This window comes from Ursus americanus, chromosome 25 (assembly GCF_024610735.1).
Source record: "Ursus americanus isolate L20-20 chromosome 25, mUrsAme1.1.p, whole genome shotgun sequence".
Taxonomy (NCBI): Eukaryota; Metazoa; Chordata; class Mammalia; order Carnivora; family Ursidae; genus Ursus; species Ursus americanus.
The window spans coordinates 45130877-45270232 of NC_142151.1; the positions used below are offsets into that span (position 1 = coordinate 45130877).

General features: G+C 48.4%; 5 protein-coding genes and 1 pseudogene across 9 annotated transcripts; 3 read left to right on the plus strand and 3 right to left on the minus strand.

Moving 5' to 3' along the window:
* Positions 1-8829: 8829 nt before the first annotated feature.
* Positions 8830-23194, minus strand: GTSF1 (gametocyte specific factor 1). The gene is made up of 9 exons (XM_045800726.2): positions 23104-23194; positions 21218-21262; positions 16794-16894; positions 14632-14758; positions 14103-14186; positions 13577-13640; positions 12287-12381; positions 11353-11385; positions 8830-9037 (listed from the first exon to the last, which is right to left on the minus strand). Exons 2-8 carry the CDS (start codon positions 21231-21233, stop codon positions 11369-11371), a joined length of 504 nt encoding a protein of 167 aa, XP_045656682.2. The 5' UTR covers positions 21234-21262; positions 23104-23194; the 3' UTR covers positions 8830-9037; positions 11353-11368.
* On the plus strand, positions 18051-18177 carry LOC148107825 (small nucleolar RNA U3; annotated as a pseudogene).
* Positions 23195-31690: 8496 nt separating the features above from the next.
* LOC123794558 (gametocyte-specific factor 1-like) lies at positions 31691-36119 on the minus strand. Its single transcript, XM_087855436.1, has 7 exons — positions 35984-36119; positions 34445-34542; positions 34065-34185; positions 33796-33897; positions 32783-32849; positions 32139-32209; positions 31691-31823 (listed from the first exon to the last, which is right to left on the minus strand). Exons 2-7 carry the CDS (start codon positions 34535-34537, stop codon positions 31810-31812), a joined length of 468 nt encoding a protein of 155 aa, XP_087711562.1. The 5' UTR covers positions 34538-34542; positions 35984-36119; the 3' UTR covers positions 31691-31809.
* A 3574-nt stretch (positions 36120-39693) lies between these two features.
* NCKAP1L (NCK associated protein 1 like) lies at positions 39694-78167 on the plus strand. Its single transcript, XM_045800849.2, has 31 exons — positions 39694-39853; positions 40905-41015; positions 41946-42038; positions 47848-47904; positions 48389-48531; positions 49463-49553; positions 49643-49780; positions 50581-50629; positions 50728-50884; positions 53937-53993; positions 54245-54341; positions 54885-54994; positions 55157-55289; positions 55689-55770; positions 55952-56010; positions 56444-56589; positions 57706-57838; positions 58125-58244; positions 60321-60466; positions 60765-60896; positions 61995-62213; positions 63964-64094; positions 66776-66873; positions 66982-67075; positions 67231-67313; positions 67615-67695; positions 70420-70513; positions 71383-71499; positions 71883-71992; positions 74201-74290; positions 77795-78167. The coding sequence occupies exons 1-31, from the start codon at positions 39752-39754 to the stop codon at positions 77924-77926; spliced, it is 3405 nt and encodes a 1134-aa protein (XP_045656805.1). The 5' UTR covers positions 39694-39751; the 3' UTR covers positions 77927-78167.
* Positions 78168-84632: 6465 nt separating this feature from the next.
* PDE1B (phosphodiesterase 1B) lies at positions 84633-111501 on the plus strand. Of its 5 annotated transcripts, XM_087855898.1 has the most exons (16): positions 84633-84775; positions 84864-84986; positions 101318-101431; positions 102279-102461; positions 102667-102733; positions 103080-103196; positions 105362-105502; positions 105906-106006; positions 106115-106240; positions 106367-106468; positions 107453-107573; positions 107839-107920; positions 108244-108352; positions 108823-108953; positions 109495-109614; positions 110116-111501. In XM_087855898.1, exons 2-15 carry the CDS (start codon positions 84877-84879, stop codon positions 109596-109598), a joined length of 1608 nt encoding a protein of 535 aa, XP_087712024.1. In that variant the 5' UTR covers positions 84633-84775; positions 84864-84876; the 3' UTR covers positions 109599-109614; positions 110116-111501. The 5 variants fall into 5 exon arrangements, with proteins under 5 accessions (XP_087712024.1, XP_087712026.1, XP_087712028.1 ...); XM_087855900.1 differs by lacking the exons at positions 84633-84775; positions 84864-84986 and adding an exon at positions 96166-96669; XM_087855902.1 differs by lacking the exons at positions 84633-84775; positions 84864-84986 and adding an exon at positions 96626-96669 and having other exon boundaries at positions 102376-102461.
* Positions 111502-112463: 962 nt separating this feature from the next.
* Positions 112464-120406, minus strand: PPP1R1A (protein phosphatase 1 regulatory inhibitor subunit 1A). Its single transcript, XM_045800848.2, has 7 exons — positions 120089-120406; positions 116246-116306; positions 115178-115215; positions 114767-114830; positions 114095-114250; positions 113116-113222; positions 112464-112597 (listed from the first exon to the last, which is right to left on the minus strand). The coding sequence occupies exons 1-7, from the start codon at positions 120170-120172 to the stop codon at positions 112592-112594; spliced, it is 516 nt and encodes a 171-aa protein (XP_045656804.1). The 5' UTR covers positions 120173-120406; the 3' UTR covers positions 112464-112591.
* Between the last annotated feature and the right edge of the window lie 18950 nt (positions 120407-139356).

Sequence of the window (139356 nt, forward strand, 5' to 3'; positions counted from 1 at the left end):
GTTTGAAATGCACGGTGCAGGGGGCGGGGTGAAGGGAGGAGAGCCGAGGGACTAAGCAGAGAGCAAACGAAGAAAGCACAGGAGCAGGGGGGAAGTGAAGGGCTGCACGCGGAGCCCGGAAGAACACAGGCTTCTCTGAAGAAAGACAGCTCCTATTTCGAAGGAAAGAACTAAAAACAGCAGTGGCAAACCGGCCCTTGGCTACCATCTGAGGTTTGCCTGCAAATTGTGTTCTGAAAAGAAGTTTACATGAGAGAAGAGAATGAAGGGCAAGTCTTGAAGGAAAAAAAATTGGGCCCAAATGACAGCAAGCACCTCAAATAGCCCCGAGCAGGTGACAGGGACGCGGGGAAAGCTCTGGTTAATCTCTGGCCTACCTGACGCAGCCTAGAGGCCGCTTTTCAAGCCCTTTTTATAACAAGCCTGGCTTTGGAGGTTGTGAGGACTCTTTCTAGCTCCTAGAATGAATGATGGTTCTTGAAAGGATTTCTTTCGCAGAGCCATGAGTCTGTCATGGTTTGTCTCCCTCTCTGATTTCCTCCCAGTTTTCCCTCCCCTCCCCTATGACTCTCTGCACTATTTCTTATGTTCCACAGATGAGTGAAATGATATGTTTTTCTCTGACTGACTTAAACAAACTAAGGGCTGCCGGAGGGGTGGTGGGGGGGGGATGGGGTAACTGGGTGATGTGATGAGCACTGGGTGTTACAGGCAACTAATGCATCACTGAACACGCCATCGAAAACTAATGATGTACTCTATGTTGGATAATTGAATTTAAATAAATTAAAAAAATAAAGAGATGATGTTCAAGGTTAAAAAAAATAATTTCTTTTCCCCATGACACCTGGGGGCAGATTAACCAAAACTCCAAACTGGGAAATTAGGGAACTCCCGAGTTGCTCTGGTGTGGTTTTATTTTTTTTTTTTTTTTATTTTTTTTTTATTTTTTTTTTAAAGATTTTATTTATTTATTCGACAGAGATAGAGACAGCCAGCGAGAGAGGGAACACAAGCAGGGGGAGTGAGAGAGGAAGAAGCAGGCTCATAGCGGAGGAGCCTGATGTGGGGCTCGATCCCAGATCGCCGGGATCACGCCCTGAGCCGAAGGCAGACGCTTAACCGCTATGCCACCCAGGCGCCCCTATTTTATTTTTTTTTAAAGATTTTATTTATTTATTCGACAGAGATAGAGACAGCCAGTGAGAGAGGGAACATAGCAGGGGGAGCGGGAGAGGAAGAGGCAGGCTCATAGCGGAGGAGCCTGATGTGGGGCTCGATCCCAGAACGGCCGGGATCACGCCCTGAGCGGAAGGCAGGCGCTCAACCGCTGTGCCACCCAGGCGCCCCTCTGGTGTGGTTTTAATGCACTGCGTGCGATTCGGCCCGGCGAAGGAAAAAGCCTTCACTTTCTATGTTACCTTCTTCCCTCTGCTTCTCTCGCCTTGGCTAGATGCCTCAGAGAATACTTTAAGGTTGACAGGATCATCTTAGAGAATAATCAAAGGTAAAGCAAGCCCTAGAAATGCTTGTATAATCTTCCTCTTTAGACATGGTTTTCAACTGAATAACAAAGAAAACAAAACTCTAGGTTTGGCCGGGAACTTGGAGCTCATCTAGTTCAATCTTACTTTATGGGACACAAGAATGAGGCGCACAAAGTTTAACTGATGTTTCCAAGGTCACCGGGCTGGTCTCAGATGGAAGATAAGTGTGTACCGACTCTTAGTTCACGGTTACCTGTCTCCGCTGCTTTCAGAGCCACCGTTCTCCAGGAGCTGAGCCCACACCTGCTCACTTACTGCAACACGTTTTTGATTTTTTTTAAAGAGGGGGGCAGGTTGGCATATGGCACTTTTTTCTTTGAACTTTGAAAGTAACTGATTTCCTTAAAAAAAAAAAAAAGATTGAGCTAATCTTATTATAAAACGAATATTCAAAACTTCAACACACCCTAGAGCAAGCTCTCAATACTTCAGCTACTGATTGTCTAGTTTCCTTCTTCCTTCCACTGCTGACCGTGCATTTGGGTATTTACATTGGTCAATAGCTCTGTAAAAATCTGATACTATGTATGTTGTGGGATTGTTCCTGGCAGCTTCCTGACCCCTGGATTGTAGCTACGGTGCTGTGCTCTTAAACTCAGTATCAGAGACTGCAGTTCCCTTGGTGGGTTAGTTCGGTGGTGTTCTGAGTGTCACTCCTCGAGGTGCCATCTTAGTCTGCTTCTCCAGCTAGTCAAATGGTTTCGTAAGCACTTAATAATGCTCGGTACTGTTTCCTTTTTGCTTAAAAATATTGAGTGTGGTTTTTTCCTGTTCTAAACCTTGACTGATACAGGCATTTAGAAGATAATTACAACACAACTCAATAAATGGGATTAAAAATAGTATGCACAGAGGACAGCGGGAGCCTAGATCAGAGAGCCTGGAATACTTACCCAAGGAGGGAGCGTTTGAGTTGGAAGTTGAAGGTGGAATATGCTAAGCAGAAAAGTGTTGGAACAGGGAAGAAGCAAGTGCATTTTAGAAAACAAGACGTGCCAAGGGATGGTCACGGAAGAGCACAGTGTCAGAGCGATGGTGAGTTCACCATGGCTCAACTCTGAGCAGAGTCAGGAGACAGCAGGGCTGGAATAAGTGTAAAATGCTGTGGGATTAGGAATACTGCCTTTAGGGGTAGCAGACCTGACTCCAGTTCTGGTTCCTCCACATAGCAATTAAGTAACTCTGGTCAGATCTCATATATTCTATCATCCTCAGTTTCTTTATCTACCAAATGGGGACTAATAATATCTACTCCATGGGGCTACGTGAAATTGAATATGACAACATATCATGTACTTTTTGTCCAGCGCTTGGCGCATATCCAGTGCTCAAAAAGCCTTTGCTGTTATCAGTAGGTAAATTGGGAATGGATTACTGACTATCTGGGATGCTGTGCTAAGGCAGGTGGACGATAGACTGAAATGCGGAAAACCCTGTGGCTAGTCCAGGAAGGGGTGATGATGGGAAGTGAGGCAGTGGCAGTGGAGAGACAAGGAACTGGCTGGCGTCAGAAGTCATCTCTGGTACTGAAATGCCGGGATTTGGGGACTAACTGAATTTGAGGAGTCCTGAAAAGACCACTAAGCTAGATGAGTCAAGTATGAGGAAGAACATGTCTAGGTGGTAGCTGAAGCCCAAGGCTCTAAGCAGCTCCAGGTCCAAGGCCCATTTGAGGAAAGTGCCTGAATAGTTCTTGTAGTTCTACTCCCTTGGGCATTCAAGGAGCAGTGGGTTGTTTCTTGTGATGCTTGTGGCTAGGAGCCGTATCAATGCCACTTCTTGAACGGGCAGCAGCTCTACGGAGGTGGCTTCCTACCTGTTACAGAAGCAGCAAAGCCTCCAGAACAGTCTTTGGGAGCTGCTTTGGAAGCCCGGTCTAGAGTTCGTGTCTTTAGCCTTCCCAGCGACTCTGATCCGGAACGAGTCCCTTCCTGCTTAGACCAGCTCAGTAGGTACTTTTACAACCGAATCTGGATCACTATGGGGGACACAGTGTGTGTTTATTTTTATGGATATATCTTGACACCCAATGTGGCGCTCAAACCCACAGCCCCGAGATCAAGAGTCGCATGCTCCACTGACTGAGCCAGCCAGGCGCCCCTGTTTTTAAATTCATTCATTGGTTTGGTGCATGGGGCTGGGAAAGGGTGTGTCTGTGTTTTAAAGAACAAATGTAACCTCATTTTTGTAGCTTAAGCAGTTCAAGATTAAAGACTATTTATTAATGAAGAGTAGAACGCATATAAAGAAAAGAGTTAAAGAGAAATAAAATTAAGGTAAAGAGAAAAGAGCGAATAACTTGCGAAAGATAGTGGAGGATAGAAGTGCTGTGATAGCCAGCCTGCAAGATAGCCCCCCGTGATCCTCGCCTCCTGGAACTCATGCTGTGAAATCCCCTCCGCTGTGTAACCAAAAGCATATTGTGGGAATGATGTCATATGACTTCTGAAGTTAGGTCATAAAAGAATTTACAGTTTCCATCTTGCTCTTAACTTACTCTGCAGGAAGGCAGTTGACATGTTGTGAAGACACTGCAATTTCTGCCAACGACCAAAACTGCTATGCCAAGCAAGTAAGCGAGCCACCTTAGAAGGAAATCCTCCAGCCTCAGGCGAGTCTACAGAAAACTGCAGCACCGCCTGACATTTTGACTGGAATCACACGAAAAACCCCAAGCCAGGATTACCCACCTAAGTCACTCCTGAATTCCTTACCCACAGAAACTGTGAGGGTAACATGTTAGTTATTGTTCTAACCCACTATGCTTTGGGGAAATGTGTTATGTATGTAGCAAAAAATAACTAGTACACTGGGATACAGGACAGGTAACGAGGAAGAAGCTAGCCTTGAGAGGAAGTGTACCCCTGAAATAAAGGTTGAAAATGGATGCTCTAAGAGTTCCGTCTAGGGATGGAAAAAAGAGGAAGTTAAGTTTGATGACCAGTACTTTCTCTAGAGAATAAGAGGCAAAGCTATCTGCTGAAACTAAGGATGGGAAGTAGGGACTATAAATTTCAGAATAATAAAAAGGGTGCAGTGCTCATCAGGTAAATCTGAAAAAGCCAAACAGGAATGAGTATCTGAATTAAGAAATCATACACCTGCAGTGGAGTCAGCTGCCATACCGACGTGCTTTTCTACCACTATGCTCAATAACCCAGAAGAGACAGAGTATAAGAGATGGTGAGTTTCACCTGACTGGCGAACTGGTGAAGCAGAGATAGTAAAAGAACAATGGAGTCAAGAAAACTCAGGGTGCTGATTTAGGCCACTGAAGTGACTGACCAGGAAGTCCAAGCTGGCAGACATGGAAATGAATTCAGGAGGAAACTCATAGCCTGGGACAATGAGAGGTTGAGTGCAAATTACCATTTAGGGAAACAGGATGCGTCTAGAGGCCAAAAGCAGTAAATGAGAAATCAGAAGTCCCGAGATATGGTCACAGCCAGCACTAACAAGCCATGGATCCTCAGCAAAGATAACATTTTTGAGGCCTCTTTTTCTTCCACCCGGATTAAAGTACGTAAAATGCCAAGAACGAATAGTGGCTTGCCTACAGTAAGCACTCTGTAGCTATATACTAATTGTTGCTAATGTCTTAAAATTTTATACTATTTAATACACACATATGAAGCATAATAAGATAAATACCAGGAGGGGTGCCTGGGTGGCTCAGTTGGTTAATGGACTGCTTTCAGCTCAGGTCATGATCCTGGGGTCCTGGGATCAAGCCCCGCATCTGGCTCTCTGCTCAGCAGGGAGCCTGCTTCTCCCTCTCCCTCTGCCTGCCACTCTCCCTGTTTGTGCTCTGTCAAAAAAATAAATAAAATCTTAAAAAAAAAAAAAAAACCAGAAACCTACCACCCAACTTATTGAACAGAATATTAATACGCTGTGTTTTTTCCTTATCCCACCCCCCTGGCTTCTCCCCTGAAGATAATCAGTGTCTTGAATTTTGTGTTTATCTTTTTTTTTTTTACTGTTATGTTCCACGTTTGTACAGGGCCCGTTTCTTCATATGTAAGATGGAGCTTTGGATTACGTGCTCTCTAAGCTCCCTTCCAGCTCCAAGGGTATATGAGATATGATGGGTGGGCATCAAAATTACTTACCTAGTGGAATCATATAATAAATGCTTATTTTTCAAGGGTTTTATAGAGCTAACGCACTGACTTTTCTGTTGAAATCTCCAATTCAATGAAAGGGTATCTCAATGGAGTTTCTAATCTCAAGATCAAGACTTTCCATCACTTTCAATTTGCACCTCTGCTAGAAAGTTCTACCCTAGAGAAAACCAACACAAGGAGCTAAATAATCTAAGCCCCGGACCCTATCCGATGAAAACCAGAAACCCAAGACTGAGGAAATAGAACTGAAACAGTTGAACTAGGAAAGCATATTTATTTCAATGACAAGTACTTTAATAAAAGTGAGGAGGTATGTCTGGGTTCATATGCAATTTTTCATACAACCTGGATTTATTTCCTCCATAAAAATGTGTGTGCATGTATAAAATAAAACTAAACTTGTCTTCTTCATGTTTCCTCAAAGATTCTTATGCTATTTTAGTTTTTATATAAAACAGTCTTTAAATAAGGCAAACACAAATGCAAATCTGCTGGCCATATGGTTGATCTCCAGGGTTACTGTCTGGCCTAGGATGCTATTTTTCCTAGCTATAAACAATCTGAACTTTTCTATTTGTCTCACCAGGTACCAAGTTTAGGGGTTAAGTGAGTTGGGGCAGACAGTGGGACTGCTGTGTAAAGGGCAAATGCCCCGTTCATACGCAGGCCTGCATTTATCAGACCTCGCTATGGCTGGAATAGAACGTCACCTGAGACTGTGGGCGTGGCTAACAGGTTCACGTGTCTTCAGTGGCCTCTCAAGAGGCCATGCCTGTAAAGTGGGATGTGCGTATGTTCTGAACTTTAATGGTACCAGGAAGACAGTGATCAAAAGAATGAGTGGTCACTATAGAATCCTTCTCATGGTATTTAGGTAGTTTTCCTTATGCTCCCCACGGAACTGGCACAAGACCTTAAGGGTCACCTTTCCAAGGCCAGGCCTGCTTCAATCATTTAAAATACAGCATACAAATCACCTTGATTTTTATAACCGCCTCTTTTAAAATGGCAACAATAAGCATAATGTCATCTCCTCAGTTTCTGCCTATATCGGAGCTTAATAGGAGCTGGGCGCGGTAAAATCTAAGGGCCCCAAGAATGCCGACCTATGTGTATACATTTTGTCTGAGGTCAGGACAGCCACAAGGAGCTACCTGTCTCTACCTCCACAATGAGAGAGTGTGCAGTGTGCTATTTAAGATTCAATCCAGATGCTCTCCGTGCTGACCTCACGAACAGCTCCCAAGACAGCTCGGCATCATTTTTACCGACATGTGTTTACTCCCGGTGAGAACATTTGCACATCACAATGGCACTTCTAGAACCCCTACAGAGAAAGGCAATCTTCCAAAAATGCAAATCCTCTCCTTGGGGTAGAGTATAGAGTATGGAGGCCTCAAAGGCTCTCAAGGCTAAGCTTTGAAACACTTCTGCATTTAACCTTTAACACTTGACTTTAACTGAAATTAAAGCAGAATATTTAGCTGCTTACTTGTTCACATTCCAAAGGGAGGGCATTCTCTGAAAAAGAGGGTCTCACAGGTAAATTCTCCCCAATTCTGATGGGACCTAGAGTCACTTCTTTATTCTTGTTTTTGGGAATCTCCAAAAATTGCCAACAAACTAAATCTCGACTAGTGAATTCTAGGCCCAATAAACATCCTAAGCAGTCTCTGAAAGATCCTGGACCAGACAAATTGGCTGCTTTAATCATTCGTGTACTCAAGATACCGCAGGACTGTTTATTTTGTGATATAATGAAATTAACACAGATAGGTATTCCCCGACAGTGAGTGCTACTCACACTCGAAAAGGTCAGATGTTTTATGATTTTGTGATTTCTATTCGATTCCCTTGTTGAGCTGTATTCAATCAGCTAATTCTTTGCAAAGAGACTCACACCCCCGCTTGTTTTCTCTAAACTAGGCAGGAGTTCTGGGTTACAAGTATAGTATAAGAGTTTTGTTCTGTCATCACCTAAACAAATGAAATCAAAAGGGTTTTGTATTTTCCAGTGATAAGACTACTAAATACCTTAAGCTGGTGTGAGGTATTGACTGATAAACAACCAGAATTAGTGGCACAATGGGTGTTTTTTCCCCTCCTCAATACATTATCACCCTCCCCAGAGGAAATGGTCTAGTTATTCACGCAAGATCACACAGCTAGAAGCAGAAGTACCACCATACCGAGGCCATCCTGAACCTGTTTTTAGGGACTGCAACTAAATAAACAGCTCTGCTTCTAGTAGGAGAGAATCTTGTTTTGTGTAAATATCATGAAAGAAGACATTCCACAAGAGCCCACTCCCCCTTATCTGTTACTCACAAAAAATGCTAGATAGATCATTTTTGAAATTATCAGTATGCTTCATCCAAATCCTTATCTATACCAGATCCCCAATCCCTCTCCCTGCCAGACAGATTTAGAACCAAACCAAACCTGAACCAACCAACCAACCAACCAAAACACAAAAAAATGCACAGATAATCCAAACAAACAAACAAACAAACAAACAAAAAACTGGTCTGGGGAGATGATGAAGTTTCCTTGTAAGGGCCAACGAAATGCTAGGCTAGCCAGAGCCTTGGGTGTTTCAGAAATCTAACTTATTATATACACATTCCAGGAGAGTCAGCAGGGCCATCGCACATTTAAGCTTTGAAGCTTAATCAAATTTGACACATAGGTGGAAAGCCTGTCTCTTCTCCACACGTACATTGTTCCTCTCCTCCATTCCAATCTTCACTCCTAATAATCTACACCTGGTTTGACAGCTAGTACAATTTCTATCTGGAATATGGCAGAGTTGAAACAAAAGAAACCTACTCTAGGTTGGAAATAGTCCGGGAGCAAGGTGTTCTAAAGATTCTAAACAAGAATGGGGTGTTTTGCTATCTAACTGCTCTCAACGTCTTGAAGACTCTGGATAAGGAGATATACTGATCAAAAAAGGACCATTCCTAGAAATTTTAAAAAGAATCTGATCTATGTGTGTCAGAGAACAGAAATACACAGTTACTTTTTCTGACCCGTTTCTGGCCTGCTTTAGCTGGATCCTTTAAGATACCTTCAAATAATTACGTTTCATTAATGTGAAATGGGATGTGATTTCGATCTTGGGGCTGCAGGTACTTAACCAAACTATCAAGCTATCTATGTTGATGCTTTATTTGAATTTGAGGGTTCTTTCTTGCATCAAATGAATGAAGACTCAGAGCAGGGAGGAAAAAAAAAAAGGTACTTGTCAGTTTGAAAGTCACAGACAGTTTATCTTTCTATAATTAGATTAGGAGGAAAAAACCACGAAGAACCCATTGGTATTTTAGCAGGAAGAAGCAAGACTCTTCTCGGGTCTGGCATCTGTAAGGAAATGAGAGAGAGAAAAAAAGAGTTCTTAGTTCCTTTCAATGATAAAAACACCAACTACATCTGATAATAGGCCACACAACTACAGTGTGATTAATATCTCTTGGTCAGCTGGAAGAATCTGATATTGTTAATGGCAGAACACCAAGTACCTTCTGACCCTTAGCTCTTCAGTACCACTAAGCACACAGAAACTTGTTAATTGAATCAAAAACATTCTACACAGAGATCACTGTACACTTCTTGTGTCAATAGTTTCACGAGTGAGAAGAAAATCAGAATTGACTATCCATACAACTGACTCCTCCAGACAATTCTGGATTAATTTCAATTAACTTATATTGATCTTTTCCTCTTCTCATATGCTCTATCTACTTATTAATTCAGTAATATTTTTGAGCTGTTACAACATACATCGGGGACTAAAAATTAATATGATATTACCTGCCTTGAGACACTTATCTAGTAAAAAGTAGATTTGTTGATAGAAACACAACGGAATAAAGCATATCCAGTGCGCGGTGAACAAGGCCTCATGGACGTGCGCTCACAAAATCTCCAACCACAGTTACGTTCCTTTTGGAGCGTAAGTCCTACCTTCTATCTCTTTTGTATCTTTCCAAAGAAGCTAGATAATTCTGTAACAACCGGCATTCAAAAAATGATACTTTATTTTTATTAAGAGATAAAAAGGTCTGTGGCTGTTTAAGGATTGTTACCTAACCTAGGACAATTTTTCTCTCAGGGGTTACACAGAAAAATACATTTTTAGCGTGTAAGGGGTTTAATAGTGAAGAGTTAAGTTCCCAAGAAGAAAAGGTGTCTAGTCTTAGGTGTTAGACATAGAAGCTTCTCCTAGGCTTTCTCCTTGGAGTATTTTTTTTTTTAAAGATTTATTTATTTACTTGAGAGAGAGAAAGAGAGACTATGCGAGCAGGGACAGGGGCAGAGGGAGAGGGAAGCTGACTCCCTGCTGAGCAGGGAGCCCATGCAGGGCTTGATCCCAGGACACTGAGATCATGACCTGAGCCAAAATCAAAAGCTGGCTGCTTAACTGACTGAGTCACCCAGGCGCCCCTAGAGTAACTTTTTTTTCTTGTAATCTCTACACCCAATGTGGGGCTCAAACTCATGACCCCGAGATCAAGATCTGCACGCTCTCCTGACTGAGCCGGCCAGATGCCCTAGACCATTTTTATTAGGTAGCAATCAGTACTATATGAGAACCAAGCATTTTGTGCAGTGTGTCATAGAAAGATTCAAAGTCCACCATTCATCCAGGTGGTGTGTGCTTTCCTGACACACCCCAGTGCTGTTGTGTCTCTTTCCCTTCTGGGGCCAAATCCAATTTTCTGGTTTCCACATGTATTTAACAATCAAAACCTACCAAGAAAAATGGTTAGCACCTGGAAGCAACACACAAATATTATCGTCCATAGCTAAGGGGTGTTTGCTTCTAGAATCTCTTTTCTGCTTCTCACCAGAAGAAACATCAGTTTTGGTACAAAATGAACCCTAACTCACAGGAGATCCATCTGCTTCACTGTCCAGAGGAAGTGAGTGAACTGGAAAGCAAGAGGCCAATTACTCACTCATTAAATAAATATTCACAGAGGGCCTACTATCTGCAAGACAGTGGGGCTACAGTCTTATTCCTAGCCTAATAATATTCCTTTCGGCAGGAGCAATATGGCTGGGCAACCTCAGCCAAAATGGCATCTGAAGAATTGAATCTGGCTCTGCCATAGGCATATAGCGTTGCCTCAAGGAAAGGCTTCATCTGTAAAAAGTAAAAGATTTTAGTCTCTTCGTATAGATATCGTGAGATTCTGTTAAATCAAATATTCAGATAAGATCGACAGTGCAAGCTTCTTAGAGACCCCCAAACTTTGAACTGCTCATTAAAAAGAGTATGAATTTTTTGCTGAGTGCTAAACTGTACTGCACAGGGAAGGAATTGCAGAGCAGTGAAGCACAGCTGTCTGATTAATCTCAGCCCATTAAAAAGGCATGATAGATCTAGAATGCAAGTTCGATAAAAAAAAAAAGAAAAAGAAAAAGGAGAAAGGCAGTGTGTACCAACGTTAGGGAAAGCAACTTGGCATGTTAACAGAATTCTAATTTAACCAGTAAATGCCTATTCATTAGTGTAGAGCCATAACAGAAGCTATATACTTAAAAAACACAGGCACACACAAAGCTTTAATTTGGTACCATAATCTGAAAGAAAATTGGACCCAAATTGCTTTATGTCCAGTTAAATCTTGCTACCATCTGAAGAGATAGTGAAATAAAACTGAAACACTTACTTGATGAGATATTCAGTTACTGTGCATTTCCATCTATGGGGTAGAAATATTTCAAAATAAATACACCATGACAATTGAAATTCCCTCCTTCCCCTATTCTTATTAAACACAAATTACTTATTCTTGGGGTATACTGAATTACATATAAAAGTGAAAGAATTTAAAATTAGTGTTTGGATTCTATTCAAGAGCATGGGAAAAGAATAGTATATTACTTATCAAGCCGTTAGGCATATGATTTGGTGATCTCATTTTTTGGGAGATGTAAGTATCCAAAGGGAAATGCTTTAAAGGGAATCCTCCAGCCACCTAAAAAATTAGCTCAAACAGTAACAAAGACTGAACTCAAGAGAATCTGAATTTGGAGGCAACACTAGGAAAGTTTGTATTAAATAAAAATGATAGTATCTTGGGTGTTCCATATGTGGGAATTTATCAGGGTGATATGATATGAATTTAGTACCTATTTACTCGGCAATGCCTCTGATGTCTAGCGAAGACATCAGAGTACTATTCTGTGCTAGCTCCTATTTTCTTTCTACTCATTTCCTTTTAGGTCTCTGCAATACAATTTCTAATCCCAATTTCTACTGATATTATGTGTTGAGTGTCAGGGATGACTTCCTCCTACCCAGTATCAGTAACCTTTTTATTGGTCTCCAAATTTACCCAAAGTATTTGATGTCAGTGGTCATCCCAACTTGAAAATAATCTTTTGGTTTCTGCGACCTTGTACTTTCCTATTCATAATTTCCTGTTACTAACCAGGGCCAGGACTAGGGTAAAATGACTGAGGTGCTCAGAATGCAAAATTTAAGGAGGCACTCACTTCCAGGGTCATAGGAGTGTAATGGGTTCACATTGAATACGTCTTTGAATAATCAAGGCCAACTGTATTTAGCACAATGAAAAGGGTAAAATTTGTTTCACGTACTGTTTTTCCATGGCAGAACATACGGCAGAGACTTGGGAACGCGCATGCCCGAAGCCAGGTTACTCTTATGTTCCATAACTATGTTGCTTGCAGGGCTGCAAAAACAAAGACAAATTCGCCTATGCCAGCATATTTGTATTCTCCACGCAGGCACACACGACAATCAAAATGTGTTTTTTGTAATTTGGGGGAAAACAGCAAACTACATTCTGAAATGTAAACACATTTCCATCAAAACATTCTTGCAATTAGAATGATTACTACTTCTCCGAAAAGCTCACTGTTCTGTATAAGCATTAAGATGGGTCTAACCATTTTCATTTTCCAGAAATTGAGATAAACAGCAATGCCATCTACTGTTCAGCTGTATGACAGGCTCATCAACTCAGTCAATAAATAGAAGAGATAAAATAAAATGCCAAGACAACCAAACCAAAGGCAACAAATCTCACAGAACTGAGGTAAAATTAAAACTGTACTATTAAAATTCATCTTTAAGTTCTTCCATTTTAGTGCACACACAAAATAAGGTACACATACAATTACTAACAAAGGAGCTAAGAAGTAAAAATTGATAAGCATTCTATTTGGGGAAAAATGAAGTCTAGCAACTCATTCCTTCATTTTCTAATCCATAAATATTCTCATTTCTGAATATCCGAAACTTGATCTTCTAAGTTTTGAAGATGAAGTAGTAATGAGAAATCTCATAGATTTAAATTAGATAGAAGGGCGCCCGGGTGGCTTAGTCGGTTAAGTGGTTAAGTGTCTGACTCTTGATCTCAGCTCAGATTTTGATCTCAGAGTTATGAGTTCAAGTTCTACACTTAGATACAAATTAGATACAAAATCAGTAGAAAGAAGAGATGCATTATCTTCCCTACCCAATAGGTACTTGGGCTTGCCCAATTTCAAATCAAGAACTTTTAAGATTATTTTTCTGTAGACACTAATTACTGAGGGTGGGTTGCTGGAGAAGTTTTTCAAAGTATTAAAATAATGCCAATTCGGCAAAAACCCCAACTTAGACATAAGAGTGTCTGGTACCACTGTCTCCCTTGCTAGACTATAAGCCAGTATTTTTGTGTTCTCACAGTGATTAACACAAAGCATGTGACCTTTTTATGACTCGAGGAATAAATAAGGAAAATAACCGATCAAAACTAGACTAAGTTACCACCAAGTAACATCATTGAGGAAAGAGATCAAATCACGCTTTGGTGGCTTCTTTTGGTAACAGAGCACTTGGATTCTGGGAGGCAGTGCTGGGAATGAGCCTATTTCATTTACCTGTTGTTGCCACAGTAGTTGGCTGTGCCCCAGACAAATGGGGTGCTGGTCTGTTCCCACAGATCTGCCAAAGAAAGCAAAACACAGTTTGTGGCACTCCTAGGTAACACCAGTTTATGCTAGTTGAATGTGTAAGGTGGGAAATAATACACCTCAGTTTAGAGAAGCAAGTAAAAATTGATCAAGTACCCTGCCCAAGTGACACAGTAGCAGGAATTTAATTGAAGGATATAAACACAAGCAACATAAATAATAATAAACGTGCCCAGTAACAACCAAACACAGATGGTACAACACAATTTATGGAAAAAAACCGATGTAAAGAAGTGCTTTTTCCAATCAAGAGGGATAGGCTGTTCCACGTGTCTGCACAGTGATACAAATGTGCTCGTTTTGGGGCCCAATAAAAATAATAAGGCGTTCTGAACAACATGGTAGTTCATAAAAAGGGAAGATCTTCCTTCTGTCTAAAGCAAATGACTTGAGATTTAGACATTGTGAAGAAAAAGATGTAGAGACACTTCACCTTTATCCCAGTCTTCATCGCAAGGAGGGCACTGCCATGTGCTCTCAGCTAGAGTCTCTTGTCCGAGGTTCCTGGTTTGGTTGACTATAAGATAATAAAGATTCTGACGTAAGAAGGGGACATCGTCAGGTTATTATGTTTAATGGGGATAAGTGGTTTAAAAGGTTTCAGGGTAGCCTAATAGATCTTTGTTTCTGAAAAACGGATGCTATGAAAACTAAACAGAGGTCTTATTCCCTTGCTGACAGAAGAAAAAGCAGAAACAAAGATGTTTACCATATTTATGGCAATAAAAGGATTTTTATTTTTAGATGAATTATTGGTAAGATGGCTCAGGTTGTTCAGAAGAGAAAGCAGTCTGATAAACACAGCCTGACAACCTGTTATTGATGAGATAAAGTAAATACTCAAGGGCAGAAAGGTACTATTCTTCTGAAATGATGAAAGCCAAAAATCAAGGTGACAATGGAGCATAATACAAATCTGAAGGGGCTAGCCTCTAGGACCAAAACCTTTTAGCTAGTCTTACCAACATCCTGCTCGATACAACTTTTATCGTCACAGCTTGAGATATGATGACTGATTTCGGCCCGAGGAACCTGGTGGCGAGCATTGAAGGGACAAGTAGCCAATTTGTTTGCGACATCAGGATGATTCTGTGGAAGAAAAATTAAGGGGTCTGTCCGTTCTTTCATTCTCTTCAAGTTCAAAGGGAGTGGCTTAGCCTTATTCTATAAATGACTTCCCTAAAATCTCTCAATAAACTTGTGGCTTAACTACGGTAGGCAAACCCATGGTAGGAAATTAAGAGGAAATGAATTATTTCTCATTCACACAGACTGTACAGATGACCTCAAAATCATCAAAATGTAAGCTTCTTTCTTACGATTGTAGAGACTGACAACACAGACACTGGGTTTCCAGTGCCTTATATGGGAGTAAACAGTGAATTTAGGATTGAGTATTTGAACCATATTTCTCAGGGTCCCAAGACTCTGGCAGCACAGCCTGTAATGGTGGAGCTCTCTGGATGTCTCTGAAGGGTGATATTCAGGAAACAGCAACACGAAACATACTCGTAGTCTGCACGGCAGTAGTGCCCCGCTACCGCCATGCAACAGTGCTGGAAAACAGCGGTGGGGGGGCAGCCGCCGAAGAAGCCTGCGGTGGGTTTTCAGATTGACACAGGAATGCTTATTTAAAGCAACGATGCCTGAAATGAGGCTGTGAACAATCAATCTGACCTTTATTTCACCTATTTCACTGAGGAAAAGCCCAAATGAGAGAGGCTACTCTGCTGATCAAGTTCTTTATTTTAAAACAAAACAAAAAACAGTGTTTAATAGCACCCAAATCCTATAGCAAGCATATCAGGAATGAAGAAACTGATTTATTAGGAGAAGCAAAACACTGATCACAAATGATACTCAAAAAAGTAAAAATAATGTGAAGTAGGAGGATGCTAAGAAAAAACAGCAGATGAAGAAAATCAGGAGGGCAGTTATCTCCGTGATTTCTGTAAGGGATACTGAGCATTACAATGCAAAGATTTCTGTGGTCAAAGATTAAGAGCATTAGAAGATGGGAGTTAAAGGGGCGCCTGGGTGGCTCAGTTGGTTAAGTGTCTGACTCTTGATTTCAGCTCAGGTCATGATCTCAGGGCTGTGAGATGGAGCCCTGGGTTGGACTCTGAGCTGGGCATGGAGACTGCTTAAGATTCTCTCTCTCTCTCTTTCAAAAAAAAAAAAAAGAAAGAAAGAAAATGGAGTTTAAGACAATGTCTCTTTATTGCTTGGTTTCCTTTCCCAACCTTTACCCTTGGGGACATGTTTGCAATCCTAGGGAAGGAAGTCATGGTGGTATCTGCTGGTCCACATTATCCAGGTTCAGCTTTAAGGGATCTAGAAATTTAAAAGAGCTAGAGAAATGATCAACAATGGCATGATAATCATGTCACTAGGACTGCAAGAGAAACACCCTTTAAAGGATGTTAATGCATACATGAATTGTATGCAGTTTGGATTAAATACCAAAAATGCTGTCCAAGCACAAATCCTGCAGACCTTTGGCCTCTGTATTGGACAACTGTATTCTAACAATCCTTTCAAAGTGCCTAAAGTATTAGCATTAAAGTAGTTTATATTATCTAAGACTACAAAAGAGTGACCAGAAAAAAAAAAACCAACTGATTAGTTTTTCCATCCCCTTGCCAAAAGATGCTTCAACCAAAGACTGAAAGTTGGAATAATCTTTTTATTTTTAGGAATAATCTTTTCTTAGGTTAACCTCTAGCTGTTCAACTTCTCTAAAATTTACCAACAAAAAGAAATCAGAAATAAGTGTGTTATGGCACTCAATCTTTATCAGGACAATGAACACATCAAATTCACAAGGCAAGAGGGATTTCTTATTGCTAGCAAAAATTAGTGTTTCCTCTGTTTTATAAAGTGTGAGAAGAGTATATAAAGGGCACTTTGTCACTAGTTATGCAGAAAAAAACAAAAACAATAAAAAACTTATGTACCCAAAAATGAACTCCTTTCTATAAATGTTGGTATTTAACACAAAAGTAGATTCCTAAAACAAGTCTGGCATTAAATTAAATCATTTTTGCTAAAATTATATGATATTCACAAAATTTTTAAAAGAACTCAAGAGGTCACAAGGCAAATTATGAAAATAATGCCTTACCTTTCTGCACTTGATAAGATGATAAGGAAACCTGCAGGCCCTGATCTGGTGGTTTTTATCATAGGGGCATTGTAATAGCTTTTCAGGGTCCAGGGAATCGACTGAAAGAGAGAAGGGTAGGATAAACATAGAGCTTAAGCTTTAAGCCTTTGTAAAACTACAGTATTCCAGGCACACTGGATTTTTCAACAGAATCTATAAGAATAGAACAAGACAGTCTAACAACAACTTGGAATTAAAAAAAAAAAAAGGTGACTAAACATTTAAACATGGAAATGTAACTCCAAGAAGATAAAACTGCATTACTCCCAAATTTTCGTAAGTACAGAAAAACAAGCTATCATGGCATAAGATCTTAGTTCATATTTGGTTGTACATGAATTTGTTTTACACTAAGGGTAACCAACAACGAAGACAATGAAGCTGAATAAATGATACCCTCTTTTGCCTTCTAGAAGTGCTAATACAGGGTCATTCTTACCTCTAGCTAGCCTAACCAAAGCCTCTCAACCAGTTTGCTCCAGTTAGGATGGATGGTCTGCCAATATGTTGATGCGGGTTACCTCTGCACGCGGGGGGGGCCCATCCCCCACCAGTCACTTCGAGGGCAAGCTGAGGGCAGTTAATTCTCTTTGCCAGCGCTCCTTCCTACTTACTAGTATGTTATGACATGACGAAAGTTCATAAGTACTGCGCTAGATCAGTTATGAGCTCCATGGAAGCTTGACAGATGATTTCTTTTTCATCTGTCTGCTTGGACTTACTGCTGTAAGTAGTTCCTGATCTTGGTTACTCTCGATACCTCTCAAAAGAAACCAATACCTTTATCATATAGGTGGTTTTACTTTTCATAGTTTGGCACACAGATGAGAAAAAAATCAGAGAATTCTTTAATCTAGTGATTATCAAATTGGGCAGATAAATAATCTGCAAAAACGGAACGTCCTAAGTTTAAGACAACTGCAGACATATGGAGCTACTCTGTGAAAGAAAGTCCCTAACCTAGATCATGCTATTTAAAACTTCCCTTAGAGGGGCGCCTGGGTGGCACAGCGGTTAAGCGTCTGCCTTCGGCTCAGGGCGTGATCATGGCGTTATGGGATCGAGCCCCACATCAGGCTCTTCCGCTATGAGCCTGCTTCTTCCTCTCCCACTCCCCCTGCTTGTGTTCCCTCTCTCGCTGGCTGTCTCTATCTCTGTCGAATAAATAAATAAAATCTTTAAAACAACAACAACAACAAAAAAAACTTCCCTTAGAAGGCTATACTTTTAGGAATCATCTCTATAGTTACTAAAGAAGTTTCCCTAAATGTGTAAAGTAGGCTTTACAAATTTTAGCAAGCTTGATTAAGGAAGGGAAATTAAATGGTTAAGCTCATTCTGAGTATATTATGAGGACAAGAGGCAACCTAATAAAATGCTGTTACCATCATTGAAGGCAATGATAAAAGTGAAATAAGATAAACAATTCACATTTGATAAGGAGCTTATAAACCAGGAGACTGCTATGCAAATCAGAAGCCAGTGGGGAATTGAAACAGTTTCACTGGAAGAGTGGTAAACATGGAATAAATTGCTAACCATGATCATGCTGCAAATGAGCCAGAAAGGTGACATGAAGGACAGAATGAACAGGAAGGAAAAGTCTTTGAGGACAGACAAGTTTATTATGCCAACCAGGCTCATCCTGACCAGCAATCTTTTCGTATTTCTGAAGCTTCAGGACACCCAGGCAGAGTTTACAGATAAAATTCTTATTAGTTTCCCTTCATTTAATCCATTCCATCATGAGCAAATGTTAGGCCATGTCAGCAGCTGACAGACCAGACATACCTTATGATTCACACACATTATGCTGCCCATACAGTGACATGTATCCAAGTTGCTAATGATGGCTTCCTACCGTAAGGTTTTACTTCCTGGCATGTGGTAACTTAGGTTAGCTCTGAACTGGTTTTCTAGATTTAAAAAATTTTACTTTTAATTAAAAATTTTTTAATGGTGATAAAAAAAATATATAACATAAAATTTACCATCTTAACCAATTTTAAGTGTATAGTTTGGTAGTGTTAAGTATATTGACACTGTTATGCAACCAGTTTCCAGAATTTTTCGTCTTGCAAAACTGAAACTTGATACCCATTAAACAATAATTCCCCATTCTCTCCTCTCCCCAGTCCTTGGCAACCACTAATTCTACTTGTTGTTTCTACGAGTCTGACTATTCCAGATACTTCATATAAGTAAAATCACAGTGTATGTCTTTTTTTTGACTGACTTATTTCATTCAGCACAATGTTCTTAAGGTTCATCCATATTGTAGCATGCGACAGGATTTCCTGTACCTACTTTGCGATTTGCTTTTTTTTAAAGTTTTTATTTATATTTTTTAGTAATCTCCAGTGTGGGGCTTGAGCTCATGACCCTGAGATCAAGAGCTGTATGCTCTTCCAACTGAGCCAGCCAGATGCCCCATTTTTTTTTTTAACTTAGTATATCTTGGAGCTCCTTCTATGTCAGGATATAAAAAGGATATTAAAGAAAAAAACAAAAGATAAAAACCAAACCCAAACAGGAATATTTCAGTGTTGCATACGGATGTGCCATAGGTTCTTAATCATTTCTCTTACTGACGGACATTTAGGTCATCGCCAGTTTTTACTATCATATAAAATGCTGTGACTAACAATCTGGTAATACTTCTTTGTGCACCAGGAGTATTTCTCTCGGCAGATACGTGAGAGTGTGCTTGAGGTATGTGTGCATTTAAAGTAACAAAAACTGTATACTGGTAATAAATACTATCAAACTGCTCATCAAAAATTCTATCTGGCTTTTTGGGAATATAACTTAATTAGGAAAACAGAGTAGGCCCTGTGGACAAGCTTTCTCCCAAAGCATAGACTCAGATGTTTCTCATGCCTGGGTAGGGCTTGAAACTCATGGTGAGAAATGGAGGAAACTTGATAGAAATAGGGAACTAGACCTGACAAAAGTATCATCAGTTAAGAGGTACAGCCCCAAACAAAAGCTGGAGATCTTTAGATCAGATTAAGGTTATAGTTTAAGGTCACTTTGGGAAGAAGGTCACGTATAGCTTAAGGCAGTGTTAAATTACTTAGGGACTGTGTTAAAAATGCAGATTCTGATTCAACAGTTAGAACTGCAAAATTCTTGGGTCCCAGATCTGAATCAGAAATTCTGGGGGTAAACAACAACAACGACAAAACACACAAAAGAACCCCCAAACCAGCTGACCAAACAAAAAGAAATTCTAGGGTAAGTCCAGCAACCTGAGTTTTAACAAGCTCCCTAGGTGATCCCGCTGCATGCTCAAGTTTGAGAAACCTCTGATGTAGATATTTAATGAAGACTATTTCCAGGTAGTTGCTATATATCGGTGATTAAGATTCTATCAGACCCCGGGGCGCCTGGTGGCTCAGTCGTTAGGCATCTGCCTTCGGCTCGGGGCGTGATCCCAGGGTCCTGGGATCAAGCCCCGCATCGGGCTCCCTGCTCCGCTGCGAGCCTGCTTCTTCTTCTCCCACTCCCCCTGCTTGTGTTCCCTCTCTCGCTGGCTGTCTCTGTCAAATAAATAAATAAAATCTTTAACAACAACAACAACAACAAAAAGATTCTATTGGACCCTTCCTCGAAGGTAGAATGGGACTAAAACATATCCTTTAGTTGGAACTTATTAACTCCAAAGAGACTCTGAACAATACAGCAAAGTAAGAAACAAAGTAGGCCCTGTTGACGAGTTTCATGCACTCATTGATGCAGATGTTCCTTAAACTTGGTCAGGGCCTAGAAACCATAGTGCCTTAGGTATCGAGTATGGCATTACATATGAACATATGACTCTGTCCCTAACTACGTAACCTTGGGCAAATCAGTTCATCTAGTTTCTGTTTTCTCAGACGTAAAATCCAAACGTTAAATGAGATGATGTTTTGGGTTTCTTCTGTTTCTACATTTGCGTGATTCTAGATGCTAGCTCCCTTCTGACTTCTTGGGCCGTCTAAGGTTCCTGGATCACTTGAGGTATAAGAATTCTTCCTAGGATTTCTTCAACCCCAAGACTCAGTGTATATCAGCATTATTATGACTATCATATTGACCCTCAAAGAGAAAACAGAGTTTACTATCCCCTTGTCCTTAATATGAGAAACTGAAGTCCTAAGAAATTATGGTTCATTTGATAAAAATATAGTTTAACACAGAAGTCCCAAATGTAGCCTTTTCAAAGCTTGATAAATTTTAAGTGCCTTATTTCAATTTTGGGAACTTCTCTACTACCACACAGACATCCTCAGCAGTTGAGGGAGAAATGTGAATCTTTCCCAACACACTAAGTCTTGTCAGACATAAAACTATATGTAAAGAATTTAACTTATTCTCTAAAAGCAATAAGAAGTACATACTGTAAGTTTCTTCCATGTTGGCAATGAAGAAGCTGAATCCAAGCGCTGAGGGGGGGAAAAAAGCAGTGGTTCAATAAACAGGACTACTAATATAAAGTGTATTCAGGTGATAAGATGGTCTACTTTAAGTGCCATTATAACAACCTGTCACTGTTTACCATCCATTAGGATTTGATAATACTTAACATCAGAGGGGGCAAGTCAAGACCACAAGAATACTACTATTTAAACTTTAGGATAAACATAAGGATAGGGTACTATTTTAAAGCTCTCCGCTCAAGTTCTTAAAAATATAGGATGGGCAGGATGCCAGGCTTGCTGTCCCCTGGGACCTGGGAATGCTGAAAGTCTAGGTCCACCAGTACGCACTTAATCCATCCAATAAGCCCAGAGACATTCTAGCTTACTATTTTTTTTAAAAAAGATTTTATTTATTCATTTGAGAGAGAGTGTGAGCATGAGAGCATGAGCAGGGGGGAGGAGGCAGCGGCAGAGGGAGATCATAACCTGAACCGAAGGCAGTCACCAACGGCCTGAGCCTCCCAGGCGCCCCTAGCTTACTATTTCTATGACTTTTTAAAACATGTTCCGGAAGTGTCACACTTACTCCAGGGATGCTTCACCTCCCCTCTCCTCCACCAACCCCCTACACTAAAATGGAGAGGCTTGGTTAAGTCCCTCCAGTTAGCGCTCACTCCCTCTAGGCACTGAGGGCAAACTTCTGATTGTTGGGACTTAAGAACTGTCCATTTTATGGATAACACAGTAATAAAAGAACAAGCCTGTAACAGAAATGGGGAAGATTAAAAGACAAGAAATGATTCTGTAGTTTGAATCCTCTTCCACCGAAGATCTCCCCTTATTTAGCACTGTGATTAGATAAACGAATCATCATGGGAGAAAACTAAACTTACATAAAACCATTCTCACAGGAAACTTCTGAAAATCAGCTAGATTTACAGATGTTGCCTCTACAGCAAGCTCTCCTTTGGCCCTTCATACAGTTCCACACCCCTTCCCCCCATTCTATGACATAAGCAGCCTTGGAATCTACGGTAGGAAAGACACGCCATCAGCTGGAACCCTAGTTTGGTAATTTGCTACGCAGCCCATTTGTTAATGACATTTACTAGGGAAACTGTTGTAAAAAAATATTTTTCATAACTGGATTAAGAAATTCTGACCTTCCTTTTGACAAGTTTTACTTATACATAGTTACTTTACACTTTTTCATAAAAAATAAGAGGTTTGGAAGGGAGAACCAAGTATTACGTTCCTTGATTTTAAGGTGTTTGGAGGAACAATGAGCGCCAGATTCAGCAACCTATGGAATGCCACCCTAAACTCTGGGGGCAAAAAGACTAATTATAGTGGATTCAGGGCCCTGGAATCCATAGCTTCATCATTCAGCCGTGGCCACTGAAGCATCTTCCTACCAAACTGTTCACGGGCGAGTCTTTACCTTTTCCCTAGTACTAGACCGCGGAGAAACGGACAAATTACGGGAAGCAGTCAAGTTTGGGGGCTGGATGTAGTCTGAAGCAACCAGTTAAACTCTTAACAGAGCTGCGGTCTCAGTAAAACAATCGTTTTTCTTCCTTAAACAAAACAGTCAGAGTAGATGTAAGCAAGGGGGCTAAGCAGGAGCCGGGGGGGGGGGGGCAGGTGGTTGACTTAGAACAATACAGACTAAGGAGGTAGGGAGGCCGTCGAGGGGACAAGCGGTGGCGGGACCACCCGCAGCCAAAACAGCAAGCGGGGAACCCACGAGCCCCGAGGCGACCGGCGGCCGGAAGGGGGAAGGAACCAGACAGTGCCGGTGTCCCAGGCCACTCAAGGGGAGCTGTCGGTGGAGGTCCCACGCCAGACGCGGACCCCTCTCCTACCTCGGTCGAGACACGTTCTCCCCACAGCCGCTTTCTCCCCGCATCCGCGCCCCGGCAACGCTCACTTCCGCCCCTGACGTTAGGGGTGGGGCCCCACTTCCTGTGACGCCAGTCTCGGCTCCGCGGGCGCCTGGCTCCCCTGGGCCGTCCGTCTCAGGCCTCCGTGGCGGCCGCCGCCGCGCCTTGGCCACTTCTCACTCTTTAGGCTCCCCGTCCTCGGGCCATTCTCCTCTTTCAGCCCTTTCTCGTGGGGTCTCCAGCACGATGGTGGCCCTGCGCGGCTGGAACTCGCACGGCCTTCGTGCGCTCTGTGGCGGCCATCTTAGGAAGGAAAGTAGTGTTGAAGCTACGGGCACTGGACGGGGAAATGGCCCTGGCTTGGGTTGCTGTGGGCTGGAAGGAAGCCTGCTTCGTGGCACTTGTCTAGCTAGAAGTGTCATTTGGATTTTGAGGGGACGGAAAAGGAAAATTGTAAAGGAGATAAGCCTGTAGAAGAGCCAAACCAAAACACCAAGGAAGGAAATCTAGTTTTCGTGTAGCAGGCATTGTAGAATCTTAAAATTGAGACGTCAATAATAGTATCTAAGAATGCTTGGTAGGAAGGATGCCCTAGTTGGATTAAAGGGAGTTTTAGAGTTGAGGTGAGAGCTCAATGCTCAGTGAAAAGAGTTGGAGACGTAAAGAGGGCCAGAAAGTTATAACTTGATAATGGAAACCCAAATATAGATTGTGAGCCTTATTCTGGAAATTGTGAGACACACACACTCACACACTAGTTTTTTTTTTTTTTTTTTTTAAGATTTTATTTATTTATTTGACAGAGAGACAGCCAGCGAGAGAGGGAACACAGCAGGGGGAGTGGGAGAGGAAGAAGCAGGCTCCCAGCGGGGGAGCCGGATGTGGGGCTCGATCCCGAGCGCCGGGATCACGCCCTGAGCCGAAGGCAGACGCTCAAGGACTGCGCTACCCAGGCGCCCCTCACACACTAGTTCTTGTCCCTGAGGTGCTTAGGAAAATAGGCCTAAAGTGGATGAAAGGTAAAATGGCAGAGTATAACAGATGCCAAAACTATGGTGGTGACTGGAAATTTACATTAGGAAGAAATCAGTGGGGCCCAGTGTGACCTGGGGAGGATTTATGGAAAAAAGAGACTGTGTCCTTTGAAAGCTAGACAGAAAAAAAGGAAGGTGTTGATATTGCAGGTAGATCTGGTGATACAGTTTTTCAAAACCAAGAAGTAAAAATATGATATAACAAAAATGTTTATACTGTCCAAGGTGTAGGAGGTAGTATGGGAGATCAGTCTGAATGCTCAGTTATTGGGAGTTTTGGAACATTTCAGTGGTTTATAAAGCCTAAATGTGACTTAGGAGAACTTATCCTGATAGCAACAACTGAATGTTACTTCAGTGAAAAGGATCATTGAGATGAGACTTTTTATTTTTACGAGACTACTTAATAAACATAGATTGTTACCTTTTTTTTTTATTAAAGATTCTATTTATTTATTTGAGGGAGTGTGCATTCGAGGGCATGGGTGGGGGGTTGGTGAGGAGGGGAAGGGATGGAGGAAGAGGGAGAAGCAGACTGTCTGCTGGGCAGAGAGCCAGCCTTGTCCCAGTTTCAGGATCCTGGGATCATGACCTGAGCCAAAGACAGACACTTAACAGACTGAGCCACCTAGGCGTCACTACCCAGTTGTTGTTGGTGGCGGTGCTGGCGGTGGCAGCGGCGGCGGTGGTTTAAAGATTATCAGCCCTTGGGCTGAGTAGAGTGTGCGTCATAGTCTTTGTCTCATATTGAGACCCTAAAAAGAAATGTGCTGTTAGACGCCCCGCCCAAGCCATTCTTGTAGGCTAGTGGTTTTTAATCTTGTCTGTACGTTAGAATCATCCAGGGAGCTTTTAAGACATACTATGCCAAGTTCCCTTTCCAGACCAATTAATCAGAAAGAGCTGGGCACAGTTATTTTTAAAAAGCTACCCAGATGATTCTAATATGCAGTCAGGGCTGAGAACCACTGACCTAGGCACTGTTTTGAATTTAGGAAATCTGTTCTTTCACCTGAGTGGCCTGGATAATTCCTGTGAAGGAGGAGCAGGCTGTTAAAGTGCTTCTTGAAAGATAATAGCTAAGAATGAAAGCTTCACTGCAAACTTAGCACAAAGCATTTTAGAGAAAGCTGCTGTTTTGGTAAATCAGTTTCAGATTGTTAGGAATATCTTAAAGTAACCTTTCCGAAATCCGAAACCTCTGAATTTATCACATCATTCATGCAGATTGGTGTGGCCAATGTGATTTGAAGTGAAATGTGATTTTTCAGGCTTTAAATTGCAGTAAGCTGGTGAAATTGTTGACACTGTTACTGTGACCCATAAGTACTTTTCAGATACCTGCAGACTGAAATTTCTGAGGAAGAGCTAGGGCTTGAGAGGATGGAGGGGGTGGGTACCAAACCAGAATCCAAAGTCAGGCTTCACTGCGTTCAGTAATGCTTTGTCAGGGTGACAGGATCCTCATCTGAGAAAGCTATTCCATTTAGCATGAGTGAACAAGCCCACCAACTTTTATTTTTTAAAGATTTTATTTATTTATTTGAGAGAGAGAAAGCATGAGCAGAGGGTCGGGCGGAAGGAGGGGCTGAGGGAGAGGGACAAGCAGACTCCCCGATGAGCGGGGAGTCTGATGCAGGCCTCGGTCCCAGGGTCCTGGGATCATGACCTGAGCCCAAGGCAGATGCTTAACGAACTGAACCACCCAGGCGCCCCAAGCCCACCAACTTTTAAATAAATAAACAAACAAAAACCCCAAACTGTCTTTCAGTGGAGATTTTAAAAATAAAAATGCGCCACACATCTGTTCTTTCTATTCTTAAATGCTTTGTTCATTCATCTCCAACCTGGAAAGTTCCAGCTTTATCTAAGATCCCTGCTGAGCTTTCTTTCAGCCTGGCTTTTCAGCCAGGTTGAATATATTTGAAAAGGGAAAAAACAATGAGAGACCAAGGCATTTATAAAGAGTCACTCTAGGAGCTAGCCAGGATTAATAACCGAGACTGAATCTGATCCTTGCTGGTTCTGAGGATATGCTAGCATTTGTCCCTAAATTCTAGATTATATATATATATATATATATATATATATATATATATATATATATATATATATATATATTTTAAAGATTTTATTTATCCACTCGACAGAGATAGAGACAGCCAGCGAGAGAGGGAACACAAGCAGGGGGAGTGGGAGAGGAAGAAGCAGGCTCCTAGTGGAGGAGCCTGATGTGGGGCTTGATCCCCCAACGCCGGGATCACGCCCTGAGCCGAAGGCAGACGCTTAACCGCTGTGCCACCCAGGCGTCCCTCTAGATTATATTTTTGAATTAATAATTGTAAGTTAAAAACAGAGACTCTGGACTAATGAGGAAAAGGACCAGTGGCCTAGTGATTAAAAAAAAAATCTTTAAAAAAATGATTTATTTATTTGAGAGAGAGAGGGAGTGTGGGGAGGGGCAGAGGAGAGAATCTTCAAGCAGACTTGAGTGTGGAGAACAACATGGGGCTCCATCTCATGACCCATGAGATCATGACCTGAGCCAAAACCAAGAGTCTGATGTTTAACCAACAGAGCCCCCAGGAGTCCCCTGCTACCCGCCCCCCAAGATCGTTGTTAGAAAATGAGTTTTCCCAGCTTTTAGGATTGAAGGAATTCCAGTAGTCCTTGAGATTCCTTAGGGATTTTCAGTGTTTTAGATAGCCAATAAAACTTAAACTTAGCTCACCAGAAGACTAAAATATTAAATTTCTTTATTTCTGACTTGAATGTTATCAACAAAGTTCTGATTCTCTCATCTAATCATAAATTCTGATTGGTAGTTAAGTGCATAGTTAAAAACAGGAAAATTATTCAATAAACACAGTTGGAAAATATTTCAAAATGAAAGATCTAGGGGATCATAATGGATAGTGTTACTAATGAGGATGGATTGGGAAGTATTGTTTTAGAGTAGGGTGAAAAATTGGTGCTGGTTACAATTTTTCAGGCAAAGTAGCAGGGAGAGGTGCTGCTACCAGGGAGCCAAAGAAAATAAATTTATGTTTAAAAAAGAGTCCCTATGGGGTGCCTGGGTAGCGCGGTCGTTAAGTGTCTGCCTTCGGCTCAGGGCGTGATCCCGGTTCTGGGATCGAGTCCCACATCGGGCTCCTGCGCTGGGAGCCTGCCTCTTCCTCTCCCACTCCCCCTGCTTGTGTTCCCTCTCTCGCTGGCTGTCTCTCTGTCAAATAAATAAATAAAATCTTAAAAAAAAAAAAAAAAAAAAAGAGTCCCTAATGGGAGTTTGGAATGAATAGCCAACATCTACCTCTGGAAACACAGGATAATACAGGATGAATGAAGAAACTTAATAGTGATTTTTAAAAATTTATACTTTAAATTATTTGTGTCTCAATATGTTAATTGTTACATACCTGTGTCATCCATATCACCTGTAACAGTTACCAGTGGGCTTGAGAAATCTGTTCTCTGTGTTTTTCCATGACTTCTATCTAGTTTCCTTTTCCAGGAGTCAGCAACAAATAGCCCCTCACTTTCTTTCTGGTGCTGGTATCTAAAATGTAAATTGTTAAGTCGAAGTTTTCAAGTCATTGTTAGTATCACGTTGGCAAGGCTTTATGAACAAATAGGTGAGGAAATGGAACTTCTTCAAAGAAGGTTGTTGAAAGGATGCGAGAATGGCAGAATGATACTAAAGAAATTTCACCTACTAAAAATTATGCAAAGGACTAGTCGTGCCGAGAACAGTTCTAAGATTATAAAAGTGCCATTCTTCTGTTATTTTAAAAAATGTCAAGGGGTGCCCGGGTGTCTCAGTTGGTTAGGCCTCTGACTCTTGATCTCAGTTCAGGTCTTGATCTCAGGGTCATAAATTCAAGCCCTGCTTTGGGCTCCACCCTGGGTGTGGAGCCTACTTAAAAAAGAGAAAACAACAACAACAAAACAAAAACAAAGAAAAAATGCCAAATGTTTAAACCCTGAGAGTCATTTTTTTTTCCTGTAAAGTTTTCTAATCTCTGTCTGGAATTAAGTTCTTATGTTTTCTTGTAACCTCCTTCCATCCTCCCTCCCTCCTAGCACTTAAACTGTGTTTAGGCCGATGGTTCTTAAAGGGTGGTCCCAGACCACAGCAAGACTATCACTTGGGAACTTGAGAAAATGCCAATTCCTAGGCCTTACTATAGTTCTACTGATTCAGAAACTCAGGGGTGAGATGTCCTATCATCTGTTTTAGAAAGTCCTTCAAGTGATTTTATTTTATTTTAATTTTTAAAAAAGATTTTATTTATTTGTCAGAGGGAGAGAGAGAGAGAGCGACAGAGCACACAAGCAGAGGGCACAGAGGGAGAAGCAGGCTCTTCCCTGAGCAAGGAGCCCGATGCGACTTGATCCCAGGATCCTGGGATCATGACCTGAACGGAAGGCAGGTGCTTAACTGACTAAACCACCCAGGCGTCCCAGCCTTTAAGTGATTATAATACCCACTAAAGGTTGAGAACCATTGCCTTATACTGTTGCTGTCAACATTGCTCCTTTATAATGGACCATGGCCACTATAATTTTTAATGAGACTAAAATATTGGAGGTTTTTTTCTTTCCTCATTTTATACCACGGCTGCTTGGAAAGCCTGCACAAAAAGACCATGTATGTTATCTATGGTATGAGTAATGGGCCCTAGCAATTTTTTCCCCATAGTTCATACTGTGCATGTAAAAGTGGAAATCTTAAACTTGATCATAGGGAAGAAACTTTATAGCTAGAAAGTCTTATTACTATTACAGAAATATAATTTAAATTGCTTTGATAGGACTTTTTGGTGAAGAAGAGTGAATTTGGTTACCAAGGTTTTTGAAAGGTTGATTTATTCAGTATAAATATTTAGGCCAGGGTACTGAGTGTCTTTTTACCCCATGTCTATATAGATTCTTCACATTCAGCCACTTTAATTTTTTTTTTTTGTGGGCATAGGACTATTACATAGTCAAGCTCATGCCTCTCCTAAAGCATCTTATAGTTTATTAACAGTAAATCAGAATAAAGGGATGTTATATAGAGACATAAACCACCTGTTAGGGGAGTATGGGAGGAATAGTTAAGACTTCGGAGAATCTAGGAAGGCTTTGAGACAATAACTTTGAAAAAACCTTTGCTTTTTTTTTTTTAATTAAGTATTTTCTGTAGGGTTTTTTTTTTTTTTTTGGAAACTTTGACCAAATGTTACGTCAAAGGCCAAAAAAAAAAAAGTGATATTTTAGTTTCTATTGTGCCTTCTTCTACGGGGGCTCAAAACTTTTTTTTTTTTTTTTTAATTTGAGAGAGAGAGAGAGAGGAGGAGGAGGAGGAGAGGGAGAGTTTTAAGCACTGAGTGTGGAGCCTGACTCGGGACTTGATCTCACCACCTTGAGACCACAACCTGAGTCGAAACTAAGAGTTGGACTTTAACTGGCTGTGCCACCCAGGTACCCCTCAAAACTTCTTTAAGTGAGATATGAGTAGATCTGGAATCCATATTTTGAATGACAACTGCCTATTTTGTGATGTTTTATCCCTTAAGACTAGGATGGCCAACCTGGTTTTTTGGTTATCTCAGGATAATTATTATTCCCCCTTTCATGCTCAAGAGTACCCTGGTTTGAAGGAAAAATTATGTAGTCACCCCAATTAAGACTACATGGCTTTTTAGGGGAAGATTCCATATACTGAAAATATGAGAGAGGAAGACATCTTTATCTTTCTTGGCCATTTTTCCTAGGAAACTTTTCAATTTTCATATAGTTTGGTATTAATATACCAAAGTGTAATTTAAAAAACTCAAAATATGTGTAATGCCTTAGTCAAGAGATAAAAATCTTGTTTATATTATGTAAATCTAAGGGAGCAAGTCGGTAGCCCTCCTTTGCACAAAGCATACTAGAATGCGTTAGATACTAAAAGTATCTAGTTATTCTCCCTTCTGTTTTCTGCTTTAATTGAAGGAAAACAAAAGATCATTTGAAAAGGATCTAGAAAATACTTAGGTAGGGATAAGACTTCTAAGGGCAGAAAATATCCATTCGATTATAACTTCAACTTTTAATTATAAGTCTAAATATACCTAAACCAATCAGTAAACTAGCAAAAAACCAAGGTCATTATTTTAAAATTAGCTAGCTGAAAAAAAGATTACAGCTTGAGAGGAACAAATTTTGGCCTGTTATACATGGGGTCTGAGTTCAGTTTAGGTACCAAGTCTGTGACTCTGTACTATGTGCACAGCACCAGGCTAGTGGTGCAGGTGTAGCAAATACACAGTAGCGCGCGACTCCGACACAGCACCAGGCTAGTGGTGCAGGTGTAGCAAATACACAGTAGCGCGTGACTCCGACACAGCACCAGGCTAGTGGTGCAGGTGTAGCAAATACACAGTAGCGCGCGACTCCGACACAGCACCAGGCTAGTGGTGCAGGTGTAGCAAATACACAGTAGCGCGTGACTCCGACACAGCACCAGGCTAGTGGTGCAGGTGTAGCAAATACACAGTAGCGCGCGACTCCGACACAGCACCAGGCTAGTGGTGCAGGTGTAGCAAATACACAGTAGCGCGTGACTCCGACACAGCACCAGGCTAGTGGTGCAGGTGTAGCAAATACACAGTAGCGCGCGACTCCGACTTCTCTCGGGAAGCTTTGTGGCATGATGGAGGTTGGATGCCTGGAAGGTTTAAATGTGGTGAAGATTAAAATTTAGATTAAAAAAAAAAAGCTAGAAAGCGATTTCCATGGTTGAAGGGCAAGGGATGACATTTTAAAATGAACAGAGTAAAAAGATTAAGGTGTATTTAAGGTGGGAGTAAATTGACTTCTACAGAGTTAAGAAGGGAAGATTTGGAGGCATGCTCCAAACTCAGCTTGTCATAAAAACTATAGCTTTTGTTCTGTTCTGTTTTTTAAAGTAGGCTCCACACCCAACGTGGGGCTTGAACTAATGACCCTGAGATCAAGAGTCACAGGCTCTACTGACTGTGCCAGCCAGGTGCCCCCAAAACTGTGTCTTTTTTTTTTTTTTAAAGATTTTATTTGTTTATTTGACAGAGAGAGATAGCCAGCGAGAGGGGGAACACAAGTAGGGGGAGTGGGAGAGGAAGAAGCAGGCTCCCAGCAGAGGAGCCTGACGTGGGGCTCGATCCCAGAACGGCCGGGATCACGCCCTGAGCCGAAGGCGGACACCTAACGACTGAGCCACCCAGGCGCCCCCAAAACTGTGTCTTTTAAGTGTGGAAGATTTGTACAAAACTGATTGAAGAAGGTTGATCTGATGGTCATATAGTATGTGACTTGGAGTAGGAGAAAAACAATTGGAGGATAAAGAATCTGATTAAGGAATAGCATAGCTCACATGATAGCTGTATTCCCTCTACTAATAGGGAAAATAGGCAAATAAGCCCTTTAGCCTTTTGGTTGACAAATGAGGATATGAAAACAAGGAAGGATAAAAACATGTAATGAAGCTTATCATAGGAAAAATATTCTTTATTTAAATAAATAAAAACATGTTAAGATGCCAACAATGACTGGATTTGTTACCTAAAACATGACAGTTAAGATTTCCCAGAAGTTTAAAAAAAGACAATAAATTTTCTGTCTGCTGGCTCTTTAATCCCCAGCTTCTCCATCAGTTTTTCTGACCTATAGGTAGAAAAGAACATTAAGGTAATGTCATTTTGAAAGTGTTTTTATGGAAGACCTAAGCTTGATGTGTATTAGTTGCATTTCAAAGAGAGTTCTAGATGGCTTTTTCTCCACAGTCTGACTTAAAGCCACTGGGACTTTCCCTGCTTCTGTTGTGGGGGAAGAAGAACTTAGAGTAGAAAATAAGTTTATTTTTTTAAAGAATAAAAGTTTGTCTAAGAATCTTTCAAGATTTAGAATACCTTAGTGGTATTAGTTAAAACTATGTTAATATCGTAGAACTGTGATATTAGTTTTTAAAAGTTACTTTACCTTTTCCCCAGGACTTAGAGTTGTTAGGATGTTTGTCATCCGTAGTCTCTTTTTTTATGTCTCTTGAGTCACTGTGGGAGATGACCAAAAAAGGAAAGCTAGTTGGAGACCAGAACTTGAGTTTTAGTCTAGATAACCAGTTCTAGGAGATTTAAATTACTTTATCAAAAATGGTTGATATTATTAAAGGTCAGAGTAGGAATTATTGATTTTGTGCAAGTTTCTGTTCCTTTGTACTTCCTGTCCCCCTGTGTATGTGATGGGTAACTCCATTGGTGGCTTCTCTAACCCTTAGATGTGCCCTTCAAGCTTGTTAGGTTGGGGATCCTTGTTAGTTTATTTCATGTGGATTGTACAGATTGCTTTCCCTTCAAAATTTTAGGAATTGTTATTTTCATTCCTTGAAAATCTTACATAGAATTGAGAACCTTGTGTAATCAAGTCCTTAATGGATTAGAGTCCTAAGTGGAGACTAAGGGAGGGAATGGAAGTACTCAGAGCCCATGAATACAGATCTTTCAAAATTCATAATTGAAGTGTAGGCATTTTCCATGCCTAAGACCTAGTGGCCATCTCACTTTGAGTCAAACTTAAAGGTATTTTGCTCTCTATTCCAATAACTTCTATAAGATGATTTATCTTACCTTTCACAGACCAGCGTTTTTGGAGCAAATGTCTTAAGAACAAATGAAGGAGAATGATGTGTGTTATCTAGAGAGAAGGAGAGAGGATGGAGACGTGATACAAGTACTAGGCATTTTTATATCGTTGCAGAGAAAGCCGTTGGCGGCAGAGATTTGAATCTCCCTTCCATAGTTGTTGCTGGAAATTGGCTGATTTGCCAGGGACCGCATTACCAACTTGATGGTCGGTGTGGTCATATGACCAGTTTGTGCCAATGGATTATGACTGGAAGTATTTTCTTCCGGGCCAAGACGCGTAAGGGGGACCTGTACCTGAATTCTCTTTTTGTGGCAGTTTGGGAAGCCAAGTGTGGAAGGTGACAGTCACAAGATGAAAAGAACCTGTGTTCTCAAGGCACAGTCCCCACTGAATACTCGCATTGGGCTTGTATACAGGGAAACATCTGTTGTGTTAAACCATGTTATCAGCACAATCTGAACTTTGTTAAAGGAACTTGTATTACTCTCCTGCACATGTACATCTTTATTTAATATTAATGTGCCTTATGAGATAGGTATTATTCCTTTTATGGGTGAGGAAGAGGTGTTTGAGAAGTAACTTTCCTTAAGGACAGAACATAGAGTTGAACCTAGATCTGACAGAAGAGCTAGGAAACTCTCTATTGTAACGTGCTGTATGTTAGAGAAAGGATGAGATAGGATAAATCCAAACCTTTCAGACTACAAGTTTCAATTTATACCAATACTTTTTTTCTGTGGAAAGTGACCAGATATTTGTAAGATAAGATTCTTTAAACTGTTATAAGTGATTTTAGGTTTTAATTAAACTCCTTTTTGTTGGGTTGCCTATTCAGAGACAGATGAAATTCTCAGATTTATTTGATTGTTTTTGAAGGATTTTTGTGGGAGGAGTGTTAAGACTTTGAATTTATCCAGGGCTACAGTACTTAATTAGCTACGAAGGACTTAGGGTCCAAGCTTTCATTTATGACTGTATTCTCACCCTCGCTCACCTGTGTTCCAGACATCAGGGTCAAGAATCTGATTGACAGTATTAGAAAGTTTTTCATTTGGTTCCAAACTTGGAGAAATAACCTTTGGAAGATTGAATGGCTCTGAAATAAAGCAGACCAGAGGTTATAGAAGCAGAGTAGAAACTTCCTTTTGTTTTTCATTCCTCTCATTTGGCTAAGACTTCCATAATTATGAAATATGGAGGCAAGGGGCAATAGCACTTGATGCCACTTATCTGCCCCCCAAATTAAAAAAAACAACAACTTACCATCATCTACAGCAGTTCTGTTGACACAGTTAGCCTCGTGTTCCTTGAGCCTTTTGATTGGGACCACATGGCAAGCATTATATTTGCAGTTAGCCATCTTTTTAGCTATCTTCGGATTTTTCTAAAAGAGAAAAAGCTCTCGTTAAATGGCTATGATACAATGCCTGTTTTCCACCCTCCATTCCTTTCTGTAAACGCTTAAGACAAACCATTTCCAACATTAAGAACTGCTAAGTGCTATGTATGATCAGAAGCTTGTTCTTAACAAACAAACAAACAAACAAAACAAACAAACCCAAAACTTCAACTTTTTATATTCTGAGCTTATTTTTCTCCGTCTAGTGAGTTAACATTTTTTTTTTTAAATCAGGAAAACTTACCTTTCTACATGATGCCAGGTGGTACTGTAACCTGCTGGCTGGCATCCTGTGGTTTGGGTCATAAGGACATATTTCTAATGCTTCTGGCTCCATGAGTCCTAAATAGTAGGAACCATGGGTTGGCAAAGAAAATATTGACATTTAAGATCCGGTAGTTTTGACATAGGCCTACCTTCTATTCTCAAAAGAAGAGTGAGAGATGTGGGTATCTTGCTATGAAAGTTTGGGATGATTAAATAGCCTAGTCAGTTAGATAATAGGAGAACTTCACTGCTTATATGCCTTGAAAAACCAAAAATTAACATTTGTACATGTATTTTAGTCTTATAGGTTGTTTTGAATAGAATTCTTTGCCCTCAAATAGAGTATTAAAGGCAGGGCTCCTTGGAAAGCTCACAGCACTGGGGTAAGATGAAGTTTTACACCATCAGCTTGAGTATTGAGAAAGCAAGGCTGGGGCAGCTGGTTCCCTTACTGTTCGGCATTGCTCCCTCCCATCTCTTTGCCAAATCTATCTAAATTAAGCTCTTTGTTAGACAAGGATGTTACATGTCGGATCAGCACAGCCACTTTTGGGGAGAGCGGATCAGAAGAATGAACAGCACATGTTCAAGTTCAGGCTACTTTATAATTATCTGAGAATGCCAGTCTGAAATCTCTAAAGTTGTAGGTATTAACATACGAAGACGCCTGAAGTGAACTAAGAATATACCGTCTCAAATCTGCCACATTTTAGTGCCAATAGGAGGCCTACTTTCCCTTATGGCTAGCTGTCTTTAGCTATCCTAGCAGACATTCACTTCAAGGACTCCCAAGTTTCCAGGCAACAGCTACAGCTGAGATTTCTGCAAAGCAGGGCCAGCATAGTCTGATAGGGGGGAGAAAGATCAAGGCAGACTGGCATAAGCAGTAAGGATAGAAAAGTGCCTAGAATAGCCCATTTCCATTCTCCTTTGCATCATGCCTAGGGCATAGACAAAGGGCACAGAGCTAGACTGTTAAATGTCAGATTTTCCTGAGGGCATTTAGATGATTAAGTCCAGGGATTTAGACTCAGGTACCTTTCAGGAACACAAGCCAGGTGGCTCTTAAAGCTTACACTGCATATTGATGATAATATTAGAGCCACGAACACTTACTGTAAAGTGAATTGGCTTTTTGGAAAATAAAGGTTGCAGTATAATCCAATATTGTGTGGTTATCTTTAGATTCTTAAAGATAATGGAAGAAGAGCTTTAATACTGAAATGTCGTCTTCAGAGAACCCCAACCCTTCTTTTAGCCAGCAGCCTGGGAAAGTATAAAGTGTGATCGGACTGATCAGGCTGGCCTTAATACACAAAGAGCACTTCACAACAGGCAGCCAGAATTTTCGTCCTTGGATCACTCACCTAATTATCGATAACTGAATACCCCATGTTGGGAGGCCAAGATTATAATGGAAGCCATTTGGTTTAATACATGTTAGACTTGGCAAGAGGATTCCAGCCTCGATGCTACCTTGACAGTTAAACTGAGTCTAAAGGCTCTTGAGACCTACCTTATTCTTGAAGCAGTGTCTCTCAAGAATCTGAAGGGAAGTGTCTGAAGAGTCAAACAGTCCTTCTGTAGGTCAAAACAAGGCAAACAGCTGAAGTTTGGGGAGAGGGAAGGTGGAGTACCTTTGTCAGGTGGTGTGAATCAACTTTCTGTTCAAGCTACTCAATTCCTCTTCTCCCACCATATGGTCTATGGTTTCTCAGAGGTTTGGAAGTTTTTGATGTCATAGTTAAGTCTTGAAGAAGTGGTTTTCAATCTTGGTTGTGCAGGAGAATCACTGAGTAGTTTTAAAGTGACAGATCTTCCAGAACTGCTGGATCAGAATCTTCACAAATGGGGTCTGGCTAACTGTGGCTTTAAAAGAGTTCCACAGGGCGTTCTGATTTGTAGCCAGGGTTACTAGGCCCTGCTCTGGGGTAATTAAGCCGTCCTCAGGAGAGTTCTTCCTGTTTCCAGGAGGAGCTGCTGGATGATCTTTCCAGTGAAGTTTCTCTAAAGACTACTGGTTGGAATGATTAGTCCTATCTTTAAGCCTGGCCTTTTTCTTTATGGGGTGCCACGTAGAACTTCACAGAAAGTGACATAAGCTCACTACATACTAAAACCCCCAAATTTCACTTTCTTTTTGACATTCTTAATCCAGTGTACCAGGCCTTGAGCCGAATGTTTACAAACACAATGTCATATAACCACTTCTACGTATATGAGGGATTACCACTGTTTTATAGTTTAGGAATCCAACTCGGTGGTGATAGATATCCTAAAATTACAAAGCTAGCACATGTTTGGATGACATTATTAATATTATTTGACATAATACATGTAAAGCCCTTAAAGTACCTGGTACATAGTAAATAACTAGGTCATCATTTCACATGGTAACTTATTTAATACATACAATATCTTCATGTGATAGGAATGATTCTCAATATCCTCTCCATTTTCAGGCAGGGAAACTGGATCAGAGCTGCTAAGTGATAGAGTTGGGATATGGACTCAAGCTTTCTGGATCCAGATCTGGGCTCTTTGCCTCTAAGTCATAAGGCTTAGTCCACTGGACTCAACAATATTCAAGCCCAAAATTCTGTCTAATGCCAAAATGTAGGCTTTTCTCATATACCAAGTACAAGGAAACGAGTGTTTCCAGGCTCCAGCAATCTTACAGTTCAGCTGAGGTGGCAGGATAATATGAAACAGGCATATAAAGGTGGGACCTAATTTAGACGTGAAATACATGGCAGAGACCAAGTACTGTTGGAGTTCAGCACGGGTTCAACTTAGATCCAGATCCAGAAGATTGACTAGGATTTGGGTCAGCAAGAGGGAAAGCATACATGCATACGTGAGAAAGGCAGAAATGAACATGGCACATGCACAGAAGACTATTAGGTTGGTGCCTGCTCGGTTGGGGAGTATATATTAGGGAACAGGAGAAAACTAGATCAGCTTTTAGGGAGAGACTTCAACAAACTTTTCAGGAGGATAAGGAACGTGAGTGAAAAAGATCCAGCAGAAGTATACTAACCTGTAAGAAGCCTGCTGCTGTTCTAGGGCTCAGCTTCCTTCCCGTTGGTGCCTCACTGCCTGCTCTTAATCTCCCCCATCAAGGTGAAAGACCAATAGGAATCCCGCAAATGCCTCTAGTAGAACCTGGGTTTCTTTGATAACAGCAGGTGATTCAGATCTTCGGGGCCAGTAGTACCTTATGCCAGGCCTCTAGCCTTCTAGGGACTCTATCCGGTAAATAAACTGGGAGGCAGATTGCATTTTCCAAAAGTGTAAAGTTTCCATTAGAGAAGTTTGAAATTCTGTGTGGTAAGCACTGCCGTCTTCTTGCTTCTTTGAAAAATATATTCTCTTGGGAACAAACATATTAAGTTTATGTATTTAAGTTTATTTAAGTTTCTGGATATAATAATGCTAATCAGCTGCCCCCATCCCTTCACCCCAGGATTTACTGGGACAATGTAAGAGCCCTGGATATGGAAAATGAGAATGATTGAAAAGCGGAGAAAAGGTATCGGAAAGGAAGTAGACATAAAAACAACTCAATGTAGAATTTTTCTGAGGACCTTCTGCTTTTTGCCTTGAAAGAAACTTGAAAGTGAGTCTGTTTTCTTGAGTTAGGGAGCTAAGGCCTGGTTGGAATGGCAAGAATATTTTAGTGCTAAAATTCATTCAGTCTTCTAAGATTTATTTATTTATTTATTTATTTTAAAGATTTTATTTATTTATTTGACAGAGAGAGAGAGACAGCCAGTGAGAGAGGGAACACAAGCAGGGGGAGTGGGAGAGGAAGAAGCAGGCTCTCAGCAGAGGAGCCTGATGTGGGGCTCGATCCCATAACGCCAGGATCACGCCCTGAGCCGAAGGCAGATGCTTAACAACTGTGCCACCCAGGCGCCCCTCAGTCTTCAAAGATTTAAAGTCTACTATTAATTTCTCCTTGTTACTCTTGGTTAATTTGGTTCTTCATGGGGCCTATTTCCCAGGTTAGTCTTAACAATTCAACAAGTAAATCAGCATAGTTACTGAGTGGTTACTGGACCCAGGAGACTAGTGTTTCTCAACATGTATGTGATGGAACTTTGTCTCAAAACCTTCCAGGGTACTTACAAATGCAGTTTCTAGATCCCACTGCAGATCTCCCAATTCAGAATCTCAAGGGATAAGGGTCGATCTCAGTTTCTTAAGCACCTTTAAGAAGGTGTACTAGAGAGACCCCTGGGTGGCTCAGTTAAGCGTCTGCCTTCAACTCAGGTCATGTTCTCAGGGTCCTGGGATCGAGCCCTGCATGGAGCCCTGCATTAGGCTCCCTGCTCAGTGGGGAGTCTGCTTCCCCCTCTCCCTCTGCCCCTTCCCCACCCCGCTCATGCTCTCTCTCTCTCAAATAAGAAAACATCTTTAAAAAAAAAAGAACTATAGTACTCGAGCAGTGGTTCTCAAACTTGAGAACGCATTGAATTACCTGGAAGGCTTGTTGAAACACAGAGCGCTGGACCCTGCCCCAGAGTTTTGGATTCAGTCGGTCTGGGGTGGGTCCTGAGAATTTGCATGTCTAACGAGTTTCAAGGTGACGCTGATATGACTACACTTGAAGACTCACTGTACTAGAGTATTGTGAAAGATATAAAGAAGTATTAGATACAATTCCTGTCATTAAGGGGCTTTTGCTGTAGTAGGGGGAGATAAGATATATACTTAAAAATATAATGAAGAATATGATTTTCTGTATAATATTTGATACTAGATGGGGTAATGAGGAAGAGTTGGGATTTAACCTGGGCCCTAAAAGATGGATAGGCCTAAGGTTCAGCTGAGAATAACAGGCATTCTTGATGGGGGTATATAAAAGAGGAAGCAGTATAAAGGTGTATGGGAGTGGGGTAGTCGATACTTTTTTGTCTGGTGTTGAGCTTTTTATAGGACACTGGGGAACGGTTAAGGCCAGAAAGGTTGGTACCAGACTGTGGAAGAGCTTGAAAGCCTGTCCCTCTCCCCTGCCTGCACCCGCAGCACCAAAAGTGCTGCACCGCTAGAAAGAGGAAATGTCTCCTGCTGAGTGTGCAAGCGGAAGCACAAGACGATTCTGAAGGTCTGTGAGTCGTAGTGACTGCTTTCACCCATGAGCCAATTGTAGAGGCAACAGGAAGACCAGCGCACCAACCAGGCTGGGGCCCTCCGCCCAGGGGGTGTCACCACCCAAGCTGAAAGTGTTTGGGGAGATTAGGCATTGCTGTCCGGATACTCCTCTCTCTCGGTGGCCATCATGTCTTTGACCTCTGCCTACCAGCATAAATTAGCCGAGAAGCTCACTATCCTGAACGATCGAGGTCAGGGGGTTCTCATCCGCATGTATAACATCAAGAAGGTAAGCATGAGCAACTGGACCAGTACCACTTACTCCAGCAATAGTAGGGCAGGGGACCCTGAGGCCGGCAGTTCCAGGGGTTAGACTCCCTCTTCTTTCCCCGCTGGTTTAATTGGCCTTTAGTCACTAGCATTACATAGGCCAGCCAGTGGTGGCAGGCACAAGGGGACGCTTTTTCTAGGTATGATTCTTGCCCCAGTGAGAGTGTCTGCTTTCTGCTGGGTATGCGGGGGTAGGAAATAATTTTGTTCTGAGTCATTTGAATAAAGGTCTGGGGTCTAGAATTCTGGGTCTCATTGTTTATTGCCGATCCCCCATACTCTGAAGATATCCAAAGTGGGGTCTATGGCAAAAACTTTTCCATGGAAGTACTTCCCTACAACGAAAAAATAGATATGATATTTCAATAAGATATGGGTATGTGCCTTCTGAGGTACTCAGTGTCTGAGAGTTCATGCTGTGGTTGTGTATGTGGGCTTAGGATAGGAATTGTGAAATTGGGAGAGGCTGGGGACAGGATCAGGCCAGGGGACGAGGGGCTGGGCCTAGGGAAGTAAAGAGATAAAGATGGGCAAGAGTGGGGAGTTTCTGGAAGAGAAAATAGGGAGAGGGAACTTCGTGCATTTTGTAATAAGACAAATCACCAGGAACATGGTTTCTCTGGCCCCATGTCCCCGACAAACACCCTTTGGGATGAGATACTTACATATGGACATTGTGACACACTCACCCATGAAATCCAACTCCCAAGCAGCTGCTTTTCTCACTCCTTCCGGCTTCAGCTGAGGGGTGGGGAGAGAGCTTCCTCTTTGCACTGGGGCCGAGCAGACACTGAACTCCTCTTGTTAAGACAAGATACCCAGGTCGTTCAGCTCTACTGAGAGTTGGCTTCAAGCCCTGAAGCTTGTTTCTCATCTACTGCTATGTTTTCATAATGAATCCCCAGATTTCCTTTCCGTAAGAAAGACTTGTGAAAATGAATGCAGCAGGAAGAAGTATGTTTGGAGGGACAGGAGAAAGGGTTAAAATATAATGTGCTTTATTGGTGCAGACTTGTTCAGACCCCAAATCCAAGCCACCTTTCTTACTGGAAAAGTCCATGGAATCTTCTCTCAAGTACATCAACAAGAAATTTCCCACCATAGATGTCCGAAACAGCACGGTGAGAACATTGCCCCCCTGCCCCTTTCTCTGAAATAACTCTACCCTTGGTGGCTTACACTCTCCTCTTTTGACTGCCTTTCTTTGAAGTTGGCAAAGGAGGGAGCAGCCTTCTTTTAGTTTTCCTGCACTCCATCACAGAGCTTCAGGTTCTTGTAGTCTCGAGAATTCTGAGATAAGCTGGGATTCTTGCAGGCTAAGCTAGAGCAAAGCATTGCCCCTTTCTCCATTGCAAGATTCATGAGAACACTTTGTTCTTGTGGAGGAAGACAGCTTGATCAGCCCAGCAGGGTGCGTATGTTTTACTGCTCTTCTTGTTTCCAGGTGTTTCCTTGCTAATTATCTTAGAGTTATGCATTTCATGGAATATCCCTTAGTTCTCCGCTATTAAAGGTTAGCCCTAGATTTCTTACCATTTTACCTGTAGCATCTTCTCACTCCACCTCTTTTGACTTTAATATAAGTGGTAAGCCTCTTTGAATGAAAGGGACCTTGAAATTTCCTCTCATTTAGCACTCTGTATCTAGTCAGGGTCACATGCATCATTCTTTCTAGAGAATCTCCCTTGCTTAAGACTTTCAGAGCATTGGATATTTTCCAGCTCTGTCTGTTGGTGTATTTCAAGCCTCTTCAAGACAGTTTAGGTAGGGGCACTGGGGTGGCTCAGTCGGTTGAGCATCTGCCTTCTGCTCAGGTCTTGATTCCAGATCCTGGGATTGAGTCCTGCGTCTGGCTCTCTGCTCAGCAGGGAGCCTGCTTCTCCCTCTCTCTCTGCCCATTTCCCCTGCTTGTGCTCTCTCTCTCTGTCAAGTAAATAAAATCTTAAAAAAAAAAAAGAACGTTTAGGTATAACTTCTATTCTTCTTGGGTTGCTTTGACCAATTGTCTTCTTATTTTGTGGTTTAAAATTTTTGTTTTGTGTTTCTCTCAGCAACATTTAGGACCAGTACATCGGGAAAAAGCTGAGATAATTAGATTCCTCACCAACTACTACCAGTCATTTGTGGATGTCATGGAATTTCGGGTGAGCCCTCCCAGCCCAGGACCCCAATGTAGGCATTATTCTTCAGAGGTTATTCCTTCTTTAGTAGAAGTTCAATTTTTAAAAAGGATTCTATTTATTTATTTATGTATTTATAACATAACATAACATGAGTGGGGGGAGGGGCAGAGGGAGAAGGAGAAAGAGAATCTCAAGCAGGAGCCCAATGTGGGGTTCCATCTCACCACCCTGAGATCATTGGTGGAACGCTTAACCAACTGAACCACCCAGATGCCCCTAGTAGGTGTTCATTTATGTTGCAAGTTACACAGTAGTATCTGATATAATTATATTTCATTTAAAAGGATACGTAGGCTTATACACATGGTGTTAGTATGTACATAACAAAGATTTGGAACATTATACATGAAACTGTTCGAATTAACTACCTTTGGGGTGAATCATAATCAGCTTTAATTTATTAAACTATGCATTTTTAAGTATTATTAAGTATTCACATATTTTAAGTAGGATTCCCCAATATTTTATTATAAATCTACTGAAAATTTCTAGAGTATTACAATGAATATTAGTCTACTCTTCTCTTAGAATTCCTAATCGTTAGTATTTTGCCATGTTTGCTTATCTTTATTTTTTTCTGGATCATTTGAGTTAATTGCAGATATTATGACATTTCCCTTCCTAAATACTTTAGAATATATCTAAGAACAAGAATATTTCTTACATAATCCTAATGCAATTATCACACTCAGGAAATGTAACATCTTTACAATATTATTCGTTTTAATGTAGAGCCCATATTCACATTCGGCCGGTTATCTCATGGATGATACATTGAATTTAGTTGTCATGTTTCCCTAGTCTTTACAATAGTTTCCAACATTTTTTTTTGTCTGTCATGACACTGACCTTTTGAAGAGTCCGCACTAGTTATTGTTCGGAATATTCCTCAATTTGGACCGTCTGATTTGTTAATTGTCTGATTGTCATACTTGGCAGCAGCACCGTAGACGATCTTTTGAGTGTTAAAGACGAGCGGCGCTATTTTTGTAAATGTAAACAAAGTAAGAATTGTTCGGTGTAATGTTTTTGAAGGGCAAATTGATGACGTGTTTCAAAAGTCTTAGAAACACATACTTTTTAACGTAGCAATTTTACTTCTAGAAATTATTCTCAAGGAAACAAAAGTGCAACACATGTAAAAGAACGTACTCTTAAAAAATGTATTCTGTTGCAGTAAGATGGTGACGAGTTGAGGGACACCTGGGTTGGGCATCTGACTCTTGGTTTTGGCTCAGGTCGTGATCTCATGGGTGCTGGGACTGAGCCCTGCTTTTGTTCCGCCCTCAGCGGGGGAGGCTTGGGGAGTCTCTCCCCTGCCCCTCCCCCCACCCGTGCACGTGCACGCACGCACACAGTCAATCTCTTATAAATAAACACATCTTAAAAGAATAGTGACAAGTTGATAATTGATGTTTCTAATATATAGAGATTTGGTTAAAATTCAGAGAATACATCTATAAATGAACATACAGCTCTGAAAGATGATAATATATATTTATATTAATTGGCATAGAAAGATGTTCTTCATATGTTCTCTAATGTAACAGCAAATTGTAATACAGTAAGACATAAGATGTCCCTAATATGAATATTTACCTGCATAAACATGCATCTAAAGAAAATTTGAACTTCTGATGGGTGGGATTTTGAGTGGTTTTAAAAATTAATTAAAATTATGCCTGTTTGTATTTTCTAATTTTTCTCCCATGAGCATGTATTATTTATGAATTTAAGAAATAACACAAACGTCAGCTATCTGAGCAATCCGAGTTTGTGAGGGTATCATAGTATTTCTTCGATGATTCAAAAGTATGGAACCCTGCTTTGGGTGCCCTGCGTCTGCCTCGGGGGGGTGATCCAAGCCATTCGCACACAATGGAGAGAGAGGTGGAAAACTGTAAAACTGTGAAATCTGAAGGAGGGTCGGTCAGAGGTTATTAATCTTGCAACTGAGAGTAGCGGTTAGGAAGAAGGTAGGCACTGGCGGGGTGGTGGAAAGAACGCTAAACGCATATAAAGAAGCCTCTCACCAGGAAAGGCTGGAGTCCAGGGGGATATCAGGACACTGCTGGTTGTGGCGTTGGTCAAGTTCTGAGCCCAGGGTGTATGGCACGGCTCATTCAGAGCAAGAGGGATAATAGAGGCACTGAGGCGCTGTGCGTGTAAAGTAGGTAGGCTCCGAATCAGACAGACCCGGTTTTATTGTTATTTTTATTTATATATTTATTTTTAAAAAAGATTTTATTTATTTATTTGACAGAGAGAGAGAGAGAGAGCAAGTAGCAGAGCGGCAGGCAGAGGGAGAGGGAGAAGCAGGCTCTCCGCCGAGCAGGGAGCCCGACATGGGGCTTGATTCCAGGACCCTGAGTTCATGACCTGAGCTGAAGGCAGACACTTAACCCACTGAGGCACCCAGGCGCCCCCAGACCTGGTTTTAATTCTCAGCTTTACTACTTACCAGATGTATGACTTTAGACAAGGAACTCTTTGAATCCCAGTTTCTTTATCTACAACATGGGGAAAGAGGATTTACTATGTGAGGTATTTGTGAGAATTAAATGAGATAATGCATGGAAAAAACCTAGCTCAGTGTTTAGCATGTAGTAAGGTTAGAGGCCGACAAATGTTAATTCCGTTCTCTCCTGGTTCTTACCTTTAAGAGAATAAGAATTGTGTAGTGACATTGTGTGAGTGGCTGAAAGCAAACTTCAGCTAAAACCTGTGGGAATTGGGTTGCAGGAAGGACTTGTAGAAAGGTCCTCCTGGTAAACGAGGCCACATCGAGCTAAACAGGTGAGAAGTCATGTCGTATAGAGGGGAACCTCGTAGGCTCCATGTTCTAATTCTGGTACTATCACTTACTAGGTGCTGATCAGAGGCAAGTATCTTAACTGCTCTTAGCCTTGGTTTCCCCATGTGTTAATTTAGATAGGGCCTTTTGGGGAGGCTAATATGGAAACATCTTTTTCCCATTTTAAAAAGTTTGACAAATGGATGCACCTGTGTTAACAGCCACCACAGTGAAAGTAGAGGACATTTCCATCACCCCAAATGTTCCCTGAGCTTCCCCCCCCCCCCCCGCAGTCAATCCCTTTCTCCCCAACCCCTGGCCCCAGGCAACCATTAATGTGCTTTCTAGATTAGAATTTCCTTCTCTTTCCTAGAGGTTCATACAATTAGAATTTATACAGTATGCATTCCTTTATGTCTGGCTTCTTTCATGCAGTATAACGTTTTTGAGATTTATCTATGCTGTTTCATGTAACTACAATCCATTTCCTATTTTTGGTGACTACTATTCCATGTATGGATACAATTCATCCATTTACCTGTTGATGGACATTTGGGTTGTGTCCATTAGCCATATTTTTAGCCATTATGCACAAGATGCTATGCACATTTGAGTACAAATCATTATGGGAACGTATTTTTCATTTCACTTGGGTAAATAATTTAGAAGTTGAATTGCTAAATCAAATGGTACGTGTATGTTTAATTTTATAAGAAACTGCCAAACTTTTTTCCAAAGTCATTGTTCCGTTTTCTCCTCTTGTCGGCAGTAGTGTTCCAGTTGTTCCCCATTCTCATCAGCACTTACTAGTATCAGACTTAAATCTTTGCCATTCTCATGGGTATATAGTGGTATCTTACTGGTGTTAAACAATTTGCATTTCCCTGATGACTAATCTTGTCGAACGTCTTTTCATTTGCTTATTGGCCGTTTGTATATTTGTTATTGTAAAGTATCTGCTCAAGTCTTTGGCAACATATTTTTAAAATAAAAATATATATCCTTTTTGATCTAGCAGTTCCACCTTTGTAGAAATAGAAGTACCAATATGGCAGGAATTGGGTACAAAGCAAATGTCCACCAGTGAAACAAAGGCTTATTAAATTGGCCATATCATGAGCTGTTATGTGGCCATTAAAAAGAAGTGCATTAGCGTTCTACCAGATGACTTGGAGGCTTTCAGCAGGTAAGGTTGAACGAGAAAAGCAAAACGGCAACAAGAGTACGATATTATCTCAATTTTGTAACACAAATGATGATCAAAAAAACCTGTCTCCCTAGATCCCTCTTTTTTTCCCCTCTCTTTCTGAATAGGACTATATAAATAGGGAGAAAATTAAGAAAGGCCATAATGGGTTGTTAAACAGGTTTACCTGGGGGTTGGTACAAGATGGAGGGGGGGGAGGGAGGTGTCCACAATAAAACTGCATATTTATTTAGGTAAAATTATGTATGAAAAGAAAAAGAATCCCTATCACACTGGAATGAGGGTTAAATGAAGTATATACAAATTACCTAGTAAGTACTTAGCACATAGTAGGTGGTTAGTAAATAGAAACACATAGAGAGGGGCACCTGGGTGGCACAGCGGTTAAGCGTCTGCCTTCAGCTCAGGGCGTGATCCTGGTGATCTGGGATCGAGCCCCACATCAGGCTCTTCTGCTATGAGCCTGCTTCTTCCTCTCCCACTCCCTCTGCTTGTGTTCCCTCTCTCGTTGGCTGTCTCTATCTCTGTTGAATAAATAAATAAAAAATCTTTAAAAAAAAAAAAAGAAACACATAGAGAGTTGAGTAGTATTCCCATTTGCTAATGATTAATTTCTGAGAGTAGAAGATGGAATCCAAGAACAAACTTTGAGATTCATCAATACAAATAGGTCTGATTTCTGGTATCTTAGAAAAAGCCTATCAGAGGATGCAGGGGAGGGGGAGCCCTCTTACACTGTTGGTGGGAAGGCAAGCTGCTGCAGCCACTCTGGAAAACAGTATGGAGGTTCCTCAAACAGTTAAAAATAGAGCTACCCTACAACCCAGCAATTGCTGTACTAGGTATTTACTCCAAAGATACAAATGTAGTGATCCGAAGGGGCACCTGTACCCCAATGTTTATAGCAGCAATGTCCACAGTAGCCAAACTGTGGAAAGAGCCCAGATGTCCATCGACAGATGAATGGATAAAGATGTGGTCTATATACACAGTGGAACATCACTCAGCCATAAAAAAAAAAAGAAAAAAGAAAAAAAGAAAAAGAAAGAAATCTTGCCATTTGCAATGATGTGGATGGACCTAGAGGGTATTATGTTAAGTGACATAAGTCAATCAGAGAAAGACAATTATCATAGGATTTTACTCATATGTGGAATTTAAGAAACAAAACAGAGGAGCATAGAGGGAGGGAGGGGAAAATAAAACAAGATGAAATCAGAGAGGGAGAAACCATAAGAGGCTCTTAGCCATAGGAAACAAACTGAGGGTTGCTGGAGGGGAGGAAGGTGGGGGGATGGGGTAACTGGGTGATGGGCATTATGGAGGGCACGTGATGTAATGAGCACTGGGTGTTACATACAACTGACGAATCACTGAACTCAACCTTTGAAACTAATAATACACTATATGTTAATTAATTGAACTTAAATAAAATAAAATAAAAAAAGGAAAGAGCCTATCAGATGATCTTCATTTTATAATGTTTTTTTGTGGAGGAAGGGGACACTGGGATGATAAAATCAAGGAGAGTGTGCATAATATAATAGTGACTTGCGCCTGTGGAAACATGAGCATTTGGTAGGGTAAGCTTGATGGGGGTCCACTGCCAGCTTTCTGAGAAGGAACTTCCTCTATTCAGCACTGCTTCCCTTATGTTATTTGGTGGCTCTCTAGGACCTATAAGGGAGGGAATTTCCCTTAAAATTCTGGTAGTACACGTCATCTTCTGTTTATTCTTTATTCATCCTCATTTCCAATTCTACCCCCAGGATCATGTGTATGAACTTCTCAACACCATTGATGCCTGCCAGTGCCATTTTGATATTGTAAGATTCTTTGTAATTCTCTTCTATCCGCAGAGCCATAGAAAGGCTCTTGGTTGGGACAGTGTGGGCTGGGAAGGGACTGGAGGAATGGCTATTCCTTCAGGATTATAATATAATATACTATATTATACTGTATTATTCATTCTAGGACTGTAATTCTTTCATTTCAAGTGCTGAAGTTAAAGTGTATGTATATGTGTTAAGTAAATCAGCAGTATGATTTAAGATAAAAATTACACAAAAATGTTTTTACTGCACCTCTCCTAACCTCCAGATGCTACCATGTCTCTTGGCCTTTTTGTATCTTGAACTCACCTTTAACCCCCGACTGTTGTTCTGATTTCCTTCTTCTGAATTTTCCATCCTGCCAGTCCTCCTTCTAAAGAGACCCTTTCAGAGTCTATCTGGCACTATCTGGAATGGTTGGTGAAATAGGGATGAATTGGCCTTGCTGTTCTTGGGTTCCTGTGTATTTTCCTCGTAGAATCTCAACTTTGACTTCACTCGGAGTTACCTGGACTTGATTGTGACGTACACCTCAGTTATTTTACTTCTGTCACGGATTGAGGACCGGCGAGTCCTCATCGGCACGTACAACTGTGCCCACGAGATGCTGCATGGGCACAGGTGAGTGAGGGGATCTAGGGATGAAGAATCTCACACGTGGTGCTATGAGGTACACGGTGGACGCAAAGGAAATAGAAGCCACGTTTTCTCATTGAGAACCTATAATCTACATGACGACCCAGGCAAAATAAAAACACTGAAAATACTTATAATGGCCCACATCAACAAGTGCACTGCACTTTTACAGATAGTTAACTCTTGACTGTCTGCTCGGGGATTATCCAATTTGCATGGTCTCTGATCAGTTTTTAATCCAGGGCTGGCTTCCACTGTGCTTTTCAGGTTATTGCAAAAGGAAACAAAATTTTTTTTTTTAGTATTGATAGGAATAATAGTCAGGTAAAGCCATTAGAGGTAAGTAATGTATGATAATACATTTGAAGCCAAATATAAGTGGATTTTGGTTTATCTGAAATTCTGTGCCCCTCCGTTAGTACAAATAAAAGTATTTGAGGGCTGAGAAAATGAAGACCAGAGGGATCAGAGGAGGCTGTGACACATTGTTCTGCGTATGATGCGTATTCCCACGGGTCTACGTGAACACCTAGCCACAAGCCTTACCCATTAGATTTGAATGTATGTATATCTTTTTGGGGTGTATACAAATTTGGGTCTAGGCATATCACTTGAACTATGACTAAGCAACATGAATTTATAGAGTACCTATCATGTGTGCAACACCATTTTGGGTGCTTACAAGGAAAAAGCTTTCATGGACCTGCCCCAAATGCTATAGCTCCATCTAATAGCTTAATGCGCCTGGGCCTGGAATGGGTTATCTATATATGTAATTTACGGTTGAGGATATCTATCTTTGGAGGTGGAGGGGAATGCTAGCCTATGCACACCTCTTTATCCTACATGTAAACATGAGAGTTTACATCGTGGTTAAGGGAGAACTGTAACTCTTCTTGCCTATGCTTTCTTCCAGTGACCCCAGTTTTGCCCGTCTGGGGCAGATGGTCTTAGAGTATGACCACCCCCTGAAGAAGCTGACAGAGGAGTTTGGGCCTCACACGAAGGCAAGTTCCCTGAGAGAGTGGGGAATTCCTCTGGCGGAAGTATATCGGCTTTATCACTGACACTAAGGACTCATTTGTTTTCCCCACAGGCTGTGAGTGAAGCCCTCCTCTCTTTGCATTTCCTTTTCGTCCGGAGGAACCAGGGGGCTGAGCAATGGCGCAGTGCCCAGCTTCTGAGTCTCATCAGCACCCCGCCTGCCATGATCAACCCTGCTAATTCAGACACAGTACGTTCCCTTCTCTTGTCAGTGATGGCATTCTCTTTGCCAAGGCCATCTCCATAGAGGGTTCTTTCAGGAAATATCATCTCTAAGAGTGCTTTAAGTCTCTTCTAGGATATGCGTCTAAGTTGATCACCTCTTGTAGCTAAAAAATCATGGTTGGGTTGGAGCTTTTGTTTGGATCAGGATTAGAGTGTGCCTGCCCATAGAAAGAATTTAATAACTAATCATAGAATGAATGGGTAGATGAAAGTGAGTCATTAGACACTATTCAGCCTAGCAGGAACTTGAATATAGGCGTCAATTAACACATATTTTTGTTCAATTACTATGGGCCCAACATCCATGCTTAAAAAACTTAGAGTCTTGTAAGGGAATATATGCCATAGAGTCAAAAATACATGGGATGGTACAAGATGAGTGAGAAATGCCAAATGAGTGATTTCTACTCTAAGTGGTAAAAGAATCCAAAGGAGGGAGAAATCATGTTTTGAGTATTGCTCTTCTGAACTATTTGAAGACACGTTATGTTAAACCTTTTATTTGTCCTGACTTTTAGCCCAACCTCCTCTTCCTTTTCTCAACTGTGTTTGGTTCTCCTCACTCTACTTCTGGCTGCCTCACCTCCATTATCGGCAGGTTCCCCAGCTACTGGCTTACCAAAGTGCCCTGATCCAGTCCTGTAAAATAAAAGTTGGTTTTGGTACTTACATTCTAGCTTGACTGCCCTTGTCTTGATGACTTTAGTCTTGAGGGGAAGATCAAGTTCAATAACAGCTTGACCATCTCTGCCCCTCTTCTCACAGATGGCCTGTGAGTACCTTTCTGTGGAAGTGATGGAGCGCTGGATTATCAGTAAGTTTTATGGGATGAGGTAGGAATAGATGTAGCAGCATGTTACATGGATAGAAAATTCTAAAAGTCTTCCTGTGCCCTGTTTTACCCACCCACAGTTGGGTTTCTTCTTTGTAATGGCTGCCTCAACTCCAACAACCAGTGCCAGAAGCTGTGGAAGCTGTGTCTGCAGGGCTCCCTGTACATCACCCTCATCCGGGAGGACGTGCTCCAGGTGCACAAAGTCACCGAGGACTTGTTTAGCAGTTGGAAAGGGTGAGACATGAGAGCCAACTCATCTTATTTTGAGATTTTTTAGGGGTCTTGAGAAGAGGGAAGACAGAAATTAAGGGAAGGAAGAATTCTCAGGAGGAAAGATCAGTTATTTACGTTAGATGACATTGACAGGTCAAAGAAAACGAGGACTGAAAAATGTGCATTGGATTTGGCTCCACCAGTGGTCTTAGTGTCCTTCCTGAGGACAACTTCCGTTGAGTGCTGCGGTTGAAAGATGGGTTGTGGTGGGTTTAGAAGCACATGGGAGATAACAAATTTAATAAGTAACTCTTTTAAGAAGTTTGTGAAGGGAAGAATAGAGAACTATAAAAAGAGGGAGCTGCTGGATTGAGGAAGGGGTCAAATACCTTTATTATTTTTTATAGTTGTAAACTAAAATCCAAACATGTACAAAATACAAAGAGGAAGTCGACTACAGTCTCATCTCCCAGAATAGTTTGGTGTGTGTCCTCCGGAGGCTTGTACGTATGTGTAAACGTGTAAAGGTGTGCATGTATTTTCAAGCTTAGATAAGCAATTTTTAAAGAGCAGCGGATCCACACTCTGCATAATGTTCTGCAGTTTGCTTTCACTTACTCTGTTTTGGACATCTGTGCTTACCAGTCTATAGAGACTTGTCTTAGTCTTTGTAACAGTTGAATAGTATTCTGTTATGGGGTTGAAACACATTTATTCACCTAATGTACGATGATGGACATTTGAACTGTTGTCGCTTTTCTTTCTTTGTTTTTAATTGAGGCACAGTTGAGACTGTTTCTTTTTTAAAAATATCATTATAATCAATTCTGTAATGAACATTCTTAGACATAGATCTTTGTGAATGTTTTTATAAGGTAGATTCTCAGAAGTTTATTTTATTTTAATTTTTTAAAAGATTCTATTTATTTATTTGAGAGAGAGAGAGAGAGAGCAAGTGCATAAGCAGGAGGAAGGGCAGAGGGACAAGCAGCCTTCCTGCTGAACAGGGAGCCATGATGCAGCACTCAACCCCAGGACCCTGGGATCATGACCTGAGCCCAAGTCAGACGTTTAACCGACTGAGCCACCCAGGCACCCTGCATATTTCAAATTCTATTTTTAAAGATTTTATTTATTTGAGAGAGAGAGTGAGTGTGAGAGGAGAGAGAGAGAGAGAGCAGAGCGCACAGGGTGGGGGGGGGAGGGAGAGGGAGAAGCAGACTCCCCGCTGAGTAGGGAGCCCGACACAGGGCTGGACCCCAAGACCCTGAGAACACGACCTGAGCCGAGCCGAAGGCAGACGCTTAACTGGCTGAGCCACCCAGGTGCCCCCGCATATTTCAAATTCTAATAGCTCCTACCAAATTGCCTTCCAAACAGATGTATTATCTACAGTCTATGAGAATACTTATTCCTTATACTCTCAACAACTTGGTATTATAAAAAAATCATTGTAAGGGTTGAGAAAGAGTAAATCTAAGATTAATAATTAGAAGTTACAGGGGTGGATTTGGGTCTATATCTATATCCGTATCTACATACCTATAAAACTTTCTAATGATTATTGCTTTTAAGGAATGGAAGGCATGTTTGAAGAGGTTCAGTTCCCCATCACTAAGAACAGCAACTAACATGTAAGATTTATAGTGTAGGGAGTTGTTTGCATTAATGATCCAATTTGATCTTTATGTTACTTATACTCAGGTATAAGTATTAATATTTTTTTTATAGATGAGAAAATGGAGCTCAATCTCAATGTCACTCAGTTAATATGGAATTAGGAAATAATTCCAGATTTTTTGACTCTTAATCCTGTCTCTTTCCATCATACCATGTAGAGGTTGAAATAATTATCCCCCAGGAATGCCTCGGAGTTGAATCCTGATTTAATTAAGATCCTTTCCAACCTCAAGTTTGTTTGATTGTGTGCCAAGTTCAATAAGGGAGTGGTTTGGAGAAGGGAGAAGACAGGTTATGAAGTCTGACAAACGTAGTGGCAACAGTGATGCTGGACAAGAGGAGACAGATAAGGAGCACACGGAGCCTGAGGTACTGTGGGAGTTTTGAGTGTGGAAGGTAATAGAAAAAAAGAGACCTATCGTCAGGAGAGTCAAATATTACAGACAAACAGAGGACAATGAAAAGGCCATTGGTGAATCAGCCGTTCACATTGACTTTAGAGAGAGAAGTTTTTAGTGTCAAAGGCCTTGTGGGATTCAGGGGTCAGTGAAAGGTGAGGAGGTAAAAAGCATTCCGGTATCTCTGGAGGAGTTGGGTAGTGCGGCAGAACGGGAAGGTTCAGTAGATCGTCAGGGTCAAGTGAGGGTCTTTCAGGATAAGGGGGGCTTTGAACTCATGTGTTGGAAGAAGAGGATAAACCAGCGGAGAAGGAGAGGTTAAAGTGGCAAAGAGATAACTGATAACGGAAATTCAAAGAGGAGACGGGTGGGATTCAAGGTAGCGCTGGAGTAAGTACTCCTACGTAAGAGCAGGGCCTCTGTCGCGTTTATGCTCTGCCTCTTTTATTTCCCTCAAACCTGGAAGAGTACTTCGGCCTGACAGTGTCCAGGCAGGAGCACAGGACGAGCTTTGCCACTAAAACTCTATGTAACCCCTGGCAAGTCATTTCTCTTCCCTAGAGGTTATTTTCCTCATCTGCAAAACAGTGAAGAGAACTGGATAAGCTCTAAGCTCTGTGAGTCTCGTATGGGGCGCCTGGGTGGCACAGCGGTTAAGCGTCTGCCTTCGGCTCAGGGCGTGATCCCAGCGTTCTGGGATCGAGCCCCACGTCAGGCTCCTCCGCTGGGAGCCTGCTTCTTCCTCTCCTACTCCCCCTGCTTGTGTTCCCTCTCTCGCTGGCTGTCTCTGTCTCTGTCGAATAAATAAATAAAATCTGTGAATCTCTTACAAACAGGCCGGGGGGAAGGTTGGGTTTGCAGAGATCCTGAGGGCGAGGGCTGCCTGTGCTTCTGGAACATAGGCTGCAGTTTGGAATCTCTCGGGACTGGGGCGATGGGACAAGGCCCCTAATCGGTGGTGTGGCCAGCGCGGCTGTGCTTGTGTCCATCCGCAGGTACGGCAAGAGAGTGGCAGACATAAAGGAAAGCAAGGAACATGTAATCGCCAACAGGTAAAGACGGGGAATGGGCTCTCCAAGAGGGGATGGAAGAGGACTCTCTCCTGACCTTTGTCCTCACCTCAGCCACCCCCTCGTTTCTGTACAGCCTTATTGCTGCTGCCCCACAGATTCTCATGTTTTCTTACCGAGCCTAACTGTAACATCGAACGTTCTTCCTACCTGACACCGCTTCCTAAGTGCCTTAGGAGGATTTTTAATGGTGGGAGAGGCATTATTCTCTGGTTTCCACTTTCTTTCCTTAGTGGCCAGTTTCACTGTCAACGGCGCCAGTTTCTGCGGATGGCGGTGAAGGAGCTGGAGACGGTGCTAACTGATGAGCCGGGACTGCTGGGTCCCAAGGCAAGAGAAAGAAATGGTGGCGGGGGACGATGGCCAATGATAAAAGCTCTATGTGGGGGGAGTGACTTGGCATTCCTGAGTTTTTGCATTTCTGAGTCTTCCGTGATCTGTTTGTATATGTGTATGCTGATTCGCTTGAATCTTCTTGGGGAACCCTGAAACTTTCTGGATTTCTTTTTTGGGCACCATCAGGGGGTTAGTATATCATAGCCACTTGTGTACTTGTCTTATCCTCTGTTTGAGTGTGAACTAATTGAAGACAGAGATTGCTTTTTCTTTTTTTTCAAACCACATGAATGCCTAGTAAATATTTCTAAGATTTAATAGGGATGAAAAAGTATTGGCTGTGAGCCATGTCAACATATGTACATGTCTGATTCTGTTTCACATGTTTAACCATGTGGGTCTCTGTGTTTATTATCGGACACTATTGCTGATGTGGCTACACAATCGTATCCGTATGAGGATTATCACGATAGTTCTCTGGGCTCTGAAATCTGTTTTTCAAGTTGAAAATTCTCATAGTCCCTGTCCTCTCCTCAGGCCCTTTATGTTTTCATGGCTCTGTCCTTCATTCGTGATGAGGTCACCTGGCTGGTTCGCCACACCGAAAACGTCACCAAGACAAAGACCCCTGAGGACTATGCTGACTCGTTAGTACTCGACATGGTTAAGAGTCTTGACCTTGGATGGACTGGGGGGAAGGGACAGGGAGACCTCAAATGGCCGCAGGAGGTCTCAGTGTCTGCACTGCCTTTGTCTCAGTTGATATTTCTAGTCTCAAAATCTCCCTGTCCTCACCCTCGATCTTGCAGGAGCATTGCGGAACTGCTTTTCTTGTTGGAGGAGATTAGGGCTCTGGTCCGAAGACACATCACAGTGATCCAGCAGTACCACCTTCAGTACCTGGCTAGATTTGATGCCCTCGTGCTCAGCGACATCATTCAAGTAAGTTCAGTCGCCCCTGCTTTGGAAGTGTCAGGGAGATCCCGTCATTTCCTCTTGGGGCCACCCTGGCTGAATCTCATGCTGTGTAGATTGTGTGTCAAAAAGCCCACTATTCCTCTGTATGTTTGTTAAAAGGGGGGGAAGACTAATAATCTCTGTAGTCTTTTTTTCCCCCTCCTACATGAAGCTACATAGGAATAGAAGAGAAAAAAAGAGAAATTGGGTGTTAGCATAGCAGGGAAGCCAAGGAGGTCCCTCCATCTCTTGCTTAGCTCTTTCTCTCTGTTGGTGGTGCTTGGCAGTTCTTGTACTTTCACACACTGAGTGAGCCTTGTGGTCCTTGTTTCTGTCCTGGTGGAACATCTACCCGCTTGATGGCAACTCCAACTTCTCTTTCAGAACCTGTCTGTGTGTCCTGAGGAGGAGTCCATTATCATGTCCTCATTCGTCAGTACTCTCTCCTCCCTGAATCTCAAGCAAGGTAATTGGAGGCACCTGGTGGAGGAAAGGTCTCTATAAGGGTGAACATCTTTTGTTCTAGAAATATTGATCTCGAGCCAAGGAATAGGACAAGATGACTTTGAAAAGGACCTACCCTTCTGTGGAGTTGGATATAGGGTGCTGTTTTTTTGTTTTCTTTTAAACTTCTGTTTTTCTTGCAGTTGAGAGTGGAGAGAAATTTGAATTCTCTGGATTGAGGCTGGACTGGTTCCGTCTACAGGTAGGTCTGTTCCTTTTAATGGTTCCCCATTCTGAGGGTTCTTCCTCCTCAACAATCCCTTCTCGTTTTCTTTCCTAAACTCTCCTGTACAGAGTGATTCAACATTGAAAACTGCTGATTGAGGGGCGCCCAGGTGGCTCAGTCAGTTAAGCATCTGCCTTTGGCTCAGGTCATGATCTTGGAGTCCTGAGACTGAGTCCTACATGGGGCTTTCTGCTCAGTAGGAAGCCTGCTTCTCCCTCTGCCTGCTGCTCTCCCTGTTTGTGCTCTCCCTCATTCTCTCTCCCTCAAATAAATAAATAAAATCTTAAAAAAAAGAAAAGAAAAGCAAACTGATTGGCAGGACAAACCCTAGCTGAACTGTAGCTCCAAGGCAAGCCGTCCTTTTCATTTATCTTGTTCTTCTCCACCCTTTTCCTAACTCCAACCATAGGCCTATACCAGTGTGGCTAAGGCTCCCCTGCACCTGCACGAGAACCCTGACTTGGCCAAGGTGATGAATCTCATTGTCTTTCACTCCCGAATGCTGGACTCAGTAGAGAATATACTGGTGGAAACTTCTGACCTGTCTACTTTCTGGTATGTCCTTATGCAGAGCTCTTTATCATCTGGCCTGATCTCTTCCCTGGCCTCTGTGGAGAACAGCTAGGGAATCCTTGTTTTCTTTGAGACCTCCTTAGAGGCAGACGCTCCAACTCACTCATTCCAGCTTCTTCCAAGTGATAGGAATTTGCGGGTGGTTTCCTTTTGTGTTGGCTTTCTTTAGGATAATTATCTGGGCTAATTCATCAATATGGCTTTTCCCACGTTGTTATCTTTGGAACCTTCTCCAGCGTCTTTTTATTCTTGGGACATTGTGATTTAAAAGAGACATGGAAAATGTGGAATTTTAGTAGAGAGAGCTGAAGATAATTGAGAGAGCTGGAGAATAGGGCCTTTGGAGAATGAAACTTAGTTTGTCTTCCTTCGGTATCATTCAGCAGTTATCAAGTGACCAGTGTTGTACACAACTCTGTCCTTTGCTAGATCAAACAAACGACACAGTATGTTGACTCTGCTCTCTGCATTCAGTAGAGGTGGGGAGATGCAACACCCACATGTGAAAAGGACATCAACATATTAATAGCAAACATAAGAAAGTGTGTAAAGAGTGCATGACGTTCCAGACATGCTCTGCCCATGAGGATATAGGGTTGAGGAAAGATTAGTATCATGGAATTAACCTGAGAAAGTTTTCTGGAGCCTGAGTGGTTGAATTTTGGGAGGAATGTGGATTAATATTACTGAAGGACTTCGAAATTAGGAAGAATGGCCCACATCATGCACAGGTTCTGCGGGAGGAATAGCAAATTTTGTACAAAGGAAGGGAAGAAGATCAGAACTAAACTGCCATGAGGTCCAGTATAAAAGTCTAAAAGTGTTAAGTTTCTTGGCTTCTTGCCTGCCTTAAGAGTAGGGAAATGTGGGGCACTTGGCTGGCTCAGTCGGTAGAGCATATGACTCTTGATCTCAGGTTCATGAGTTCAAGCCCCATGTTGGGCGGAGAGCTTACTTAAAAAAAAAAAAAGAGCAGGGAAATGAAGGAGGGCAGGGTGAAGATAAATAAATATTTGTTGAAAGAATGAATATTCTTTCCATCTCAAAGGGACCAGCTCCTCAATCCTGGTTTTAAGTTTCCTTCCCCTTTTCCTGCAGCTTCCATCTCCGCACCTTTGAGAAGATGTTTGCCATGACCTTGGAGGAACCAACCATGTTGCGTTATGCCATTGCTTTCCCCCTGATTTGTGCTCATTTTGTCCACTGCACTCATGAGATGTGCCCAGAGGAGGTGGGTACCCTGAATGCCAAGCCCTGCCCTCTCTCTAATCACATTTCATCCTTATTCCCCAAAACACAATTCCAAGGGCTGATTTTGGTCATAAGAATGGTACATAGATATGTGACACGTGTCCCTAAATATCTCAGCTTGGTGTAGAACGTGTCCTCTCTCTGGGTCTCAGTTTTTTCTTCTGTAGAAGGAGTGGTGGCTCAGGCCAGGGGATCAGAGCAGATTATGAGGAAAAAGTGGTTGTCTTGGTGATGACAATTTCTTCCTTGCTTCCTCTTTCCCAAAGTACCCCCACCTGAGGAACCATGGCCTGCATCACTGCAACTCCTTCCTGGAAGAGTTGGCCAAGCAGACCAGCAACTGCGTCCTGGAGATCTGTGCTGAACAACGAAACCTGAGCGAGCAGGTAGGCTCAGACTTCTGTCTCTGTTTCAGTTTCTCTCTGTTTACCTCATCTTCCTCTCAAATGCTGGGTTTCTAACCTTTTCTCCCAAGTAGGGCTAGGGCTTTTGTGTACTTGAGTTTATGGCAGGTTTCTTTTCTTGGTGTAATCCTTCAGTCTTCACTCCCTCAGGACTAGATGGAGGTGTCTAAAAATACTCTTATTTGAACAGCTGCACACCAGCAAAATCTGTGCTCTCATTTGAAGAGTTCTGAGAGATGAGTTAACTTTCTGATTTCTTCCCCTCCTCTCTCTGCCCTGTGTACACGTAGTTAGGACAGTGGCCCCCTACATCACCCATCTTGTCTCACCTTTCTGTCCATCTGTACTCTAATCTGGGGCTCTGTGAACATTTCCAGGTACCTCCTCTGTGTTTATCCTCAAGGTTGCTTTCTTGTCCTTGTCTGCTTGTTCCCCCCCTCTCCCTTCCCGTGACTGACTCACAGCACCTGGCCATGATGAGCTCAGTCTAAATCTCAGAAAATTTGAAAATGAGGAGCTTCTTTTGCTGTTGCCCTGGAGTCTTTTAGGTTTCCTAGACTACCCACCCTTCCTGGGCTTGACTCAGGCTCTGTAACAACTTTGGTAGAAGGATGAGCCAGGATGCGTGTGTGTGTGTGTGTGTGTGTGTGTGTGTGTGTACATATGAACAGTTAATATCATTACTTACATAACCTTTCCATCTTCTCATCTGTAAAATGTGGATGAAAATAGTTCCTTCACAGGGGTGTCACAGAGATGAAATGAAGTCGAGCATGTTAGCTATTCAGTACACTACTCTCAGTAGGAGTTACCCACTCTATTATTTGGTCCTTACTGGGCACTAAGCTCTGTGCTGGGTTTTGGGATGGGCCCCAGAAGGAAGTTACATAATCCCTGCCCTTGGGGAATATCCTGATTTAAGGGAAAAAGGAATACAAATACATGTCAGAAAGAAATTTAAATAATGATGCAAAGAAGGTAACAAATGTGGTTATAAGTATATTCATCACTCGATTTGAAGACCTACTACACGCAAGGGACACAGTTAAGGAGATTTGCTCAGTGCTCTATCGAGGATGACGAAAACGTGATAGGAGGAACTGTTTTCACACACACCAGAACTTTTGCAACCAAGTGAGTATTGCCCCCTCCAAAGTTATCATTTCTGATAAATAATTGGTGATGTTGCCATTACGAATCGATTTACGTCTTTTCGGAACTAGTTTCAGAATCGACTACAGTTTGGCACCATTTCAGGGTTGACGTATCTTTAGTGTCACATCTTTTAGTGTGACTGTGAAGTAACAAAACCAGTTTTCTCACAGCTCTTAACGCTGTTCTGAGAGTAATTCCGAATGGGGAGTTTCCAGACATGCTCTGCCCATGCTCAACAGCATTGGGTTAAATGGAGAGAATTCTAAGATGATTACCTTGAAGGAGATACCAGAATATATATAATTCTATCTCACATTTTCTGTGCAGCTGACTGGGTATCTTGGTGATGAGAAGGGATGCAGAATTGGTGTTTAACTAGCAAGAAATATGCTGTCTTATAAAAAAAAAGTGGAAAGAGAGTGCTGGTCATGTTGTGAGCTCTGAGTCTGTGGAGAGCTGTGGTAGTTTGGGTAGCTGACTCCATGGGACAGAATAAGTGCAGATGTAGATGGTTGTTCCAGACAAGCAAAAAACTACTGTCTTCCCAGGTTGGAAGATGCGAGAAAGTGCAGTTGAACGGAGCTCTTAGATCCTATCCTTTTACCTGAATTTTTCCATCAGAAAGTCTCTCTCTCAGGATGTGGGTGGGGACTTGATGATCTGATCCATAAGACACACTGCCATTTTGGAACTTTGAGCCCTAACCATGAGGGGTATTTAGTGAAAAATGAAAGAAGTGAGTGCAGTTGAAATGGGCCCCCATCAGAGAAAGAGAGTCTGGAAGGAAAGAGAGAGAAAGGTAGAAGAATGAAAGAAGAGGCTAACGAGGACCTGTTAGGTGGACTTCTTGTCAGTTCTAGGAAGGAATGGCATTTGTCTACTCCCTTGCATTTGTTCCTGCAGCTCCTACCTAAGCACTGCGCCACGACCATCAGCAAGGCCAAGAATAAGAAAGCCATGAAGCAGAAGCAGACCCCCAGAAAAGGAGAGCCCGAGAGGGACAAGCCGGGAGCTGAGAGTCACCGGAAGAACCGCAGCATTGTCACCAAGTGAGGACCTGGGCCCTTGAGGGCCAGGTGGGCACTCCTCAAAGAAGGCAGAGCAGGGAAGAGGGAAGGTGACGCGGCACGAGAACGTGGAGGTGGTGGCGGGGAACGGCAGAGAGGCAAAGGCGCTCACATATGCATCTTCTCCTTTGCCTTTGAAGGCAGCTTCAGTGCGTACTGGTCCAGGGGTCCTAGAAGATGAAAGGGTCTGAGCACCATGGGCCGGACAAATCCTCCCCAGATACTAGCAGGTAGTGCCAGACCCGTAATCTAGGCTCATTGCACTTTCTCAATTTCCCAGCATGGACAAGCTGCACTTAAACTTGACAGAACTGGCGCTGACAATGAATCATGTACACAGCTTCTCCGTGTTTGAACACACCATCTTCCCTTCTGAGTATCTCAGCAGCCATCTGGAGGCCAGACTCAACAGGTACCTCTCTTTCCGTGTCTTCTACGTAGGCCTCGTACGATCGTTCCGAAAATTGGGTTCTGTTAGATTCGTCTTGGTGGTCATTCTGATGCAGTCCATCTGGCATAGGCCTCAAGTATCTTTATTAAAGTCTAACTAACAAAAAGGGTGCGAAACTTCTACAGGTGGTTTTGGGAGACAACCAGAGTTGATCACTGCTGGCTCAGTAGAGCGAGCAGGACTTTTGTAGTCAGCAGACCTGTATTGACATCCTGGCGCTTGGCCAAGACCCTGGAGCAGGGATTCTGACTTGTTTGAACCTTAGTTTTTGACCCTGTAAATAAGGATAATGATATTTACCTCGTAATGAGAATTACCTGTAATTGAGAATTGGTATAAAATTAAAGGTAATAAATAACGAGTACAAAGTTCCTGACATACATAGGCTTCCATACAATAGATTCCCTTCCTCCCACCGTGCCTCTCTTTCCATTGCCTCCTGAAGTCCGAGGAACATTCCCGGTACTGGAATTGAGCACTCTGGGTAGCACTGAGGGAAATGAGCGGAAGAAGGATTTTGAATAAGCCCCTAGTCTTCTGTGTTTTGTTTTGTAATATGTTGCCTCACTCGAGTTGCCAGGGAAGGGCTGCTTGAGAAAGTGACATTTGAGCAAACTCCTGAAGGAATTGAGGAAGCCAAGTGTGTGACTCTCTGGGGCAAGAGCATTCTAGGTAGAGGAACTAGCCAGTGCGAAGGCTCTGAGGTAGGAGCCTGCCTGGAATGTTCGGGGGCCACAGGGGAGGTCAGCAGGGCTGGAGCAGAAGGAACCAGGGACAGATGGGTCATATGTGAGGTTAGAGAGGTGGGGGGAGTGGCAGACTATGCAGGTGTTTCTGTGTCATCGTAAGCACTTTGACTCTTATTCTGAGTGAGATGGGAGGCCTTGGCAGGGTTTGAGCAGAGCAGGAATGATAAATGTACCTACCTTATTGGCTTGCTGTGAGATTTAAAGGAGATACTGTGTGTAGTTAAATCATAGCCCAGCGCCTGGAACATAGTATAAATGTGCTGTTACCGTGTTCAATATTATGACCGTGATTATGATTTGTGTCACCCAGAGCCATCGTGTGGCTGGCTGGCTACAACGCCACGACCCAGGAGATTGCAAGGCCGTCTGAGCTGTTGGCAGGAGTCAAAGCATATGTCAGTTTCATACAGTCACTGGCCCAGTTTGTGGGTGCAGATGTTTCTCGAGTCATCCGCAATGCCCTCCTGCAGCAGACACAGCCACTGGATTCGTGTGGGGAACAGACCATCACCACTCTCTACACAAACTGGTCGGTGTTGCTTACCCTGGTCCACTGCCTCACCTCTGCGTTAGCGCTGTTTTCTTTACAGGGTCAGAACTTGGGCCCAGGTATTTTAGCTCCCAGGGTCATAGACGCTCAAACAGAGGCTTGTTTGTGCTTTGGGACTAGAGCAGTGAGCGGGGGCAAACCCAGACCCCCTTCTGTCCGTGGGGGACCTTCCATGAAGCATCCATTCTTGTCTACTCTGTAGCAACAGAACACTTCCCCCCCCCCCGTTTTTTTAAAGATTTATTTATTTATTTCAGAAAGAGCACCCTCGTGTGCTTTTGTGCAGGTGGGGGGAGGGGCAGAAGGAGAAGGGGAGAGTCCCAGGCAGACTCCCTGCTGAGCGCGGAGCCCAATACAGTGTTCCATCCCACGACCTGAGATCATGACCTGAGCCTGAGCCGGCATCAAGAGCTGGACGCGTAACTGACTGAGCCACCCAGGTGCCCCTGACCTTTTTCTTCTTAATCTCCGGTTCCTAATCTTCCTTTTCTGGATTCTCACTGTTTTAATTTCAAATGCTCTCTCTTCCTCTTTCTGCAGTTCTTTTATTTCTCTTTTTGTTCAGCTCCTCTCCCTGAAGACCATTCTGTCTAACACTGTATCTCCAGAATACTATTGCTTCACCTCTGACATGACCATGTCAAGTCTAGCAGATTGTCTTTAATAAGAAAGGGGCCTCCTCTCCAAACAAACGAGAGGAGGTAGGAATTAGTGTTTCCTTTGAGATTTTAGGGATGGAAAGGAGCTGGATTCCTACCTCCCCAAGCCACTGGGTGGCGCTCTTATTCCAATATCAGCTCAGCAGGAGCCAGGTTCAAAGTATCCCGAGTTGGGGAAAGACCGAGACAAGGTTTGCAAGTAGAAATACCAACAGGGCCTGTCAGGAAAGGTGAATGGATATTGTGGGTTAGGGGAAGACGGAGCCGTTAAAGAGGGGTGCTACTCTGATGGTGGCTGCCGCCTGTAACCTCCCACTAAAACCTTAGTTTTAACGTAAAATCTCCAAGGTTCAAAATTTTGACAACAAATTCAAATCAAAAGAAAAAACAAACTCGATTTTGATGGCTGGGTTTAGCCCACCTGTGGTTAGCTTGTGACCTCTGTCGGACCTAGGCCCAGAACTAGTGGCTGGGTGAGTGCACGGGTTGGCCACGCCCTCCTTCGCTGACAGTGGTTAAAGCCCTTTTCAGCTTCCCCGGAGGTCAGGGGGGAGTATCCGGAGACTGGGTGACCAGTGTTTATGAGGCTTCTGTCTGTCCAGGAGGTCTGACTTAGGATCCACTTCCAGAATCCTAAGTTCTCAGTCCAACGTTCTCACTGGAGAGGTTGAGGCTAACTATGTTTGAAAGGACCCCAATTAGCAGGATTTTTTTTTTTTTTCTCGTCAGTTTGGGCTTGTCTTACCTGACAGAGAAAGGCCAAAGGGTGAGGGAGAGAATAGTTGGAAAAGGAACAGGGGCTGAGGGAGGGGAATGCACACTGTTACATTTGACAGCCCAGAGAAATACCCTGCAGACTGGAGGAGAAGCAGAGTCACATTACTGCCAGTTGTTTTTGAGCCAATAGCTTGGGGTGTTAATTAGAGTGTTTTACTGTCTTCTTTGAAGTCTCTTCTCCCCACCCCAGCCTTTGGCAGAGTTTCTCTTCCTGAGCCCTGTGGTGGTAGGGAGCGATGGTAGGGAGAAAAGACTGAATGCTAATCTTGGGTGCTTTCTTGGCCGATCTGTAGGTACCTAGAAAGTCTGCTTAGACAGGCGAGCAGCGGGACCATCATCCTCTCCCCAGCCATGCAGGCCTTCATCAGCCTTCCCAGAGAGGGGGAGCAGAACTTCAGCGCAGAGGAGTTCTCTGACATCTCTGGTGAGCCCAGGGCCTGGTCTGCTTGTCAAGGAACTGAGCCTTTCCCCTCAGTACGGATCTCAGCCTACAGAACTCATCTAAATTCTCCTACCTTCCCAGAGGCTCATTCTGTACGCTCCTCAGCATCTCTGTGAGATTACATGTTAGGGACAGTGAAGGGATCCTAAGTGAGACCCAGAATTGAGGAGTGGTCTGGGGGGGCAGGTAGAGAGGGAAAATGAGGGAAGGTAGGAGCTAGGCAAGGGCACTCGAGTCACTGAAAGGGTTTATTTTTAGAAGGGTGGTGAATAGTTATTTTCCATTTCCACACAGAATAAAGATTGAGACATACAATGAAGGCTAAAGGATAAATATAGGAGGACATTCTGATACTTGGAACTACTAAATAGTGGTCTGATGTCATGGCATCTTCTTTCTTAGGGATAAATTTTAGGGCCTCACTTAGCCAGAGCTTGGGTTGCTAATGTATAGCGATGATGATGAAATAACAGATGACATTCACTGTGGGCTAAGTTCGGAATGATCACAGATATTAACTCTTTGAGATAGGTACTCTCATCACCCCCATCTTACAGATGAGGACATAGAGACACAGAGAGGTTAAGGAGCTTGCCCAAGGTCACCCATTCCTAAATGGTAGAACTGGGATTTCAACTCAAGGCAGTCAAATTCTAGAACCTGGGTGCTTAATCATATGCAGTGGTGCCCCCAGTGTGTAGAAGTGCTTTGGTGTCTCAAGGCCAGTGGGTAAGGGTTGTGGAGTAAATGAGTTGGGGAGTCGTTCTCTTTTTAAAGAGGGCTGGCAGCCATACAGATCCTTTCTAATGGATTTGTTTTACTGACTGGTTGGTGAACTATCATTGTGCTTCTTCCTTCCTCTCACCTCCATGTAAGTCATGGGTCCTGCGTGGTGCCGGGGGCAGGTGGAGGATGTTTCCATGACCCTGCCTTCTCCATTCTTCCCCTTCCTTGGTCGGGGGAGGGGGTGTGATGAGAGAGTGCACAGTTCTCTTGTCCAGCTCTGTCTCCTTCTCACCCTCATCCGGACTGCATCAGTAAGCGGACCCTACTCTTTGCTTGTTGGAGGTTTCAGACGTCCCCTCTCATCAACTGCACCCACAAACTGTAGGCAGCATCTAAAATCAGCTTTAGGTCTTGCTGACAACTGATGAGCAGCAGGAGGTAAGGCTGGTTCCCCCTCTACCACCCCCACCCCAATTTCCCTGAGTTACCATGGTGACGGGGCCATGCTCCTGTAAAAATAGATAGATGGAAAGACAAGGCTGGCCCAGGGTTACTAGCCTGGAGTTGAGAAAGCTAGAGTACAGAGGACTGGCGGATCCGAACTGGTGGGTCGGTGTCTTCTCTCTAGGGCAGGCAGTTCGGCTGCTCTTCCTCCCTCTCTGTCAGCCATTTCAGCATTAGCGGGTTGACCAGGTGGGAGGTCTTTTTTCTAGTTCTCAGCTCAGTTCTTCCTACTGTAAATAGGAGAGGCCAAAAATGAGTAGTATTTCGTCCAGACAGGGCTCTGACCAGTTCCACTTCCTCTGTCCTTGGCAGAGCCCGAGATCTACCTTCCAGGGAGAGCCGGAGTCCTAACTTCAAGGACTAGAGGGTGACTCTTGATTTCTTTCCCTGCTGACCTTTTATTAACTATGTTAAACTCACTTTTCTGTTACTGGTCTCTTGTGTTACTTTTGTCTTTTATGGTTTTCTCTGCTGGGATGGCCCATGGCCGAAGATCATCACCGGAGCTCCTTCCTATTTGGATTTGTCTCTAGCGTTTCTAACAGGGGATTTCCCCAGGCAGGTTTCATTTAGTTCACAGAGGGCCAGAAGCAGGATGGGTAGGGACCGGTAAGGCATCCGGGCAGACTAGAGGAAGAAGGATTCAGAGGAAAAAACAACCGGGATTCTGGGGATGTGTGTTGATTAGGAAAAAGAAAAGGTAGGTCAAGGAGAGGAAAATTTGGGCAGTGAGGGAAGTGGAGGGGGGGGACATAGAAAACCCCGGACCTTCGATAAGGAACCAGTTGTGATATCTACAGTAAGGGGCAGTCGGACGTTGCACTAGGTTTCAGGTACCAGCCCTTGACTTGGCTAAGTGACCTTGGACAAGCACTTAACTCCCCCGTGTCTGTTAAACCAGACTGATGTGCCATATACTTCAGAGGGCTGTCAGGAACGATCAGAACACTAATCCTTTAATCATAAATACCTTTATAAGTTTCTAAGGTTTTTATAATGGTATCTTATTTACTCTCATATCAACTCTGCGAAGTATTCAGGGCAGATACTGATTTCTTCATTTTACAGAGAAGTAAATTGAGGCTCGGAAAGGGTCAGTGACTTGTTAAATTCTTATATCTAATAAGGTTAGTACAGCTAGCCCAGCAAGAACAACCCAGGTACCACATAAAGGGACTTGGAAAAGTATAGATTCCTGCAAGAATGTAAAGTATCACTTGTGTTACATCTTTGTGTGAGTACCAGAGGGAAGAAGGTCATTTGTCTCACAGGCAGGCCAGACCTGTCCCCTGAATGTAGGATTTCAGGCCCCTTTTGCTCCCCAACTTCCCACTTCCTTTCCTGGATGAAAGACATTGTAAATGTTCAGATTACTCTCTACTTGTGGTGTAAACGCCCCAGTGCCCCCCGGAACATCTGTAACTCTATTGCAGAGATGCGGGCCTTGGCTGAACTCTTGGGCCCCTATGGCATGAAGTTCCTGAGTGAAAACCTGATGTGGCATGTGACCTCTCAAATTGTGGAGCTGAAGGTACTGTGGGAGCCAGGCTTGGGAGAAGGGGCAGGAGTAGGAGACCGGGGGGAAGAGGTACCACGGTTTCGTCTTTTCCTGCTGAATGTCTCTGTGTCCTGGCTGCAGAAGCTGGTGGTGGAAAACATGGATGTACTTGTTCAGATCAGATCCAACTTCAGCAAGGCAGACCTGATGGCTTCTCTGCTGCCCCAGCTGACAGGTGAGCCCCTCCCTCACGGGAGAAGGAACTATGGGAACCGCATTGCGGATGACAGGGGTTTTGGGGGAGATCGGGGGGCTAGGCTGGGTCTGCAGAAGCAAAACCATCACTATTCTCCCGAGTTCTACTTTTCTGATGCCCTTCATTCTCCTCAGGGGCTGATAACGTGCTGAAGCGCATGACCATCATCGGAGTTATCCTCACTTTTCGGGCCATGGCCCAAGAGGGACTTCGGGAGGTGAGTTGTGGGGAAAGGGCTGCCCCAGAATCACCGACGCTCTGAGGGCCGGGTTTGTATGAGAAGTCATAGGAACATGTGGTGAGCATTGAGGAGAAAGGAGAAACTTAATTTGGTAGAGGTCCTGGAAGATCTCTGGGGATAGACGAGTGGAGGACACCTAGGTGCAGGATGACAGGGATGGTGTGGGAGGCTGGCTGGGTCCTTATCTAAGTCGAGGCCCTTTTGTTTGTTTGTTTCCATCTATCTCTGAAGGTGCCAGTGCTGTCCTGGGGACTCATTTATCTTCTCTCCCTTCCAGGTGTTCTCCTCCCACTGCCCATTTCTTATGGGTCCCATTGAGTGCCTGAAGGAGTTTGTCACTCCGGACACAGACATCAAGGTATGCGACAGTGCGAAGTAGAATCCACTTAGGAAGTTTTTGTTGTTGAGAAGCATGTAGCCAGGATCTTGTAAGGAAGGGGGAGCTCTGAGGATGAGCCAGCGTTTGAATAGGAAAGTACTGGGGGAGATTTTGTGGAGAGAGGAGCACTGGTCAGACAATATTCTTGAAGAGAGAGGGCAGAGCTGGGGAGACACGAGGGGATGCAGAGACGTGGAAGCCTGGCTGACCTGTGGGCGCTGGGGAAACGTTACTGGAAAAAGCTAAGATCTAGGATAGTATCTGTAGGTTTTCACCTAAAGTGTGCAAATTAGATACAGAGCCACGTGCCAGAGGTCCCCTCATCAGTCAAGAGCTTAGGTACTGTTTTGTAAAAAGATTTATTGCTTCCATCCCCTCCCACCCTGCCTATCCTCAGAGTTGCCTTTTTCTGGCCTTTCCTTGCTCCTAGTTCTGAAACCTTCTGGTTCCTTTATGTCTATGTCACGGGGCTCGGGCCCCCATTTACTAGAGAGATGTAAGGAGGAAGGGCTTCTGCAGGCACCCCGAGTAAGACAGCTGGTTCTCTGCCCCTCCCACACCTCTGCAGCATCTCATTGTCTTTTGAAAAACCTGGAACACACAAGCCTTTACTTAGGATATATAGCCAAAGGCTGGGGACAAGGGCTTTCAAACGCCTAGAGCAGGCCACTTCTCTTACAGCTGATTCCTTTCACAGAGACGTCTGTGATTAAGAGGGAACTGGTCAGCAGGAAGAATTAAAATTAGATATCGAGGAAAAACTTCCTTACCTTGAGATCAAAAGAGTTGTGAAATCTCCCCTTTCCTCTGCCCAAACTTAAGGATGAAGCAGTCATGGGAGCTATGTGGGTTTGATGTTTTGCTGGGATGGCTGCCCCTTCTGACAGTTCTTTTATGGAGAACCCGGGTTTCTGGCAGCTGCCGATAGTTGGGGATGGATGCTCTGGACCTGTCAGGAGCTTGTCTACCTGTATCCCCCGGGCAGCACTGAGTTTTAGGCTCTGCCTGCTTGTAAAAATAAGCAGGTTGGAGCAGAGAAAGGGGCATGGTGGCCTGTCCATCACAGATTCTGTTATGCCTCAGAGGAGTGCGAAGATTAGGGAAAGAGAAAATAAGACCCCCTTCGGTTCACCCTTTCTTCCTCCAGAGCACCGCAGGTTGTGGACCAGGCCCCTGACCTCCCCAGCCGTGGTCACCATGAGCACGCTCATTTAGCTGTAGGGGATTTGAAGAAAGGGCAGAGCAGAACGTGGCAAAGGTTTGCCTTCTATGTGTAGATGGGTATGTCTGTAGGGTTCTTTGCATGAGATACCCCACTCAGTCTTCTACTCTGGAAACACTGTCCTTGTTCTCTCAGAACACCCTTTAAAAAAGATTTATTTATTTACTTTAGGTGGGGAGGAGCAGAAGGAGAGACAATGTCAAGCAGACTCCATGCTGAGCTCAGAGCCCAACACAGGGCTCGATCTCACAACCCTGAGATCACGACCTGAGCCAAAACCAAGAGTTGGGCGCTCAGCTGACTGCACAACTCAGGCCCCCAATCTCTCAGAACATTTTAAAACAATTTTTTAAAATCTCAAACAAGGGGGCACCTGGGTGGCTTCAGCTGATTAAGTGTCTGCCTTTGGCTCAGGTCATGATCCCAGAGTCCTGGGATCGAGTCTCCACATTGGGCTCCCTGCTCAGTAGGAGTCTGCTTCTCCCTCTCTCTCTGCCCCTCCCCACCTGCTCATGCTATCTCTCTCTCAAATAAAGAAAATCTTAAAACAAACAAACAAACAAACAAACAAACAAACAAACAAACAAAAAACCAAAAACCAAAGAGGAGAAATGGAAGTGAAAAGTTCCTGGCTTTGAGATAAAGGAAGAGAAGGAAAGGAAGAACGTTTATTGGTCTTTTAGTGACTCTCAGTGTGGAGCGTAGGTGTTTTACACATGTGGTCTAATTTAATCTCCACAACAACTCCACAAAATAATAAGGTATTATTATCCCCGTTTTACAGATGAGAAAACTGAGGCTCAAAGAGGTGAAGTAACATTTAGACAGTGGTGGTCCTGGGATTTGAGCCCAGATCTTCTCACTCCAAGGCCTTTGTCTCTCTTCAGAGGCCATGAGGTTTTAAAGGATTATTTTCTAGGTGGCGAGACAAGCCGTAGGTCTCACCTCCTCTCTGAAAAGATAACTGCTCATCCCAGGCCGGTGTGTGATCCATGCTAAGTCAGTGGTGCCACTTTAAGGAGGGAGAGAAGGGTTTGGGCTGAGATATTCAAGGAGGGCTTCAGAGACAATATGAGATTTGAGCCAAGGCTCAAGGCACGGGTGTCACTTAGCTATAAGTAGAGAGCAGGAAAGGACGCTGTAGGAGAGGGAAACCCACGCACCAAGGTATGGAAGTCAGGAAGCGAGGTTTGGAGTTTGGAGACGCTGAATCAATGACCCTGACTGCACTGACTGTAGGAAGCACGTGGGGAAAACAGATTGAGAAAGTCAATTGTACTATGGAGTGTCTAAATACCGAACAAAAGCCTTTGTGCTTTCCCCCCGTAGGTTAGGGAGAGCCGTGAAAGGAATACCTAGACAAGGTGAGAGTACATCGGAAGTTTAAGAACTGTGATCCAGGAATCCCAACTACCTGTAGCTTCTGCCAAACACTTCTCTCCTGGGAATCCTGTCCAAGATGTTGTTTTCTTCTCTACTAGGTGACCCTGAGTATCTTTGAGCTGGCCTCTGCTGCAGGAGTGGGCTGTGACATTGACCCAGCCCTGGTGGCTGCCATTGCCAATCTGAAAGCCGGTAAAATTGGGGAAAGTGGGCAAGGGAGGGCTCCGATCATATTTTCAGGTGGGAAAATGTCCATGTCAAAGAAGCCTTTATTTGGGATTGTGAATTCCGAGGACCTAAGCTGGGAGCTAAAGAAAGACGTTCAGTGTGGTCCCTAACCCCCAGAAAATACTTGAGAGAGGCAATTTAGACTCTTAGCCAGGTTCCAACCAGTTGACCTGTCCATCTGCTAAAAAATACTAAGTGAGGGTCTCTTTAATGCTCAGCAAGGACTCGAAGGAACTCACAGTCTAGTAGGGGAATCAGGTTAATGCAAATGAAGCAATGAGAGAGAGAGCCGCAGTCACGTAAGATTTCGTGCTGGGTTGTGTGGTATGGCTCTAAGCTCCCCAGAGTGATGTGGTGCTCTCCCCGCCCACAGAAGCACCTTGACACTATTCACTTCTTCCCCGGTCTTCCATTGCCTCTGACATTTCCCATTTCTTACACACACTTAGAATGGGATGAAACCAAGGGGCTGGTATTAAGCCCTTTCAAAACTGCGAGACTGGCCCTTCTTCTCTCTTGGTTTGGTGAGACTCTTTCCTCTCCTTCCTGCCTTTCCACCCCATCAGGCAGCTGATTGTGTCCTCGGACAGCACGTCAGCAGAGCCCTTCGCTAAGAGCTCTGCTCCAGTCACAGAGGAGGCCTCCAGGACTGGGCCCCTCGTGATAAGTGCAGGCTAGTCCTGTCCCCTTCAGCAATAATGACTTACCTCAGTGCTTTAGGAAGTGTTTCCATATGTGATCCTCACAGTGATTCTGTGAGGTAGGGCCTCCGTAGAAGATAAGTCCTGTTTGCTGACCGTTCTCCTCCTCTTTTCTTTTTTCCGTCTCACCAGATGCCTCATCCCCTGAGGAAGAATATAAGGTGGCCTGCCTGCTCTTGATCTTTCTTGCGGTTTCCCTCCCACTCCTTGCCACTGACCCCTCTTCCTTCTATAGTATTGAGAAGGACGGTAAGTAAGGACTACTTTGAGTAGCGTGAGGGACCGATGCTATTTAGGTCAGTCTCCTAGGGTAGGGAGATGAGACGGAGACATTTACCTGGAGAACCCAGACTTCTGACTCAGGTGTAAAGTTCTGTTTCAAAAAACACTTGAGAATGGACTATCCGTAGAATTCAATTCCAGTGGAATTTTTAAGGAATGTCTTTCTCCTAATATCCTAAATATCTCCTCATATTTCTTAGGAGTATCATTCCCCACATGCCTCCTAGTCCTTTTGGTGTCAAACAGGGGTGGCCGAGCCTAAAACACTGAGAGACGACCAGCTGGGGTCAGCCTGGGGTGCTCACTGTATTCCCTTCCGTTTCTCTCCCGCTCTATCAATCACAACCTAGGTTACAACAACAATATTCACTGCTTGACCAAAGCCATCATCCAGGTGTCTGCTGCCCTCTTCACGCTCTACAACAAGAACATCGAAACTCACCTCAAGGAGTTTCTGGTGGTGAGTAGCCCTAGGCTAGACGGCATGGCACATTCTACGGTCTTTGGGATGAAATGGAAGATTGCAGAGTCTGGCGGGAATTGGTGTGGCTTAAATCCATAGACAGCTGTTACTGAGTGGGTCTTGGAGTCTAACCTCCCGCCTAATCCTTCAGTGAGTGAGTGGCCACTCTTTGAAAGGCAGGAGTTTCTTCTAAGTTCCCTAAGAGCTGGTGTTTCGGCCTCTGCTGGACTACTTGGAAAGGGCGTTGGACTGAGTCCGCGAATCTGAGTTCTAGTTCGGGATCTGCCACTAAGAAGTTGTGTAACCTCTGAAGAGCCAAAATTTTGGGGCCTCATTTTGCCCATTTATTAAACAGGGAGGTTAAACTGGATCTATGATTCACTAGCTTGGGGTGCCTTAGAATATTCCAGGGAGCTTGTTGAAATACGGATTTCTGATCCTTACGCCTGATGTACTGAATTAGAATATCCTGGGGTGAGTCCAGGCCTCTGTTTTTTAAAAAACCGATCGATTGATTTTTAAATAAAAATAAAGTATTATTTATTTTTATTAATAAACTCATTCCCCAAACTCATGACCCCGACATCGAGACCTGAGCTGAGATCAAGAGTCAGGTGTTTCACCGATTGAGCCACCCAGGGGCCCCAGGCCTCTGTTTTTAATAAAGTCTCCAGGAGATCTGCTGCAGAATCAAGCTGGAGACGCCCAGTTTTAGAACCTATAAGGCCCCTTCCAACTCTAATCTTGGCAAAAAAAATCGAACTTTTTTCATATTCTCAAACTTTAGCATAAATCAGAATCACCTGGAGAATTTCTGAGTCAGTAGAGTTGAGGTGGGGCTGGAAAATATGCATCTCCAAGTTCCCAGGTGATGAAGATGGTGTTCATCCTGGGCTTTCGCTTGGAGAACCGCTGGTCTCCGTTGCCGGGACTGGAGCTTTTTAACCAGGCGGCCGATTCAACAATAGGTTACGTCCAATTTATTTGAGAAAAAATTGTTTCAAAAAATATTTTTAGCCCAAGTTTGACTCCCGGTAGCTATCACCATTGATCTTAGTTTTGCCTCTGGAAAAACACAGAGTAAGTAATCTCTTTCCATTGCTGAAAGAGGCCCTGGAGTTTTCCATTCTAGTCCTCCATGGAGGAATTCCGTCCGTAGGCTTTTGATACATGGTCCATTACCCACTGCCGGCTCGAGCATTCTCAGCAATGGGGAGCTTATTCCTTTGCAAGGCATGGGCCTGACTTAAGAACTACGGCCTCATTTGTCTCCTTTTGGGAGCAAACACAGTCGATCATATTCTCTCGGGAATCATACCATTGTCCTGGAAGCTGAGTTAGAGGGTCTCCAGTTAAACGGGGCCAGCCAGCCAATCCGAATGTGTTCTGAGCATCCTAGATATGAGGAATTTTCAGAGCAGATTTCTAAGATGGGGTGAGAAGGGACCCCCTCCCCCTTTTCCCGTTTGCCCTGTTTGTTTGCAAAATGAGCGTAACCTGGGCCTGTGATACAGTTAATTGTGTCTCTTCCTCCCTCTTTGATCTGGTGGGGGCCTGGAGGTGAATGAAGAGGACAGCCACTTGGGAGTTGACAGGAGGAGAATAGGAAGAACACTGCGTCTGAATCAGAGGCCCAGCCCTGCCTCTAGTCCTGTGGGGAGTCAGCTGTAAACAGCCTGGTGACAGTGCTGTCTGAAGGCTGCCTAGGAAAACAGATGAATCTCCCGCCTTTGTTCTAGGTTCTGTCCTCAGCCCTTGCAACCTGTCCCCCAGCACCCCTGGCAACCTACTGTTTGTACTGCCTGCTTTACGGGCAAGCTGTGTCTCTGAAGCCTGAGGGATTTGCTACTTTTCCACCTAGAGTCTCCGGGAACATCCCAGCACTTCTTAACTCTCCTCCTTGATCTTTTCTTTTTTTTTTTTTTTTTAAAGATTTTATTTATTTATTTGACAGAGACAGCCAGCGAGAGAGGGAACACAAGCAGGGGGAGTGGGAGAGGAAGAAGCAGGCTCCCAGCAGAGGAGCCCGATGTGGGACTCGATCCCAGAACGCCGGGGATCACGCCCTGAGCCGAAGGCAGACGCTTTAACGACTGCGCTACCCAGGCGCCCCCTCCTTGATCTTTTCTTAACTTCCTGTAGCCTGAGGCTGTCCTACTTTGACCTCCATAAAAATCTGCTTTCTTACAAATTCTTCTCCTACAGGTGGCCTCCGTCAGCCTCTTGCAGCTGGGCCAGGAGACTGACAAGCTTAAAACCAGAAATCGGGAATCCATTTCTCTGCTCATGCGCTTGGTATGTATCTGGTTTAAGTTGGTCTGGGAACTGAGAGCGCAAAGGCCCCAGGGGCCCTTCTTGAGGGTCTCTGGGTCCCTGCCATTGTCATCACTCAAAAGCATGAACTCAGAACTGAATTTTTGCCTGACCCTCCTCTGGGTCTAGGCCTCACCTTCTGGTTACCATTCCAGACTTGTCATTAATCCCAAGGTAGAGTCTTCAGTGCCTTCTCCACAGTACAGGGCCTTGGCCCCTGGCTGACTGGGTCTTTTTACCTGCAATGTTCTCAAGTCTGACCTGGTGGGACAGCTGTGTCCCTCATCCATGACTGCCTGTCCAGTTCGTGTTTGATTTTGCTTGACCACTTCCTACTGCTCAATGTCTTGTCCTTAAGAAGTACTGTGGAGAGGGTGGGGATAACACAGAGCTGAACAGGGAGAGGGGAGACGGGGGCTCAGAGGAGGGCAGGAATTTTCGCTGAAGAGTTTAAGACAGAGAGCCAGGTGGGCTATGAATCAGGCAGCTCCTGCTATCTTTCTTTCCAAGCTGTGGGCTTTTCGCTACTTTGGCAGAAAGTTCTGGGAACTCTGACTCAGTTAACTTAAAAAAAATCTTTTCCTCATGACCCTGTTTTCCTCTTCAACACGCTTACTCACTCTTGCGCTCTAAAAGTCTGATTCTCCAGGTTAGTGCCGCGCTGAGATATGGTCAGGAGGGACTCCCGCCCCGGGCCCCTGTGTTTCAGAGGCCCTCCTCTGGCCGGTGGGGAGAGGATGTGCCCATCTGGAGCGGGTGCTCCACTCGGAAGTCCACACTAAAGATTCCTGGGACCTCAGGTGTCTCCGCTGAGTGGCCCCAGCCCACTTGTAGGGCATACGCAGAGCTTGTGCAGGGCCTCTTCCCCACGTCCCTCCTACCGAGGCGGCCTGCGCTGCTGGTGCTTACACCTCTAGTGCCGAGGGGTCTGTGGCTGGAGCTGAGATGTGCAGAGAGGAATTCCGTGTGTGTCTACAAAATCCCACCAGCTGGCCTGGTCCGCTCCACCCTGTTCTAGCGCAGAACTCGGAGGAGACTAAGAATTCTGAATTCAAACCTGAAATTATAAAGGGAGATTGTGAAGGTCGAAAAGATAGAACAAACTAGTTTGATTTATTTAGTCACATGCTATGTAGGCTTCCATCTGCACTCTTGGCCAGGCCCACAGATGTTAGGCGCAGGCATGCCTGGGACTCCCTCTGGGACTCCTGTAAGTACACAGGCGTTGAGTGGGATCTGTCTCAGCTAGACACCGCTGGAGAGGGGGCTCGATTGGGCTGACTAAGAATTGTGACGGAGACAAGAAGAGAATGGACGTGCGGGTGGGTGTGGTGGGGGCGTGCGGTGAGGGGTGAGAGGGCAGAGAAGGCAGATGAGGGCAGATGCCAGGAGTGTGCTAGATAGGGCACGATCTTTGGAGCAGCACGACCTTGGGCAAGTTAATTAACCTTTCTGAGACTCCAATTCTTTATCCGTGAAAGTGGGCAGTAATCCTTGTGACAGAGTGGTTAGGAGTCATAAGAAAATATGTGTGAAAGTACCTAGAACGTAATAGATGCTCGACGAATGCTCGTCCCCTCTCTCTGCTGCTCATTCTAGTTTCTGGATGGTTTAGTCGTGCTCCTTCATTTCCTTGGGCAGCTTTCACCTCTGGAAGGTTGGCGGTGACTCTGCGTGGCCCCTCAGCCCTGCCTCCTTCTGCTTTGCTGCTGTCCTCCTGCCTCAAGTGTGGGAGGGCGTCTGCCGTCCCTGGTGGCATCACCGTAAGGCCACAGAGCAGCTGGGGCAGAGCTGGGACCAGGCGCTTTTTGTTAGAGGAAGAGACCCAGGGACTAGCCGCTGCAGAGCAATTTAAATGCAAATGTTTCCCCACAGACACGCAGGGGAAGGAACTGAATTCTGAGTTAAGAGGCTACTCATGTAGCCCCAACCCCTGGCCAGGCGCTTCTCTGCCTGGGGTCTGTCCGTCTTGGCTGTCAAGCCTGGGCAGTGCCCACGCCAGGACTGCCAGCTGCTTCCTGGCATGGGTTTCTCACTGCGGGAGGATTCTCTCAGAGAATCATGGAATTCTAGATGTCAGCATCAGACCAGATCCTGGCTGTTAGTCCCGTCCTTACAATTTATAGGTGAAGGAACTGAGGAGAGGGAGGGAAAGACGACATCTAAAGTCTCCCCCAAAATATATGGGCAGATTTGGGACGAGAACCCAAGTTTCTGTGCCTTTGCTCCAGGGCTGTTTCCACTGCCATGAATTTCCTCCAGTTAGGATCTTGTGATTTTCTGTGCTTAATGGAGCGAACGATAGGAAGTCTGGGGCCAGTGGATCCTTCTTGAAGCCATCACTGATTTCCCTGCACCTGAGGGTCATATCCTAGGAAAGAGAGCTTATCTCTCTCCTGGCGTAAGGTTTGAAAGTCTTGCCTAGCAAGAAATCCCTTCTGTTATCCAGCCCAAGATCCGGGCTACCGCTAGACTTCTTTTCCTTCAGCCTGCGGTGTCCGTTCCTCTGAGGCCGTCGTGTGTATAGTACGCCCGTGTTTCAGGAGAGCAGAATCTCCCACATTTTAAAACTTGAAAGGACTTCGGAGAGAGAACCATGTTAGAGTCGATATGGTAAATTCTCTTTCCAGAGTGAATCTTCAGGATTTGAAACACCAGCCGTATTGGGGAGGGCCCGTCTGTGTGAACTGCCTGAGGGGATGGGACAATTCTCTCCAGTGTGTTTTTTAGTCCCACAACCTCATGGATGAGGAGGGCACTGAAGGAAACACACCGTGTTCCTCCCTCAGGGGTGGGGACCCTCCAGCCCAACGTGAGCTTGTGGGGCTCTTTGCTAGTATGCCCCCCTGTCTCCTGCCCTCCACTGCTACCCGCAGTAGTATCCAGGCACCTTGAGCTCTCTTTCTGCTTGGCTGTGGGGGCTGCTGGGATTACCACAGCACGCAGGCTTCTAATTAAACTAATTAATCATGCCTGCTCCTTTATGCAGCATCCTTACTGCTCACCGAGCACCGTACTGAGGGAGGGAGGATACTGAGCCCCGGCACAGGGGGACCCATGTGGATTCCAGGCCCTTCTTTCTTGGCCTGCCGTGGTGATTGTTTCCTTCTCCGTAAAGCTTTGTCTTTAGCACTTTTATCCAACCTTACCTGCTTCTGCACTGCCCGCCCACATTTGGTTGGCATCCAGAATGGGAGAGAATGGGAGTCTTTCTGCCACCAGAGAAGTGATTCTTTCCTGCCTTCTGCTTCTGAGTCCTTCATATAACCCTGATAAGGGGCCCAGGGGCCATTAAAATGAAGCCGAAGAGACCACATGGCTTTCTTAAAGCTAAACCAAGTGTGGAAAGAAGGGGGGTATGATTTGAAACGTGTTCACTTGTAACTCTCAGGGCCTCAGGGTGCCCAGGGAACTGAATGAAGGAGCAGGGTATCACAGAGGTATACCCCGCTCGAGGTTCTCATCTCTTGACCTGTTCTCTTCCAGGTGGTGGAGGAGTCCTCCTTCCTGACCCTGGACATGTTGGAGTCCTGTTTCCCTTACGTCCTGCTTCGAAATGCCTACCGGGATGTATCCCGGGCCTTCCACCTGAACCGAGTGGCAGCCAGTACCCACTGAGGGCCCTTTGGACCCACCTAAACCCATGAAGCAAGCTGTAGCCGGTTCCTCAAGGGATGGGCTCAGGAGCCAGAGCTGATGAACAGACATACGGAGGAACGGTCCAGGGCTGAGAAATACAGAGAAATGGGGCAGGCTGGCTGCGGGTGGGGGTGGGGGTGGAGGACAGTTTATGGGAAAAGTGTGGAAACTGGGACCATGTGTGTGAATTTTTACAATGAAAAGCACGAGTGACATGCAAGTACGTTTTCTCTCTCGTGGTGGCTAGTGCTTGAGCTCTGACTGGCATGGGTCTCTCGCCCTTCATCACTATTCTAGGATAATGCTGGCGGACAGAGGCGATCAATCATCATATTAAACCATAATGAGCTTATAATCCTCCCACTGGAGCTGCTATTGTCTCCGGCACATTCATTAGGACGATTATCTCCTCTCTTCCTTTTCCAAATGTGTTCGGCAAACATTCAGCTCTCTCCTACTGCAAAGCAGTAGCAAAGGAACCCCCTTTTCCCATTGTGGGGCTCTCTCAGGAGTCAAGGGTCTCTCCCTCTGCCCCCAGCTCTCCTGCCGACATGGGCGATGAGGGCGTGCTCTTGGGAGATTTTTCACTGGCCCCAGCCCCCCTCACCTGCTGCACCACACCTTGCGGGGAGCCAGTTCTCCCGTCTGTTTAGCTGAAACTCCTCCTGCTTTTTCTTTGACATCACTACAACCCAGAGCCCAGGGTCAGTCTAGCTAATTCTAGGTCACATGACAACTAATTGGGTCAGAGTCATGTGGGTCTCCCTCCCAGATCATTTGGGGTACTCTCCCTTCTATCTGGAGCCACTGATGTAACCCAAACCCCCTTGCCATCCCGGGTACCGCTGTTGCTCCAGGCAGGGATTTCTCTTCTAGATCTTAGATTTCACAGACCTCGTTAGATTATAGGGCCCTGAGGGTGGGTATACTTGAGGGAGAACAAGCTGTTTCAACTTAGCCCTTTTCTGTACTAATTAGAATTTCAAGTGTCACAATGCCTGGGGCGTTCAAGATAGCACTAACCTAGATTTAGTTAACTCCGTGGCAGGCGTCAGTGGCCCCATCCGTCACTTCTGCGCACCCATGGCCAGGGAGGACTGGAGCACAGATCATGTGTCGAGGGTCGAGAGTGGCTCAAGTGGGCAAATATCATTAACTAGTTGATTAATTAGGGTCATGTCCACATTTTCATGATAAAAAGGAAGCAATTGTCGGTTTTCAGCAAAACCGTCCAGGGTCCATGAAAAGCTGTTTGGTAGCTGTTTTGAACTTTGTATGTATGGTTGATCTTTATCAACCATGGCTTAGTCAATACTTTTTAGGTTTTGTACTCAGAATCGATACACGAGTTTTTCTTGGCAACGATGGTGTGCTCTTCAGGGCAGAAGCAGTAGAGTACCCAGCTTCCTGCATGGGCTGGTTGCCCTTCCTTGTATGAAAAGGACGTCATGTTCTAAAGGAGGGATTCGGGGTCAGAGGGCAAAGTTGATGAGGAAGAGAAGGCTCAGAAGCATCTGAACAACTACTCCTGGACCCTCATCTCTGCTGGGGTCTTGTTCTTGGGGAGATAGAGACCTCTTTTCCATGCACACGTAGAGCTGCTTGAGAGGAGCCTGACAGAGGACAGCAAGGTAAGTTGCTGCAGGGAAATAGAGGGTAGACATGATACTTTTTTTAATTAAAATTTTTATTGAGAGAGGGGTGCCTGGCTGGCTCAGTCAGTAAAGCATGGGACTCTTGAGCTCAAGGTCGTGAGTTCAAGCCCTACGTTGGGCATAAAGCTTGCTTAAAAAAAATTTTTTTTATTGAGATAGTTAATCCACATGCACTTGTAAGAAATAACACAGAGACATTGTGTGTCAACCATACTTCAACTAAAAAAAAAAAAAAAAGAAAAGCACACAGAGAGATCTTATATACCTTTACCAGTTTCTCCCATAGTTAACATCTTGCATAACTATAGTATATTATCATGACCAGGATATCGACTTTGGTACAATTCAGGATCTAATCTAGATTTTCCCAGTTTTACTTATACTCATTCCTCTGTGTGTGTCTAGTTCTATACAGCTTTCTCTCTCTCTCTCTCTTTAAAGATTTTATTTATTTGAGAGAGAATGAGTGAGAGAGAGAGAGCATGAGTAGACTGGACGGAGGGGCAGGGGGAGAGGGAGAAGAGACTCCCTGTTGAGCAGGGAGCCTGATGAGGGGCTTGATTGTGGGGCTCGATTATGGGACTCCATCCCAGGATCCTGAGAGCATGACCTGAGCCGAAGGCAGACGCTTAACCGACTGAGCCACCCAGGTGCCCCCGTACAGCTTTTTCAGGTGTAGGTTTGTGCATCGGCCACCACCATGGTCAAGACCGATAAGGATCCCTCATGTTGCTTTTTTTTACAAACACATCCCGTTCCCCTTCCACTTCCCTAACCCTTGGCAATAGAAATCTGTTCTCCTTTTCTAAAATGTTGTCATTGGACATAATATCTTTTTACAAACATGTAATTACATATTTCTCTATTACGTGTACTTTTTCAAAGTGCTCTCGCATCCTTTATGACAATTCGGCAAGGTAGCCAGGGAAGGCTTCCCTGTTTTAGGCCAGTAAACAGGTTCAGAGAGGTTCAGTGATTTAGTGAAGGTCCCATGCTCAGCAGCACATCTAGAACTGGCACCCAAGTCTGGTGTCAACCCTAGACATTTCTACCTGACCAGACTGCCTCTTCATCTGGGAAGACGCGGTCGTTGGAATCCAGACACTCTAGAACGAGCAAATGGGAGAAGGTGAGGGCATGGTGGCCTTCCTGAGTAAGGGACAGGTGGGGCTAGGTAGGGAGAGATAGGGATCAGGCTTACAAAAATCCCCAAAATGTGGAGGTGTAAAGAAGCCAGAGATAAGGGAACAAACCAGACCACCCTGTCCTAGGTGTCAGAGGTGGGGTCTTGTTATAACAGCTACTGTGACCAACACAGAATTACCAGACCCTAAAAAGGAAGTCAGCCACTGAAGGCGTTATCACTAGTCCTTACTCAGTGGTGCTATCAGTAGAGATGTTAAAAGGATTTAAGTTCCCTGGTGAGCCTTCAATTAAAGACCAACCCTAAAAGCCCTCAGTGGCAACCCTGTCAGGACCCCTCTCCTGAGAGCTTTTTCTGTATCCTCACTCAATAGAACTCTATCACTTTACTCACTCTCCTCGGTCGGGCGAGATTCATTGTTCGATTCTGTGAGACAAGAACCTCGCCCTCCCACTTCATTACACCTGAAACAAATGGTGAATGTCTAGAGGTGAGGGGACAGATGCGGTGACAGGACCCATCAGCACTTTCGGCAGTATGCTTCCTTGACCAGGAGGGTCTCTGACCCCTGACAGTGGGGGACACAGTCAGTGATGAAGGGCTCTCAGATCCCCCGGCTTGTTTTATTCAGGCCTTAAAAGAAAGTGAGGAATGACTATCAGGGAGAAATTCTGGCTGCAGTTGTTTTGTCTTGCAGGCAGAGAGTAGGTTCTAGCCTCAGCATTCTCATTAGTGTAGTTTTCATTAAAATCTCCATTAACTTGTTTGCAGCAACGAGATGGAATTATCCGTCCCGCCAGGCCTGGGGCGAGACGCTTGCAGAAGGGCTCCGTTTCCTGCGGGCGGTACAGACACTGCTGCCCCATGAGGGTGTTCAGTTCAGTGGGCAGGTGGGGCTGGCCCGGCCGAGGGGATCTTACCTGGTGGCCCTTTACCTGGGAGGACTAGAACGGCTTCGATTTGAGCCCTGGGGCCTGGGAGGGAAGGAGGTCCTCGCTAGGGCTGAGACTTCCCTCCTGTAGGTCCTTGTGCCTCTCAGTTCTTCTCCAACAAAGTTTGACGGAGAAGAAGCTGGCACATGGCTGCAATGCACTCACGAGGTTGGGGGAGGGTGTTCTTCCAGTCCCCCCCCCAGGGCCTCCTGCCCCTCCTAAGTACCTGTCATCAAAAGAGAGGATGACGAACCCCCCTCAGCCCCCACACCTCAGGGAGTTGTCAAGTACTCTCCCTCCCACCTGAGTAGGAAGCGGGAGCACAGGCCAGGTTGCGGTTGAGGAAGTCAGAAGTTAACTTGAGCTGAGTTTGCAGCTCTGGAGAGACGGAGCAGCAGGCTTTTCTCTTGTCACTTTGGAAGGAGAGGATTGTGAGGCCGCCCCTTGAAATAGCATTCCCGTAGGAGGCACATCACAGCCATCCATCACTGCTGCCAAAGCATCACTTTTGGTCTCTATCAAACTCAAAGCTTGTTGGGAGGAATTGTGGGGCTAGGGGAGTGAAGAGGCAGGGTCTCCAAGGGGCAGGGGCAGTTTGGAAGGCAAAAAGAAGCAGCCTGGAAAAGGGGGGCTGGGGCAAGGGGACAGGGAGAGAAAAATCGTGGTCTTTTGAGCCTATGGATGGAGCAGACATATCTGGTTTTTATCCGGGTAGAGGAAGGGTAAGGCAGACATGGGACTAAACTGCCGCGAGGATGAGGTTGAGGTTAAACAGCAGGACTGGTGACTAAAGAAGGAGAAAGAAAGCCACAGGATGGAAAAAGCACAAGAAAAAGGTTAGGAGGCTTGGCCCTGGCTTTGTTGCTTACTCTCTGTGGGGACCACATCATTTTTCTGGGCTTAGTTTTCCCACTTGTTACATGGAGGGGGTCAGACTAGATGGACTATAAAGTATCTTTCATGGATAACTTTTTGTTTTGTTTTGTTTCGGTGAATTTTCCTTTTCTTAAAATGGGTTAGGAGTTGGGGGCCTGGGAAATCAGGGTGGGATATGCCACTGTGTTGACAAGATCCCTCTGGAAGTACGTCTCCCGCCTCTTTTCCACCTCTTTTTGTTTAATACCTACCTAATTTGGGCAGCTCCTTAGCTCTGATCCTAATTTGCAATTCTTTTGTAGTTTCCAGCCCATTCTTTTTCAGTTGTTAAGGAAGGTGATTGCTCTCAAGTTTGAGATCTGGATTGTGTAGGAGTCTGACTGGGGTCTTGGCTGCCGCTTTGCCTTGGCTGGGACTCTTCCGCAGGCAGGCGAGGAGGGGAAAGGGAGATGGACGCAGAAGCTAGATGGACAGAGACGGGGAGTCCCACACTCTTTCTGCTTTTTCTCCTTCTCTGACTGCCATCTCCTTCTGCCTGGGTACTTGCTAGGAGCTGGTTCTGCTGATACCTCTCTGTCCTGCCAGGTCTGAAGGTCTGACCTAACCTAATTACCTACGAGGCAATTCTTTTATGCTCGAAGTCTTCGCCCAGGCACTTCACTTCTACTCTTTTCTCCTTCATTGCCTGCGCGGGGGGGGGGGGGGGGGCTCACCCCGATATTTAGAATGGAGTAAATACCTTGTCCTGACCATCCCTCCTTCCAACCTCCAGACCCCTTGAAATTAAAACTCACATTCTGCGATTCTGGATTAGTGGCCTGTTTGGAATCCGGCAGTTAGTGAATATATCTCCACTTTCTGTTTACATGGGATTTTCCCACAGCGCTAAGGTAGGTGGTCATTAAGGAGGAGAGCAATTCTAAGGGACCCTAAGGTGCTTCCTGCCAGAATCCTAGGTAGGATTCAGCCGGATGGAAGAGGCTTGCCCTGTTACGAAGTCTTGAATTTCAGTTCATTAATTCTACAAATTTTTTTTAAAAAAAAAGATTTTATGTATTTATTTGAGAGAGAGAAAACACAAGCAGGGGGAGGGGCAAAGGGAGAGGGACAGGGAGAAGCAGACTCCCTGCCCAGCCGGGAGCCTGACGAGGCTGGGCTAGATCCCAGGACCGGGGGGCTCCATCCCAGGACCGAGGGATCATGACCTGAGCCGAGGGCAGGTGCCCAACCTACTGAGCCACCAGGCGCCTCTCATTGTACAAACGTTTTAAGCAGCTACGCTGTGTTGTGCTGGGTCCTTAGCCATTAGATTTCTTTGACTGAAGACAGAATAAGAGGAAAGAAGGAGGACCCGCTACAGGAGGGGCTGAGGTGAGACGCCAGGAGCGGTTTCCTGGTTCTAACGCAGTTCTGTACAGAGATGACGCGGTCCCGCCTGCTCTGGTGGCTTCTGTCTGGAAAGCTTTAAGCTTGGAAGAAGCTCCCACTGGCCAGGCGGATGGGTAGAGGCACGGGGGGAAGGCCACAGCGACGGAGACCTATCAGGACCATCGAGTCAAGGGAACCGAGGAGAGGAACGGGATCCCACGGCCACTCCGAGCAGCCCTGAACTTTTCCCCTCAAAGGCAGGAGCCAAGGCGGGAGGGTCCGGTCCGGGGCCGGGCTCCCGCCGCCACCGTGCCCAGCTCCCCCGGGCACACAGGGGGACTCACCCCGCGCCGTCCCTCCCCACGCGCGGGCGCACGAAGCCCCACGCACACGCACGGCAACCCCAAACCCAGCCCGGGGACGGCCCCGGCCGCCCGCACGCAGCGCTGCGTCCGCCCGCGCGCCGGGCTCCGTGTAAACACGCGCTCGCAGCCCCCGCGCGGGCCACACGCCGCCCTCGTCCCGCGCGCCCGGCTGCGTGCGCTCGGCCTCGGCGCGGCCGTCTGCGTGCGCCCCCGGCAGGGGAGGAGGGGCCGCGAGGAGTGAGAGACGAGCCGGCGGGCCGAGAGGGGAGGGAGCGCAGGGAGGGGGGCCGGCCGGGGGAGGAGAGAGCAGAGGAGGCGGCCCCGGCAGCGCGCGGCGGCGGTGGCAGCGGCGGCGGCGGCGCCGAGAGCTCGGACTGGGAGCCAGAGCTCGGCTGGACAGCGCGAGAGCAGGAGCCGCAGGAGCCGCAGCGCTGCCAGCTTGGGCCGAGCCCGGAGACACCGGCCTGGCTGGTCCGCGCCAGCCGCAGGTGGGAAGGGGCCGGGGCGGGCGGCGAGGGGCTCCGGGCTCCGGGCTGAGGCTGAGCCGCGGTGCCGTCTCCTCCCTCCGTTCCGCAGACAGAGGCTGAGCATGGAGCTGTCCCCCCGCAGCCCTCCCGAGATGCTGGAGTCGGATTGCCCGTCACCCCTGGAGCTGAAGTCAGCCCCCAGCAAGAAGATGTGGATTAAGCTTCGGTCTCTGTGAGTCCCCGGCCGGGAGCGGGGGGAAGGGATCTCAGGGAGCCTGGGGCGGGGAGAGGGGGTAGCCGGAGCCGGGCTGGTGGATTCTCTCCGGCACACACGTTGGCAGGTGCGAGGAAATACGCTGCCCTGACACGCGTGGCCAGGCCACATGTGCAAGGCATGTGCGGAGCAAGCCGGCTGGTTGGAGCGGGTTTAGGAGTTGCAAAGCTAAGGATGTGCCGGTGCCTGTGGACCCCCCCCCCCCCCCCCGTGACACACGCAGCGCGGAGAGGCTGCACGTTATGTGCGGTGTGGCAGGGCTGCAGACCGGCAGCGTTCAGGAGGTGCCAGGCTGACTCACACGTATCCGTGTGCAGGGTTGTGCAGATGTGAGACGCACATCACATGTGCGTGCATGAGCGTCCGTGGGACACACAGATGTGTGTGGAGTGATTGCACACAGCTCCGGATCTAGTGCATGGGGATACTTGCGCCAACCTGTGGGTCATATGGATCTCTGTTGGGATTGGTGGTTTCTGCCTCCTGCATCTTTCAGGGGGTGGGGATGCGGGGCGCCCCATACCTTAGCTGCTCATCTCTCTTGGGGCCGGAAAACCCACGGTGCCCAGTAATGTTGGGAGACAAAGCTCCGATCTGGAAGAGTTGGGGTGGAGCCCCTACCTGGGAGCTGGGGTGGTGGTGGTGCTGAAGAAAGATTGATTGACGGGGCAAGGCAACTGTCGAAACCTTTTTGTTGCTGCAAGGATCTCCAAGCACATATAGGCATCTTTTCTTGTTGTTGCAAGAGAAGGTCATGGGTGTGTGTGTGTGTGTGCTGGATGAATAGGGAAACGAGGGACTCACGTGTCCCATACTCCAGTCCCAGAGGAGGGAAGCAACTTTTGTTTCTCTTCCTCAGAGGAGAGGAGTGGGTCAAAGACAAACCATGCGGCACATTTATCTACCAGTCAGCCGCCATCCGGTAACCTCCGCAGTCTGTTGATTCTTAATCAGAGAACGAGGGAAGGTGCCCCTCTCCCTGATATGACTCCCAATGGTCCCAGGAAAGAGGCTGTAGATGTTCAGTGAGGCAATGCAGGAACCATAGACCCACAACCCAGTTCCTCCCCGTTACCCTCAATGGTGAGCTCTGAAGCTTTCCATTTCTGGGTTCTGGCGGAGGGAGAGCTGGTGGTAGGAGATGGAGAGATCTAGTGATTGTTTTGTTTTTAAAGTACTTCAGCTGTGGTAATAAGATGACGCCTTGATATTGGGTGGGTGGGTCTGATTTATGCTCTAGCTGCTTAGCGAGGCCTTGGGGAGAACTGAGGCCCAGTGGGCAACAAGGCTTGGCATCCAAATGTGCTCCTCAGTTCCTGCCCTTTGCTGCCTCTAGCCAATGCAATTTGCCGGGCTCTCTGAAGCGCAGCCTTGGAACGAGTTCCGGGATGAAGAGATGGAAAACCGGTTGAATTGATTTAGCACTGAGTGATTCTTGATAGAAAACCATGCTCTGTTAATGGTAACTAAGCTGGGGGAGGGGGTGGCAGGTAAGGAAGTGGTGGAAGGGCAAAGAAGGGGGCTCGGGGTTTATAAATGAGAGAATTCAAGGTGTCCCAGGATGGCTTCCCCCCATCATGTACTTCCCTTGCTTCCATTCCAGGTAATGAGTGGGCCCTGCGAGAAAGCAGGTTTTACCTGTTTCAATGTCTCCCATACCTTTCTTTTTTTTTTTTTTTAAGATTTTATTTATTTATGTGACAGAGATAGAGACAGCCAGTGAGAGAGGGAACACAAGCAAGGGGAGTGGGAGAGGAAGAAGCAGGCTCATAGCGGAGGAGCCTGACGTGGGGCTGGATCCCAGAACGCCGGGATCACGCCCTGAGCCGAAGGCAGACGCTTAACCGCTGTGCCACCCAGGCGCCCCTCCCATACCTTTCTAACCAAAAGTCTGTCCTGGAAGCAAATTGCTGTTTCTTCCTTCAGTATGAGAAGTGCTCAGTGGTGAGAGAGGAGGATTCCCAGAGGAGCCGCTGAAACCCAGGGAGAGAAGGGGGTGGAGGCCGCTGCCCGCACAGTGCGTTAGCGGGGCTGTCCTTACAGGAGAGCGGGGTGGACAAGGGTCACTAATCTTACCGATGAAATTATTCCGGTCTTCACTTACTTCCGCAGTCTGGTCCTTAAGAGTGCTAGTGGCATGTGATAACGTACCCAGAAAAGGCCTGTTTCCCTATTATTAATCACCAGGAATAGATTCTCAATCTCAGTTTCTCCAAGCAGAGAAAGATTTTGATATCAAGGCAGATCCCTAGTTGATGGCTTACTGGGTTTGGCCCTGTTTGAATATCGGGGAGGCTCTAGTGTGGGAATAGAGGGATGGACACGATTATCTCATGGCTGTGTACTGAATAGAAATGAATATATATATATATATATATATATATATATATATATATATATATATGCCTTGATTCCCCCACACACCATATCCTATCCCCCTGCCCCCCAACTATCCTTTTAATTTCTTATGTAGGACATCTAGATTGTCTTCAGGGAGCCCGGTCTGGTGTTTTTGCCTCTGGTTAAAAAGCCCATACTCAGTATAATTTTGCAGGGCAATTTCTTCTTGGGAAGGTCATCCAGGAATCCTGTTTCCCACAGTAGAACTCTGCCAAAGATTAATTCAGAATCTGGAGCATATGAGCTGAAGAGTCTCTAGCTATGGGATTTCGCCTCTACCTAGCAGGAAAATTTTCCTAACTGAGCAGACTCCGAAGTGGAGGCATGAGAGACGCTGGAATAGGGAGTCTGGAGATGATGGGTTGAGCAGGATGAGGATTTCTGACCCTAAGATGAGGGATTTGACTGGACTGCCTACCCTTCTCTGAGACCAGAGGGCCTTGAGGAGTATAGGGGAGGTTCAGGAGCAGGGGGTTTTCTGTGTCTTTTGTGAGTCAAGAAAATCGGTGAGTGGAGATGGGTTTGCCGTCCTTAGCTCATTTATTCATTCAACAACTCTTGTTGAGTGCCTCCTGAGGGTCAGGTGATGTGCTGGAGGCTGGGGTACGGTCGTGGACAAAGTAGACACAGGCCCTGCTCCTATGGAGTTGATAATCTGGTTCAAATCCATCACGTGGGGGGCGCCTGGGTGGCACAGTGGTTAAGCGTCTGCCTTCGGCTCAGGGCGTGATCCCGGCGTTATGGGATCGAGCCCCACATCAGGCTCCTCCGCTGGGAGCCTGCTTCTTCCTCTCCCACTCCCCCTGCTTGTGTTCCCTCTCTCGCTGGCTGTCTCTATCTCTGTCGAATAAATAGATAAAATCTTTAAAAAAAACAAAAAACAAAAAACAAAAAAAAACACAAATCCATCACGTGGAGTAGAGTTCCTGTTCCTCATTTTGCTACACCCACCCAAGTGATAAAACTCTACCACTTTGGTTTCTGTCTAATCTCTTCTTTTGGTGGGGGGCGGGCCTACACACACCCAAGAAAAGCATAGAAACGAATTCTTTGTCTTTGTCCCAGGATAGTACAAATATCGCTTTCTCCCCTCTGCCCCAGTTTCTCCTAGAATTTTACAGACCGAGCTTCCCTGTTCCTTTGGGATACTATAAACACAATCCCTTTCTCTTCTCCTTTCTTCACACGGGCCTCAGGACTCCCGAGGTCTAGGCTCTATGTCCTAAGCTGTGGTTCAAGGTCATTACAGCTGAGCTGGAGCAAGGACCCAGCTGGGTTTCTTTTTGCTCATCTTTGTTTCATCCGAGTCTAGTGTGGTACCTGAAACATAATAGGCACTCGAGAAATGCTGTCGAATAAAGGAATGAACAAATGATTTAACGAGTACCTGTGTGTATGTCATGGAGCCCGGTTCTGTCTCTGATTCTGTGGCGCGTGTGCTCCTGTGCGTGGGGGGGGGGGTAGCAGGAAATGGGGATGGAAGAAAAGGAGGTGGTGTTGTTTTTTGAGAGGGCGATTTTTAAAAGGTGTGGGGTTTGAGGACCTCAGGACAGAGCCTGGAACTGAAGCAGTTACAGAGAGGCTATGGAAACGTTATTTGGCCGTGTGAATGAGACGTATCAGGAGGAAATCGCGAATGCGTGACGTGTATACATATGTGTCTGGGTGAGGGTTGGGTTGCGGGCGGGGGACAGCTTGTGGAGTCAGAGCTCCATGATGATGTCTCTTTGTTTTCAGGTTTATAAACGGCACGTGTGACAGTAAATATGTTGGGAAGGTTTGCACTTACCTGAATGCCCGAGATCGGCCTCTGTATGAATGAGGTGATGTGTGTGTGTGTAGGTAACGGGACAATATGTATGTATGATCCTGTGTATGTGTTTGTGACACACCAACATCTAGTTTATAATCCTGGGGAGATCAAATGGGCAGGAGGAAGAAGCTGAGGGACTGGACTGGGTGCCTCCCTGGTTGATTTATCCCACCTTTTGTCCTCGTTTCGTGTATGCCCCACGGAGTGATCTTCTGTGGCTCTCACTGGTTTTGAAAGTTGTGCAGCGGTTCCCCTTTTTCTGCATATGGCTGTGGAGCTGCTGTGAAGATGGCTCCCTGGATCTCTGGAGAAAAGGGGGCACCATTTCTCCCAGGCCTTGGCAGGGATGAGTTTTTGTGCCTTCCTCCATGGAACAGCGCTTCCTCTTTAATTTCCAAACATGGCCAAGGGAATCTCTCCTCCCTGGGTTTTGTCTCCCCTCTCCCATCAGTGCTTTCCATCTTTACATTTCTTTCATCAGCTGTGTCTTGAATGGGGCATCTCTGAATGGTTGAGGGTAAAAAATGCTTGCAGTAGGGTGAAGGGAGAGGGGCATCAATTTAGATCAAAGGGAGAATTTCACAAGCCTCCGGTCAGAAGAGGTGGTTGGGGGGGATGAGGGTGGCAGGGTGGTGGGAGGGGAAGAGCTGAGGGAATGGCGGGAGACTTGAGTTTGAGTTCATGTTCCCTTTGCTGCCAATTACTAGCTGCATAATCTTGAAGTCACAGAGTCTCTCTGAATCTCAGCTCCTCGTTTGACATCAGTCATATGAAAGTGGTTTTGAAATGATAAAGTCTGGAGTTCTTTCAGGATTGGAGAGCTTGCTGTGTGAAGAGGTGGGAGGAATGGGAATGAATGGGAGACCATCGGCTTGGATGGGGAGAACGGTAAAGATTCAAGAGGCAGGAATATGAATTCCTTAATAGGTTTAAGTCCTGGTGTCTGGGACATGATTCGGAAGAGTCTTGTTGATGAATGGTTGTCTGGAGGGGGTGAGACAGGTGTCTGAGCTTAGATACTAGAAGGCTGAGTGGGCCTATCTTACAAAGGATGTGGGCCACTGAGGTCAAAAGAAAAGAGAAGGACTTACTCCTATTATCTCTTTTCCCAGTGGTTAGAGCAATTGTAGTTCTAAGACCTGGTGGGTGTGGGAGCCCCAGGGACTGCCATTGGTGAGTCCTGTGAGCATTGGAGCATTCTCCTCTGGCGTTCATCTTACATTTCTAGGCCTTGGGGTGATGTGATCACATATGCCGCATCTTATTTTAGACAATCTCTAAAGTCTCTTAGAACCCAAGTATCACTTTGTTTGCCTAGAAGCCCCAGGAGGCCAGTTAGAAAGACCGACGCAGGAGATTCTACAGTGGAAGGTTGCATTTGTCACTTTGGCCAGGAGGAGGGTGAGGTAGGTTGGGGTGCACTGGTCCTGGAAGGCCAGGTGAGAGACCCAGGAGGGGAGGGGCCTGGACTTGTCTAGACCCCTTTGCTCCTGCCTGCTGTCTAGGGAGCTTCTGAAGGCAATGACATGAGCGGTTGTTTCCTATTTTGCCCTCTTTTTGGCCACTCCCATTTGACGGGGACGGGGGGGGGGGGGGGTAGGGGGAGCAGGGAACCTTGAAACACATCTTTCCCTCTCTTTTGAGTCTTTAAAGGAATCATCGAGGATTTGTTTCCAACTTCTCTGCTCCCTCTGCTTTCCTCTTGTTTGACTCCTCTTGGTCCTTTCCTTCTGTCCCTTTCCTCATTTGTTCCCATCTCTCTCTGCTGGTCTGCATTTTGCTCTTCTCTCTTGTCCCACTTCCTCTCTCCCTATTCCTTTTGACTGGGCTTCCCTGGCCTTCAATGCCCCTACCCCTTTCTCACCTTGGCCGGGAGCCAGGACATCCCTGGGGCCTCCTTCCCCTACCCCCAGGTGTTGGGGTGGTGGTGGTGCAGGGTGAGTCTGCTGCAGGCACCCTTTGGGACCGCCTTAGGAGTCCAGCCTCAACTGCTGTATTCTGCAAGGCCTTTCTTTTGCCTTCCCAGTGACCTCATCCTCCCAGCTCCCCTGGGGAGGAAGCCAAGTAATTGCCTTTGGCTCTCAGGGGGCTGATTTTCTCAGGTGCGGAAGTTGAGTAGCTATTTTCCAACTCTCTTCAGGACAGCAGCAGAGAAAAAGGGACAAAATCAGGGCAGCAGGTGGGGTGCAGGTGAGCTCCCCTCCCCCCCAGAAACTGGAAGTTGTTAGATAATGAGATTGTCCCCTAAGGGAGGAAGACTTAATGGTCCTCTGGAATTGGGAGAGCATCCTGGGGTTACTGAGTGGGGCAAAGATGGGAGCAGAGGGGAGGGAGGGCTCCTGAGAAGGGAAAAGGAGGAAAGCGAGTTGTTGTCCATTCGGTGCGGGGAGGTCCCTAATGCGGGTGCTCTTGCCCCTTTGTCCCGAATGTCTCCCCCGCCCCCCACCCTGCAGCTGCCCCTCTCCCTCAGCTCCTGCGGCATCCATGTGGATCAGGAAAGGAAGCATCAGCTTAGGGTTCTACTTCAGCATCCCAGACCTGGCAGGGGTCCGCTGAGGGAGCTGTGATGGGGTTGTGGTGGAGAAGCAGGCTTGGTGGGGAAGGGGCAGGGCAGATCCAAGGAGAGGCCTGGGGGCGGGGGGCTGGGAGAAGAACTAGAAAGGGGGTGTCTCAGGTGGTGCCGTTGGATACAGCCAGGTTCCCGAGCGAGTGGATTCCGCAGCTGCAAAGAGAAGTCAGATTTGCAAATAATTATTGTGGCTGCAGTGGCGTGATTAGGCTGCCAGCTGGTGTTGGTACCATTAGTTTTGGGAAGGGAGCTTGGCTTCCAGGGGGGCTTCGTGATTTTTTGGCAGGCAGGACCTGGGGGCTAGAGAAGCTTCTCCTTTCCTTGCTATTCCTTGGCTTCCCCGCTCTCCTGTTTATCAGCTCTGGCACATCTAACGTGGCCCCATCCCCCTGGTTCTCGATGTCCACCGTGTTTGGAAACTCTCTGGGGCCTGGGCTGAGTAAGCACACATGCCAACAGTGTTGCCAAGCTCCCTAAACCCCAACTGTATCTCTACTAAGCAGGAGCTTTAGAAATTCCAGTCTTAAGGAAATATCATAAATCAGATCGTACCAGATTCACCCGAAAGACTTCTTTGTCCTGCTTGTCCTCCTCCTTTCTGTTGTTTTTTGAAATGCCAAGAAAATTTGCTATTGTTTTGATTACAGCAAGATGGAATAAAGATGGATATGCGAGAGAACTTCCTGGAAAGTTCACGGAGGTTAGAATGTGACCTTCCTGTGATAAAGAAGAAAGCCACCCTCCTCCTTTAAGCATCAGGTTAGGGATGAGTTGGGGAAGCAGTGAGCTAGTCAGAAAGGATGAACTTGAACCAGGGAATTGAGACCTAGGCGTCCTGTTTCCCTGGTGCCTCCGACCCAGGCACTGAATCTGAGAACCATAAAATGTAGCAGAGGAGGAAAGTGATGCCCAGAGGTGGTTGGTAAGGTTTGGGGGCAGGGCTGGGACCAGACCCCAGTCGCGCTGGTGCACACGCTTGTGCTGCTCCCATCACACCTGCAGTCAGTCCCTTGCCAAGCTTCCAGCTCCGTTTCCCATCCCAGGCCTCCTTCAACATCTGCTAGGCCCCCTGGACACAGGGCATCTGCTGGAACAGCTGCTGGGATGTGGTTTGGAGGTCTGGTGGGGTGGTCCATGTGGCGGTGGTTAACGAGCAGAATTAAACCGCGCAGGGAGGGAGAAGAGGGGTGGACGGCGAACCAGAGAGAGAGAGTTCTTCTGGCCTGGGTCCTGGGAGCCTCCTCTCTCCTTAGCCTTCCTCGGACTTTCTTGCCCACCTCTCCCAGTTCCCCCTTCTCTTAAGGGCTGCAATCTGAAGCTGAGGGAGAGGTGACTCAGTTGTGTGCTGGGCTAGGAGCCGGGATATCTGGGGTCTTTTTAGTCTGGGCTAGGGCACAAGCTCTTTAGATTACCCTCTTCCTCATCTGATCGGAGCTGTGCCGCGCTGTTCCTAGGAACACCTGTTAGAAACAGCTTCTGGTCAGGAGGCAGAGGGGGACTCGCCTTCAGACACAGCATGGGTGGGAGCCAAGTCCTCCGCCTCTGTGGCCACGTTTCCCAGACCCTCTTCAGCACCCTTCAAATCTCTCTTCTTTCCCTCCCCAACCGCTTAGTTCCTCCTGCCCTCTCCCCCTCCCCTCCGCTCTCTTGGTTTCTGTTCTTCCCACACTATCCCCCACCCTCCACCACCCTCCCTCCACCCAGCTCCTCGGTCCGGTGCCTAGAGATCTCTTACTACCGCTGCCATGTCAACCGGGGCCTGCCGCCCCCCAGGATGGCACCCCAGCTCTGCCACCAGGGGGGCTATTTTTATCTCCAGAGCCACCCCCGCCACTGTGCCCAGCCAGCTGCCAGCACTGAGGCTGCTTGTACAGCAATGGGAAGCCAGGGGCGTGAGGGGAGTGCAGTGCTTGGGTAAGGTGGAGAGCTGGTTGTTCTTGGTTTCTGGAGCTCCATGCTGTGCACAGTCCCGTTTCTTCTTCCACTGCCTCATGGCCCCTGTGGAACAAGGGGCCAGGGAGAAGCCCTGGACATCTGGAGTGGTGGTGGCAGGGTGACTAGGGCTTTTCCACACCAGAGGTCCTGTGTATAAGGGTGGGCATAGGAGACTTTGTTCATGGAGGGCTCTTACCGAACGTTTGCTGAACAAACTAAATAAAGGGTTGGGCCAAGGAATGATCCGTTGCATTCATGCAACACTTTATAGTCCCCAAGGTGCTGCCATGTGATCTCATTTGATCCTTGAGTGAAATCTGTGAAGCACATATTACTTACCCATTTTATAGACAAGGGAATGACCTCAGAGTATCCTGCCCGAGGTCACACATAGTGATAAAGTCTAGACAAAAGTCTCCTGATTTTAATTCATGTCCTCTTTTCATTGGGAGTTAGTTGATTTCTTTGGTTCTTTCAATTTCTGAGATTTTGGAGCCTTGAGATCAGCTGGTTAATCCCTTCCCCAGCACCCCCCATCCCCACCTCTTCTCTTCTCTGACCAGAGGCAGGGTTTCCTTTCCTTTTTTTCATCCCCTATCCCAACTCCTATTCTTCAGAGCAGCTGGGGAATGCTGGGAATGGGCCTGGGAGGGAGGCTTTCTGGTTATGCTCCTTGGTACTTTTAAACAAAAGTTAAAGACTAAAGGAAAATCCATGCTGGACTCTGCTGGGTCGTCATATCTATGCCCTGCCTCCCACCCGGGGAAGCCTCCCCAGCTCGGATAGAGGTGTGGTGTGTGTGTATTTGCATGGGTGAGTGGATATGTGTGAAATTGTTTTCCCCAGGAAGGGCTGGTGGTTGGCCAATATCCGTTCTTATTAGGAACAGTTAATAATAATAATAATACTAACAGGCTGGGACGAGCGTGTGTGGGATGCATGCTGGGACGACGAAGCAGGTGTGTAGGCTGAGGTGGTAAGCAGTCATTTGTCCAACCGGCTTTTGGTTCTATTGGGCAAGAGAACAGAAGGATGCCCAAGATACCCTCTGCAAAGCTTTCTAGTCTAAGAAATCTCCACCTTTTGGTAGGAGGGTTGAGGTGAGTGCCTGCTTGCGGTGGCAGGGCCTGGGGTGAGGGCCTGGTGTCAGGTGAGGGAGGGGAGGCGTGGTGTTTTGGGGGTGTTTCAGGCTGTATGCAGCTGGCCACCACCTTCCTCCACTCCTACCCTATCCCTGTTCCTCCAAGCAGGCATGGCCGCGGAACAGGCCAATGACTTGTCCCTCATCCCCTGGGTTCAGTCCTGGGTCTGTGACTCAGGCTGTAGTTCTTTTTCTCTAAAACATGAACCAGCGTGTGCGCGTGCGTGCGTGCGTGAGGAGCTCAGAGAAGGAGACGGACACAGACAGGGAGGGTTTCCTTTCTTCCAGCACCTGCAGCAGCCCTGCTTCATGGCTACCAGTTCGCTAGAAAACAACTTGTCGGCGTCGAGCGTCACGGCTCGCGTTGCTGCCGAAGCCCACTTCCACTTGTCCCGGTGCCCAGCGAAGCTGAGAAACCGCAGGTCCCGAACTTCATGTGTTTGTAATCCTTCAAGGCTTTGGCGCGGTGACAAGCGTTTTTAATTTCTCTCGGCTTTTGGGGGCTAGAGGTGGGGAGGGAGACTTCCCGTCAGCAGTCCCGGTCCCGGCCTGTTTCTTCTCTCCCTTGCTCTGTCATCTCCTCCCCGCGAGGCCCCTTTCCTCGTTCGCACATCGTGCCCGGCCCTAGAGCCCAGACGCGGGAGAGGGCAGCGGCGCGGACCTCTCCCCGGGCGCCGCCGCCTTCGCCCCGCTCTCCTCCTTAGCCCCGCCCCGCCCCCGGCTGACCAATCGCGGCCCCCAGGCGCTGGCGTGGGTGACGTCATGGCACAGCCAATCCGGAGGCGGCTGGGGCTGTGTGCGCACGTCCACCTCGCGCCGCAGAGGCCGCCTTCTGTCCCCCAACCTGAGCGAGGGCAAAGCCCGGAGGCGGAGGAGGGGGACCTTCGTGGTCCCCAGGCCCGCCCCGGGCCGGCCCATCAGTTTTCCTCCTCTGGGCTGGGTTGGCCTCTCCCAGTTAATTCCCAGTTATCCGCCAGTGCTCGTTTTCCAGATGGGAACCGGGGCTGGGAGTGGGAAAGTAACTTCCCCAACCTCTTGGTCCCCGTGGGCGTCTTCCCGACTTTGATTCACTGCTTGGGCGGGGCTTTCCCTCCCCGCTGAGCGGGTCTCTGCGTGAGGATCCCCTGAACCCCAGCCTCAGGGAGCCCCTCCCCTGTAGTTTCTGGTCCTTTTCCTGTCTTGCCTCTGTCCTTTCAGGGGGGTAAAGCTCACTTTGAAAAATGGCCCCGGAAGAAGACTGTGGGAGGGAGCCGAATCCGCCGTAGCCCCTCCAGGGGGCTCTCGCAGGGCCCCCTCCCCTCCCAGGGCAGACTGCCTCTCCACAACTGGTTCAGGGTGGGTCCCTGTCCCTGCACCCTTAAGCCTTCTGCTAACCCTTCTCCCCAAAGAGGAGCCCCACCTCCTCAGAGCAAGGGGCTGGACTGTGCTATTTCTGTCCTTTCTGGGATTCTTCTGAGAACAGATTCTTGTTTTCCGTCGGATTCAGATGTGAAACTTTTCCCGTGGCCTCTTACCCAGTTGCTGTGGGCTGCCTCTCTGTGTCATCACGCCCTTCTTCCTCCAGCCAGGCCCCTCCTGTTCCCCTCCTCAGAGTTCTTTCTGGTCAGTAGCTCAGTTCTGCTGAGACCTGGAGGAGGAAGTTGGGCCCAAGAGGGAGTCATTCCCCTCGGGGGCCCCGGGGGCCCCAGGGGCAGCATTCTGATACTTGGAAGCTGGACACTCTGATTCCCATGGCAAACCCTGTTCCTGTGCAGAGAAGCCACCTCCAGGGCCCCATCCTCAGGTAGGCACCAGGGCCGAGAAAGGGGGGGGGGACAGGTGGCTGTGGGTCACCACTAGTAGTTTGGGGGGGGGGAGGGATCAAGACTTGACAGTCCCCATATGTTGTGTGCACATGTGTGTCCACATGCGTGTCCGCTTCTCCACCTTTTACCCGTCGGTCTTGCCCTTCCTCTTATTCTCCTCCATTCCCATCTCCCTTTCCTTTGAGTTGCTTCCTCTTGCCTGTGGCAGGTGGCTTAGCCAGGATTCCCCCTTCCTCTCCTTCCTCACCCCAGCATCCTTAGGACCTCACATTCCTCTGAAATTTCGTCTGATCTTAAAACCCCAAAGGCAAATCAGATTCTTCTTCCAACTCCTAGCCCTTTGGCTTGAGGCTGCCCTGTCCTAGGAGTGTGGGTGCTGGAAGTAGTACAGGGGGCTTTGGAAACTGCCAGATCATCAGCCATGATGGCCCAAAGAAACGAACTGGTGGGGGAGCTGAACTCTTCTGGGGTGTTGGGATTATTACTACCCTGAGCCTTCCCTTTCAATGGGCTGCCTAGAGCTGGGAGAGACTGGTGCTTTCCAGGGGTCAGGGTCTGAGGCTTTTCTCGGGGTGCAGAGGCCGAGGGTAAAGGAGAAAGAAGTGGGTGTGGTGAAACAGGACTCGTGGTGGAGATGGAAGGATTGTTGCAGAAGCTTCCAGTTTTCCTTAGGCCTGGACGAGGACCTGTCCATGGGCGGGGAAGTAGGACTTCCTGCAGAAGAATGCTGAGGGGAGGACTGTGGGTGGGTCTGGGGAGATCCTAACTCTGAAGGACTTTAGAACCAGAGAGGCCGCTGCTGGGCGGAGGGGCTGTGGGGGAGTTAGACGACTTCAGGAGGGTGACGTTCAGCACCTGGAGCCTTCCAGCTGCCCGAGTCCAGGTCCCTTTCTTGGACTCCCCATTTGTCAAATTTATTCTGTAATCTTCCTCTCCCTCCCCACTCCTTCTGGTGTCTGGATCATGTCTGCTTCAGATTTCAACAGGAGCTATAAAGGAGCAGGGTTTAGACGTGGAGGCAGGAGGAACTTGGAGGGAAGGTTGTGTGGAAGGCCAGCCACAGCCTCATTCTTCTCCGAAGGCACTCCGGTAGAGTTTCAGAAACCCTGCCGCAGAGATCCCCATTGTGAGCTCTGGCAGATAGCCCCCCACCTGATTAATCTCTCCCCTCTCCCTTTTATTTATTTATTTATTTATTTATTTATTTATTTAGATTGTATTTATTGAGAGAAAGTTTGTGAGAGAGAGAGAGAGAGAGAGCATGAGCAGGGGGAGGGGCAGAGGAAGAAGCAGGCTCCCCGCTCAGCAGGGAGCCCGATGGGGGGCTCCATCCCAGGACCCTGGGACCCTGACCTGAGCAGAAGGCAGAAGCTTAACTGACCGAGCCACCCAGGCGCCCCTCCCTTTCACTGAATGAACATTGGCTGAGCGCATGCTGTGTGCTCTGGGTAGAGCAGCGGTGTCAGTCCCATTAAGATGCTCACAGTCTGCTGTGGGCCGGCAGACACCAGCACTTCCTGGGGGAGACAACAGACTGAGGAGCTGTGATGGAATGAGCTCCAGCCTCTCTGCAAGCGAATTACGGGATCGAGCCCCTTCTGCCCAACACCTTTGGTGTGCGGGGCACAGTTAGGCCCCAGCAGTGTGAGTTGTAGGCTTGCCCACCTGACTGAGATGGACAAGTTGTGGGACCTTGAGCCAGTCACTTAGCCTCCCTCCTCAGGTGGTTGTGTGGTCCAAATGAGGTTTGTCATTATGAAGGAGAGATCATGGCCATTTTCATTGTCTCATTTTCTCTGTTAAGGGGCTTCCCAATCACCAGCCTCCATGCAAACTAGACGCCCTCTTCTCCACCTGGACTCGGGATGGAGAAGGCAGGCACTTGTTGGTTTGAAGGCCACAAGGTATGAGCTGGGTGGGGCCCGCGTGATGCTGGTCAGTTCATCCAATTCACATCATGTTTAGAGAGCCCCATTGTATGTGTCAGGCCTTCTGCATACATTATTTTACTTATAAAATAAATTATAAAATAAATAATAATTCTTATTAACAGCCCTTCACCCGTCGTTTATCATCATCTGCACTGTTGTACAGAGGCAGGAACAGAGGCTCTAAAAGAAAGGTTCTCAAAGGTCCGTGTGCATGAGAATCATCCTGGGTGTTTGTTAAACGTGTTTGCAGATCCTTGGATCATACCCTTACACATTCTGGTTCAGTAGGGGAGCAGCAAGTCCTGGAATCTTAGTTTTTCACAGGTATCCCGAGGGATTCTTTTTTTCTTTTTTAAGGTTTTATTTGTTTATTTGTCAGAGAGAGAGAAACAGAGACAGAGCCCAAGTGGGGAAGTGTCAGGCAGAGGGAGAAGCAGGCTCCCTGCCAAGCAAGGAGCCTGATGCGGGACTCCATCCCAGGACCTGAGCCGAAGGCAGACGCTTAACCCACTGAGCCACCCAGGCGTCCCTATCCCAAGTAATTCTGATGCCAGTGGTCTACAGGCCACCTTTTGAGAGATACTGATTGAGAATTAGTGACTTGCCCAAGGGCTCGGGGCCAGGATACCTCTGAATCCAGGATCTTGCCCCTGAGAACTGTGGCCAAAGCCTTGGTTTCTGCACTGGAAATAGGGGTGGCAATTTCTTCCCAACTCCCTCCCTCCCTCTAGGCCCATTGTGAGGATAATCTGAGATAACGTAGGAGAAATCGCTTTTAAAAATGTAGAGCTGGCAGCATTGTTAACGATTATGCGAATACATGCAAATGAACACCCGTGGGCTTGGCTGTTCACTTTGGGAGCCTGTGCTGGGATGTGTGTTTCAAGATGTGGGTCGAGAGAGGATGCGGAAGAGCTGGTGAGTTTAGGTTTGGGTTTTACAAAGGGCTGACCAACGTGGAGGATGAGGCCTGGGGTAGGAATCTGGGAGAGAGATGGGACCAGAGGCTTTTCTTTCTTTTTGGGTTGTGTGTCCCCTAGATCTGAGGGTCCCTGGCCACGGGGACTGACCAGCAGAGGGAAGCCCTGGTTTTTGCCTGGGCCCCAAAGGTGGAGTGAACTTCTTTGTTCTGCGACCTCTGGGTCAGTGCTCTGGGAGATGCTGGTTCAGTCCCCCTTCCCAGCTCATTGGATGGAAAGCCTTTTATGTTGTCTGGCCTCTATTCCACCTCCCTAATGAACCCCTCGCTGGGGCAGAGCTTTACTGAAGCCGGCTTCTTTCTTGTTGAACAGCTGCCATTTGCACATGCAGCAGGAAGGCCAGAAGTGGGGTTTGAAGATCACCCACGGAGGAGGCTGCAGGGTCCCCCTCAACTGCTTTCCTTCCATTTCCCCCCTTGCCCTTCTGCCCCGTTTGCATTCAGACTGTTTGGGCAGGACTGCTGGCCCCTGAGGTGAGAGTTGGCCTGAGACCCTTCCTGGGGCTGGCTCTTTCTGGCACCCCCATTCCAAAGCTGCTGAGACCCCAGGATTCCAGAGCTGCTTCTGTTCAGGAGTGCCATTGTTCTCCTTCCCCAGCATCCCTGGGAATTGATGCTAATTTCAGCCTCTGGTCCCTGACTCATTCTTTTTTCCTCCCTGACTCATAGGGTGACCTTGGGTTTCTGAAGCCCCTCTTGGTGGGGAGTTGTCATGGCCACCACTTTACCCCCACCTGGGTGTTAGGTGGGGCGAGGCAGGGCTGGGGGAAAGAGCCAGAGGGGAACGTTTAATTGCTTTTTTAAAAATCACCATCTAAAGTCAAGATTGAGTTTTTTTGCTTTGTGGCTGCCTGGGCCGGACTCTGCAGACTTCTAAGAAGTCTCCCACTTCATCACTGACCCCCAGCATTCATGAGTGCAAAAGATGAGGGACCGTCCCCTCAGGCAGAGCATCCAGTAACTGAGACCCCTGGCCCCACCCCCAGCACTTTGGCTCGGGGGAAGCCGGCCCTGCGGCGGAGGTGGGGGATGGGTACAGGCACACACTGCCAGAGGTTCTCTCGGGCACAGCATTGGGCAGGCAGGGGTTAATCCTGCTTTGTCCTGGTTGATGGATTCTGGAATCATAATCCATTAGCTCTGCCTGAATAGAGTGAGGCCAGGCGAGAGCATTCAGATTGGTCTTTGTTCTGCGTCTTCACCATCCCTGCCAGGGACAGAGAGGCTGTGGACATGTACCCGCCCCCCCTGCCCCCTGCCCCTGCCATGACCAATGGATGTAACAGAAGCATCTTGGGGCTCTTTTGATTGCTGTTGACCCACAGCTCACTCTGCTGGGGGAAATTGGCAATGTCAGCTCTTGGTTATTCAGGCTATGAAACAGTCCCCAGAACATCAGCCTGGGTGCTTGCACCTGCCTCGTTCTGCTGGCCCCCCGAAGTCTAAATGAGAGTTTTCAGGAAACTGACTGAAAGGAGGTGTGTGTGTGTGGGGGGGGGGCTCAGAAAAAAGCCTGGGATTAAACTTTGGGGGTAGATACACTTAATACAGGACAGGCGGTGGCAAGAGCCCGGGATGAAACACACTAGCTGCGATTCGTCTTCCTGTCGGAGAGAGTGCCGATTTGTGGAAGACTGAGACGCCTCATCAGAGGGGTCCTGCTCCCAGGACGGGATAGCAGTGCCTGAGCAGGGCGTCTGTGCCCACCCCCCCCAGGTTACGCTACATGGTGAAGCAGCTGGAGAACGGGGAGGTAGACATCGAGGAGCTGAAGAAAAACCTGGAGTACACGGCTTCTCTGCTGGAGGCCGTGTACATAGACGAGACTCGGTGAGAGACCCGTGCACGGGGAAGACGCGGGGCAGGCACGGTGATGGGGGCGGGGGTGAGACAGGAGGCCGGAGACAGAGACCCGAGACAGGGCCAAAGCAGGGAGGAAGAGCTGTAGCTGGAAATACCACAGAGGCAAAGGGGTGGAGGAGCAGACGGAGTTGCAGAGACAGAGACAAGCACAGGCATCAAAGAGAGAAGACTTTTCAGAGCTGGGAGGGACCAGAACGCTCGTGTAGTCCTAACCCTCTCGCCCGTGCGGAATCCCTCCAGGCCTGTGCGGCCCAGCATGGGAGCCGCTGGTCACATGTGGCCGTTGAGCCCGAGTGTGAACCGAGACATGGATGTGTATGTAACGCGCACGCTGGATTTCAAACACTGAGAAAAAGGAATTGACTTCACATCGAAATGATATGATTTTGGGTGTATCTGGTTAAAGAAAACTTAATATTAAAATGAATTTCACCCGTTTCTTTTTACTTTTTAAATGTGGCTACTCACCAATTTCACGTTACTTCTACCTGGCTTGCGTTTTGTTTCCGGTGGGCAGTGCTTCGGGTCTCAGCCTCCCTGCCTGGTGGTATCTATTCCATTTTCTGCTTGAGCGCCTCCAGAGTTGGGATGCCCACTACCTCACATGGTGGCGTCTTTCATTATGGAGGCATCAGAGAGACAGAAAAACCAAAAACCAAAACCAAACGTAGTGAGAGAAAGGAAGGGGAGGGTGAGAGAAGAGAGAGACCTGGCCTGAGCCTTGCTGAGTCGTGGGGTGTGGCTGGGCCCAGCGGCCCTAGGTTGTGGAAGCACTTGCTGTCTTTCTTCTGTGACTCCCCTGCTGGGGCCTCAGGCAAATCTTGGACACGGAGGACGAGCTGCAGGAGCTGCGGTCAGATGCCGTGCCCTCGGAGGTGCGGGACTGGCTGGCCTCCACCTTCACCCAGCAGGCCCGGGCCAAAGGCCGCCGCGCAGAGGAGAAGCCCAAGTTCCGGAGCATCGTGCACGCGGTGCAGGCTGGGATCTTCGTGGAACGGTGAGGCTTGCCCCCGCTCAGCCTCCCTCTGCCTGTAGTTGTGTCCCCCTTTCCCGGACACCCTGGGCTTCCGGGACCTCACTGTACCCCCAGTGGTGTGGCCCCCCCACCCCCATTGCCCAGAGCTCATCCCCACAGCCCCACCTGATCAGACCCCACTTCCCAGACCTTCAAACGTGGGCTTCTTTTCGCTATTTGCCCTTAGGATGTTCCGGAGAACGTATACCTCTGTGGGTCCCACCTATTCCACTGTGGTCCTCAACTGTCTCAAGGTGAGCCCCGGGTTTTTGGGAAAGAGGAGAAGGTTGGAGGAAGGAATGGTCGTTGGGACTTTCAGACTCTTGGTGGGGTGGTTTTTGCCTTCCCTTTTAACTGTCATCCCCATGTTCCTCAAAGCAACATTTCGCCCACTCCAGAGGCAAACTTCTATCTTGTTATCTCCCCTGCACTGAGAGATACCTGAGAAGAATAAGGCCCATGTCACCATGTCTTTGTTTTCCTGCTTCCCAGGTCTCTGTAAACATTGGGAAGTCCTCCTTGAAGTCTAACTGCAACCCTTGCTGCTGTTGGGAAGCTCCCCTTGGGAGTCTCCCTGCCTAGTCTGTTGTTTCTCCACAGAACCTGGACCTCTGGTGCTTCGATGTCTTTTCCTTGAACCGGGCAGCAGATGACCACGCCCTGAGGACCATTGTCTTTGAGTTACTGACTCGGCACAACCTCATCAGCCGCTTTAAGGTTGGGCAGCACCCTACCCCTGTTCCGGGGCAGGGCTCTCCACTGCCGTTACTCCTGTTCTAAAAGGTGGCCAGCAGGCCGGTTCCACAGGCTTCCTCACTCAGTCTCACTGTCAGGGAAGTTTCCCTGTGCCCACCGTCCCAGCCTTTCTGTCACTTGCTCCATCCCGAGCTTCCCACTTCATTTATTGCTTTCCAGAGGAGGATTCTAGGTCAGCAACCAGAGCAATTCTGCTCTGTCCTGCTTTGCTTCTTTCCCGTAACTTGTCCTCTCCAGGCTGGCTCGAAGTTCACCTCCCTGTGTCCGCTGTCCTGCCTCCTGCCTGTGGACACCCGAGGCCTAGAGTCCAGATGCTGTCAGCCTGTGCCCTGGGGACTAGAATCTCTCCATTTGTTTCCTGGGGGGTGGGGGGGGCAGGAGCGCGGAGGAAGGGATAAGATCGGTCAGTCCTTCCCTCCCCCTCGGCTCTAGTCTCCGTCTGAGGAGTTTTATGGAGAGGGTCAGCTCTTGGCAAGGCTGGGTAGGGCCGTGTGAGGGGAGGGAGGGTGCGTGAACTCCATTTGCTCCTCAGCTTGGCTGGCTGTGAAGAACATGGGATTAAAGTCCTCTCCAGGTTCTATGCCAGGAGGGAATAGGGGCTGGAAAAAACCACTTCCGTGTGGAAAAACCACACTTGGAAGTGGAGGGTGGAGGGGTTGAAGAGTCGCAATGGGAATAGTAGGTGGGAGTGGACAGAGATGTTAGGGCAGAGGAGAACACGTATGTTCCGCGGGGGCCCGGAGGCAGGTCAGAGGAGTCCAGCTGGAGGCCCTTTCTCAGAGGGCTGTGGTAGAGCGTCCAGACATCCTCAGCCTCTGCTTTACCAGAGTAGACTATTGGTGCGTGTGAACCTTTCCTCAACCTTGACTCTTCGTTTTACACCAACTCCCGAGAGGGTTTCCAGAACTTTCCTGAGATGCTTAGTTGACATTTTTCCTCCGTGCCTTCCTGAGGCCTCTCCTTCTGCACCTTCATCTTCTTCCTTCCAGTCCTGCCCTCTCCAGGACAGAGAACAGCAGGGTCCTCCTTTTCCTAAGACTTTTCCTGGCTCCTATTTCTCCAAACTGGTTCTCAGACATTCTCTGGACACCAGCTTCTCCGAAACTCTGCTTCCTTACCTGGCAGGACTGGTTTTGGAGGACCCCAGGAGTAACTGCCAGGTTGGGTTTGGCCCAGCCCCGGTTCGCCTTGCTCCAAGACAGTTAGATTCCCTTTTCTTGGGCACCCAGCCCCTCCCCTGCGTCCCTTCCCTTCCCTCCAGGGACACCATGGCAACGCAGAAGCAAGGGCAGTTGTCATGGAAACGGTCCTTTAAAATTCCCTGAATTTGGGGCACAGCCCTCCGGGATGGGGGTGGGAGATGTTAGGGTCTGACTGATCAGTGGTACGTCTTCGGTGTCTCATCACTATGGCTCATCCCTACAGAAGCTTCCCCAAGTCCTGAACCTCACTCTCCTCACGGCCTCAGGAGATCCTGGGACTGGTGCAGACACCAGCCCTGCCCTCTGGGAGCCTGAGCCTTTGAAGGAGGCAGCAGACTCCAAGGGCATATACAGGGACAACTGATAGTAGCTGGACAGAGCTCTGGCTCTTGGTGCTGGCGTGTGTGTGTGTGTGTGTGTGTGTGTGTGTGTGTGTGTGTGTTTTGGGGTGGGTACAGGGAAAGTCTTCTTAGAGGAGGGGGTGACCCATATCTATCTTGGTCATCTTACTCTTTCCCCTGCTTCTGAACCCCTTTCCACGGTATTGGATTGGGGGTGGGATAGGGTGATTGGAAGATAGGAGGGAAGTTTTCTTTTCTTAAAAAGCTCCGGGAAATAATAATTATAGCTACTCTTTAGAGAGCACTTACTAAGTGCCATGTACTTATCTCATTAAATTCAAGGAGGTGATATTCTCTTCATTCTGCAATAAAGTATCAGAGGCACACGACTTACCCAAGGTCACACAGCCAGCAGGTGGTGGAGCCCGGATGTGAGCCCAGGTCCACCTGACTGCAGAGCCGGTGCTCTCTCCCTGCGCCATGCTGCCTTCTAAGGAAAGATGGCGTTGCTGATCTCAGTCCTCGGCTGCCTGCCAGTCCTGCAGATCCTCCCTGTATCTCGATTTTCTCCCTCCCACTGCAGATTCCCACTGTGTTTTTGATGACTTTCCTGGATGCACTGGAGACAGGCTATGGGAAGTACAAGAACCCTTATCACAACCAGATCCACGCAGCTGATGTTACCCAGACGGTCCATTGCTTCTTGCTCCGCACAGGGATGGTGGTGCGTGCCCGGGAGATCGTTCTTCTGTGATTTAGGGGCTTATGGCTGCAGAAGTGGGAAGTCTAGACTATATTCCCATTTCCCTTTGTTTCTCTTTGGATCCTCTCCTTTAGTATCCCAAAGTCTTTACAGAGTCAAATTTTACTTACTCCAGAGGATTCCTGGGTGGACCGTAACGTCATGGGCAACGCTGGGGATGTGTGCTGGGATACGGTGGGAATGTTTCAGGTTGGAATAAAGGGGGGTATTTCACCATTCTGGGAGCTGAGAAACCTGGCCGTCTTAGCCCAAGAGCTGGCCTTGAAGAACGGAAGGGATGGGCTGAGTGGTATAGCCTGGGGTGGAGGTCTTTGGGCAGTGATGGGCGGGGTGAGGCCCCTCTCATCCCGTCTCTCTCCCCCAGCACTGCCTGTCGGAGATCGAGGTCTTAGCCATCATCTTCGCTGCAGCCATCCATGACTATGAGCACACAGGCACTACCAACAGCTTCCACATCCAGACCAAGTGAGGGCTGCCGATGAGGCAGGGGCAGGAGGGGCCCAGTGGGGGTGGGGCAGGTTGCCAGAGCCCCCACTTACAGGGGGCTGGACGCGATGACCCTTGGCTTTGCAGGTCAGAATGTGCCATCTTGTACAATGATCGCTCAGTGCTGGAGAATCACCACATCAGCTCTGTCTTCCGAATGATGCAGGATGACGAGATGAACATTTTCATCAACCTCACCAGGGATGAGTTTGTGTGAGCCGAAGGCGGGAGTGGGCATCCCAAAGAGACCCCTCACCTCGACCCTCTCTTCCCACTCCCTGGACCTCCGGTCCATCCGTGCTGTGGGGGCTGATCGCTTCTCTCGCTCTGTCCACCCAGAGAGCTGCGGGCCCTGGTCATCGAGATGGTGTTGGCCACGGACATGTCCTGCCATTTCCAGCAAGTGAAGTGCATGAAGACGGCCTTGCAGCAGCTGGAGAGGTGGCGTGTGGTGGGGTGTGGCTGGGGCGAGGCCAGAGTGAGGGCTGTGTGAATCGAGGGCACATACAGGGGTAACTGGTGTGCCAGGCCTTTACCTGGATGTGGAAGCTCTCCTGGCTCCAGGCGTCCACCTCCGAGGATGTGTGTGTGTGTGTGTGTGTGACGTGTGTGCACACGGGCCTGGGTCTGCACCGGCCCGCGCTGCGGGTCTGCGGGAGAGCGCAGGGAGTCTGCAATGGGCATTCTCAGGGCCGCTGCAGGGCAGCCTGACCCTGGAATGTTGGGAAAATCATGCAACCTTTCTGGACTCGTTTCCTTATCTGCGCCTTAGGTTAAAAGAAAAAAAGCACAGAACAAATGCCATGATTACATTGAATGTTGCTTAAATGCGGGTGGGAGGATATGAATGTGTGTAAGAGAGAAGAGGCTGTGGGGGGTCCTGAAGGTACATATATTCATGCACAGCGTCTCTGTGGGGACAGCGTGCCGTGTGGCATTGCTGGGGGAATAATGGTAACACTTACAATGATGATGATGATGATGATAACATCTACTCAGCACTTATTACGTGCCAGACACGCTACTAAATGCTTTCATGTTGTGTGTCATTTGATTTTCAGAACAACCCTATGTGGCAGATTCTGTTAATATTTCCTGTTAGATTGAGAAAAGTGGAATATGGAAATTTGAAGTAACTTGCTCTGTGTCACACAGCGAGTGTGTGATGGGTACAGTGGGGATTCGAACCCATTCCCTCTGCTTCTAAGAGCTTGGGCTGCTTCCCCACATATGGGCGCACGTGTGTGTGTATGTGTGTGCGTGTGCATGTGTGTGTGTACCCGTGTGCGTGCGTGTGCGTGCTGTCTCAGAGGCTGGTGGACGTTCCCTGCAAGGATCTGAGGGCTTGTGATGGGAAGTTAGGAACGGTCCCGGTACCTTCTCCTAAAAGATAGTCTCCCTTCCCTTACCACGTGCTCTGACCAGGATTGACAAGTCCAAGGCCCTGTCTCTACTGCTCCATGCTGCGGACATCAGCCACCCAACCAAGCAGTGGTCGGTGCACAGCCGCTGGACCAAGGCCCTCATGGAGGAGTTCTTCCGTCAGGTAGTGGGGCGTCTTCACCCGGCCCCGCCCTCCTTCCCCTTTGTTCTCCAGCTTCCCACTGCACGTCCAGATCTTCTGCGGCTTCTGACCTGATCCCAAAGCCCTGGGATCAGAGGTCATTTTCCTAAAAGCTTAGCTGTGGTTGCATGCCGTTTGCATAGCGTCCATTTCCAAGTCAAAGACACCGAAATCCCTCTTCTCCTCCCCCCGCCCCCCCAGCCGCACCCCCTCCAGCTTTCCCCACCCCCCGCTGTCTCCTCCCCAGGGCGACAAGGAGGCGGAGCTGGGCCTGCCCTTTTCTCCGCTGTGTGACCGCACTTCCACTCTGGTGGCACAGTCGCAGATCGGTGAGTGGCCTTTCCAGTCGGGAGGAGAGCCCCAGGAAGGGGACGGGATGCTTTCTGGGCCGGGGCCGGGGCTTCTCCGAGTCACCATCCCTCAGAACCAGTCTTCCTGTGGAGTAAGCTTGTGCTGGGGCACGGGGTCCTGGGTGGAAGGCCTGGGGGTGCACAGGTGCGGTCACAAAGACATCGTTGCAAAAGGCTGTCCCCACTGGGAACTTTGCAGCCTGCATCATCCTGTTTTACCTGCAGCCGGGGGTTCCAGCCGCGCCGGCCCCTGTGCCCAGCCCTCCGGGTGCACCTCTCCATCGTGTTCCCCTTCGCCGCAGGTTTCATCGACTTCATCGTGGAGCCCACCTTCTCCGTGCTCACTGATGTGGCTGAGAAGAGTGTGCAGCCCCTGGTGGACGAGGACTCCAAGTCTAAGACCCAGCCCAGGTGAGGGTGGCTGCGAAAGCCAGGTCTCCTGGTTCTGGGGGAGGGAAGAGGGACTCACAGAGAGCACCGAGCGCAGGGAGGAGGTACAGCCGAGGCGGGTGGTGGAGAAGCAGGCTACCCAGAACTTGGGGGGGCTCTGCTGCATGTCACACACAGGGGCGGAAGGATGGGACCAGAAGGCTGTGACCTGCACCTGTGGTCCCCTCCACCCATTTTCGTTAGCTCTATCTTTATTGCCTTTCTGCTAATCTCGTTTTTTATTTTCCTTCTAGTAGGAGGGAGGGTGTGGAGAGGAAGGGGTGAAATTGAGGGAAAAGGGGCAGGGACTCGGGGGTACCCAGCAGAGGGAAGGGGGGGATAGTCTCCCTAAGTCTCCTCCTGGTCTTCCAGCCCCGCCGCTCTGCGGGCTGTGAAGGCAGTTCTGGAGTGGGCTGGGTCTCACCTCTGGAATTGGGGGGGTGCTGCTTTAGTTTCCAGTGGCGCCAGCCTTCTCTGGATGTGGAAGTGGGAGACCCCAACCCTGATGTGGTCAGCTTCCGCTCTACCTGGACCAAATACATTCAGGAGAACAAGCAGAAATGGAAGGAACGGGCGGCAAGTGGTGGGTGCTGTTGGACCTGGGGTGGGGGGTGGGTGAGGCCTTGCGGGGAGGGTGGGCTGGTGGAGCAGGAGCAGGTCCGCTTTCCTTAACCCCCTGGAGCAACCCTTTGTTTGACTCCCAGAGTTGAGAATGGAGCTAAAGAGAGGAAAGTAAGATCACAGGAAAGATTGTGCCGCTGATTGGCCCGGACTGTTCTAGAACCTAGAACAGGGACAGGAGGGAAGATAGGAGCAGCCATATTGCAGAGCCCACGGAACTCCGTGCATGTTGTGGTCTGTAAAAGGTGCCCCGGCAGATCGGGGTAACTTGGTGGCCTGGGCTGGGAAATCTCTTCCTTTATGTGTGAGTTGAGGGTTGTGAATTTTAGCCAGGCTGCGGAGGAAGGCTGGAGAGGCTCTCCCTAGATCGGCGTGGGTTGAATGAAGCTCGTCTTGAAGGCAGGAGGACGCAGGAGAACCTTCACTTTTCTCCACACGCTCCTGGCCTTCTGGGGAAAAACATTTCTTGCTCCGGTCCCAACTTCCTAAATGCCCCTCTGCAGGCGTCACCAACCAGATGTCCATTGACGAACTGTCGCCCTGTGAGGAAGAGGCCCTGCCCTCCCCTGCCGAAGATGAACACAACCAGAATGGGAATCTGGACTAGCCTGGGGCCGGCCCAGGTGAGCCTGTGTGGTGGAGGGGGAGGGTCTTGAGATTCCGTGGGGGGTAGAAAGAGCTGGGTGTCCAACATGGCATCTTTGAAGGGTCATCTCTGGGGTTCGGTGGATGTGAGATTCTCCCTCCCTCTTCCGAGGGAGGAAAATGGAGGAAGTGAACATGTGGTTGAGCCAGGGCGTGAGAGGGACCCCTTCTGTCTGTTCCCTGCAGGAAGCAAGGTGGTAGCTCCTCAGAACTGGGAGGGCCTGAGCGAGGCTACAGCCGGCCTCTGTAGCACCTTGGTGAGGGCTCGGGAACAGGGCCCAGCAGGACGCTGTGAGGTCAGTGGGGCATGACTGCCATAGCAGCCCCCCCCGCTCACACGCCTGGCTGGGCCCCCCCTGCAGGCATTTTTTGCACAACTGTATGTGGGATGGAGTGAGGGGGTCTGGTGGGACTTGGAGAACGTAAGGCTGGAGATCAGGCTAAGTTCGGAGCGCTGAGGCCTCTCCCGCTTTTCCCAGGTCCTCAGTGAGTCCAGAGTGTTCGACGTCATCAGCACCATCCATCGGGACCAGCTCCCCATCTGCTCCGAGGGAGCATGGAGGTTGAGGAACAGACAACACACCCGAAGGCCAAATGCCAGACATTGTGGGGTTGGGGGAAGGGCCCCTCCCCACTCGACACCCATTGGGGTGCACTTTAATTTCCCAGCAGCAAGTCTGGGGAACTTTAGGCTCCCAATGGTCACTGTGCCCATCCCACTGCCTCTGGACTCCCCGCACCCCTGTGGCCAGATGGCTGGCTGGGAGAGGGGAGCTTCTTGGAGGCCTCCCAGGGCCCAGGGGGGAGGGTCAGAGATGCCAGCCCCTGGGCCCTCCCCCATCCTTTTTGCCTCCAAGTTTCTAAGCAATACATTTTGGGGGGTTCCCTCAGCCCCCCCCCCCCCCAGATCTTAGCTGGCAGGTCTGGATCCCCCTTTTCTTCCCCTGGGAGGGGCTGAAATAGGATAGAAAGCTGGGGGTTTTCAGAGCCCTGTGTGTGGAGAGGAGCATAGGCTCCTTCAGGGCATGGGAGCTTTCTAGGGCCTGGGAATGCAGGGGTGTTCTCTTTACCCCAGACCTACACTGCTTCAGCACCATCCCCAGCCTCCCCGCCCCACCCCAATCTTCCTCCCCTCCCATTCTGAAATGTCCACTGGGGGAAGAGAGGAGGCCTCTCCTGGGTCCGCAAGAACTTGGGATTGGTCTAGGCCTCTGGGGCTGATCGCCTACCCTGGCTGTCCGGAGCCCTTTGCCTCCTTCCTCTCCCCAGGGCTGGGAGGCTCCCATCCGACCAATGTCTGTAAAGTGCTTTGCGGTCCCCCTAGCAGAGCACCTTCAGGACGCATCTTCGAGCACAGGCAGGAGATGAGCTGGCTTGGGGCCCAGGGTGCGTGGGGAGGGGGAGGTATAATCCAGTCGTCCTGCATTGCTATCAGAGGGCCCCTCCCCTGCCCCCTTCCAGAACCCCCCCAGCTGCAGGCACCAAGAGGCCCCTCCCCTGGGACCAGTGGGGAGTGGTGGGTGGAAAGCAGATAGGAGGGGCTCAGGGCTGCTGCCGCTGTGTCCCCTGAAGGCAGCCCGCCAGGCCCTGTGCCCCTTCTCCTCCGGCTCCTCAAGCAGCCTTGTCCCAGGAAAGGCCCAAGTCCAGGTGACTGCCCTCCTCCTACCTTGTAAATACCAACCATGCATTTGTACAGTGGGCCCCATTTGTGTGAAGTCCATATCCATGGTCTCTTAGACCCGCCACCTTGACACTTGTCCCTCCTACCCCACCCCAAGTGGGGCAGAGACGCATGTGACTCACCCCTGCCCTTGGTCTCCCAGAACCCTGCTATAGCCAGAGATCAATAAAGAAGGGAGACCAGGCCTGGCTGTGTTTCGTGTTTGCTGGATGGAAGGCCACACTGTCTCTTTCAAGCTCGAAAGAATCCTGGTGTGGTGTTCTCCCTATTATGTCTGTGGGTGGGGAGGCTGGGGCCTGGGGAGGGGAGGTGGCGCCTGAGGGCACGCAGTAGGGATGGCGGGGGTGGGGCTCCTGAGGCACCTCCTCTCTACCAGCGAGCTTCCTCAGTAGGGAAGGGGGACTCTCACATTCCCTCCTCCCCTCCCCACCACCTGGAAAAATCAAAAGTGGCGGCAGGAGAGGCCTGGCTCGCTGCTGCGGAAGTTTCTTCACCTGTTCTGGGTTTTCGTCTTTTGCCCTGGCCCCTCCGGGTCTCGGATCAGGGAGAGAGCTGATCTTCCGGCTCCCAGCCAGGGCCTCTTTGTTAATAGCCACTGTGTTCTCAACCCATCTCAGCTACCGGGTTGGAACAGGGGTGGTGGTCTCCTCATAGCTGGAGGAGGGACCACATCCTGAAGCCTGGGAATCACTGAGGCCTGGAGGGCGGGCAGGGAGGCATCCACACAACCCTCTTTCCCGTGGGCCAAGGGCCAGGTGCAGTCCCCCCTTCTGTCCAGCAGACGGCAGCCGCAGCACAGGCACAGCTGGAGCGCCTTCCAACTCCAAGTTCCACAGCTGCAGGGCAGCCCTGCCAGGTGCTTGTATCTTTTTCCTCAGAGAAGAGAACCCAGGCCTTTCCTTCCTTCTTGGTGCCCTGGAAGTTAGTCCTTACACCTGTGTGACCCCCATCTCTCTTGCCACAGCAGTAGGGGCAGGGCTGGGGGAGAACTCTCTCCCTCACCCCCTTCTTCAAGGCTCCTGCCCAGCTTCCCTATGGCCTCCTTTCCAGAGCAACTGGGCAGAAGGAGAGGAGGCTGTAGAGAGGGCAGGACAAGAAGGGAGGCAGAAAGGATTCTCCAAGCCGGGAAAGAAGGAAAATGCCAAGGACCTAACACCAAATTTATCACTTTTTAAAAACAAGAGATTTTTCCCCAAAGTGAAGAGAATAAGAAACAGATCCAGTGTCCATGCATTCCCAGCTGCAGTCTCGATTCCAGGAGACCTCCTTCACTCTCAGACCTGTTGTGGGGGAGGGGCAGAAAGAGAGGGCACGTGAGAGGCCAGAGGGCCTACTGTCCCCACCCTTGCTGCTCTGCCATCATCAAGCGTCTAACCTCTGATGTCCGACACCAGTCCCCCCACTTGTCCAGCCCACGCAGGGGAGGGGGACTGTAAAGTCAAAGCCCACAAGGCTATCTCATCAATGCTTCTGATCCAGGCCGGACTACTGCTCAAAAGCCTGGACATGAGGCTCTCCTTTTGGGTTCCAAATTCCTTTTCTCAGAAAGCCGATGGTGGACTTCCATCGCCTGTTCCAGGAGCCAGAAACCCTGGTACTGAGCCTCACCTCAATCCTCCGTCCTGCAGCTTAATCCCATTTCTCTTTGTTCGGGGATACATAATACCCCCAAATCTTCTTGCCTGAGACAATAGCTTCTCAGTGACTGAGGCTGGTCCTTTGTTCCCCCATTTCCCTGATTCCCTTATCTACACAGCCTGCTCTCCTGCAGACCGGGTGCCCAGCCCTGGACTCTTACCGAGTTGGCTCCCTGGGAATCCAATGGTGGTATATGGGTTGTGGGTTCCTTTGTGCTGGGTTTCTCACTGCCCCTCTCCTGAGCTTTAGGGATGGGTTCTGCAGGCTCTAAGGAGGGAAAATGGGTGGTGGGAGGGAAAGGCAGTATTCATGAGGCTGGCAGAGAGAGCCGCTCCCTTACTCCATCTTATACTCCAGTGACCCTGGAGAGGAGCCCGAGACCAGGCTGGGGGCAACTGGACAATATCAGTGGTGTTTTCTCTAATCATAACTATGACTACAGGGTCTTTTTTTTTTTATTTGCAATCAGAAATTAAAAAAAAAACTTTCAAAGGCAAGTTAAAAAAAGTTTGGGTACAATTTGGCTAAATCTGACCTCGTCTGGGACTATTTATAGTTTTTATTTATCCCATTTAGTGGGACCATTCGGTTCACCGCAGAAGCATTACTGTGTTGGCTTACAGGGTGCTCTGCTGGGGCGTAACGTAACATACAGTGTGGAGACCACGTCACCTTCATGTAACTGTCAGGACGCTGGATTCTGGAATCCACGCGGGGCAAGGGCCTTAACAGCCCTTCCATGTACTGCGTCCTTTTTATGTGTCAGCTGCTGGGCTAAGAACCGGTCCCATCTCATTTTCACAAACGACCCAAGGCCAGAGGCATCGTCATCATCAGTTTACAGACCGAGGTGAAGTAAGGCGATGGAGGCCTCCGGGCTGGTAAAGTGACAGAGCTGCGATTCTAGCCTGTGAGCGCGGCTCCATGGCAGCCGGCCCCACCGTCCAGTCCAGCGCGAGCTGCAGCCCCAGCTGGGACGCGGGCGTCATTCCGTAAGGCAGGTGAACAGACGCAAATACGTGCAGTGCGTACAAATACGCCCGTGTTCTTAGGGCAGTTTCCGGCTCTGACGAGACCCCTCCCCATGATGGGTAAGGCCGGCCTCCTCCTGGGCCAGTCCCTCCCCAGCCCGAACGTACTTTGTGCTTTCCCAGACGAGCCCGGCCGTGACTCCGCTTCTGCGCCCCGGATCCCAGGTGGGCGCGGCTCCTGGGCCCCTGCGCTCTCGGCGGCTCCCTCAGGTTCCTCTCCCGGCTGCTGTTGGCCCAGGTGGTGTTCAACCATCATCTGGAGCTCTGGGGGCACAGAGAAAGGGAGGGGCAGGCTCGCTCAGAGTTCCCTCTGGGGACACTGACTTTTCCATCCTCTGAGATCTGAACGGGGTGGGCGGAGACGTTTGCTGGGCAACGGGGAGGGCCTAAAGCTACACAGTAACACCTATTTCCTTCAAAAGCAGGGGAGGGGAGGGGCCTTCGGGAACCAAAGATCTTCCTAACTCTCCCGTGGGGGCAAGAGAAAAGTCTCCGTTGAGATTCAAGAACTACCGGATACCTTCTCTGTGGTGATCACTCCGTATCCTAGTTAGCTGCCATAGTGAGGCGGTACTCAGGGCTCAGTAGGTGAAGAAGGTTCTCCCAGGCCTCCCAGCTTGTCGAGGCAGAGCTGGAACCCAGCCCAGACTGTCTAGCAACACGCCACTGTAACAAAGGCAAGGACTTCCCAAGGCTTCCCTCCAAAGGGGTCACTAGGCCTACATCCAGCCTCAGGCGCAGAGGGGAAGAAAGGGGTGGGAAGGGCGGGGTCTTCCTAACCTTTCATTGTGGGTGTGGTCCTCGTCACCTTCTTCCGTTGCCGTGGAGACATGGCCAAAGTGGACTGTGAAGGACACAGAGCGCAGGTGGGGGGCCTGCCCTTCTCCCCCACCTTCTGTGCCTTACCATGCTTTTGGATTGGAGACTGGGGGTCTGCTGTGGGCTTCAGAAAGTGGGGGGAGAGATTTCCTGCTTGCCAGCCGCTCCCCGCCCCCCCCCACCCACAGTGAGCAAGGAAACTGGGTGTGGGGGATACGGTGCGTGTGTATGTGTCTGTCCGCTCATGCGCATTTGGGGGGATGCAGAGGAGGGAGTTAGAGGGCCCTTCAGATTGGACGGGGGTCTGAGGAATAATCCCCTGAGGAGTCTCTGGGTTCTCTGGGCTGGGCTGAGCAAGAGGGACCAGCTCACCTTGAGAAGTGGGTTGGGGATCCGGTCTTCATCTATCTCTGAGGGGAACAGGGAAAGGAGGAAGTGAAAAGGACTGAAAACCCAGGGGTCCCCACAGAGCCAACTTCCCAAGGGGAGGAGCCTCGGCAATCACCTCCTTCCTGATCTGTCCCTCACATCTGCTCCTAGGAAGTTGGCCCTGATGGCTGCCCCAGGCCTGCTCCCTTTGGCTCCCTCCTGCCCTGCTTTCTTCCCTGCACGGAGTCCTGTCCTTGACTCTGTGGCCAATGGGTGTCTACATACTTGCCTCAGACCTGGAGGGTCCTGAAGTAGGATCTGTGGTCCTTTTGCTCTTTTCCTCCCTCTGAAGTATCCATAGGTCTTTCTCCTCCCAATCCCTGCCCCCGCCCCAGGTCCAGAACTGAACCCTGCATGGGAGGGGACCCCAGATAAAGAAGAGCAAGTGTACCCTGCACAGGAAGGCACAATCCTTTTTGGTAGTTGGGCGCAGGCTGGAGACTTGGGCATCCTGAGCTCCAGGCTCCCTTATGAGCATGACCACCTCTCTGCCACCGTCCTGCAAGCTCCCCTGACATTCTCGGAGACCTGGTTCTCTCCCCAGACCTCGCTGGGCACACGGGTGACCGGAATGCCAGCTGCTCCCTGAGCTGTGTCTAACCTTCCCTTTCCCCTCTGGGGGTTGGGAAGATGGCTGATGGAGGCGGTCCCTCCCCCTCACAGCTGTCACTGCCTCTGGGGGTGGGGGCCGCAGCATCTCAGTTGCTGGAGAAACCTGGAAGGCTGTTGCCGCAGCAACCAGCACTCAGTTGACCACCCCAATTCCTGGGGGGCTTAGGAGCCAGGTGCTTCCGCTCCCCTTCCCCAGCGCTGCTCTATCTTGCCAAAGCGAAGGAAACCCTTCTGCTAATGCAGCCCCCACTTTCCCCACGCCCCTGAAGTGGGGGCTGAGAAGCCAGCTCTTTGCCGCCTCCGAGCTGCCCTCCTCCTAGCTGGCGCCCGCCTTCTCTCTCTGGGCCTGGCTGTCCTCAGCAGCCCCCATGCCCTTCAGCGACCCATCCCTGGGGTTACCTGGGGAGGACTGGTCACTGGTCAGCACGAGGGTGGCAGGGGTGGGGCGGCGCCTCCGAATCTGAGGGAAGAGGTCAAGTGCACGTGGAAGCATCAAAGCCCCACCCAGTACCACTCAGCAACATAAGCCAGGCTCCCCACTTAATAGAGCTCAAAAAATGCCCCATTACACTGAACCTACCATCCCAAGATGGACGCTCTCGGGCCCGTCCCCCTCCCTTGGGGACCCAAAAGACCCCCCACCCCCCTTTCTGCTTCTGCATCTCCCTAGCGCTCCATCTCAGCAGCCGAATCTGCTCCCATGCATCGATCTCTGACTTGCTGTCCTTCCGTCCGTCCTGATCAATGGTCAGAAATAACCCGAGAGGGCCAAGGCTTTTCCCTCCGTGTTCCAGCCCACCCCTCACTCCCAAACAGACATTAACCTTTTGCGTGCTGGCATCAGTGGAGAGCACCCCTCCGTCCCCGCCCAGCCTGGGTGTACGGCACAGGGAAGGGAGGGCTGAAGGTGCGTTCCCCTGGCGCGCGCCCTGGCTTGGTCCCCAAAGTCCTCCCTATCTTCGGACACACTGCCTTTCTAATTTGTCAGGAAATGCGGTCTGGGGAAATCCTGGTCATGGTAAATGAAATACCAGCAGGAGCCCTACGCAGGCGTCTAGTCAGGGCCTGAAGTTACCTGAAACACCTTACCCTGGGCTCCAGGGTCCCATGCTAAGAAATTAACATATAAAAGCGGACTGACTGCGGGCGGCCGCTGCTCTTTTGCGAGGCTGCCAATGAAGTTCATTGTTGTTGCAGTCAGTCCAAGGACTCCTGGGACAAGTGTTTTTTTCCCCTTTCTCAGGAGGGTTTAGAGGCTTGGAAGTGAGGGGACCCGTGGGGCTGGAGTCCCTGCAGCTCCCTCCAGGGCAGAAGAGAGGAGGGAAGGCGAAAGGGACTAGGAAAGGGGCTAAAATTATCCAGGGCTGACAGCAGTAGGGTGAGGACATTGAAGGATCAAATTCCTATCTTTCTGTGGCCATTAATGATTATCACTCCCTTTGGGGGTGGGGTTAGACACCCGTCCTTCTCTGTGCCCAGAAAGTGGGTATCAGCCATAGCAAGAGTGCAGTGTTAGTCTGAGAGGGGGATTCTCCCCAAAGAAATGGGATGCGTACAATGGGGGTCTGTTGGGGTAGGTCATTGTTTTCTCTGGAGATTCCAGCGACCTCTGTTTGGGGTGACATTTCAAGGTCCCTGGCAGTACCAGTCCTGTGTGTGTGTGTGCGTGCGTGAGTGTGCGTATGTGTGCGTGTGCGTGCATGTGCGCGTGTGCGTGCGTATGTGTGCGTGTGCGTGCGTGTGCGTATGTGTGCGTGTGCGCGTGCGCGTGTGCGTGAGTGTGCGTATGTGTGCGTGCGCGTGCACGCATGCACATAGGCACTGCACAAACATTAGCTGTGGGTCCTGATGCATTCCTGACGCAGAAGAGCTGGGCGCCAGCAGATGGGCATGTGTGCTTCACGTACGTGGGGTGAGGGCCATCGCTTCCCTAGGGGAGGCCTCCTCTTTATTTCTTTCCTGCTGTGGGTGGAGGGGGGATGCCGGGTGTGGAGGAGTCAGAGGGACAGGGAGAGGGTGGGGGTGTTAGTGGAAGTTGGGAGCCTGAGAAGGGACCACAAGTACCACGGAAAGGACCTTGAGAGGGCAGCAGGGCTCTGTGATGTGGGACAGATCCCTTCCTTAGCCCATTTCCTTGCCTTGGACAAGATTTCTAGGCACTCAGAGTCTTTGAGAATTTCGATATCCTATAGCAGAAGGGAGTCAAGCCAGCCTTCCTGAAGCCTCTCCCAGGCACCCGAACTGCTAGGAAATGAATAGACGGTCTCTCTGCTTTCTCTCGCACCTATCTCTGATCCCAGTGCTTAAGGACACCTGGTTGCCTTTGCCTCTGATTTACTGCCAAAACAGTCACGCCAAAGACCTGGTAGCTGGGCACCCCTCCATCCCCTGCCGCCCTGTGCTCCGTAACTCATAGCTCCTAACCCCTTTTGCTCTCCCATGTCATGCTGGATTAGGAGCTCCTGCCACGCCTGGAGCTTTTTGATTGGGTAACACACTTGGGCAACACAGCAAGAGGGGCCGAGGTGAGACTGCAGGTAGAATTTCAGGTCTAGTGGACACCAGTTTTGGAATATTAGAGAAAAGCAGGCAGAAGTCCCAGCTCTTTTTTCCCTCTGGCTCCTTACCACTGTCTTCTCTGCCTCCTCTGTCTCCAGACCCCTGAACCAGCTGGCCTACCCTCCCCCCACAACACACAGGGACACCTGCTTTCTCGAACACCAAACAGATGCAGGTGTCTGGCAGTGAGACCTGTCTATGCTGGTGAAAGGCAGTCTTTCTTGGCACCTCACCCCTAATCCCCTCCAGCGCACACTCATGGGCCCTTTTTTCGGGGTCTGAGGTTATCTTAGGCAGGCCCCTGCCTCCAGGCCTAACAGTCTTGCTCCCGACTCTCCACCCTCCTCCTCACCAGGCCTGAGGTCTCCCCACAGTCCATCCTACTGTCACCCCTTCGAGGTCTGAAGAGGCGGCTCCCCTCAGGCCAGGGACAGGAGGGAGGTGCACATTCCTCACCCCTACTCACACTTCGGGAAGCTGAAATTACAGGGGGAGTGCGTGTACCCATCCTTCCCTTCACACCCGACCTTATTCCACCAAACAGCTGGAGGAAGACAGAGGACACTCTCTCCAGCCCCTGCCAAGAGGTCACAGAGTTTTTTCAGGTGGGGAGGCCCAGCCAGAGCCCTGGGAGCCGGTTGGGGGAACTGCAGAACTGACCTTGTGGCCAATGGATAGTCCTTAGGAATGGGGATGTCCAGGGAAATGGACAGAGAACACAAAAAGAGATGGAGCAATGAGCAAACGAGCAAATATTTGGCAAATGGGCGGTAGTAGTGACCACGGGTGGTCACCTCTCCACACACATGCTCACTCTCCCTGAGACACACACTTGCTCACACTCTCATCCACTGCCGGCCTCTGCCAGGCGGCTCGGAGCTAAAAATAGACCAGGCCCTGGGCTGGGCCAGGGCCTTGGACTCCCACCCCTTGAGCCAAGGCCGGCACAGCGCTGCTCCCTTGCACACGGGGTCCCTTGCACCTGGCCCCCAGAAAGCCCCTGCCTCTGGCTTCCCGGTGCCTTTCTCTCCATGCCACCCCCACTCCCCGCTCGCTCCAAAGGGCATGAGTTGGGAATAGGGACCCACGTGTCCAGACTTGCATTAGAGGGAGCCTCAGCCAGTGCACCCCACCATCCCTCTCCCCAGAGCCCCAGCCCTTTCAGTTTTCCTCAGCTCCTTCTTGCTCTCACTCTCCGGAGTCAGGCAAGGTAGCCTTCAGTGAGGGGAGGACCCGAAGGGCTATTTCTCTTCTTCCAACTCCTTTCGACAGCACCAGGCTCCCTCCGTTACCTACCTCCCCCCCAACCCCTCCCGCAAGGCTGCCGGTGCCCTTCGGCGCCCCCACCGAGCTCAGAAACTCTGGCGGCGGTTGTCTGGGTGGGGGATGCAAGACGGGCGGGGGCGGGGAGGGGTCGTGTCCTCAGGCAGGCCCCCTCCCCCAGGGCTGGGGAGGCAGAGAGCGACCCTCTGCGCGGACAGGCTTCGAGGGAGGCGCTCGCCCTAGCACAGACGGGCAGATGTGGCTCCAGGGTGGGGGAGGGGAGAGAAGACCCCCAAACGGAGCGCGGTCGCCCTCCCTGGGGCGCCCTGCTAAGGGCGGACGAAGCGGGTTTCTCGGCTGCCACAGCCCAGGGCCCCTCGTCCGTGGCTGGGCGAGTCCCCGGCCCCCGCCCCCCCGCACCTGCTCGGCCGCCTCGGGGTCAAGGTGCGGCTCCAGCAGCGGGACGGTGAACTGGATCTTCCGCGGGCTGCCGTCCTGCTCCATGGCTGGGGCGGCGGCTGCTGGGCCCGCGCCGCGGCGGGAGGGCGGGCGGCGGACTCGGGGCTGGGCCGGGCGCGCTCCCTCTCCGCTCCGCTCGGGCCCGGCCCCAGCCCGGCGCGCTCGGCTCCCGGCTCCCGGCTCCCGGCGCGGCGCTCCCCGCCCGCGGCCCGGGGGCTCTGCGGTCGCCGATTGGCTCCGCGGCCGCCCCTCCCGGCCCCCTCCCCCTCCCGCCGCCCGCAACCTTAACCCCGTCGTGGCTGCGCCGCGGGCTGCGGGGGTCTCCGCCCGGTCCCGGTCGTGGGCGGCGGTCCCGGCGGGCACGCAGGTGTCCTCAGAGTTCCGGGCAGGGAGTGGGGGTGGGGAGCGGGCCGGAGAACTTCTCCAGGCTGGGGCGCGTTTTCGGAGCCGGACGGTGGAGGGGCGCTGCCAGGAGGAGGCGGCAAACGCGAGAAGGAGATTTCATTTATGATCTTAAAACGGGTTGTCTCGTAGAGCAAAGAAGGAAAGGGGACTTAGGCATGCAGCAGGAGGGATGAAGGCTAGACACGGAGAGGGACTTTCCCTGGGGAAGAAAACACTAGAGCGAAGGTGAAAACTTGGAGGGGAGGGTGCGGTCCGGGCGCCGGCAGTTCGCTCAGCCGACAGCGAGGGGGAATTGAAGACCTTAGAGGGTCTCCAGAGGCCAGAGCCTCTCTCTTGAAGCGCCGATGGGAGTGGGTGGAGGGCTCCGGGAGAGAGCACCATCTGGGACTCGGCAGACGGAGTGTTGGGGGTGGGGAGCCGACAGTGCTTGTGAAATAGATTTCTCTTTCTGCTTGCTAAACTACGGGGCTGGGAAAGCAGGTGAAAGGCCTGCAGGGGGAGAATGCTGCGGGATGGACAGGGAAACTCCCGGTGGGGTGGCTTGTTTACAAATGGGGTTGGTTTCCAATTCCACTACTGGCAGGATAATGAAAATGATCTGCTGTAGCTCAGGGGATGGAGGTTAGACTCCGTGAAGAACTTACCACGTTGGTGTAGGACCGGATGTCCATCAATATCAGTGAGTGAGGCAGATAGGATATTCTTAGGAGCTGGTGGGCACCATGCCAGGGCCTGGGGGCCATTGGATGGAGGGACAAGAGGTGCTGTGGCCCTGGGGCGGGGCAGGGCTGGATGCATCACTGGGGGAGGAGAAGGACTGGAGGTAGGGAGGAAAAGGGACAGGGAGTTCTGGGGGAGGGCCTGGGGCAGGGCCAGGGCCAGGGCCAGAGATCTGTTTCTTTAGCCTTAAGCCCGGCAACTGGCAAGTTCCGTACAGATTAATGCCCGGTTCTCTAGGGTCCCTATGATCACCCTGTCTTCTAAGGGCTCAGCCTCAACTCTTAGTTGCCTCCTCTCCTGGGCAGCCCTTTCCTGACCTGGATTTCACAGCCCCTTCCCCTTTTACCTCCCAAAATAACCTCCCCTGTCCTCCCCCCTAGCCGTATCTCTTTACACTGGTCAGGCCCAGCTCAGTTTTCTCGGGGCAAGCCTGCGGTTATAGGGACCCAGTGGGGCAGTCAGACCTCCATTAGCTTGTTAATTGACCCCATTTTGCTGTCACTTGGACTCTAGGAATGATCCCCTCCACTCAGTCTGCACTCATAGGGTCCCTTTGCATTCTTTTTAAAAGCTTTTTTCCTCCAGTTTTATTGAAAAACAATCGACACTCATCAGTGTATGAATTTAAGGCATTCAGCACCACGGTTGGACTCATATATATTGTGACATGGTTACCACAGTAGGTTCAGTTAATGTTCATCTTCTCGTAAGATACAATAAAAAAGAAAAAGAAAGAAAGAAGGAAAAAAAAGGGGGGGGATTCTTTGTGATGAGAACTCAGGAGTTACTCTGTTAACAGCTGTCCTTGGTGTCACACGCGGTGTCACACGCGGTGTCACACGCGGTGTCAGCTGTCGTCGTCATGTTGTACACCATGCCCCCAGCCCTTACTCATCTTAACTCTGGAGTTTGTACCTTTTGACCACCCTCCTCCAGTTCCCCCTGCCCCTCTCCTCTGCCTCGGATAACCGCAAACCTGATCTCCTTTTCTAGGAGCCTGATTTTTGTTTTAGATTCCACATGTAAGCGAGATCCTACAGGTCTGTCGTTGCCTGACTTCACTTAGCATCACGCTTTCAAGGGCCATCTGTGTTGCAGGATTTCCTCATTTTTTATGGCCAAATAATATTCCGTAATATATACAATACACGTCTATATCTATAGCTGTAGCTATCACAACTTCATCCATTCATCCCTCAGGGGACACTTCAGTTGTCTCCGTGTGTTGGCTGTTGTAAATGCTGCTGCCGTGAACCTGGGGGTGCACAGAGATATCCTTTTGCCTTTACTCTCTCTTTGATGTAGCAAGGCCAGCCAGGAAAACAACTAGTTGTACTTCCCAGCCCCTTCCCTGAAGCTGCTCCCCAGCCCCTGCCCCCCAAGAAGTGACAGTGGAGGGAGGGGGTATGAAGACAATGAAGCCAGAGGAGAAAGATGGGGTGGGAACGCAGGGCCCATGAGCACGTGGGCACTTGCTCTGGCTTCCTCCCCACTCGCCCACTTCCTGATCACACACACACAGAGCAGGGTCCAAAGTACCCTCTAAACAGGTGACTTGCACACCCCTTACCCCATTCCACCAGGACCCTGGAACTTGAAGCCAGGATTCTCACACCCCTGGGTTTCTGGGGCCTCAGAATATCCTCACTGAGCCTCAATTTCCCCATTTGTAAAATGGGAGAAGAGTCCCTGCTTGGTAGGGTTGGTACCCTACCTACACTATGAGGTAAGGTGCCTGGCACATAGAAGACCCTCCATTAATCCATAGTTGCTGTTGTTACGGTCTTGTCATCTCCTAGCAGGGCAGCCCTGAAGGGAGTCGTCTCTCCAAGCTCTTATCAGGAGAACCTTCATCCCACCCCTTCATCCAGTTTGCCTGGGCCTCTTTCACAGTCCCCTTTTCCCCTCAGACTTTGGTCTGGCCATGAGACTCCTCCCCAAGTCCTCCACCCACCCTTCATGTTGCTTCCTCAAGATTCCCCGAACCCCCTGGCCCTGAAAGCTGCAGGTAAGGAGAGGGGCCCCGGTTGCTCAGGCTTTGGAGAGGTGGCTGATGGGCTGTGTGGGAAGAAGGGTCCCAGGAGCAGCCGGTGCTGGGGTGGAGGCAGAGGAGGAGAGAGCAGGGAGAAGGAGGAGACAGCTCGGGGTAGGGGCTTGGCTTCGAGAGGAGGAGGCTGGGGGACGGTGGGCAAAGCGTCTGGGGGTAGTGGGCAGTGGAGTGTGGCCGGCTGTGGCCTCTGGGGCTGGGGTCTCTGCGTGGGCTCAAACAGGGCTTCTGCGTCTTGTGTTTGGACCCGTATTCATGCCCAGAGCTGGGTGAGTGGCTGGGAGGGTGTGTTGAGCTTGTGGCTGGAAGAAGGCATGGGTTGCTCACACACAGGGCTGGGGAGATGAGGAGAGCTGCCACCTGCTCCTGGAGCCCCCTGGTTCGAGGTGGAGCCTGCCCTGCCAGTCCCTTCCCCGGCCTGCCTGCCTGCCTGTGTCTGTGGGAGGGGTGCGGAGGGGTGCGGGGCTGTGTGCCTCCCTGTCCCTGCCGCAGTCGCAGCCCGGGCTGGAGGAGCGGCAGCTGTTCGGCGCCGGGCACTTCTGGCTCCATGAAATATTTAAGGCTCCAGGGATGTGACTTGGTGACGCAGTCACTTAGCCTTAGCTCCCCCCCACCCCCTCTCAGAGCTGGACTTTGGGTTAATGGGGCTGCTCTTTTCGTTCTCAGCACGTCCTGCTTTTCTTTATCTGTCCTCCTTAGCCCACTAACCCTCTCACGCATTAATTCACTAATCCTCACAACCGACCAGGAGGGACGCATGGATCAGGAGCGTTATTTCACTTCTCAGGTGGGGTCATGGAGCGGGTTGACCCTGGGATGGGCCGCTTGGGCTGGCATTTGCGAGGTTAGAGTTCAGTTCTTCCCTCCGCGGCCACCTCTCTGGGCCACTGTGGAGGGCCAGTCGCTACTGCCCTACCCCGAAGGCGCACGGGTCTCTCTTTTCCCATCTGTAAAATGAGGGGGAGCAGGCGACGGCCCGGGTTTCTTCTCATTCTAAAACGTTGTCATCCTGAGTTAGGGGTGCTCCCAGGGCTGGAAGCAGAGGCAGGGACCGTACCTCTGTCTTGCACATCTCCCGACCTGGCCGTTGCGGCAGGGTGAGCTCCTGCTTGTCCGACGCACGACGCACGCACACTTCTGCACACACTCAGCTCTGACGAGGTGAGGCTTGAGACTCATTTACACACCAAAGGAGCAACGACCCCATCCAAGTGGTTCCCCTGGGAAGCCATATGTTCACACCAATTTGCTGCAGTTTCTCGAGCATTTCTGGAAACCCTTTTGGAATCATCTCAGAGCTTGTGGCATATGCCCTGACAATCCTCACTGTGGAGTGGAGCTTTGTCCTTTGGGGTGTCTCTGCTCTTCTGGAAAGGACTGAGGGTCTTTAGGGGTCATGCCTTGTGAAGAAGGAGGGAAGTCAGCTGGGGAGCAGAACTTGACCTGGAACTGAGGTGTGGCCCCCGTGTAGTGAGGCCGTGTGTCCCCTGCAGCTCTGATGCCCGTCTAGAAGACCTCTTGCAAGAGAAGTTTCTAGAGCTTCTTGTGGCCCCAGGAGCACCATTGGAGTGGCTGTGTGGCCTCTCAGGGGATGACCTGAAAGGCCCGCCTCCTTCACCGTGTGTGTGTCCTGGTTTGCCTGTGAAAAAGCCCACGGTTGCAGCTCGGCCAGGCTTGGGGACACACCCCCCTGCAGCTGGCGCTCTCGGGAATGGGGCCAACGCTGGTGATTCAAACATGACGCTGCTCATTTCCAAAGTGCCTGTGTCGTCTTGAACTGCACGCTGGTAGAGGTGGAAGAAACTTGAAGATCAGTCCATCCCCCTCCAACTAGAGAGGAGACACTGAGGCCAAGGGAGAGGAAGCAGCCCTTCCAAGGACTAGAACCCATGCCAATGCTTTTCCTAAGAAGCCAGATTTGGTGGCTTTGGCAGGGCAGTGGCTGAGCCTGAAACAGGGGCATGGACCAGATGACCTCTTGAGACGCACTTTAAGCCTATGATCATCATCAGTCCAGAAGAGCCAGTCCTCAGCTAGCCCCTTCCCCCCCAGCTCGAACAGGTTGGATTCATTCTTCCAACCAGTATTTACTGGGTGCCAGGCATTATGCTAAGTGCTGGGGATTCAGTGGAGAACAAAACAGATAGTCTCTGTCCATGGGCATCTTACAGCCTAGCAGGCGTCAGGGAGGTGGTGGGCTGACCGAGGAGTTATAAATGATGACGGTGACAAAGGGGGAGTACAAGAGTGAGATGCACCAAGAAAGGAAGAAGGTCAACATGACCTCTGACTGCTCAGAAACCCCCAACCCCGCACACGAAATCCTTCCAGCACAGTGGCTAAACACCCAGCCTCTGCAGCAATCTGCCCGGGTTCAAGTTCTGCCACTTGATAGCTCTGTGACCTTGGGCAAGTTGTATAACCTCTCTGAGGCTCAGTTTCCCCCCCTGTAAATCACAGGGATCCCTATTGTTACAGAGAGGGCTGGGATGAGGTAATGTCCATAAAGAGCCCAGGTCGGTGCCTGGCACCCATCAGGCACTTGAGAAATGGACAAGAGTAGCTAGGAGTTCATCTTAGCAAATGTTTTCTCCGTTGACTCTGGAAAAAGCAGGGCTGAAGAAATGGGGATGTCGAAGCTTTCAGAACCAGGGGGTGGCTATCTGTGGGACATCCCTTGCCCCTTTTCAGCCAGATCCCGCTCCTCCCCACCTTTGTCCGAGCAGCTGTACTTGATGGCCAGCTGTGTCCTCATCAGCATGGGTGATCACTGTGCCTGGCTAATTAACACCAGCCCTGTTAATGATTAAATCTAATGACTTTGACTTGGGGATGTGATGGAAAATTCCCCAGCCACAGGACAGGATGAGGGTAGGTTACCAGGAGTAGGAGGGAAGGGCCCCCTGAGCTCTGGACATGTTGAGGGTAGGCGGCTGGGGTGTAGGGGTAGGGACAGGTGCCTGGGTTTTTTCTTGGGGCTGCTCAGCAGGGGAGTGTGGATGGAGGGGGTCATTTGAAAGTTACAGCCAACCCTCCTCCCCCCTTCCTCCCAGGCTTGGCCGAGTGCACTGGGCCCCAGCCAGAGCCTTGGCGTTCCTCTTGTCTGGGGTCGGTTGATTGCAGCTAGAGCAAGGACGGGCGGGAGATGGTGGGTTAGTGTCCCAGGGCTGCCGTGACAAAGTGCCACTAACTGGGTGGCTTAAAGCAGCAGGAACTTATTCTGTCACATTCTGGAGGCTAGAAGTGGGAGATCAAGGTGTCAGCAGGGCCAGGCTCCCTCTGAAGTCTCTAGGGAAGAATCCTTCCTTGCCTCTCTCCGCATTTGATGACCCCAGGTGTTCCCTGGTTTGTGGCAGTGTCACCCGGATGTCTGCCGCTCTCTTCACGTGGCCTTCTTCCCGCTGCGCCTCTCTGTGTCCCTTCCTCTTCTTACAGAGACTTCAGTCCTCGGATTGGGGCTCCACCCTAAATCCAGGATAATTTCATCTCAAGCTCCTTAATTAATTACATCTGCAAAGAGACTGTTTCCAAATAAAGTCACGTCTGAGGTTCTGGGTGGACATGAATTTTTGGAGACGCTCTTCACCCCACTGCAGACAGTGAGAGTGCCTGGCAGGCAGGGCGACGGTGCTTACCCCGTGCCCATGCCGGGGCCGGCACCTGCCTCCCCCTGTCCCCAAGTAGAACAAGTGCTCAGGAACTCTGGGAGCTGCTGGCCTGGGTCTCAAGAGGCCTAGAAAGGGGGGCGAGTGGTGGAAAGAGGTGAAGGGATGGGAGCAGGGCTGTTCTAGATTAGAGAAAAGAAGACGGAGGGGACTTGGAAGGGAAAATCCTGGGTCCCTATAGTTTAGTACTGTCGGAGGGGAGAGCGTAACCCACATTATATTATGTATCGCATGTATTATGTGTTATCTGTTATATCTGTTATACATATTATGTATCGTGTATTCTGTATTATACACAAGATGTCATGTGATAAAAAAATAAAGTTGCAGTTTGATTTCATGGTAAGCTTGATTCATGACACGATCTTTTATACTTTATTGGGCTGCTGGGCAGGGGAAATTTTTTCCCCTTGCTCTTGGGTAAAAACCCAGGAAAGACTCTTAACTATTTTGCTTGCTCTCAGGTAAGAGGCAGGCATTGAGCACCGATCAGAAACGAGAACAGCCAGGCTGGTACACGACTCAAAACTCGAAACTATTTACAGTCCCTCCTGGGCAGCCTGTCGGGCCCTGCTTTACTTGGAGCCGGGGAAAACTCGAGTGGCTGGCTTCTGCCTGTCTCTCTGTTCTCCCTCCTTCTCTGCAACCCCCCTTGCCATTTCGGAGTGGGGTGTGCTGGGAGGAGGTGGGGTGGTGCGGAGCAGACCCCAGGGGTGAGTTTCACGTCGGCAATGCTCAGCCTTCTCCATCAGCTGGTACAGTCCTGGCCCCTTTCTCTCTGATCTTCGCTGACTGTTCTCTCTTACGCCCTTTCCTGACCCCGCAGAGCTTGGCTGTCAGCCCCATTCACCTGTGTTCCCTTACTCCAGGAACTTGAGCCCCCTTCCTCAGCCGGTGGGCTCCTTTTGTCCCTTGAGGTAGTGCTCTTGGACAGCACCCAAGAGGGATGCCTGGGGATCGGCTTGTTTCCCTCCCAGGACCCAGAGCCGATTCTTTCTTTGCCGGGCAAAGGAATCCAGGGCATTCCAGAGCACCAGCCCTGTTGGCCTGCCCACATGGCAGGTCCTCGGTCCTTCACTCTCCTTCTAAACTTTGCGTGGCACCCAGGCTCCTGGACACTGTGCCCTCAACTCTAGGGGCCACATACTCAGCTCTTGGGGTAACCCATTTAGCATCCACTAGGTGTGTTCTAGGGTGGGGAGGCCCCTTTTCCCTTCTTTGGGAGAGGTGAGAGGGGCCCACAGCACAGCCTTCTCCATACATTGTCTCCCCACCAAATCCTCCCTTCTCTCCATACTGTGTTTTTTGTTTTTGTTTTTGTTTTATATCCTTGATCTGGCTGAGGTGGTCAGAAACTAATCCTTAAAAATTTCCTTTGAAATTTGTCATATGATGATTTGGCACTTCACCTTAAAACGTCATCTATGGGGGTGTCTGGGTGGCTCAGTCGGTTAAGCACCCGACTCCTGGTTTCAGCTCAGGTTGTGATCTCATGAGTCATGATCTCATGGGTCATAGGATGGAGCCCCCCCTTTCCGGGCCAGGCTCCATGCTCAGCGGGGAGTCTTCTTGAGGATTCTCTCCCTGTGCCCCTTCCCCTACTCTCCTGTGTGCTCTCTCTCATAAATCTATAAATACATAAATACATACATAAATATTTCATCTATTGTATCTTGGTGCTTACTTGAAATTCTAACTTTAACATCTTGTTGCAAAAGCACCTGGGACAGTTAAGAGTGTCCCAGGAGAGGCGGGCATCAGGTTCTCAATCCACGGGGGCCACTTCTCTAGGTCGGGGAAGGGAGGACACGGAACAAATGGCCTAGACGCCGAATGACCACCAGAGGGCAGCGGATCCTACTTCAGACCCGGTGTCCTCGTGGTACCGGTCCGAAGCCGCTGCTCCTTCGGTTCCCCGCGGCCAGGTGGTCTGCCGCGCGGCCGGAGGGGCTCGGCTCTCCTGGTACGTCGCCCGGCTCCCCAGGGGTGGCCCTGCCTTCTGCCTTTCTGCCGTCTAACCGCTGTTCTTCCGCTTGGAGTAGCAAACGTGTCAGTCGGCCTGAGCAGGAAGCCGTCCCCAGACACCTGCACTGTCGCGGGCGCGCGGAGCGAGGGGAGCCGGGCCCCCAGGGCCGGAGAGCGAGCCGGGCCGGACAGGTGCGGAGAGCCGGGGCGGACAGGGCGAGGGCAAAGCAGCGACGGTCGTTGCCCAGGCAGAGGTGAGGGCTTTGTACCGCACACGCCGAAGCCCCAGGGCCAGGGCCGCGGGAAACGGGGAAAGGCGGTCAAAGCCGCGAACTTCCCGCTGCGGAGGACGAACACGTTCCGGGGGCGTCGTGTCCGGCGTGCTGGCGAGAGCGAGCAACACCGCAGTGTGTGTTTGACAGTAGCTGGGGGGTAGGTCTCGAAGGTTCTTATCTCACACACACACACACACCTGCGACCCCGTGGGGTGTTGCGCGCGCTGACTACACTCACCGCGGTGAGCACCCCCTACTACCTGTGTCAGATCATCACGCGGCAGCTTCCAGCGCGGACAATGCCGGAGGCCGATTATATCTCCACAAAGCCGGAAAGAACGATGGGCTCTGGGAGCACGGAGGCCGGAGCCGGAGCTGGAGAAGGCTTCTCGGAGGAGGGGAATTGGGGTTAGGTGGTGGTGGTTGTTTAAAGATGAATAGGACTTTGGGGAAGAAGAGGTGAGAATAGGGGGAGGTAGCTTGACAAATCCTGGGGGACAAGGGAGTCGACAGGTGACAAGGGAGGTGGAGGATAGCTGAAGGTGGTGGGAATGTCTGGGGCCCAGCCGGACCTTTGGGAAAACTCCGTCTCTGCTGCTGGCCGGAGCAGAGCTTCCTTTCCCACCCCCGAGTCTCCGGGAGGCGGGCCTGAGGCTGGACAGCGGCGGGATTTTATCGACCATGGAGGATTGGAGAAAATGGGGAGGATGGGAACCTTGAGCTTCTCCGAGGAAAAAAAAATGCTTGAAGGAATTCATGTGGTTTAGCTGGGATTAAAGAAGACTCAGGGGCGGGGTGGTTCTGGCATAATGGAGGAGGTGAGGGCATGGGCTTTGGAGGGAGTCAGATGGGTGTTGGAACCAATCCTGCTTCTTCCAATACCCGAGTGACCCTGGGCTGATTACTTTGCTTCTCAAGCTTATACCCTAATCTGTGGAATGGGAACAATAACTCCGGTGTGCTAGGGGTACTGCAAGTATTGATTGAGATAATACACAGAAAATGCCCAGCACAGTGCCCAGTAAGCGCTGGCTGAGTGGTAGCATTTATTACTGGCGTGGCCATCACCTTCGGTCGTCACATGGAAACAAGCAGCCTATTTGTGCTGCTCAGCAGGCTGAACTAGCCACGCGAGCGAGAGGGGGACAGGCTCGGGCTGGGAGGAAGGATGCTCTCCCCATCAGGGCCGCCCAAGCCTGGAAGGGCTTTGTGTGAGGAGATACGTGCTGCTGGAGGTACCCAAGAGGCCGTCCGGGGTATCCTTCCACTGGGGCAAAGCCTGACCATTATGGGCTCTTTCTGATTCGGTTCTTTGGGATCCTGGGTTGTTCTGAAACTGCATTGGAGTCTATGAATGGACGATTCTGTGATTCACCCTGAAAGAGAAGGGCCCCTGGGACAGGGGAGGTGGGGCTGGCGGTGGAGAGAATCAGTGCCTCTCCTGGGCTAGGGCCAGATTACCCAAGACCTTAGCTATCCTGTCTCCTCAGGTGAGGGGAGGGCATGTGGGAGGCTCTGTGGAGGTTGTCCCGTCCCTCATCCTGCCTCCATGTGATGGAACTCCATTTTCTGGGTTGGAAGTTTGAGAGTGGCAGGAATATTTTTTTTAAGACCCTTCCCTGACTTCCAATAAAAAAAGTCCCCCTTCTGAGGTCCCCCTGCTGTGCATTCCTGAGACATAATCTCATGCTTTCTCATGGCGGTGTCTGGACCTCTGATACATACCACGTTCTCTGTGAAGGTGTCTTCTCCTTGCCTCTGCATTAATCCTGCAGATGCTGGGGGAGGGAGCCCCGGGCCTTTGAACAAGAGCTGCCCAGGATCTTTTCTTCCCAACCACTCTGAGGCCTGGAGCACCTTATCGGCCACCAATTCCCTGGGCCCCTTTCCACTGGATGAGAGGACTTTGCTCCCTTCTTCACAAGGGGATGAATGTCACAGTGAATGCTTCCAGTCTCTCTGTTCCTAACTTGTTCCTTCTAGGAAACAAGTAGCTAATTTCCTTCCTTCCTTCCTTCCTTCCTTCCTTCCTTCCTTCCTTCCTTCCTTCCTTCCTTTCTCCCTCCCTCCCTCCCTCCCTCCCTCCCTCCCTCCCTCCCTCCCTCCCTCCCTCCCTCTTTCCCTCCTTCCTTCCTTTCCTTCAATTCACTCACAATTTCAATTCAGATTTATTCCTTGAACTCCGCTTGCCCAGTAATTACTGCTCAGGATACTAGAGAGAACTGATGAATACTAATAATCGACATGTTTCCAGGTTTCATAGAGTTTACATTTTTGTGATGCAGAAAGTATATAAACAGGTAAACAAATGTACAAATAAGATACTCTCAGGACCTGGTAAGTGCAGTGAGGGTGGGGTGGCAGGAGTGACAGATGGGAGTGTAGATGGGGGTGGGCGCTGGGTGGGGTGGCCAGGGAAGCGCACTCTGAGAAGGTGCCATTTCCACAGAGTCCTGAGGATGGAAGGGAGTCAGCTAAGCAAAGAGCAAGAGGAACCAGATTCAAAGCAGAGGGAAGAGCAAGGGTGAAAGGCCTGAGCTGGGAAGTGCTGGTGTGTCCCAGGACCACGGAGGATGCCAGCATGGCCACAAAGTGTTGAGCAGGAGAGTGGAATGAGATGAGCTGGGAGGAATAGGTGGGAACCAGACCACGCCGGGCCTGTAGGCCTTGGTAAAGAGTTTAGATTTTATTTGAAGTGCAGCTGAAAACCCCTGTGACCTTTTCAGCAGCAAAGGGACCGACATGATTTGATATACTTTAAAAAGATCACTTTTCTAATTGCTGAATGGAGAATGGGTTGGGAGGGGTAAGAGTGGAGGCAGAGAGGTTAGCCAGGAGCCCATTGCAGAAGTCTAAGTGATGAATCATTCTGGTGAAACTAGGGTGGTGATGTGGAGAGGGGGAGGGGGATGAAGTCATGATACATTTTGGAGAGAGAGTCTAAGGCTCTGTTGATGGGGGGATCGAAGGAAAGGCAGAAATCAAGGCTGACTTTTAGGTTTTTGACCTGAATCATTGAGTAGATGAGGTTATAGTTAATGAAATAGGAGGATGAGATGGAGAAGTATATTAAGATACTGGTTCAGGTGCCAGTAATAAGGTCTTGATACCATGACTTAAACGGAAGTTAAACAGCGATCTCACAATATTCAAGACTCAGGTTCTTTCTATCTTATAACTCTTTTCAAGATGTGGCTTCCATTTAGTGGCCTATGACGGCTGCTCCTGCTCCCACCTCTTCATCTCATTCTAGTTGGTGGGAAGGGGGTGGGGGGAAAGAGCAGGGGTGGACATACTCCTTTTCTGGCAAGGATACCACCCAAAATTTGCCCTCATTGCATTGGCTCATATCCTACTGGCCACTACTAGTCACATGGCCACATCTCCCTGCAGAGAAGCCTGGGAAATGTAGTCATTAACTCCATGGGAAAGATGGTGGCATCGATTAGAGGTCTGGGTAAGGTCAGAGAGTTGTTACCACTGGACTTCTGGAGTAAAGGAGATGGAAGGTCTTGTAGACAAGATGGGATTCTTGAACCGGAGATTTTGGAGGTTACGGTGGCAAAGTGTAGGCCAGAGTGTTGGAGAGGTCATCCGTGTGAGTGTGGAACATCATCAGGGATGTTGACAGGAGCCAGTGGGGGAGGAAGAGCAGGAGCTGAGGTTATCAGTGAAGGTGGGGGGCGTTGGGAGGAGGGGCAGCCTGTGTTCAGAGCTTCCAAGGAGGGGAGCTTAGAAGTTGGAAGGAGGAGAAGTGGTGTACAAGCAGCCTCCCCTTCCCCCATCTGGCTCTGAGGTAACTGGTGGTGAGAAGGAAAGCAGCTCCCACTTGAGAGCCTTGTAGAGGTTGTGGGAGTCTCAGGAAATCTTAAAATTTAAGACTAGTCAATAGAGAGAACACTCAAAACAGGTCATTGGCATTTTCAAGGAGTTTGCTGATCGAGTGCCAGGAATTCTAGAAGGCACACTATAAGGTTCTGGGAGAGGCTGAGCAGAGAATTGGTTTGGGTTAGGGAGATGGGAGTCTGGATAATTGGGTTCTGGAGGCTTTGGCCTGGCCCTGGCAATGATTGAGGAAAACAGACCAGGTGTGGCAGGAGGGACTTGGCTGCCCGCCTTCCTCTGAGAACACTGGGGACAGACTCTAGACCTTACTACCTGACTGGATGGTTTGGGGCCTCTGACAAATGTTTCCCGTGGTACCAAGGCCTAAGGGGTGTGGGTGGTGGCTGATCCCATGGGAGTAGGATATGTATGTTAGCAAAATAACGGCCCCAAAGATGTCCATGTCCTAATCCCCAGAATCTGTAAATACGTTAGCTTTCACGGCAAAGAGGAAATAAGGGTTGGGATGGAATTAAGGTTGCTAAGCAGCTGGCTTTAGAATGGAGAGCTTACCCTGGATTCTCTGGGCGGGTCTAGTACCCTGGATTCTCTGGGGGGGGGGGTCTACTGCAATCACAAGGAATCTTAAATGTGGAGGAGGGATTCGGGAGAGAGAACCAGATGGATGGCAAAGTGAGAAGAGCTTGGCTGGATGTGGCTGGCTCCGAAAATGGGAGAATGGGGCTCAGAGCCAAGGAATGTGGGCAGCCTCTAGAAGCTGGAAGGAGCACAGAAATGGGTTCTCCCATGAGCCTCCAGAAAAGAATATGGCCCTCCGGGCACCTTGGTTTTAGCTCAGGGGACCCATCTTGGATTTCTGGCCTCTAGAAGTACAAGATAATAAATCCGTGTTGTTTTTAGCCAGTACATTTGTGGTAGTTTGTATTTAGAAATTATAATTTGAAAACTCCTACAAGTTGCAAGCATCTCCTTTTCCGGGCAGCTGGTCCGTCCTGCAGGGTGGGGTGCTGGGGCAGCTGGGGAGACAGGACATTTACTGGACATGTTTCAGCAGGGAGCACAGTTCATGCATTAACGGGAATGCTCCTGAATAGTGTTGCCTCTGTCTCTGCTGCCCTCCCGTGACGCAAACACCCATTTGGACAAGGCTTCCCTTCCCTCCTCTCCCCTGGGGCATGTCTGCTCTTTCCCTGTGTTTAGTGGCTCAGGCAGGGAAGAAGGAGAGGAGGCCCCTTTGGACTTGTGTCTCGATTGCATTCTCTAATTCGGCCTGCCAGAGAGGTCAGAGTGCTGTGGGCCGCCTGGCAGTTGTCTGGCCATTAATAGCATTGGTTCTCTGCTCTCCTTTTTGCCCCCTGTTCTTGGGGCACCTTCTCCATTGGCCTGATTCAGAGGGGCAGAGGGGCGACATGCCGGTGGGCCTCCCCGGAGCCTTGGCAGTAAAATCAAGGACTGGCCTGGGGGGCTCCAGCGCAGGGGATTTTCACAGGCAACGGCTTTGAAGGTGACTTTTTTTTTTTTTTTAAAGATTTTATTTATTTATTTGACAGAGACAGAGACAGCCAGCGAGAGAGGGAACACAGGCAGGGGGAGTGGGAGAGGAAGAAGCAGGCTCCCAGAGGAGGAGCCTGATGTGGGGCTCAATCCCATAACGCCGGGATCACGCCCTGAGCCGAAGGCAGACGCTTAACCGCTGTACCACCCAGGCACCCCTTGAAGGTGACTTTGACCTGCAACTTTATAGGGTAGCTGGAGCGGGAAGGAAGCTGCCCCAATTTCATGTGGGTTAAGTTTCGGCTTCAGACCTTTGTGCCGATCTCCGTAAGTGGCGCTTGCTTGGCTGTCCCATATCCTGGTTGTCTCCTTTGTTTTAAAGTACAGTTAGGGCCACAGAGGGAAGTGTGGAGGGATTTTATTTATGGTCCGCCCACAGGCTCCTAGAATTATTTCCTACCACAGTCTCAAGTTGGCTCTGGATTGTACATTTGTTAAGGCGACCCTGACCTCTGACCTCAGAGGCCCACTGTGGGATTAACCACATGGGTATGGTGGACTTCAAACAGGTAAAAAGGACCAGAACCCCTTATGTGGAGGAAACACCAGTGTGGATGAAAAAATCCGTGGAATTATTACAAACTGGAAGAACAGGAGAAAAAGAGCAAATCTTGTACCTGGAACACTGTGTCTTTAGACATCAGACTTAGGGAATTGAGGAGACATGGGGTGCATATGAGATACAAATTTTGGTCTGAGAGTGAGAAATCAGCAGGAAAGGGAGAGAAAAGTGAAGAATGTTCTGTTGACTGAGCTGGAGAAAAGGACAAGATTTTCTTGGCAGAGAGGTTGAGTTCACAGGGGCCATACCTGAGGTACATTACAAGAAAAAGGAATTGCCTCCTCATCTAAATGCTTTTAAGGACCGTGCTAGAACAGAGCAGAATATTTATTCATTTCTGGATCAGGGAGGATGACTGGGGGGGCGGCGAGCGGGATTTAATACGGATGCAAAGCGGAGGGAGGCCGCTGGAGGGAGCGCCGACCCGGGAAAGCAGCGCGGACAGCGGCTGGCAGAGGGAGTTGGGTGGGGAGCCTGCGACTACTGTTCGGTTAGTTTCAAAGGGACACGGCTATTCAGGGGTGCGGGCTGGGGGCGGTATTGCCCATGCCCTGAGGGCACATGCCCAGGAATCTGTGCTCAGGACCCTCCTCCCCCACAAGAAGTTACTGAGAAGAGGAAACACACACTTGGGCGAGTTCAAGCCGCAAAGGAATAGATCTCGTCCCATCAGAGTTAAATGAGGACGGTTGGGAGCATTATTTTACATTTTTAAATATCACAAGATGACAGAAATTCTTGAACACCCCCTTTGAGGGAAGAGGCACCCCACCCTCTAGTGGTAACCGGATTGTCTGAATTAAACTCTCCATGGGACACGTGAGGCTGCTGGGGCTGAGGGCCTGCTTTCCAGAGTGTCTTTCTCTTGCATCCCGAATCCTCATTAACGCCCCCCCCAAAAAACCCCACAAGGTTTTTGTGCACTAGGTTCTGGGCACATAATTGCCCCGGGGCCTGAGAATATAAGTTTTGTGGGTGCGGAGCTGGTGACATAGTATGATTCTGTGTCCGAGTTACTCTGACTTTGATAGAGGGGGGCCAGTGAACTCCTTGGGGATGGAGGAAGTCAACTTTGGAGCTGCCAGAGGAGCTGCTTCCGGGTCAGGGGGGAAAGACCAGGCTCGTCCCCTGCCTTGGGGCACAGCAGCCTTGCCCCCCCCCCCCCACGCCCAGGGAACACTGAGGTGTCCCCACAGTCCATCCTACTGTGACCCCTTCGAGGTCTGAAGAGGCGGCTCCCCCCAGGCCAGGGACAGGAGGGAGGTGCACATTCCTCACCCCTACTCACACTTCGGGAAGCTGAAATTACAGGGGGAGTGCGTGTACCCATCCTTCCCTTCACACCCGACCTTATTCCACCAAACAGCTGGAGGAAGACAGAGGACACTCTCTCCAGCCCCTGCCAAGAGGTCACAGAGTTTTTTCAGGTGGGGAGGCCCAGCCAGAGCCCTGGGAGCCGGTTGGGGGAACTGCAGAACTGACCTTGTGGCCAATGGATAGTCCTTAGGAACGGGGATGTCCAGGGAAATGGACAAAGCTAGGTTCCTTTGGAGTGAGACCTCCCGGCTAAGAATGAGCAGAATAGGACATTGGAAAGGGAAGAATTTTGGACTTTTCATTTTCTTGCATTTTAATGTAAAACAAAGTGTATTTAAATTTTGCTCTTTGTCACTTCTGATATTTAAGAGGGGGCTTAGGTTCCAACTTAGGGCAGTTTTAGTTTGCTGGATTGAATTATTTGACATTTTTTGGTGCCAGCTCCTGCTGGTTTAGTCACCTGCAGGCAAGTTGTCCTGAGCAGCGGGACTCTGGCAGCTGGAGACAGGAAACACATTTTAGGGCACAGAATGGTCGTGGAGTGGAGTCCGTCTCTATCCTATCTAGACCCTGCGGAGAGGCCTTGGGGGGCAAGAGTAATCTGGCCACCGCGCCGATTCCAGGAGGATATACAAAGAATAATGGTGAGAACCTGTTATCCGTTTCTTCATCTGAAAATGCGGGTAACATTTTTTTGTTTTGTTTTGTTTTTTGCAAGGATTGAGTAAATATGCGTAAAGCACTTAGAGACTTACTTCTCTATTTCCTGTTTGAAAATCTATTTCTTATTTCCTCCTGCCATGCAGTAGGAGCCGTAAGAATCCTGGCCCCATATGATGGGGCCACTTTCTTGGTTACAAATGGCCAAATATCTGTGATTGGGAGACTGCTCTGATGTACAGCTGGTCTGACCCCTCCCCCGCCCCCCCCCCCCCCCCCACGTACGTGTGGTTGGTTGCAGATCATAGGCCCACCTGTTAAGCCCAAGGGGTTGAGAGAAGAGAAGTCTACTCTGTGTTGAGGGCGTTCCCTGTTGGATGTCCCCTCCCCACAGGAGGAGCAAGTTGGAGGGAATACTTCCCAGCCTATTTTCTCATTTGTTGCTCACTCTCCTTTGGTGGAAGAGTAGATGATCTTATGGGTGAGAAACCAGAGCAGCTTCTCCAGCCCTGTCTCGGGTGAGTGAATCAGGGGTGAGGTGAGGGGGAGTGGGGTAGGTGTGGGAGGATGGGGTCAGAAGGCCCCTTTGGCCTGGGGTCTCCTACCCAGTTTTAACAGAGAGCCCTGCCTTTGGGGTTTATAGAACACCTGTCCAGCCATTAGTAAGGTGGGTACTTTCTTTGATCCCCATTACTTAATGACCTTCATGTCGTTTTTTGTATTGCTCTGAACTGAAGGGTCAGAAGGATGAGTCTGGGGCTTTTAATCTCCAAGACACTTCCATTTTCCTAATCTAATCTTCTCAGGAAACTTCTCCTCCAATTCCTTCTGAAACTCCATAATCTCTAACCACCCTCCTCTGTCATTTTGGCAAGAATTTATGCCTCATCTCAAGTTACAGCTTGTGAAAGACCTATCATAGAACTTTCCATCTCGGTTGGGAGATGTTTTTGGTGGAGCTGTGAGTGTGACTTTGTATTGGAGGGGAGGGTGGGTAAACTAGGGAAAACGGGTGGGTGGAAACTTTCTATACCAGGAGGAAGCAAAGGAAGGAAGGAGATTATTTTATTTGCCCTGAGCTCTGAACGCACTTCCAGATTTTCCTGGGCTGGGGCAGCACAGGCCTGCATTGTGGTAGGTCGGTCACTCTGTTGGTCTTCTGAGTACATCTTTTTCTATGTGCTGGGGATAGGACACTAGACATCAGAGGTGGCTCCGGAATTGGAAAAACTCAGTCATCCAGCTGTCCTTCTTTATTCACACTCAGAACACTTCACTTCCGACACTTCTGGTTACCAGTGTGTGCGAGTTTTCTCCCACCAGGCAATTCCGTGACACCAGTCAGGTGTGCTAATTCTACTTCCCTCTGACCCTGTCTAACTGGGGGTAGCATCAGGTCCCACAGGGTAACGGCTCAGTCCCACAAGACTGTCCCCCTTCCGTTGCCAATTGCAAATCTAGGTTGTCACCTGTGCTTCTGACTGATCGACTATAAATCAGAGTTTCCCATGACCCTTCCCTTGGGTTCAATCAACTTGCTAGCATGGCTCACAGAACTCAGGGAAACATTTGCTTATGTTTCCCAGTTTATTAAAGGATATGATAAAGGATATAGATGACCAGCCAGAGGAAGAGATCCTCAGGGCAAAGTCTGGGAGGGTCCTGAGGGCAGGTGCTTCTGTCCCAGCGGAGTTGGGGTGAGTCACCTTCCCAGTGTGTGGGTGTGTTCACCAACCTGGAAGCTCTTAGAACCTCATAGCATTAAAGTAAAAAAACCCCAAACCTCATAGTATTGGGATTTTAGGGAGCCTTTATCACATAGGCATGATCAATTATTAACTGTCTCCAGCCCTCTCCCCTTTCTGGTGAAGTGAGGGATGTGGCTGAAAATTCCAAGCTTCTAATCATGGCTTGGTCCTTCTGGGGACCGGCCCCCATCCGGGAGCCATCCAAGAGCCCACTGGAGTCACCTCATTAGACCAGAAGATGCTCCGCGTGCTCTCATCAGTCAGGAATTTACAAGCGTCTTAGGAGCCTGGTGTCAGAGCTGAGTCAGAGACCGGATATTAGAACAAGGGTTGCTCCTAGCGTGCTTATCACTTAGGAAATTATGAGGGTTTTGAAGCTTTGTGCCAGGAAGGGGGGAGTGGAGACCATTATATCTAAACTCTTGCGGTTCCCTTTCTGCTACCTATCTCCTCTTGAACGGGCGG

Coding starts and splice junctions, on each gene's coding strand:
- GTSF1 (XM_045800726.2), bottom strand. Junction 14,759..16,793: donor ATCTTATCAAGTGCAGAAAG/GTAAGGCATTAT, acceptor TTTCTTCCACAG/AATCATCCTGATGTCGCAAA. Junction 12,382..13,576: donor AACTACTGTGGCAACAACAG/GTAAATGAAATA, acceptor TTGTTTTTGCAG/CCCTGCAAGCAACATAGTTA.
- LOC123794558 (XM_087855436.1), bottom strand. CDS start 34,537: ATGGAGCCAGAAGCATTAGAAATATGTCCTTATGACCCAAACCACAGG. Junction 34,186..34,444: donor ACCTGGCATCATGTAGAAAG/GTAAGTTTTCCT, acceptor TTTCTCTTTTAG/AAAAATCCGAAGATAGCTAA. Junction 32,210..32,782: donor AAAACGCTGGTCTGTGAAAG/GTAAGATAAATC, acceptor CATCTCCCACAG/TGACTCAAGAGACATAAAAA.
- NCKAP1L (XM_045800849.2), top strand. CDS start 39,752: ATGTCTTTGACCTCTGCCTACCAGCATAAATTAGCCGAGAAGCTCACT. Junction 42,039..47,847: donor TGGATGTCATGGAATTTCGG/GTGAGCCCTCCC, acceptor TTCTACCCCCAG/GATCATGTGTATGAACTTCT. Junction 57,839..58,124: donor ATGAGATGTGCCCAGAGGAG/GTGGGTACCCTG, acceptor TCTTTCCCAAAG/TACCCCCACCTGAGGAACCA.
- PDE1B (XM_087855898.1), top strand. CDS start 84,877: ATGGAGCTGTCCCCCCGCAGCCCTCCCGAGATGCTGGAGTCGGATTGC. Junction 103,197..105,361: donor ACCTCATCAGCCGCTTTAAG/GTTGGGCAGCAC, acceptor CTCCCACTGCAG/ATTCCCACTGTGTTTTTGAT. Junction 107,921..108,243: donor GGTGGCACAGTCGCAGATCG/GTGAGTGGCCTT, acceptor CCTTCGCCGCAG/GTTTCATCGACTTCATCGTG.
- PPP1R1A (XM_045800848.2), bottom strand. CDS start 120,172: ATGGAGCAGGACGGCAGCCCGCGGAAGATCCAGTTCACCGTCCCGCTG. Junction 114,251..114,766: donor GACCACACCCACAATGAAAG/GTTAGGAAGACC, acceptor CTGTGCCCCCAG/AGCTCCAGATGATGGTTGAA. Junction 113,223..114,094: donor CTCGTCTGGGAAAGCACAAA/GTACGTTCGGGC, acceptor TTCCCTCCTTAG/AGCCTGCAGAACCCATCCCT.